Source organism: Cibotium barometz, chromosome 3 (genome assembly GCF_041138505.1).
Source record: "Cibotium barometz isolate CiBa-2024 chromosome 3, ASM4113850v1, whole genome shotgun sequence".
Classification (NCBI taxonomy): domain Eukaryota; kingdom Viridiplantae; phylum Streptophyta; class Polypodiopsida; order Cyatheales; family Cibotiaceae; genus Cibotium; species Cibotium barometz.
In genome coordinates this window covers 35,200,067-35,344,245 of record NC_141048.1, presented here as the reverse complement: position 1 = coordinate 35,344,245, position 144,179 = coordinate 35,200,067, and the positions used below count along the sequence as shown (strand labels likewise).

Below are 144,179 nucleotides of genomic sequence, written 5' to 3'. Positions count from 1 at the left end.
GATGAGCACAAAGAATTTGAAGACCTATATGTCCAAGTCACTTGTAAAATCTTCCACACATTGGCTACATGCCTCAAAAGATTTAACGAAGTGGAGCTCTCTCAAGGGTGGCACATTTATCATGAAATTGAAGTGCAAAAATTAGCCTTCTTCGATTTTGCCATTAGCCGGACTTTCCAAAGCTACCTTCTCCGCTACTGCTGTCCGGTGAAGCCATCACCGAACAATGGATACTTGAGGTGTTGAGCATGTTTATAGATGAGCAAAAAGAATCTTAAGACCTATATGTCCAAGTCACTTGTAAAATCTTCCATACGTTGGCTACATGCCTCAAAAGATTTAATGAAGTGGAGCTCTCTCGAGGGTGGCACATTTATCATGAAACTGAAGTGCAAAATTTAGCCTTCTTCAATTTTACCATTAGCCCGGCTTTGAGGCAAATGCATAGCTACTACGAGTGAGTTTGATACCTCCCATCCCATCATCAAAGGATGTTTATGACAAAAAATTTCCAGTGCAGCATGTCAAAGATTTTTCAACCTTTTTCTATCAATCCTGTGAGCTCAATCTTGGGAGCTTCTTCCTTCTTTCTTCTCTTGTTCTCTTCTTAATTCATGCATGCTTCTATGTTTATAATTGTCTTTGGCTATGGAATCTTGTTGAGTTACTTGCTTGCATGTGTGAGTGCTTGAGTGTCTGTGCGCTTGAGGTAAGCTTGCTTGATTCTTGCTTAAGACTAGCTATATGTGGAGTGAGAGTGACAGATTGGGGAGAGAGAGATGGAGTGACGAGGAGAGAGGAATCTTGCTAGCTTCTCCCTCATGTGATTAGATTACAGAGGTCTAAGCATTGGATAGATAAAGCTTGAGGATCCCAAAACCCTCATTGTCCGCACAAACTCGAAAGCCAAAAAGATCTAGGTGATGGGCTCAATACCTAGTACCACCCCAAAAATCGATGTCTCATTGGATCTCCCGACCAAAATACTAAAAGCACCAGGGTTCTACAAAGGAAACACCACATTTGGGTGCCGAGATTAAAGAAACTTTGTGCCCTGGACCCCCGTAAACACACCCTCATGTGGGTGTGGAGACCGAGAGCCATGCGACTCATGTGTGCCGACACCATCTTCAGAAAAGTTAAAAAGTCTAAAAGAGCTATTGGACTTCGAGCAGCAAAAGGCAGCACCTTGTTCCCATATCGTGGGATCTCCTACATGTAGAGAGAGAGAATCGCCTGTCTGGAGAGAGAGAGAGAGAGGAACCTGGCCCTGTTTCTATACGCCTCGCAGCCCTCGCTTGCGTCTCCTATGTCTCCCCCTCACAATAGCACTACCCTCCCTGTTAGATTCATCCACGCCAACATGGCCAAGAATAAGCTGCGGCCCTATGTTATGAGTAGGAACTACGAGTCTTGGGGAACAGAGCATGCCATCTCTCAAATCCCTTGCGTTCTGAGGCAAAACTCACCGTGCAGGACAGGGAGCTTTCGGCAACATGTGCTATGGTAGACGCATGTTTGCCCCGACCAAGATCTGGCGTCAATGGCATCACAAGATCAACATCAAAACCAGAAGAGGTATGCTGTAGTCTCTGCCATGGCTGCCGCTGCCATCCCGTCCCTTGTCGCCCCCACGGCCACTATTAAGAAGGTCCCCGAGGTGCCCCTAGTGTGCATTTCAAAAGCTTGATCACATCTTCCCCACCCTCTCATGGCTAATTTTGACCTATCTAGAATCATCAACTCTAATGAGATTCAGTTTGTCGTACAACCTACAAAGAAAGATGTGAGGAGACAAAAGAATGCAGTGAAGAACCTGGGCTCTCTTGTCAAGCTGAACCCATATGCAAAGACTGCCAGGGGGATGCAGCGGCTTGCCAAGTCAGGGATGCACAAAAGGCTTCAAGGGAGATGATGTTGTCAATTACTGCATTCTAGCTGATGAGCAAAAGGTGGGGCTTAACTATTTCAAAGGACTGCGTTCTAGCTGATGAGCAAGAGGTGGGGCTTATCTATTTCAATGGACTCTTCCATCGACGCATTTGAATGCTATAGATGCATGATGGATGGTGGGTGCATGGCACGACATGATCGTGATTTGCACTAGAAAGTATGCACTAGAAAGTATGGGCCACTAGCTCCATTGCTAAAAGATTTCTTAGATGCAGGAGCAAAGGTAGTGATTGCATCCTCACTAGAGCTCCATGTATCATTGGGCTTGAAGATGCCGTGTACAACACAAATTTTTGGGCCAGCTATATGGTTTTCATAACTCTATTCATGATTGTGATAATCCTGATGCTTATGCCACCATAAACAATCTGTTTATGAAGGTGATAAACTCCAACTTGATGTTGGGGCATGGACATCTTTGTAATGCTTCCATTCTTTCTGTCGACATCACCATGCTAGCAAGAAGATTGAATAGCCACCAACACCTCAAAACGAGCTCTGATCTATTTGGCCATGTCCGCTTATCAATGTTCTAGCCCACTTGGGTGTCTTAAAATTCTTCCATTCTTATGGAGAATCCAATCTCAGTCACACTCGCCTTATCGGATAGTCTTGTTACACATCAACTACCGATTTCCTATCTTAAACCATGTGTTAGAGTCGAACAAAGCATAATGAAAATTGTCGAAGAAAGCAGCATGTTGGGGTTTTCATCAAAAGAAGCTTTTACACAGGTCCACCTTTTGCCCAATGCCCAATGCCCATGCGCACCACCTATAATATATCCATGGGCTCTCTGCATGTAATAGACACATAGGCACTGTTCTTTCATGGACCTACATTGTTCCTCATCATCGACAACCCTCCAGGTACATTTTTGGATTGGGGGACCGTGGTGGGTGCAAGCCTGGCCCATGGTATGATGACCCATTGCCTGGACCTTCCTACAATTAGCAAAGACCTTCCATTTCTCGTCTTTGACTATCCCACCCATTTAATCCATCCTATCTCTAGTCCCAGCACACTCGACAACACCAAGTCCATCGAGCCACAAGAGACTGCCTAGCTCCATTGCAAGTGTGGGCATGTTCATGCGCAAATCCACTGCCATACCTCTAACAAGCTATTGATCTTAACTGCCTAATAAAATAAATTTCAAGTAAATATCAAAGAAAGAAGCAAAGAGAGTCAAAGAAAGCAATTGTGTCGGAGAAGATTTTGTTTGAAGAAATGCACCCACACAGGCATACTGTTTGTTGCCCATGCATGTCACCTACATATTTCATAACAAGCATCACAATTTTCTTTCACTTCTCGCATCTCGCACAGCACACACAAACACATGCACCTGTAATTAACCTCGTCAACACCAATCCTCCAGAGTCCAGGTACATCTTTGGATGGGGAGAACCATGGTGGTGGATGCAAGCCTGGCCCATGGTACGACCCATCGCTTGGAGAATCCTTGACCTTGTAGGTACCTCCAACGGGATTCCCTGCCTATATCCTCAACTCCAATTTAACATCAACAACACCTCGCTCTGGTCAATGTATTCGCCCCACAAAGAAGCTCAATGTCTAAGCATCACACTATGAGATCTGAGCATACTACCTTGTCACACCAAGTTGCCCTAGACCTCCATCTACCCATGTTCATCATTCCACGGGGTCCTACCTCTCCTTCTATCACTCACAAGGTGCGGATCACTTCTCCCCGTTACCTCATCTTGAAGGGTCCACACCACTCCCTAACCAACGGAGGCCCGCCGACATGAAGAGCCTCTACGTTTTCTATCACTTTCCATGCCGCCTCGTCACGCTGCCTACCATCAGGGTTGCGGAAAGCTTCACATCACCTTGTCCTATTATATTGCTACGGATCGATCTTGAACTAACCACTTAACCTCGTTCGTTAACAACTCCATGGTGTATCCTAGACCATCCACACCGTCCACTTCTCAACAATAGACCACTTCATCGCCGACGACTTGGGTGACAGGAGGATGCATCACCATTAGGAAGGGGGATATGTTACTCACTCCATTGGTTACTTGCCCAACCTATTGTACAACGCTTTAACATGGTTTTACCTGGCCAACCTACTGTATGGCGCTTTGTCATCATATCCATACGAACGGGCACTTATCTTTTACCTAGTTAATCACTCCATTGGTTAACATGGTTTTACCTATCCAACTTACCGTAAGGCGCTTTGTAAGACGGTGCTGGAATATATAAAGCAGTCTTACCATGAGTTTAATGTCAAATAGGAAAAGTCTACGGACTTATTGTACATAGTTGCTAGTAATAGAGGTCGAACCATTTTTAAGTTTGGTCGGCCTAGAGTGAAATCTAGTCACTTGTATAAAAAGTGCTTTGCTTCGATATGAACACAGGTCGAGAAGAGTAAGTGATTTAATATTATTCTCATCGTCTTCGATGCTTACCCGGATACATGCACATCACTTTCAAAGACATGATTGATACCTCTTTCTGTGGACGCCCCATCCGTATTTCAGACACTTTACGTAAGCTTCAGTATGAAGAAATCATTAGAGATTTAAGCTTGTCGACATGGCTTTCAAGCCTTAAGAAATGTTACGAGGACGGAACATCCAACAGGTAAGGGGGGATGTTAACCCCATTTTGAGCTTAACCAAGGCACTCCCTATTACAACTGGGAGTTGTATAATAAGTGTTACGTAACAACACTATAAAGCATTGTATATATTATGAGAAAAGACGACAAATGACCAAGCTTAGTAGATTGGAGTTAAGTCTAGACACCCAAGTGTGAATAACGGCCAGTTGTATATAAGTGAATTTCTCATAATGCAAAAGGACAATCCCCCTTTGTGCCAATTCAGTCTTGCCTATCTACTTACTCTTTGTGCTCGTCTTGTGTGTGTGTGTGTGTGTGAGAGAGAGAGAGAGAGAGAGAGAGAGAGTTGAGAGTAGTGATGCATGTCTCTCTTGTTTATTGTGAGAGAGTGAGCAAGAGTGAGAGAAGTGAGTCCTTACAAGTTGGTTGGAGGTGAATAAGGAGGAGATTCAAGAGATTAGAGCCAGCAAGCATTGGTGGTGCTTAGAGATCAAGGAGATCCTAATCTGTAAATAAGGTAAGAATCGTATGACAACTGCAGCCTATGTCATTGTTTGCCAGAATGGGTGAGCTTTATAGAGAGTAGAAATAGTCCATAACATGCGTGCACTTTCTACAAACCCTTTTACAATATTCGCTACCTAGGAAGAACCTAAATACTATGATACCAATGTAACATCTTAACTCCTATAAAACGCTAAGCTATAGAGACTAACGTTAATCACATGGGTAAAGATGGCAGTAAAGAGAAGTAAAAGGAGAGAATCTTTACCTATCCTACTCCTACCATATATTACCAAAACAGGATGTATATACAATGATTGTTCATATCTAGTCTAATCTAATTACTTGAATGATATGCATTAACTTCTATGCATGTTAACGAATACACTAGTTGCTCCATATGTTGCAAATTGTTGTCCCAAGATTACCTTTTAATGATCTAAAACTAAGAACTATTGTCTATTTGTTGAGACTGCTGAATTATGACTCTTGACCTCCCTTTATATAGAAATTTGATAGTAGATTGTATGTTGGTCGACCAACCCTTTTCAGGTAACAATATATTTTTAAAAATGTAATTAAATATGTTTATATTATGCTCAACTACATGTCCCAACCATTGGTGCATGTCCTTGGCACTCCTTGGTGCCCATTGGGCTACCAAAACTAAATATGCTCAACTACATGTCCCAACCATTGGTGCATGTCCTTGGCACTCCTTGGGGCCCATTGTGCTACCATAATTGCTCCAATTTGCCTATGATCTTCCTCTATTAACTTTGCCTTTAAAGCAATTGTAGGGAATAATCATGTCTATGTGGCACCCAATTACGGTGATTACATGCTTTGATACAAATGTAACATGACTACGGAAGCTACTTAGATTAACACTAGTTAATACTAATTTAGAAACACCAATCATAAGCAGATAGGCACGACTAGATGCTTTCTAACATGACTATGGAAGCTACTAAGATTAACACTAGTTAATACTGATTAAGAAACACTAATCATAGGCATAACAAACTGCAAGTACACAACATAGAAGACTAGATAGACCTAATCTATAGTGTGTAAAATGCCAAAATATGAATATATACACTGATCATAAACAGAGATTTATCTATGGAAGGCTAAGTAAATTCCACATGAGATGCCTTTGTTCCCTATGTGAAACTCTGGCTCTGCAAACCATGTCTCCCATATTGCGAGTGACCCTTGACCTCTCCTTTATAAGCATTCAACCTGGCTGAGAGCTGCTAGATGGACATCTCCACAGCTCCTTTGGTGTTGTTTCCCGCACACTATCCTGCCCATGTCAAGTCAAGAGCTAACTCTTAAGCAATCCTGAGAGTTACAAAATTAAGCATTTCCGAGTTGCTTTATATATAATCTAGTACTAAGCACCCAAGCTACCTAGTGCTTGTGAACTATGGCCAAACCATCTTACCCAAGTGGGTACGAATTAGGAAGCTGTAGCAATTACTAGTACATCTTTATGGGCCAAGTCTACACCACCGACAAGACAATTGCACCTTAATTCATGCCAATTAAGTGTATTCAAGCCAACTTAAGAAGGCAATTCGGATTTAAGATAAAGTAAGAATGGCTCTAATTCCAATTTTAAAAGACGAGATGAGAAAGACATAGCCAAGAGTTGTATGAGTGAAAGATGTAACAACGTTTGTGAGAGGCCAAAATGGCCTTTGAGACCAAGATGCATAAAGAATCCCTAGAACAAAGAAATAAAAGAAGAACTAGGCAGGTTTAACAAAGCATATCCCTGGATTTCAGAGAGATGCCCTCGTGTTGCATCTGTTCAAGATAGTTTGTTGCTTCCTAACCACACCCATGTTCTCACTATATCCTGCAATTAGTGCAGACCATCAGACAGTCTCCAACTGGAAGCTTGCCAAACAGCTCCTGGGCATGACACATATAACGCTACATGATGCTGCCAGCAAAATGTTGCCTTTCCAAGCTCATCATATGTGTCTTATTGACCATGGTACTGCCCACAAGGTGGTCTCTTTCCAACCCTTGTCTGGCACCTCAGCATGTATTTCTTGGCCCTTGTGTGCCGCACGCTTGCAAGTTTGCAAACAAAAACAACAGCATTTGGAGAGAGGTCAAATTGCAGCTTTTCAAACAGCTGAGTGCTTCCTCATCCCTCATTAAGCCTGCATACCACGAGACAAAAAATTCAAGCTAGAAGCATGCCACACTCCTTGTGTTTTTGTAAGCAAGCCACATTTGGCATGCATATCAGCCAAGGTGCTGCCAACAAAAAGGTTTCTTTCCAGCAATTCCTTTTTAGCAATCTAGCATGTATACTGCCACCTCTTTCTAGATCTTTCAGCTTAGCACAAGCCTTCAGTATAGTGTGCCCGCTAGTGTGAACAGGCATATCGATACCTCTGCGTTTTTTGGACCATAGCGTGAGACCCCACATTTGATATAGCATGAAATGAGACAGTTCTAGGAGGACTTGTTCATCAGAGACCTTCTCAGCATCATGGATGCTTCCAACATCCACCAACATCGAGACGAGGTCGTTCCCAAGCCAGGAATGATGTCCCAGCCCACTCTTGCACATGTAAGCACAGGGCATCTGCATAGTTTCTCTTGTTTCTGCACTTGTGCAAGATGCCTGCAAAGTTCTCAATTGAAGGCTACCCTTTCCGATGAAGCTAGTGTGTCCTCTATGCTAATCATTTCTCAACCACTACTGCTGCTGTTCTTACTCACTTGTTATAGTGCTTTTCAAGTTCCCTCAATCACACAGGCTTTTATATTCACCGTCTTTATCCCAGCTGGCATTGTGCCAGCCATAGCAACTACTTCGTAAGGAGGTATTTAAAACCAGGCCCCTTCGGTATCTATGAAGACTTATTTAACTGAGCCAGAGTGGGGGCAGAGCAGCTTGCTTTTTATGTTTGCATCTCATATGCAGAAATGAAATGTAATATTTTCTTAATTTGCTCTTCATTTGCTCCTCCATTGTAAGGAGCCGCTGAAAAATTCCTTCCATAGGTGCTCAGTATGTGCTGGTGAGAACCCTGCGGAGGGGCACAAGACCATGTCTGCCATCTAAGGATAGAGGACTGCAAAGGATCTTTGAATTGCCATAGCTGAGCCTCGTCTATACCAAGAGTTTCTTAAAATTGGAAAAATTAAGTTATTTGTAAAGATTTCAGAAAAGGTATACCTTGCCATACACACCTACAATCCCCACACAAAAAAGCAAAGCCATCCAAGCATACTTCCCCTAAAGCATAGCTTTGATAACGCACACAAAATAGCCAACACTAATCAATACCATGACATGAAACAACTTATATGCCACAAATGGCAGGCCTGTGGTGGTCCCTACACTAGTTCCCCAAATGCTCCGTTTCACTCGCCACATGTGGACTATAGTGCATTTACACAATTTCAACATCTGGCCAATTACATGCCTTTCAATGGATGGCTTGAGCACGTATACCTTCTTGTTTCCCATGTTTGTACATTCAAAGCATCAGAATTACTGTATACACACACTTAGTGAAGTTTTTGAACAATTGCATATGAACTGAGCAACAATACATAAAAGTAAGACAATATCACTGCAGCAAGTAAAGAACAAGAGCAACAAGCAGCACAAGAAGACCTCTTGCAATGCCACAGGCGTTTGGACTCTTTGATACACAACAATATTTCATACCCTTTACCACATATGTACCTACATTTGTAAATAAACTCCCTCCTCTACAGCCCATGGTAAATGCCATTCATCTGTGCTTAGACTCTATACATTCCCATACACAAGTAAATCGAGAGAGAGAGAGAGAGAGAGAGAGAGAGAGCATATAAGATCAATCATTCACAAATGTTGTAGCAATAGAGGCAGGCAAAGCCATAGGAGAGGATGCCATCGGAGGAGGAGCAAGCGCCTTTCCATGCGATTCATAAGATCCCGGCAGGAGGCAGGAGACAGTCTTAATGTGCGAGCGAAGCACGTGCAGCTGGTGGAGAGGAATCCGGGCAAGGCAATCAAGCTGTTCCAGGCGGCCATTGATGCCGGTGACTATGTGGAGGCCACTCACACCATCTCTTCCTTCCACTCCTGCTGCTTCGACACCCTCGACAACGTCCTCCTCAACCTCTACAAGACCTGTGGTCGCTTGGACGACCAAATAGCCCTGCTCATCCAGAAGCTCAAGCCCTTCCACAACGGCAGAGAGAGAGAGAGAGAGAGAGAGAGAGAGAGAGAGAGATTTTTCAGTTTTTCTACATGTAATTTTGTTTTCACTTGGGAGGCCAACATCCCCCTTTCAGGAGGAGGATTTGACAGTCATACAGTAGAGGTGGGATCCTCTACTGTATGAGGTGCCAGATCCTTTTGCTGAGGGGGGTTATGCTGGCCTCCTAAGTTAACACAAATGGGAAACGAACCAAGACCACCTGCTCTTAAGGCAAAAACTTCCAAGTCTCTGTAGACCAAGAAGCTGCGAGGCTTCTTGGTGAACTTACCATAAATTTCAACTGTTTCCACCAAAAAGAAGAAGAAGAAGAAGAGAGAGAGCATATAATGTGCAAACACGACAAAGTTTAATTCGAGTGCAATTTTTCTGCATGCCAGTAAAATACATGTTTAGGCAGACTGAAAAGTGATGATAAAAAAAACCAAGCCACCCTTTCTCACAAACATAAAACACACAAGAAATTCCGTCGGAGCTCCCAGCAAAATATGGCCAAAAGGCTCACAACAGTTCAGGCTTCCAAGTCAATGAAAGGGAGCACACGACCAAGAATAGCAAGCAACAGACATCTTGGTTTTATTCCAGTTGCATCCATTCATAGAGGAGTTCAGCTAAGTCTCTCTGCCATGGTGAATGTGCATTTGCTTATAGATTTTCTTTGATCGAGTCTTCCTTTTGACTGTTAGGCACAAAACTACTTGCCTTACCAACACCTTTGACTATTAGGAAAACTCTGATGATGCACACAAAAGTTTGCTCCACACCATCTGAGCAAATTCTGCAAGCTTGACAGAATGCCCATGCAAAAGGAGCTGCACAATTCTCTCATTTCCTTGAGCTGACAATGGTGATCTGTTTCGACAAACTTCAGAGGTTGTCCCTCAACCATCATGCACCTAGCAGTTGCAATGGAGAAGCAGTGGGCTCTTTCCATATCGTGCAACCTGATCGCTCAGGTGGCCAGTATCTATACACAGATCGTCCTAATATGTTCTTCACTGGCAATGGTCCCCTATCACCAAAGCAAAGCAACAAACAAAACATGAGACTCAACAAGAATTTGAAAAGACATACTCAAGGCACACTCTATTCTGGAGACTTGATGAAAGAGGAACGATGCTTACCATTCATGAGAGTCATTGCTGTGATTGCGGTTGTCGCCCATAACAAAGACACAACCTTTTGGAACATACTGCCGTTAATGAACACATTCATACAACACATTGTCATGATGGATCAGAAGATAACAGTTCGTCAAGACAAAATGAGACACTTGGAAAAAAAAATCTAAAAACTAACCATTGAACTCATCTCATATGCAAGGGGCTCTGCAATGAAATCTTCAACACGAGCAATCCCATTCACAACAAGTTCACCATTTCGCACCTGGAAGAATGGAACAGTAAGGTACATATTTAGCCTAAATACCTTTATCTGCCCAACTCTCCCTTTCTTAGCCATGCATGCTATGTTCAAGCTGCCTGTACAGCCTGCAGGAATCTACCACAAACATGCCCTTAAGCTGGTCCCAACAAGACACATAGGGTGGATTCACAAACTACCACCGCATCTGGACCCACCTAGATATTGGGTAGCTCTTGGACGCTGCCCTCTTTTTGAGTGGGTCTTGACGCAGTTGCTGCCCTACAACTTAGCCCCTTCTCTTGGTAAAAAAGTGGGCGGGTGGCCTTTGTAAAATGGCCCTTTTCTTCTTTTGTCATCAGCCTTAACCCCAAGCTGGTACACTCTGCCCCCATCAAGTGCATCCTCAAAGTAATATAGAAGAAGAAGACTTCACAACAAAGAAGTGACTTAGAAAGGCATACATACCTCAACTGAGTCCCCTGCCTTTGCTACTACTCTTTTGATGAAGACGGCACCTGCATTGTAGCCTTGCTCCTGTACATAAGACGAGGTACATCATCCCCACAGTATGCAACTTGGGACTTTCTAAAAGCGAAGAATATGGGAACAAAACACACCTGCAGGGCTGGAGGAACCTTGAAAAGAACAATATCATTGATTTCTGGCTCCCTTAAATAATAGGACACCTGAAAACCACCATGTAGCCCCATAAGTTGCAATTAAAATAAGTCATTTGACGATAACCAAACTCAAAGAGATGTACCATATGGCATAAACATGCCATGTCCAACACTAATCATGTGTATCACTGATTGAATGTATAAAAATCACAAATATTATCTGCATGGACCCAGTCGCATGCTCTTGTAACATGCCTGTATCTGTTAGTTTAGCTAATTTTTGCAGTAACATGCGCACATGAGAAGCTCACCTTTTCTGCAATAATCCGATCACCAACTTCTAAGGTGGGGAACATGGACTTAGAAGGGATAAATCTGAGTTCTGCTATGAACCATCTAAACATGGTTGTCAGCATGTATGTCGGCATTATAACTTTACTTCCACTGGCAGGCAAACTGATCTGGGTTCGCAATTTAAGGTTTTCCCAGCGAGACGGGAAAGAATTCACTGCTGCCTGGGCAGTGTCTCCTTGGGATTCTTTAGCCACAGAGGGGGAGGTAACATCGGCATCTTTGGTGCTCACAGATGTTGCAAAGCTCACAGATGGTGGTATGCAAGGGCCTGCAGACGTTGTAAAGCTCTTCCAATCGCCTCTGGATGAGAAAACCCTGAAATACTCATGACAAGGTAGCCATTTGAAGGCTTGGAAGGGGGGCAACCGAGAGCAGTTCGGCATCACAGAGAAACCTAACTTGGGGGAGCTCGCCTGGACAAACGTACCAAGATAATGCGAAAGAGAAGAAGAAGAAGAAGAAGCAGATATCTTCTGCAGAGTTTTTCCAACGCTGGAACCCTCAGGGATGCAAGAGTACGACCTGTGCTGCTGTACAACCAGCGATCCCAACTCTTTGTTGGGAGAAGCTAGCGTTCGGGCATCAGGGTCAGCAAAACGTAGGGTTTTGCTTGCTTGCGAGTTTGCAAAACCTAGGGTTTTTCTGGCCTGTGGGTCTGCGAACCCTAGATCGTGAAAAGCCCTGATGAAGTCTTTTTTACATCGATCAGCAGCAGCAGCAGAAGAAGAAGGTGCCGATGATGAGAAGGCCTCCCCCTTTGCTGACGATGATGATAGAGCTTCGTAGGGTTTCCTGATGCCGATTTCGACCTGCGAAGAGGTGCAGATACGCAGCACAGAGGCGACGAGAAGAGAGGGCCGTAAGGCCACGGCAGCTACCTGGGTTGCCATAAAGCAGAATTTTCGAAGAGGACCGAAGAAGTGACGATGCAGAGTGGTGAACGGGGATCCCTGCTGGCGATCAGAGCTCAATGCTTCTGTGGGCGAGACATGGCGGGTAGATTCAAGGTGGGGCGGAGGAGGCCTGAGAGGAATCGGAGAAGACGAGGAAGCGCAGCGGTGATCGCAGGAGCAGCAGAGACGATGAAAGAAAAGAGAGAACTGAGAAAAAATCAATGTTTTAATACATCATTGACTTTTATTATTATGTTATTAGTATTATCTGAATTTTGACTTTTCAAATAGCACATGCCTTCTTACGCTCTCCCCTAGGGGGTTGTTCCCACGGGCTGAGAGTGCTCCTAGAATCTATTCATGCTTGGAGTCTTACACATGGGAGCGTCCAAGCCCCAACGTGGGCTCCCAGAATCTATTCATGCTTAGAGTCTTAGACATGGGAGCGTTAATGAAAGTGTGGCCAAGTTTTGCAAAGGAAATGTAATTGTGCCCTAGTACCTACATTTCGAATGGCCAAGTTGCATCTAAAGCTCCCATGGCCAAGTTTACGTGGCCATGGAGAAAAGGCCTTTACCATTCTTGACTCAACTCCTATGCAACAATCCTGAACACCTAGTGGTGGTGGGTGCTTCTAATGATTAAGTTCATGCACATGGTGTTTTTTTAATTGATAATACCCAATTATTTTGGCAGGTCTTCCCTTGAAGGTTAAAATGGCTTTGAAGGCCTCTAAAGCCTTCAGATTTCAGCACTACCCTCTTTCTAATGTAGGGTGACTTTGCCACTTTCCTCCTTCGTCTCGTGCTTCTATGCACGAGCCCTCTATGTTGAGCTCCATCTTCAATTCCCTTTCCTCTCCTTCTTGCCTACAACATGGAAGGGGATTCACCATTTTACATGGAGAACGATTCAACCTTCTCTCGAGGAAAAGAAGGGGGAAAGGAGCGAGGGCGGTTTAGTCTCCATAGAGTTGCAAAAGGTTTTTAATACATCAAGAGAAAAAGGAGAGCAAGGCCTTGTAGTAGTGGTCATTTTTGTAGGGAGGTTCTTTCATCAAAAAGCATTTTTTGCTAACCTTTTGCTAACCTTTCATTGGCCATGGCATGCTAAATAGCAAATATCTACCTCACTTTAGCGCCTAATTCTATATTCTTGGTGGATGAAGATGGTATCTTCTACATAGTTGTGGAGAAGCTTATGGGAAAGACTTGTAGCCATTAAAAGCTCTTACTTCATAATAGATCTTAAGTTATGGCATGATTATTATGAGCCTTAATTGAATAATTTAGGAATCAATTGGATTAGAGTTGAAAATGCTATTTTTGCATGATGATCATTTAATAAAAGGTTAAAATAGCTTTAAATGTTCTGCTAATTAGAGTCCTTTAGGCTTGGCATTAAGTGTTCTCCCTTTCCTTTCATGTTGTCATTGATCCCTTACTAAGATTCCACTTTGGTTAATCCACTCTATAGTCTCCATTGATACTCATATGTACACATGTGGATGTTACATTCCCGTAACGCCGCTACGGGCGTTACCACAAGAGGGGACGGCCTCTGGCTCACCACCCAGCCATAGAGGAATAATGAGGATTGCCCCTCATCCCCTAGGCTATATAGTGTGTGGCCTGCCGTCCACACTAGCCTGGCCGTCCATGACTCCGCATGGGCGTCCACTGAACCCCGGACATGGCCATCCGGTCTGCCGTCGGTCACAGGCATTACAGCCTACGTGACATTACCCCCCCCTTAAGAAGAGTTTTCGTCCTCGAAAACAAACTGGGGAAACCTTTTGGAAATTGCACTACGGCGTTCCCAGGTAGCTACCTCCTCATCCCTATCTGTCCATTTAACAAGTACCTCCTGGTACACTTTATGTCGGGTTTGTCTGTCATGATATTATAGAATCTTTTCAGATTCATGTGGTATCTTTGGTGGCTCTATCAAGTCCACCAAAATCTCTGGAGAAACTGCGTTCTCTAACCCGTGAACTGATTTCTTCAGTTTACTGACATGGAAGACAGGATGAACTTGAGAACTCTCCGGTAACTCAAGTTTGTAGGCTACGTCCCCAATCTTCTTAAGGACCTTGAAAGGACCGCAATATCTAGGAGAAAGTTTATCACACTTTCCCGTTTTCATGGTTGCTGACTGCGCAGGAACCTTTAAAAATACAGTCACCTTCTGCAAAGGTCACCTTTCTTCGTCCTTTATCCGCATAAGTTTTAGCGCGATCTTGAGCGCTACGAATGCTCTCTCGTGCGGCTCTGAGCATATCATTCATATCTTCAAGGAAATTCTTGACAGATTGAATCTTCTCCTTTTCTAGGCCTACAGCCATCGGAGATCTCGGCTGAAAACCATACATCAACATGAATGGTGTAAATCCAGTCTCGCTGAGTGTTTGGAGCTGTTATAGGCAAACTCCAATAAGGGCAAGTACTCTTCCCAATTAGATTGCTTCTTACTATCATAAGAACGCAACATATCCTCTAGAATTTGGTCAACTCTTTCAGTTTGACCATCAGACTCCGGATGATCTGCCGTACTCATACTCAGAGTAGTATCCAACTTTTTGAAGACTTCCCTCCAAAAATGACTGTTGAACTTTCTATCTCTATCCGACACTATATCTGCGGGCAGGTCATATAGCTTGTAGAGATGTTCAATAAAGAGTTTTGCCAACTCTGGCGTTTTTACAGTTTTCTTCGTGGCAATAAACTTTGCCATTTTAGTTAACCTGTCCACTACCACCCACACCGAGTCATTCCTTCGACTCGTCTTGGGTAAACCGGTAATGAAATCCATAGAAATGTTTCCCATTTCCCTTGAGGAATCTCCACCAGTGGACGGAGTAGTCCTCCAACCTTAAGACGTTCATGTTTATTGACCTGGCACTTACTGCATTTCAGCACATAAGTTTGGACGTTCGTAAACAAACTAGGCCAATAAAGCTATCTTTTTACTAGTGCATAGGTCTTCTGAATCCCAGGATGACCCGCACTTCGACTATCAAAACTATACCCCGAAGGCTCGGCTAGCCTCTCCGGACTATCTCTTGCCTCGCTACCCGCCGTACCTACGGCCAGTTTTTCCGGACTAGCATTACGTGCCGGCGAGGAAGGTGGGCGCGGCTGTGACAAAGTGCGTGCACGTACAGCACGCCAGACCTTTGTAAAGACAGGATCATGCTCACACAAGTCTTGATTTGGTATTTCAACCAAAACCTTAAGGCAAATTTCATGCCTTGATTTTGCATCATGTCATTAGCACAGAAGCTAATGTACTGGAGAGCACTCTAGTAGCGCAAGCTCTTAGACTATGCTACTAGATATTTGTAGACTACGCTACCATGTTGCATTACCAACTTGTTAAAACTTCTCCTTGGAAAGCTCTACGGCCATAGGAGAAATAAACTAGAGCCAATCTAATCATGCATCACAAGGATTAGTTCCAAAGTTGAGAGATACTTTCTCTCTTAGAGTAACATCTTTGCACAAGCATATGCTCTAGAATCTTGTTGAGTTTCTAACTACCATCAATCTACGGATGGTTAAACTCCACTCTAACTCAGAGTAAATGTAACTTTGTGCTTCATTGTTGCATATTATTACCCTTCATAAGTGGTTACACACTTATGAATTATTTGGGTGGGTTGTACCATTTATCAAGAAAATTCCAAACTACTAATAACCACATTATCAATCCACAGATAATGACTGAGCTTGCTGCGAAGCCATAGGTTGCTAGATAATTGATGGTAATTACACAAGCCCAATGTCTCATTACATCGTACATTCAATATAAATGCAAACATCACAGTACTTCGTGATGATGAACTCAGGAATTTCATCCTATCCCTGTTTGGTGTTGGTATGAAGTATAACTATGAGAACATTATTTGCTGCCTCCTCATTATAGCGGCAAAGCTACCAACCCATCACAGGTGGCAATCTCTACCAAGCTATAACCAATGACAAGCAAATAAACGAGTACTCTTGTAAGAACTTCATAACCATATCTCACACCAGACTCATAATCACTACGGATTAAATGCCAGGGCTTGCAAAATTGAATGTTATCTGATAGGTAGAGGGGATCATCAAACTACGGATGACCTCGACAACTCACTATAGGACTAGTGATGTGTAACTTTTAAGTTACTCCACTCTCCTTGCTTATTCCATACCATCGAACAAATCGGTCCCTTGATTTGAGCAACGTCAACATATTTATGAGTACCTCGATACTCATGGATTGTGGTTCGGTAATTTAAAATGTTGATCTAGAGTATCTTTCACTCGAGGATCTTAATTTTATTAGCAGCTATGTATTAGTAGTGAGTAACTACGTACCCACTATCATCACACTAGTAGCTCCATAATACTAGTCTGTGAGTAACTCCATACCCAATGGCGTACCTCCCCCGAGTGGGAGTACCATATACAACCATCTATAACAAGATGCTTAAGTCACTTGTGCTAAGAAGTGACTACACAAATTGACCCCTCCATTGCACATTGCAGTACAATTTCTGGTATTACAACACGAATTTTTGGACGTCCTTATCATAGAGGTCAACTTAAAAACTAGTGCATAGGTCTTGTGGAGTCTCGGCTGACCTAACCACACCACTGGTGACTTCCTACAAAAAATGTGGCGCCGAAGTCACCACCTATGTACTTTAACTCCATAAAGTACATGGTCTTCATCTATCATCTATGGAAAGTTGTAAAACATTCCTGCGAGATGGATTTTTATCACCCTAAAATTATTGTGCACTATTTTAGTGTGAAGAGCTTTTTTCCTGGGTACCATGGTTCACCCCAAGCTCATCTGTTGCTAAATTCTCCGATTTAACAAAAGATATGTTTGCCTCCGAACATTCCAGTTCAGCCCCAGACTTTGAGTTTACTTCTTAACGCTCCGGTTAAGTCAAAACTCACCAGATACAGTAGGATTTATTACTAAGCTCTCCGGCTTAGCCTTCTATCCTAACTCAGCCCGAGTTTATGTACACTCCATATGTCAGATCCGATACTAACAACAACCAGGCTCATCTGGAGTGAGATACTACTCACTATTGCCATGTAAAACCTTATTAAATCCTAGAAATGCTCCACTCATTTCCCAGGGGTCATACGACTTATAGGGTTTACACGCACATGAACTTTGTAAGCAAAATAGCCTGTCATGCAATATTACAATTGCTTATGTAGGAAGTAATATATTTCCCAAAATCATATGGTAGCAACTAAAATGTGCTCACAATCGCACACTTATGTTGAACATAGGCAAGGACATAGGCAAGACTACGCTTGCAAAATGCTATAGGGCGTCCCCCATGCATGAAATTGTCCAACCAAACTAGTCTTACTGCTAACCTCTAGATTTAGATCACTCCGGAACTAAATCACTCTGTTAGCACTAGCACACCATCATGGTCTTGCTACCTAGAGCTTCTCCGAACTCTGTAACTAGGTTTTATCCCAACTTATGGCTATATTTTGTAATTTTTAAAGTTCAAATTTTATCTTGCACACTTTATCACTACGGACAAGTGTACATACAGTCCTGCCAAAGAGTCAAGTTACATGCACAAGCCTTGGCGTCCCATTCCACCAAGACTACAATCGATTCCGTGAGAATTTGATGTCCCATACCATCAAATTACCACCAAACCAATTGATGTGACATATAAAAAGGCTCTTTCCCCCCTCGAAAGATCACCACAAACTCTCGAGCAGTGGGATGTCGACGCATGGCAATAAAAAGAAGAGAAAACCATGCTAGTGAGTTTAAGAATAGTTCTCTTCGATAAAATTTTATAAGGGCATTGAGCATTACATCTCAAGACTATACCCCTTCAGATTTACCTTTGATTTTTACAAATCAATCCTAAATCTGCTATTATATCTAGACGTATGCTAATCCCTCAGATTAGTACTCCTAGATAAACCATTCAATTGAGTACTGCTAGCCCCTTTATCCCAAGTAATACACACCTTAGGGATTACTTTGACAAGGCAATCTACGTGACTAAATCAAACTAGTCACCACTTTCCAGGCCCAAGTAGTGACACTATTTTGTTACTTTTAACAAGGGCCAGCTTGCCTCTACGGACCAAAGCCTTTTGTTGCTACAAACAGTAAGCAACTTGTTTGGACACAAGTCATAACCACATCAAGACTACGCTTGTACATGGTTCTCATTTGCCAAAGATTATCACAATCTTCTAGCATCTGTTAAAAGATTGTGAAGGGTTATGAGCACTACGGCTCAATTAGGCTTACCTTGATTTCTCATGATAAGCACTCCGTCTAAATTGGGCACAACTGACGCCATTGCCGGTCTTCTTAGCCCAAGTAAACACACCGCGGTTTCACATTTACACTATAGCCAAACTACGTGACTTTTATGGTCAATACTAAGTGTATGCTCAGCTTAAATTTAGTCTCTCCGAACCAAATGTGTGATCACCACATGTGTTATTCTCGCGGCGCTACGGCCATAGACGTGTTCACTAGGTACAACGGCCATAGAACGGCTCTCTTTCGAAGGATTCGGCACTACGTTCGTGGGATTTGTCTCTCTCTCTTAGCACGCGGCGCTACGGCCGTGTGCGGTGGGTCTCTTTCGTGGAAAACGGGCACTACGGCCACACGACGCGACGGCCGTGTTGGGTTTGGTTCGTGGGGTGTACCGTTGTTTTGTGTGTTTTGTTTTGTTTTTAAAAAAATAAAATAAAAATAAAACAATAACGGGCCGGGCCGACCCTCGCCGCTTCGGGCATGGCCGCCCGCCGGTGGGGAGTGTCCTTAGGGCCGAGTCTGGCCGCCCGTTTTGCCAGCTGTGCGCTGGGCATGCCCATATGTGGTATCAAGGGCTGGCCGCCCGTTATTTTCCTTATTCATAAAAATGAATGATGAAAATATATTAAAAAAATAAATGGTGTTTTTTTTTCAGCGTTTGTTGGGCTGGTGGCTGGCCGTTGTTTCGCTGGCTGGCCGGCGCCGCCGCTTGGCTGGCTGGCTGCCGCCGCGCCTGGGCTGGCCGCCGCCTAGGCTGGTTGGCCTGGTTGGTCTATCGAGGAGCAGCAGCATTGAGCATTGCATTCACCTCACACACCCGCCATCGTCGCCTGGCCTTGCTGGTCGCGGAGGTCATCAGTCAAGTCTTCGCTCCCCCAGGCTAGTGGGGCTAGTGTTCGCTGGGGCTGCTCTTCACCCCTCCCACATTAAACGTGGTCTTCGCCCCCCTCCAGGCTCTACACACAGTCTACGGGTGTCTAGCCACACCATACGTGGTCTTCGCCTCTCAACGCATGCGGTCGCCTAAGGTTGGCCACGCAGCCATCGCATTCAACAGCTTCATCTTCAAAGCGTGGCTGCTCTTCGCCCCCACGCACAGTAGTGGGCTCTCGCCCCCCCCACTCCCACACACAGCATACAGATAGGCGATTCTCTCCTACGAAACGAATTACAATTTCAACGCAGAGAGACAAAACAAAACGAATTTCGCTTACCTCCATTACTTGCTGTGTGTGACGGGGGGAGAGAGAGAGAGAGCGTGTGAATTCTTCCCTTCCATTCTTCCATGGCCGCCTCCCTCCACACCCTCCATTCGAGATAAGGATAAGGAGATGAATGGTCGAAAACCATCGAGTGGGCTCCGGTCCCCCGGTCACGCGTGGGCTCTGACAATCCCATCGACAAGTGTTACATTCCCGTAACGCCGCTACGGGCATTACCACAAGAGGGGACGGCCTCTGGCTCACCACCCAGCCATAGAGGAAGAATGAGGATTGCCCCTCATCCCCCAGGCTATATAGTGTGTGGCCTGCCGTCCACACTAGCCTGGCCGCCCATGACTCCGCATGGGCGTCCTCTCCCACTGAACCTCGGACATGGCCATCCGGTCTGCCGTCGGTCTCACAGGCATTACAGCCTACGTGACACTGGATTTGTTAATAGAATAATATTTTGAGCTAATTTGGACACAAATTTTACCATGCAAAAGAAATTAGAACTACTAGAAAGCTAATAAGAATGCCTAGACTTGTTTTTTCATGGCTTTAGGTTGAGCCATTGATTATTAACAAAATTGGCTTCCATGCTTCAAATGAAGTGAAAGAATAAGGAAATAAAAGATGTGACTATTGGGCATTCTAGTGGGGTTTGGCATCACCATGAAGTGTTGTTGGTGATGGATTCAAGGGCAAGTTCAATCATTGGTGGGGAATGCAAATCTCATAAGCCAATAAAAAAAGGTCCCATCCACATTCTTTTTTCCTATGCTTTATACTTTATGGCTTGTTGGAGACCATTACAACAATGTTTAAAGAAACTAATTCACCTCTCTAGATAATTTTGTGGAGTCAAATAAAATTACACAAGTAAGGTGGGAAACCTATACAATGGCTAGAGCTCAAGGAGATCTCAAGGTGGCAAACTCTATCTGGGTAGCCAACATATTGGCTACAAAGCACACCATCAATGCTTGGTTAAACCCATAGAAGGATTGGAAAAGACATTTGCTAAACTTGGATGTTTCCCTTCTTCAGATGAAGAGCTAACGGGGTAGTCCAAGTTCAATTTTACCCTTGTATGGGTGAGTTGGTGCGGATGACATCACTTAGTGTGCCCCTACCTTTAAATTTAGGACCCTTAGAATGAGATCAGACTCATATCAGTATTAGGATCTATTAGGATTATTCTAGTCATCAACTAGTCTTGGAGTCAATGCACCTTCAACTAAATCTAATTTTATTAACAAGACTAGGCTCTATTAGGATTATTCTAGTCATCAATTAGTCAAGTAGTCTTGGAGTCAATGCACCTTCAACTAAATCTAATTTTATTAACAAGACTAGGCTCTATTAGGATTATTCTAGTCATCAATTAGTCAATTAGTCTTGGAGTTAATGCACCTTCAACTAAATCTACTTTACTTAACAAGACTAGAGTCAATGCACCTTCAACTAAACCTACTTTATTCTAGTCACAAGATTAGAGTCAATGCACCTTCAACTAAACCTTCTTTATTCTAGTCACAAGATTAGAGTCAATGCACCTTCAACTAAGCCTACTTTACTTAACAAGACTAGAGTCAATGCACCTTCAACTAAGCCTACTTTACTTAACAAGACTAGAGTCAATGCACCTTCAATTGACACTTTACTTAATAAGACTCTTGGTTCAAACATTTATAAGCATGCATAATAGGTAAGGACACACATAGCAAACCATTGATGATATTGAAGTAATGGTACAAGGGATGCATCATATTATCAAGTCAACAAGTTGAGTGATATAAATCTTACTACATAGAGTGTATGGTAAAGAGTTAAATGAATGACTAACAACAATGGTGATGGATGGTAACAAATTAGTTTCCATGATAACCATAATAACAAGCTAAAATTAATAATAAAAAGAGTAGTGTCCTAATGACCAATAACAACTTACTCACTGGGTTCTCTCACTTTACAAGTGCGGCAAGGCAACTCGTCCTCCTTATGCGGGCCTTAGATTGATAGAGGACATGTCTATACCCATTGGGTGAATTCACTATACCCATTGCTTCACTTTACAAGTGAGACAACCTTGTCCTCCTTATGAGAGCTCTTAGATTGATAGAGTATATATCTATACTCATTGGAATAAGGATGATGCTGCCTAGGTGGGGGTAAAACAATTAGAAGTAGGTGGATAATGCATTTTATTACATTGGGTTCTTCTAACTCTATCAAATGTAGCATTTCCACATGGAATTGCTATGCATGTCCTAGCAAGACTCCTCCTCCCACCTAAAGGCGCATTCATCACATGACTTGTGCTCACCAATTTGATATCTATAGCTGATTCCCTTAGCTAGCCTCTTGATTTGATGGGTCCTATTAGATAACTTGGTTATCCATAGTTTATCCTTTCAACCCATTCTCATATTTCTCCTCCTCTATTTTTAACTTTCTTTTCTCCTCTCTTTGGTATTTTGGGTTGGGAGGAAACATTTTGCTTTGGAAAGGCTACCTAGACATGCTTGTCTCATGCTTCCCTTCCTCATCTATCCACAATCCTTGTTGTCTAGGAGGGTAGACTCTTGGTTTCGAGGTTCTTGGCTTAGCTTCCTCCATTCTTCTTGTCCTTCTCCCTCCCTCAAATACGTGCTTCCTCCTCTATCCACCATCCCTATTGTCTAGGAGGGTAGACTCTTGGTTCTACTTTTTCTCCCTCCCTCAAATACGTGCTTCCTCTCTCCAAGTATAATGTTGCCATGAGGGATTTTTGTAATTGAGGTTCCTAGCTCCATGTTTTAATTTAAGTGCCCATCATTTTGGCATTTGGGTAGGCTTACATACAGTTGCATCCATATTATAGCCAACTAGTTAGGCAAATTTTCATGCTACATCCATTCTTGTACATCATCATGTCTCTTTTTGAGGATGCTCTCCTTGATTTTCACTTCATCATCATGTAGCCCTTGACTAGACGGTGCATTATTTTAGTCTTTTCATACACTATTGTTCTTGGCCTATGGTAGTTTGGAGGTGTTTGGATTCTAGCCTAACACCCTCAATGTGTTGCTAGCTCTCTATGGCAATGCTGCCTTATGCCATTGCTAGTGCTCCCAACCACATGAGTTGTTTAGTCTACTTTTAATTGCGCAATGCCTAGAAGTTTTTCTTTATGTTGCTTTAGTCCTTGCATTATATTCAATTGGTCAAATACACTATTGTGCTAGATGGGTGGTAAGCCATTAATATGTAAAATTAAATTGACAATCCTCTCTACTAACCCTCCAGTAGTTGGTGGATTAGGATCCTTGATTCATATGCTTGAGACTTTTCTTTTATATTTACTCTAGCTTGGTCTTGGTTGCTCTTTTTGCCATTTTTTGGGCACTTTCTTTTATATTCATATGCTTTTATTGGAACATCTATGTGTTTCTTTAGGTTTTGTAGACCTTTTGGGAACATTTGATTACATAGTCATTCTCTTTTAGCAATTAAAAAGGTAACTCTTCTATAGTGGAAAAGTTTGGGAGTATTAAGGAAAATTTGGACTCAAATTGGGCCCTTTAAGGATTTGTACACATTATCTCTCTACAAAAATAGGCTCATGGTAAAATTTTTGCAAATCAACTCAGAAGTAAGCGGAGTTTAGACATTTGGAATCTACTCTTTGAGAGCTTTCCAATGATATATAGCATGATGGGCATCACCAAATTTGGGGACTTCTTGAATATGCAAAATTGCTCATCATGCTATATATCATTGGGAAGCTATCGAAGAGTAGATTCCAAACGTCTAAACTCCGCTTACTTCTAAGTTGATTTGCAAAAATTTCACTATGAGCCCATTTTTGTAGAGAGAGAATGTTAAATCCTTAAAGAGCCCAATTTGAGTCTAAATTTTTCCTAATGCTCCCATTGTAATTCATGAGTATAAGCTAGCTTTGATGTTCTTTAGTTGTAAAGCTAGCTGCTTTAATGTAATTCATGACTACTATAAGCTAGCTTTGATGTTGTTTAGTTGTAAAGCTAGCTGCCTTAATGTATAATTCTTTCGTTGTTTTCTCCAAAAGGTCATGGACTAGCATGCTAGTTGGTGAAAAAGTATTTAATACAATGCTCCTCATCAACATGTGGGCAACATTCACACAAAGTTTGGTTGATTGATTCCACGTGGATCTACAATAATGGATAAACTACTCAAACTTTTAGGAAGTTGTAAACTGCACGACTACTAGCTGCATCCTAAATATTAGCTTGTTGTGGAAAATTAGTGAGAAATGAGAAGGCAATCACCATGGTGTGCAAATCAATATCCACTCCCTCATCCCTTAAGGGAACCTATTTCCTAGAAATCTTGAAGCTAGTCTGGCACCTCAATTATTCTACATATCCATCTATGGGAGGCAAGAAAGTTCATATAGCCCTACACATTGTAGCCCCATTGATGAGCGAAAGGTATCCCCAACAAAGAACTAAAAGCTAGCATATGATAAACTCAAGGTGTTCAAAAGAAAAATAGAGCACAAAAAGGCACAAACACTATGCAAAACATATAATATAAAAAACTACAAAGGATAGAAGTCGTGTATGCAAGGATTAGCGAAATCACAATGGTAATTCCCCATCAACCCTTGATGATGGCTAAAAACAAAAAATTGTCACATCCATCCCAAAAAATCATCACACATTGAATACACAGATATGTGATCTATATGCATAGTAAGGGGTAATCTATATCGGGCCATGAAGTGCCCTCAACTAAGGTTGCAGTGGAAGTCATTAAAGCACTCAAGGCACGACATAAATGCCAAGGAGCTAGGCTAATCTCTTGGCTAGATCCGGTGGCACAATCATTTCCTAAGGTTTTTGGTGGAGGTGGCACATGGTGTATCTCCTCATAAAGCAGGAAGTCATGTATCACTAGTTTAAGAACTACGCAATATCCTCATCTCATGTTGGCCCTGTCTCGCTAATCCTCCAACATTGGAAGTGTGTTAATGTAAGAATCTAAAAATGGATGGTTCCAACTAACAAGCAAGATGCTATCAAGTGTGGAGAGTAATTATTCCACCATGGAGCGTGAGGCTCTGGGCATGATCTATTCACATAGTAAACAAGTTTTGGCATTATCTCTTAGGAAATCAATTTTTGTTTCATGTTGATCATCAAGCATTATTGTTCTTGGTTAATAAACCAAATTTGGTTAGCCCAGTGGGGATGCTGCTATTGTAGGGATTTTATTTCCAAATCATGTTTATACTGGGCAATTATAGCATGTAGTTACAAGTTTTTTTTTGTCCTTGTAAACCACCAAATGGGGTGCCATATCAACTTTTGGATGTTGGATTTGTTTCCTCCGTTGGTAGGAATAAATGGTAATGTTTCTCACAAGAAGGAAGTTTTCTGATTAATGGTAATCAATATGGAGAAATGGTGATGTTTCTCACAAAAGGGAGTTTTTTGAAAACCACGAGCCAAGGCCATCAAAGGGGTGTGTTTGGATGGTGGATGTGTGGGGTAATTGGTCGTGGTCACACCCACCCAGATAGGGTCTATCTCCAGAAGAGCTCTTTTGCCATCTCCGCAGGAAGCACCTCTGTGGGCGCTGTCTCGTCACACCGCGTCCGTCTCCTTGGCTGCCTCCTCAGTCTCGTCCTCCACGGCCGCCCCCTCCCTCTCTATCGTCCTCCGTCTCCTCCTCCTCTCTCTCATCCTCGCCATCTGCTTGGCCGTCTCCGTCTCCACCTAAACGTAGATACACCTGCGCAGACGTCTGTTGCAAGGGCCAGAAATCGGAGGACGTAACCTCCATGCTGGCCCAACCCCTCCGTCTTGTCCTCCTTGTCCTCGCCATTTGCTTCACGACCCCTCGCTCCGTGTGCTCCTCTCTATCGTCCTCGCCATCCTCCGTCTCCTCCTCCTCTTCCTCCTCGTTAACAGTTGCTTTATGGCTGTGTAGTGCAGGTTTTATTCGTCGAGTGTCGATTTTATTTGGTTGAGGAGACGTCCAGAAGCATGCTGAAAGAAAGTAGGATCTAGATTAACTTGGATTTTGCCTAATTAGCCTTAGATTAACCTAAATTAAGATGATTAGTTTAGGTTTGGAGAGGAGAGACTAAGAGACTTGTGTATTAATGATTATCAAAAGGTACAATACTCTTAAAGCACATGCCTTTTATAGTCCAAGGCCCATGAGCCTTAATCACCCTAAGCCCATATGTCTAGGCCCATCCCATATGCATGTGCATCTTAAGAACACTTTGTTACAAACCATCCCCTCCTAACATGATTTCGTTCTCGAAAAATCAAAGGGTGGTTGTGCCCAAAGAAAATACATATACAAGTGGCTATGTGTACAAAAGCAAAAAATCACAACCATGGCGGAATGTCGATGTAGCGGAAGACCCATACATGAATCATAAGAACCATCGACGATGAGGCTAGCTATGCAACCGCCTGGATTGAAAGGAAATCCGAGACATGCAAAATCCAAGGCAATGGTCCCACGATAATCTGGTGCAAGTGGAAAGGATAAGGAACCATTGTCAATGAAGCTAGTCGAGTATCCTCTAGGATCAAATGCAAAATACACTAGTGTCCCCGAACATGCGGTAATCCACACGTGTGACCACATAGATGGAATGTAAATCCAAACCATATAGGCTTCAAAGCAATGGCTCGAATCGCCTAGATCGAATGGAAAATGTTGAGAGCCAATGTCAGTGTCGTAGCCGGTCAATCCTCCTGGACCGAATGGATAGACACCCATGTCGATGACGTAAGATGAAGGTATAACTTCACCTAGGTCAAATGGATAGCCAAAGTGTAGATCATCTAACCATGGAACAAATGTGTGACCACATGGATCAAGAAGGAAGTATCCAAGATCCTCGTTCAAAGTGAAATAACAACCAAAAATATCATCTAATCCATCGTCCAAATAACTACTCAGGTGAGAATCTGGATGTGATGCATGTAAATCCATATAATGCACCATATAATCAGATACCATGCATCCCAAATGACATATACTACATCCAAAAGTAAATGCCCTGGCTCCAAAGAAAACATGATCGTGTCGACATCCGTAGAAACCAAAAGAATACATCTCAAGGTCGGCATCATGTGAGGATAAGAGTGAACTAATGTTGTCATCCCATGTAGTATCACTCAAAATGTCAAAAACATGATCCACTACATCAATAGGTATATGTACATGAGTCAAACCATGCATGTGCAAAATCCTCTATGTGTGTACGATGATCTAAGATATTAATATACTCATCAGCATCATAATCATCATTGAAAAATGAAGAGGTATTTGGACATGAAAGATAAATGGTATCATCCTCTAAATCATCATCTACGACATCTCCAAGGCCTCCAAGGTCATCCTTATAAACATGGTCTATCTCCATCAATGATTCCCCTATGTGACCTATATCCCATGATAAATCTATCTACAACAATATAGGATCTAAGGAGATGTCTAGATCAAATGCAAAGCTCTCTAGGTCCATATGCATAATCCTCTCACTCCTATGAAGCTTCATCTTAACAAAATCATCACTATGCTCATGTGCAATGCCTGATTGCCCAAGTATATACACTAAATCCAAGTAAATGCTGCCAGGTATGCTATGAGAGCTAGGAGTAGAGATAGAATCATAGATATCTCCATGAATGGAGGATCTAAAAGAGTAACCTAACTCATCTAGTACTAGAAACTGAGGTCTATGCTCCTCATGCACTATCATATGCTCATCAACATGTGAAGTATCATCATCCCGAATCTCACACACTGCAATGGATGCATCACTTGATCTGCTAAAAGGTAGGTAGACATAGGTGTATCATCAATCATAATGCTTGGAATGCTCGCCGCTATCCCTCCCATCTCATGATCATGCCCACGTGATTTAACTCACACACATCACTCTCACTATCACTATCACTATCACATACATCATCATCATGTGCATATGTGTTTGTGCATATGTATCACTATCATCATGTGTATGTGTGTGTAATACATCAATATCATCATGTGTATGTGTGCACGATACATCATCATAGGTATGTGGGTGTGATACATTATCATCATCATCATCTATGCCGATGTCGATACAGTATACATGCTTAGAAACATAATCATGGCTACTCAAGAATGTAGGACACTTGAATAAGTGACCATAGGAGTCATCCCAACTGAGAAAAACTGATCCATTTGCCTCTAAGAATATCTTAATGACCAACAATCAAAGGATTCACTGAATGTGCCAATCTCTCTCATCCCATAGATGACGAACATGTATAGACAATAAACTCCACAACTCCATTCTCCATTTATGGCCTGAATGAACTATCTCCTCATCACGTGAAATAGATGATGAAGGATCTAAGGGTCAAAGTCTGGATGTCCCAAATGTATACACAAAGTCAGCAAAATTGATATATAATTTGGTCATGTCAGGTAACTCATGATGGTACTGTGTACGAAGAATCCCAACTAAGAATCTAGCATCACACATGCTAGATTTTCCAATCATCAAGAGTCACAAGATGATGTCTCTGAAGAAAACAAGGACCATGATGAGTAGCAGAAGGGTAATGGTAATAAACCATGGATATGTGTGAACACTACCCAATGCTCAAAGCATGTGAACAAGGACTACAATGCACAATGAACTGAACCGTGTGTGAATGAGCCCAAACTAAGCACCAATGTGTGTGAAAAGAACACTATGCACCCAAACGTGCAAATAAAACCCACAATGTGCTAATGTGCATGAACACACCCCATAAAAGCCCTAAGCATGTGAACACCTTATACAAATGTGCTCGTGTGTGAACAAGACTCTCAATGCATAAAAGCATGTGAACAAGGCTAAAAATCCAAAAATCTACCCATTGCATATGAGAACACCACAAATACTCTACATGCCCAAGCCACCTGCTATGTGTATGCATGTATACACCCCACGTCACCAAGGTCTGAAGAAAGAAAGAATGGAATTTGGGTGAGGCCTAAAGAATAGAAAATAAGGCCCAAAATGTGGAGAAATTACAATGGGTAATATGTATGGGCTATGGGCAATGGAGAGAATGGAAATGACTTATTAATTGGAAAGTGTGGGGGTCACACTATGAAAAGGGTTCCAAACCCTAAGTTGGAAACTAAAAGGGAAGAAAGAAACAAAGCATGTCCCTCCCTTCTCTCTCCAAAAAAATCACTTCTTCTCCTCCTTCGCTGGTGGCCATAGCCAGTGCAGTGCCCTCCCTCTAGCAATTTTTTTTGCCTGCTGTCCATGGTGCTTGCACTGTTAAGAGCTCATTACTTGATGAGTAGGACTTGAGCACCATGGCTACTACACTTTTCTTTGCTTGTTTTTTTAATATATAAAATTTCTCTACTGCACTTCCTCTCTCTCTCTCTCTCTCTCTCTCTCTCTCTCTCTCTCTCTCTCTCTCTCTCTCTCTCTCTCTCTCTCTCTACTGCTCTCTCTGCAAAATGCCAAAGCTAACCAAAATGCCAGAGTTGCGTTTGATTTGCGCAGAGCTTCAAAGAGGTGATGAAGCCATCAAGCGAGAAGTTGCGTTGCAATGACTGTGTTGTGCCCACTGCTATGCTACTCTGGTTGTGTTGCACATTCATGGTGTGTGCGTTGTAGAGAACAAAACAGTGTGTGCGCTATAGAGAACGAAATGGAGTGTGCCCTGTAGAGAACGAGACGACCACAGTAAATGCTGCTACCTGTAATGATGATTCTATAATAAGCATTGAGCAAGAAACGAAGTTCAAAATGGCGTTTCGGGCGCGTTACGACCTCCGTTTTTCGAAAAGCATGCGATTTCGAGCACTGCGGGTAAGTCATCGATTCTTTGTAGAACTCTCTTTTAAGAATTGCAGGAAGACAGATTTGTTGTGTAGACATTGTGTGTGCTACAAGGAGGTCAACAATTGCCATTGGGTGTATGTATGCACATTGAGGTCACTGGTTGTGACATTTGAGTGTAGTACAGTACCGCTGCAAAAAATACAGTAGTTTGTGCAGGACAAACCAAAGTGCTGTTTTTGGCAAATTTGTGTGTCTAGCAAGATGTCAAATGATGGCATAAACAAGATTGTTGCTGAGAAGCTTGATAAGAACAACTTCCATGCTTGGAGGTTCAGGTTGATGGGAAAGGGTTACTGGGACTACATAGAAGGTGAGCATGAAGAGGCACCGACGACGGAGATACCGGAGATCAATCCGACTGCTGTAGATGTGAAAGAGTTCAAGGATTGGAACCAAGGAGCCAGAAAAGTTATGTATTGGCTCTCTATCAGTATACAGGACATCATGATTGGGCACATACAGGATGCCAAGTCTCCCAAGGAGGCGTGGGACACCTTGGTAAAACTCTATGAAACGAATACCAAGGCACGAAAGATACAGTTGAAGAATGAACTTCATACTGTGGAGAAAAAGAGTATATCTATGAATGACTATGCATTGAAGATCAAGGGTATTGTGGAATCCCTTGCATCTATTGGCGTTTTAGTAGATGATGATGATAAGGTGGAAGTCTGTCTACGTGGTCTCGGGCCACAATACAAGGCGTTCAAGACTCTATTCAGACTCGGAGGAAAACATTCCCAATTTCACAGATTTGGTGTCTATGTTGATTATAGAAGAGAAGAGCTTGGGTGAAGACCAATAGTCTTCACAAAACAAAAACAGTTCAGAGCAACAAGCCTTCTACACAAGTTCAGTAAGAGGACGAGGTAGAGGAGGCCGTGGACGTGGCCAAGGAGGTGGCCGAACAGGTAATCAAAATTATGGCCAGCAGCAGCAACAACAACAGTCCCAGAATTCACAACAACAACAACACGCAGGTGGAAGAGGCCAATTCAGAGGCAGGGGGAGTCAAAGAGGTCGTGAAAATTGGCAAAGGCAGTATAATGATACACGTGGATGCTTTTATTGTGGTAAGCCTGGACATGTGCAGGTAGATTGTTAAGAAGTAGGCTGACATGCAAAATGGAAAATTGCAGCAAAACGACTATGCATCCTCGAGCAAAAACAATGAGGATAATGAAAGGTTGTTTGTTATGCAGCATGTTCTTAATGCCATGTCTGAAAATGTTGAAGCAGCACATAAAGATGATGTATGGTACGTTGATTTAGGTGCTTCGGAACCACATGACAAGTCATGGGGAGTGGTTCAAAGAGATGAAAAACCTTGAAAGACCAGGTTTTGTAGAAACAGGGGATGACACTGTTCATCCAATTGCCCATGTTGGAGATGTGTCATTGTCTATGCAAGATGGCAAGTACCTTGCACATGTACTTCATATTCCGAACATAACAAAGAATCTGATTTCAGTTGGCCAGATGATTGAGCAGGGTTTGCAGGTTTGGTTTAACCCTGATGGTTGTTATGTTGAAGACTTTAAAGACAATGCAAGTTGCTTGCAAAAGGCAACAGAGTGGGCAGAATGTTTACATTGAATGTAAACATGCCTAAAGTGAGTGCTGCAATGTTTGCAAATGGTTCAAGAATTGTTGCAGACACAGACATTTGGCATAAAAGAATTAGACATGTGAATGTGCAGAGAATGAAGTGTATGCAGACTAAAGGAATTGTGACAGGGCTGCCAAAGTTTAAAGTTGAAGGTATGCAGAAAATATGTGAAGCATGCCAATTTGGAAAGCAAACAAAGCATATATTTCCATGTGACAGAAATGTGAGTAGAAATGCACTAGATGTTGTGCATTCATATATATGGGGTCCTACGAAGACCATGTCTATGGGAGGCTGCAGGTATTATGTGACATTTATTGATGAACCACACAAGGAAAGTGAGGGTATACTTCATGAAGGAGAAGGGTGAGGTGTTTACTCATTTTTAGAATTTCATAGTTATGGTTGAAAAGCAAACAGGAAAATATGTAAAGTGCCTAAGGTCAGATGGAGGGGGAGAGTACTTCTCCAATGAGTTCTTTGAATTTTTGAAGAAGAATGGTATTCGGAGACAGTTTACATGTAGATACACTGCGCAGCAAAATGGAGTTGTTGAGCGAAAAAATAGGCACATTGTTGAGATTGCGCGAGCATTGATGGGAGAAAAGAATATGCTGCATAGTTATTGGGATGAGGTTGTTTCTATAGCAGTTTACAACAGCAGCCATACATGATGTAACTCCAGAGGAGAGGTTTACTAGCAGTATACAGTTGGCCAGGACCATTTTGTCAGAGAGAAGGTTTTGGTTGGTTGAGTACCTTTTCATAGTGTGTACTCTTATCTTTGTATATGGTGTGTTGAGTGTTGTGTGAAGAAGACGAAGATTTTCACCCTCTCACCTTGTGTGTGCTCTTTTAGGGTTTTGTGAGTGTGTGTGTACTTGCAAGAGCTCAAGCTCTCTTCTCCCCTGCATCTTTTCATGAACTTGTTTTTCTGTTGTTAAGAGCTACTTGGTTATTTGCAAACTTGTTGATGTTGTAAAGAGATTCTTGGTTATTTGTGATGATGCTAGGCTTTGCCTACTGTTGTCAAGACCCTTTGATGCTCCCTTGGCCAGCTACGTTAAAAGGCCCTTATACTGCCTAGCTTGCTATAAATTATTGAAGGCTGCCAACCAATCAATGGTTGGTAGTATCTTCCAACAGCTAACACAACTGAAGCCTTATGGTGTACAGATCATATTGGCTAGTGCTAATGGTCTGGGTTCGACTCCCAATGAGGATTTCTTGATTAACACAACAAATAGCTACAGCAAGCATCCACCTCATAGGGTATGCATTCATCAATCTTTGTTATAAGAGTGTATTTAGAATTAATCTTTGAAAGATTAACACTAATCTATGATAAGACCTTGCTATTATACAAATTTAAAAATATTTAACAGCTTCTGCACACTTTCTTGCTCAAGAACTGCATCATTGCATTGCTCTTCTGTAATTCATTGCTCTTGAAGCTTTCACATTTTTTTTGTAATTGTCATGCAATCTTCATCCAAGTTGTCAAGATTCACTTTAATATTTCACCAAACTTTGAAATCTTGCACAAGTTTTCAAGAAATTTCACTTTAGAACAAGATTAGAGTTTAGGAAAACTCACTTTAGAACAAGATTAGAGTTTAGGACTCACTTCACCATTCTTGCTCCATATTTTGAAGGAAATTAAGTTTCTACACTTCTTCTTGAAAATCTGCATAAATCTAGGAGATTTGTTCAAAACTGCAATGAATGTGCACTCAGCACAACACTCTGCAACATAATTTGAGAACTCTACACAACAATTTGAATACTCTCCACAACAATCTGAATATTATGTGTACAGTAATCTATATTCTTCACATCAATCTGAAAACTCTGCACAGCAACCTTGATTTTATGCACCACAATCTTCTTCTTATAATCTTTCTCCAAGAACTCAAAGACTTGGCAATCTAGGGTTTGATCTTGAAGAAATAAGGGCTTTATGGATTGATATTTGAAAATGTAGGCTCTCTAATTAGAATAATGCAAGAAAATCATTCAAAATTGGTTGCTAAAATCTCTGCAAACCCTAATTTCAAAAATCAAGAAAAATTTAAGAAAAATCAAGATCAAGAAGATCAAGAACTTCAAGAAATCAAACACTAAAGTGGATTAGGATTCTGAAAATAGTGATTAATACAGTTTCGAACATGATTAACACAAAACAAGAAATAAGCAAGTCTGGAAAACTGTGTAAAAATTAATTTTGAAAATGATTAACACTAATCTTGATTAAAAAATACATTTCAAAAAACTGAGTTAATAGTAATTCGAAAATGTTTAATCTCCTAATTAAAGCATTAAGATCTAAGCCTAGAGCTCTGATACCAATGAAAGAAAGTAGCATCTAGGTTAACCTAGATTTAGTCTAATTAGCCTTAGATTAGCCTAGATTAAGATGATTAGCTAGGTTTAGAGAGAGAAGAGAGAGTAAGAGACTTGTGTATTCATGATTATTAAAAGGTACAATACTCCTAGAGCACATGGCTTTTATAGTCCCAAGGCCCATGTGCCCTAATCCCACATGTAAATGACCCTAAGCCCATATGCCTAGGCCCATCCCATGTGCATGTGCCCTAATCTCACATGTAAATGACCCTAAGCCCATGTGCCTAGGCCTATCCCATGTGCATGTGCATCCTAAGAACACTTTGTTACACATGCAGAGGAGGCGACAGAGATGAACACGTGTCCATAGCAAAGGTTGCTAAATTGAAACCTTTATTTAAGGGGTTGATAATTTGATGCTGAAGTTGTAGAGGTTCTTCGTAGATTAATTAATAGGAAAAAATGTTTTGGTGCCTTATTCAACACAATTGTATATGTGACTATTAACTAATAATTTTTTTCTTTTTTTACTCACTTTAGGCCCCTACTCAACACAATTATATAATTTGCAACTATGGGGACAAAAGTGTAGAATGTAACCTTACAATGGTTTCCATGGGGTGAATACACACGTGAGCATGGATCATTTGCGCTTGGTTATTTAAGGTAGAGTCTGAGGACAATATTGGCTTATTCCTATGTGTGCACTGTTTTCCCTGGATTAAATTAATTATGCTTGCATTCTTTTGGTCATGCTTTCCATAGTTCCTTGAACTCAACAGCATCTAAAAAAGAGTGAGCTTTATTTTTCATTCCATAATTTCTACACTTGAAATCCTTTGGAATGTACTATCATATTTGGGCTATGGCGATAATAATTAATTAGCGCCCTTAACGGGCACCCCTTTCGTGTGATAATCAATGTTTTTTATAAAGCTAGCTAGCCCTTCTCCTTGCACAAATCTTCAATAGGGGCCTACAATGAGTGAAAAATTAAATTCATTGATTAGGTCATGGCTTTTTTTTAAAGAACCTTTGATATTAAGGTTTTAGTTAATCATCGAAAATTTAATTCTCTTTTGAAACATCATAACCTTGGCAGTTTTTTTTTAAAAGATGGCTCGCTCTCTCCCCCATGCGCCAACGCGCTTCTCTTCTCTCTCTTGCCCTGGCATAGCTTGGGCGTGGTGGACGAGAACTGTATGCCTTCCCGAGACATGGTATCCACCTTCATAAAGGAATGTGTTGAGCCAATGGAGACGAGAGACGGATGCAAGGACGTCGTTGAGTAGGCCGTGGAAATCGAAGCCCGGGTCTACGATTGTGAATCCGACTCTAGCAAGCTTGTTGCCTCACGATACCTTCTAGAGCAGCACCAGCAGGGAAGGTCAAAGAGGAATGGCAGAGTTGACAAAAGCATGCAAGAGTTTGCGGAGGCGAGCGAGAGGAACATGATGGTGACAAAGCCGGATACAGCTTTATATGAAGGGAATGGCATGCAAGATTTGAAGGACGTGAGGGACCTGATAGGCTGCACACACCAGGGGGTACTGCTGCACGGGGAGTTTTGGTGCATAGAAAGCACGGTTTATTCTGTGTGCTTACTGTGGGCGGTGAGACCGGCCAAAATTTGCATGCTGCCAACAGCCAAGTTGCAACCCCTCTTGATGGAGGCGATGGTTGCAAATCTTGTTGAGGTGCGGGAGGCCATAAGGGAGGATTCACGAAGGACGATGCATTTTTTCTTCCATAGGAATTTTTAAAACGGTTTTAAAAAAATAATTATGGAGCTGGAGTTTCCATTGATGCATTCGATTGTGAGCTATGATTTTCAGAGGCGAGTAGAGGTATTAGGTATGCTGAAAACTAACAATAGGGCTTTGTGTGAAGATTTACCTCCCACTTGGATAACAAACACCATTGTAGAGATCCTCAAGTCAAAACGTCCACACCATCATGATTGGCCATACCATGGCCAAGATGTATGGATAAATACTAGACCCCATCTTCACTCTCGAGAAGCCATTATTGAGGAGGCGAGGGCGCACAAATAAGAGGTCTATTACTCTGCTATGTGGACTTCCGAAAGGCCTTCGAATCAGTCCCCAATTCAGTCCCAAGATCACGACTCTTGGACCGCTTGCAAGAACTTCATTCTCAAGTACAGATGATGTGGTGTTATGGCATTATATTGGTCGTGTCTGGCACCAGGATGCGTTTGAGGAGGTGAGATCAATAGCACCATCACGGTCAAGCAAGGCTGCCAATTTCTCCAACACTATTTGGGTTGTACGTTGATGATGAGTTCCCAAATCTTATCAATTGATTCAGAGGCATAGGCATTGGCACAAACAATGGTACCTGTACTCTTATATATGTTGAGGACATAGTCCTCACAAAAGTGTAGCGACTTTCCATGCCTTTTGTGATGAAAGGGACATAGTATCTTGGTAAAATCAAGATCATGACCTTTAATACATACTATCAAGTCCCAACCACATAATCTTTCACATTGAAATGGGATGAGGTTGAGCTTGTCAGATTGTAAATTTCTGGATGGCCCCATTATCACCATGCATCCAACCACCAAGGCTCACCGCGCCTAGTGAAAGGATATGTAGCCATAGCCTTCTTGGAGACACATTGCTTTTAGGCTCACTTCCAGGAGCCTAGTGCCAAATGTTGGCTCGTCGACACTTCGATATAACCTGCTATGATGTATAGTGCTCCATTTTGGGGGTTGGATTTTGGGGTAGAGAATTGGAGGATGACTTAGAGAGTATGGCTCATGATGCTCTCATGCAAGAGTGAGCCTTCAGTGCCAGATAGTACCCTTAGTCTTGGATGCCGCCATGTTTCAAGCTATCACGTACATATATCGGGTCTTTAACTTTTACTACAGAGATTGGAACGTGACTCCTCCAAATAGCTTCCTCGTGAGGCGTACATTTGATTCATTGGGTTTCAAATAGACCCTCTCCCCCCCTTTAAATACAACTAGGATGCCCCTCTGTTTGGATCTCTCACATCAAGAAAGCAACCACATCATCTCTCTAGATTTGACCTGATTTCACATAGATCGAGCATGGTTGTCCCGGAAGTGCTCTTTGCATAACTCCAAATCTATAGAGAGAGCATTCTTGTGAGCTACTAAGGATGGGTCCATCAAGAGTGTACTAGTTACCTGCACTGGCGCACATTTCATGGCATTAGGATTGCCATTGGCCAGTTGAAACTATTCTCCCATGTACTTGGGATCGAGACAAGGAGAGAGGCATACCATGGGAGGAGCGCAAATGTAAATCATGCACTACATGTTCAATGCCCATCATATTGTGAGATACAAGCTAGATTACACTACCTCTACAGAGAGGGTTTTGTGTACATGGGTATTTTCTTGCTACAGATGTGCCATCATCAAGAAACTTGGATGAAGCTACATCCCAAGACAACCACTACATGCCACCACCCGACCACCAACATTGATCACTTTGGTCTTGTGACAACTAGCATTTGGGGGGGAAAACCAGCTCTTGGGAGCCCCCACCAACTACAGCATGGGAGCCAACCTATCTACCCGTACACATGGTGTGGTTAAAGAGAGCACAAATTCTGCAAAGAGCTAGAGGTCCCTGAGGCTCCAAATTTGAACCCTTGTCCAACCAACTCTAGAATAGAGACATACTCCAATTCCATAGAGTGACATTGCCCCATGTGGTGGACATTGCCTCAATATAGTAGAGAAGGATGACATGAACTTCACTAGACTCACTATCCACTATAGAGCCTCCTATCTACATCAACTTCACTAGCCTCCCTATCGACTGAACATGTAGAGTCTAGACAATGGGTGTGTAACCTGGTGGTGAGGTTTGTAAATGGGACAGGAGGCGTGTGGGTGGAGCCGGGGGCAAGGGTTTTCCCCATAGTTGAAAGACTCGAGCTCATGACCTACAACCCTCTGGTCAATCCCCAACACCTTTTGTCCCTCTTGAAGATCTACCTCGAGCAGGTCATGATACACCCTGCTCCACTCCAACTCGTGTCCATCCCTTCTCAAGATTTAGCCCAAACCCCTACTCCACCAAGCTCAACCAACATCGACCAAGTGGTTTGTTTCACACAATGTTCACCTGCAACCCCACCATGGGAATCTATACAACTCAAGTAGCACACACATCTTTTAAGGTGTTGACCCCCATAAGAGATTCCAAGGAAAAAAAAAAAAAGAGGACTATCCCAATCCAGGAGTTTGAAGATCACCCTGCCACCTTGGACAGCCTGACACCCCAACATACGAAGTCATCGCCAAGGCAAAGAAAAGGTCAAGGAAAGATAAAAGAATAGCTTGTAAGAGACTCGTGGGAGCGATGGTTGCAACCAAAATCAAGGAAAACAAGCAAAGGGAGCCATCGGCCCTGAAATTCAGAGTAAAGAGGGTTAAATGAAAAGCGTCGATAACTAAAAAGTTCATAGAGTAATTGGCAATCACCAACAAGGTGGTCACTTATGATATCCAACAAAGTTCATAGAGTAATTGGCAATCACCAACAAGGTGGTCACTTATGATATCCAAAGCCAAGAAGGTGGTGACCCGCAATCGTGGAAACTAAAGGGTTACCAAGATGTGGATCACAAACAAGCTCACCATGGCACAACGAAAGCGAAAGTGTTCTAAACTCACAAACGTTCAAGCAGCACACAGAAGCAAACAAATAGCTTATTTCGAATGTTCTCTCCTAGTGGCTTAGTCAACGAACAACATAATTTTTTTGCTTTTTTAGTTTGGTTTGATGTTCCTTTCATACTCGGCATAAAACCTTCACTTTAACTTCCATTCTTTCTTTCTTTTCTACTATTGTAATCTTATGATTTACACATATACAACACATAAATAAAAATTTTACTATATATACACACACACACACACACACACACACACACACAAAGATACAATATACATATACAGTAAAATAATAAAAACTGTATTCCTTCAGCACTTCTAGCAAATTCCATCACACCTTTCTTACTGCTTCACAGCCATACCTACTTAATTTATATGTTATCCAGAAGGTTGTTTGATAAAGTAAATTTCACAGCATAACGTTTATGAGGACCCCTTTCTAGACAAGAGTAAGCTTTCTAAAGGGCAGTTCAACAAGATCTTATCATTGCAATGTCAATAAGAATTTTCTCCCAACTTTTGAAGGGTGCCTCACATAGCAGGAAAGTAGTCGAGCTATCTGTTTTTTAGCTAGCCTTTTGGATGTCCTTTAAGAGGCCTACATGCTTTGTTTATGAAAGAAATCGATGGATCAGCTCACTGTATGCACCTCTGTAGAGCCAGGATTGGTGTTAATGAGATCAACACTTCGTACATGACAACAGTATAATCAAGTTACATGCATTGACTCATTTGTGGCATTCATCTTTTCATGGAGCACTCCTGGATGCCAGTTAACACATCAGAAACGTGACTAAAGGCCCCACAAGGGAAGGTGGATCACTGGAGCATTCCTCAATTTTCTTTGATCTCCCATGCCCTACCATCAACAGCTTTCCAATAAGCCAACCTGCATTCCTTGCAAAGCATCTCAATTTTACAGCAAAACATTCTCCCTTCCAAGGTCCTTCAAAACCCTCATTTATGCAGAACATTTTTCCTTGAAGTTTTGGGGCGCTTATTGCTCTGTAGCACACAATCAAGTCCAAGTCAAAATGTGTAGAACACAGCATTACATAAGACTCTACATGTCATTAAAAATAAAGAGAACGCAGTCCATAGCATATGGCCCTCAAAATCAGCATTGACCTTCTGTTTTCCTAGTGCCTCCATGTCTGTCCGTTCCTTCCATGTGCTTTTGCGAAGCTTAATGGGCCTGTTTCCTACATATTTACCTGTGACATGATAAACAAATGAGAGCTGGCAAAAGCACATTGCACTAAGCAACACCAGCTACATCCATCTTAAAAAATAGTTCTAAAGACACACAGGTACTGAACTCATTGCAAAAACAAGCAAATAGACCATCATAGTTGGGGCCGGCAAGTTTAATACAAAACCATAGCTCTCTCCATAGCACCCCAAGCCTAAAGGCTGGACCAACACCAGGCCATTCTGTTTGCCCAAACCCTGGTCTGGATCCAAGTATGCGGTTACACACACATGTACACACAAGTACATGTAAAGATGTACAGATGTACTCACATGCATACTGTATACATATGTACTGTTGTCTTGACATCCAGTTTACTCATAGATCATATGTACCATATCTTTGGTCTCATAAGACCCTGCGAATCTGCGCCAGCCCCCTCTGCGCCCCCTCCTGCCAGCCCTCCTTCCCGCCCTCTCTCTGGCGCCAGCACCCCCCCCTCTGCGCCAGCCCCCTCTGCGTAAGCCCCCCCCCCCTCCCCCCCCCCCCCCCCCCCCCCCCCGGCGGCCCCGCGCACCAGCCCCTCGCCCCCCTCTGCGCCCCCTCCCGCCAGCAACCCCCTCTGCGCCAGCCCTCCCTCCCACGAGCCCCCCCTGCCCTCTCTCTCTTTCTCTCTCTCTGCACCCCCCCCTCCTGCCCGCCAGCCCCTCGCTCTCTCTGCTGTGCATACCCCTCTGTCCGCTACCCCGCCCCCCTCTTTGCTGCGCCTCCTGCCCTCTCTGCCCGCCAGCCCCTGCACCCCCCTCCTGCCCGCCAGCCCCTCGCCTCCTCTCCTCTCTCTCTCCCGCCTGTCTTCTCAGCCCCGCCTCCCCCCCTCTTCTCTACCTGCCGCCTGTCCTGTGAGCCCCCCCCTCCCCCCTCTGCTCGCTACCCCTCTGCCTGTTTTACCCCCCCCCCCCTTCCTTTTTTGTTGCACCTCCTGCCCCCACCTGCACACCTGACAACACCTGTCCATTCTCCTGCCCCCGCCATTGCCCTACTGCTGAATCTTTTGTCTACATGGCTTGACCCCCCTCCGCTGCTGTTTCGCGCTGCGCGCAGGTGTCATGGATTTAATTCCAGTCCATTGGCTGGGGGAAGTACTGCAAAAGTCATGGCCAAGACCAGAGTCAAAGAGGAGCTCGTGAAGGTGGAGGACAAGCTCAGCACAATTATCAAAGAAAACAAGACGATGGTCGACTCTTCCGTTACCGCAATCATAAACCGCCTCTCCAAACTCGAGAAGGGATTTGACAAAATCCAGCTCGAAGAGAGAACATCCAGGCAAGAGGTTGGATTTCAGCCCTAAAGGAGGAACTAGTGGAGGCCAAATTGCATGCTAAAAGTCAATTGGCTGAAATCTCAGCCCTCAAAAAGGAGTTGGAAGCCACTTCACAAGGCAAGCTTGAGGATGGAAAATTTCAGCTCTCCTTGATTGAAGAGCTGAATACCATCAAGGAACAAATGAGGATCATTCGAGAGGAGGAGCAACATAAAGAGAAGACATCTTCATGGGTGGAGGTGATCACAGAGACACAAAAGAAGATGGACGAGGGAGAAATGGATCGAGGTCGCCAAGAAAGGGAAAGGTAAAGAATCGCCACCCATCCCCACTCCCACCATCATCAACATGACCCTTGAAGAGGAGCAAAGGAGGAAGACCCGGGCCTTACATGTACGAGTGTCCAGTCTAAAAGACCGTGATGATGCGGAAGGGGAAACCAAGGAGCTCTTCTCTATGGTGGGCATTGAAGCCACGCACACAAAGGCATGGAGAGTGGGAAAGAAGAGAGAAGGTAGTGGCGAATCTTCTAAGGAGAGAACACTTATCATTCGTTTCCCCTCCATGGAAGCGAAGGACTTCTTGAAGAGACGTCCTACACTCAAGAAGACGGGAATATTTCTTGGAGATGACCTCACACTCTCGCAGCTTGCCCACATGAAAGAAGTTATGCCCGAGATAAGGGCAGCCCGAGAGAAAGGGAAAGTGGCCTTCTATAGAGATGGTAGAGTGGTGATTATGGAGAGGCGCTCTTCATGACGGCTACACTCAAAGTTGCTACTTGGAATTGTGATGGATCTCTACGCCTTGATGTAGGAGCTTTTGAGGATAGTTTCACTGGGAGGGACATCATCTTCTACTCTGAGACGCATCAGGCTCCTGGACAGTCCATGCCACATGTTAGTGGATACCAATGGGAGACAGCTTGTAGACAAGAGACTCGTTCAAAGCATAGAGGACGGAGCTTAGGAGGAGTGGCAGTATTGTTTAGAGAGGAGCTACAGCCACCGATACATATAGTCCGCAAAGATGAGCACGCTAGGTACATGTGGGTTAGACTGAGGGCAGAGAGATGGGAAGATATCTCTACATTGCTATATGCTATTTTTCTCCTAGTACATCAGTGTTTGCATCACCTAGCAGGCAGTCTCCCTTTTCTATTTTGGATGATGACATTTGGGAGTTCTCCAGCAATGGTGACATCATTCTCCTGGGGAACTTCAATGCCAGGACCGCCCATAACCAGACAGTATTTTTTGATACCTCAGAGGAGATGTTGAGGGAGCTTGATGTTAGGGATATGGGCCTATCTAGACTCTCACAGGATGAGGAACACACTAAGTATGGGCAGTATTTGATAGACATGGGGACTGCACATGGATTGGCCATCCTGAATGGCCTACAGAGATTCCCGGCAGTGGGCAGTTTCACTTGCTTTCCACATCGGCATGGTGCTAGTACAAATGGACTATGTTATGACTCAGCCCAGTCTCATTCTCTCTTTTTAAGATTTTATGGTAGGCACTAGGCCGGTTGGAGTAGCAGTGGATCATGCACTCTCACATTTCAGTTCAGCACAACTCCATTGGGACAGGTCTCCACACACACTCGTTATACCTTTACGAGGGAGACTGACACCGTGTATACGGATGAGATATATAGACGCTTATGTGCCGAGGAGTCGGGACGGCCATTAGATGAGCTCACTCAGATATTGATAGAGACGCTTCATGCTGCAGCATCAAAGGCATATCCCCATAGTCAGCCTACACGGAGACGATCTGGGAACATGCCCCAGAACAGCTGGTATGATGAGGAGTGCAGAGAGATGAGGATCAGACTACAGAGAGAGGTGCTCATGGGTGTTACACTCATCGACAGTCACGGATTACCTTCCGGCGCCTAGTGCGACGGAAGAAGAGGGCTTATCTTGCTCAGTTAGAGAGGGATTTGTATCAGTTATTTATGAGTCAGGACTCAAGCGAGGCATGGAGACTATTCCATGAGCATTCACCATCACCAGCCATTACCTCCACAGAGATTTGGGGTGAGTATGCAGCATCCCTGTACACACCACGAGGACAGCCACCCCTGCCAGATCCATCGGAGCCATGCCCAGAGACATGTGCTTTCTTTACTGCTAAGATGGTAAGGAAAGCTATTGACAGGATGAGGATTGGGAGAGCATATAATCATGATGGTTTGGTAGCAGAGCACTTTTTCATGCCAGAGATATGCTTGCATAGCTTATTGCTATGATGTTTAACCGACCATGTGTGAGGGTTTTCCTGAGACTTGGAATATGTCCACGATTGTGCCTATCTTCAAGTCAGGGGATCCCTTGCTTCCTGGGAATTATCGTACCATCATGATTGGTCACACATTGGCTAGATTATATGCATCTATTCTTGAGCAAGAGTTGAGTAGATGGGCAGAGAGAGAGGGCATACGTGCATCAGGGCAGGCAAGGTTCAGGAGTGGTTTCTCCACTCTTGACCATATCTTGACACTCAGAGCTATTATTGAGGGCAAATCATATGGCAGGAGGATTTATTGTTGCTTTGTGGATTTCCGCAAAGCTTTTGACACAGTACCGAGAGCCAGACTGATGCGCAGACTACAGGAGATGGGAGTGCCCACAGAGCTGATTTGGGGAATCATGGCTTTATACAGGACAATTGTGGGGCAAGTGCGTACTACTCACGGTATATCTAAGATGGTTCACTCCACTATTGGGGTGAAACAGGGCCACCCCCTTTCTCCCACCTTATTTGGGATATATGTGGCTGAGGTTTCGGACTATGTAGAGAGGGAGGGTGATAGAGGAGCACAGCTAGCAGGGACATGGATTCCGTTGTTATTGTATGCTGATGATATTGTGTTGATCTCAAATTCTCCAGAGGGGAATCGGGGATGCAGCATCGTTTGGATGCATTACACACGTTTGCCCAAGACAGTGGATTGTCTGTTAACCTTGCTAAAACCAAGGTGATGGTGTTTAACACCACAGCACAGTGGATTAGGAGGTCAGCACCCACCTTTACATATGGTCAGGAGACAATGGAGTATACAGCTGCATATACTTACCCTGGTGTGGTTTTTAATGGCCCACTATTTTCCTTGAGGAGAGTAACGGAGGACCAGAGCTTATGCAGCATTGGGGAGACTAGAGAGGATGTGTTCGCAGGTTCAGTTTTCAGGAACCTCGAACAAAGCTCTGGCTCTTTGACACTTTGGTCACTTCAGCCATGTTGTATGGAGTGGAGATATGGGGACCCTCAGTGGATCACCACAACCAAGCTGGTAGCACTTATGGATGGAGATGTATGGAGAGGCCCTTGGTTTCTATGATTTCCCGGATGATTAGGGCCAAGGCCTCCGTACCACATGATATTATCCGCGTAGAGATGGCTGCCCCCCCATTGGTAGTAGAGGCACTCACTCGATCACTCTCCTTTATACATAGCACTTGGGCTCTCCCTGGAGACAGATATGCTCGCTTAGCCCTGGAGTCTTCACAACAGTTGGGATCACAGGGAGACGGATCATGTTGGTATGCATAGATGACAACTTGGTTCCAGCTGCATGGCTTTAGTATGGACAGGCTACCTCCATTTCAGTACTCCCTGGATGCACCCTCCCTCTCTCTCACACAGACAGAGATTACCATACTTATCACGTAGGACTTGACTCAGTTGGACACTAGGAGGACATGTGTCATGGATACAGCCGACACACGAGCTTGGTACGAAGATGGCTTTCTATAGAAATCATCTTCTCCAGCTCACGGAGGATTTGTGATTAGACCCAGCTACATGGATACTCATCTTTCTCATGGGATACGGTGTGCTATTGATCAGATGCGCACATCCTCACACCAGCTAGAGATTGAGACTGGCAGATTCAAAGGAGTACCAGCTGAGGCCAGGATTTGTCAGTTGTGCCAGATCAGGCTTAGTTAGTACGAAAGGTACGGTACAGTACGGTACGATAAAATACGGTACTAATTAGTACCTTAGAATTTTTTGAGGTACGGTACGATATTAGTACGTTTTAAAAAAAATACTTCCTAAACTTAAAAATTGTAGACAAGAAGTTACAAATAGTAGAACCATGAACATAATGTCATCGTGCCATTAGAGTACAAAATTGCTACAAAAGGATAGGCCAAAAACTCATGGCATGGGCGACCGCCAACATGCGTACATACATGATACTACATACTACAATACATCATCAATGGACTAGAAGGAGATAGATGCCCAATGCCTAGAGAGCTATAACATATCAAAAGTCTACATCATCACCAACATCTGCATGATCATCAACATGATCACTACTAGAGTGTCCATCAAGAGAGTTCTCTGAAGAGGACTCTTCGAAGGTGGACGAGACACTCTGGGGATCATTCTCGCTAAGTAGGTTGCCGTCATCATCAAACAAGGGCTCTCTAGGCAGTGGGGTATCATCATGAGGGGACAATGGAATATCATCATGAAGGCGGGGATTGGAGCTTGAGGATCCCCGCCACATATGTGTGAAGGCCACCCTCTGCCCATGCCGAAGGCGGAGGCCTATGAACTCCAACTGCTCGGTCCCATCCATGCTGACTCCTGGTGCTGCGAGTATCTGTTGCCACAAGCTCACTATAGAGCTCCATGAAGATTGCCTCCTCCTCCTCATCAGGTTGTTGATTGACACTTGCAAAGTTTTCACTCATCAATGTGAAAGTGTCAACATTGACCTACACATTAAGGCACAAAAGTCTGTACAGTGTACACAAAACTTAAAAGTTATGAGTCATGACAAGTTAGAGTCTAGACTTGTCACTTACCTGCTTGGGACTACCCATACTAAGACTGCCCTGCATCATGCGCAAGTTAGTGCGGCAGTAGACCAACCGCTCCAATTGTCGTGTGCTCAGTCGATTGCGTATCCTCTTGTATGAGAGAATAGGAACTCCAGTTCCTCTCACATGCACCCGTAGAACAATCCTGGGCTAGGACCCTTAAGTTGGAGATGCTCTAGTCCATACCCAAAATTGTCCCACCAAAAAAGGGGCTTCACAAGTGACTCCCTCCTCCAGCAAGTGGGAGACGAAAAGGAGGTTTGACCTCTCTGATCAACATAGCAGCCCAACTCCTCTAGAAAGGCATTGTGCTCATCAACTGGCACAGCTCGAAGCATATATGCATCCCGATCTTGTCGAAGCTCCCTATTGGTGCAAACTACTGGAGACTTGTAGGCTGGATGTGCCAATGCTGCAAACCCGTGGATTGGTTTGTGCATCCACCTCCATCTCTTCTGTGCAATCTCCATATCTCTTCTGTGCAATCTCCATGATTTGTGCTCGCTCGTCAAATGTAATGTCTGTGCAAGCCTCCAACTCCACAAGGGCAGCTCTAAAGAAGTGGACAAGAAGGCCCATGGTGGACCCCTCGCAATCTGTCATCCGCAAGAGCCTATAGAATGGAGTCATAGCAATGACAATTGCTCCGACTCTAGTCCAAAATCACTCCTCTAGGCAAAAGCGTTGCATGGCTTTGGCCTCTTCAGCGACGTGCTCATCCCATCCGTTCCACATGGTGGAAACAACTGTGTGGCGAAGGGCGGGCCTCACATCATATAGACGCTCCAAAACCAGCCACATGTAGGCAAAGCGGGTGGCCGATGGCTTCTTCAAGTCAAGCCTGCTATCCTCACGAAACATAGCAAGCACCTTCACCTTTAGCATGAAGAAGTTGACAATAGATGTAGCTTGTTGCACAATCCTCTTCACCCACCCGAGCTTCGCCACATCCTCCATGAGTCAGTCAATGCAATGACTCGCACATGGAGTCCACACAATGGTGGGTAATTCCGCCTCAAGCAAGCGGCCCATGCGTCGACAATTTGATGCATTGTCGGTGATGACTTGCACCACGTTTTGAGCCCCAACCTACATGATAGATAAATCATATGAGTTGAGGGCTTTGCACAAATGACAAAATCAACCACACTTAAGTAAAATAATGCTTACCTCTATGATCGCTTGCCTAATATGGCGGTAGATGAAACTCCCAGTAGTCTTTCTCCCCCTTCTCCCGGTGTCAACCGCACGCAAGAAGTATGTGCCAAGCGGGCAAGACACAAGGATGTTGATAATGCCATGCTTCCTTTGATCACTCCATCCATCTGTGAGAATAGAACATCCATACTTCGTCCATGCAGCTCGAATCGGGTCAAGGGCTTCATCAATTCTCTCCTTCTCTTCATCAATCTTCCTCATGCGCATAGCCGTGTAAGAGACCCCCGTCCACCCCTCACATGGGCCCACATTCGCAATCGCCGTCACCATCTTGCTCCTTTTGGAGTACACTGAAGGCAAGATTGCTTTCAATAATGGTGCGAGCAATCTCTATCTCCGCAAGGCCTTGCCGCTCCTTAAGGAATGCAACCGAACCTCTCACACTACCCATGACTTGGTGTAGAGAGGGTTGCATCCCTTCACGCTCCACCACCCTTTGCCTTTTGCCCGGTGCGGAGGCGGACCGTGAATCCGTGGAAGTGGCAGTGGAGGATACACCAATGAAAGAGTTGGTGGCTGCTTCATCATGTGCCGATGGTGGTGCTAGTGGTGGTGTCGGTGCGTGTGTTGATGATGCTCCTCTACTTGAATTTGAGCCGCCGCTCATCTTCCACGAAATGTCATCAGCAATGCTTTGCAGAATCTCCTTGCACGGGGCACCTTGTCCCCCAATCTTTGAAAGGTGCTGGAGAAGCCTTGTTGCACCACTGGTGTATGACTTGCCGCAATATCGGCATGTCCAATGATGGGAGTTGGACTTCTTGGTGTCCTTCACCACATTGAGGCAATGCAAATCAAAAGCCTCATGCTTCTCCCCAGGCATGATGGAGAAGAGAAGGGCTAAAGCGTGGAGTAGAGGAGAGCGTAGAGAAGATGAACTATGGGAAGAGCTTGGAGGAAGAGAACTTTGAGTAGAGGCTCAAGTGGGATGGAAGGAGCTTGGAGGAGGGTGCAGGAGGGTGGAGGAGAGGCTTGGGAGGAGGGTGGAGGAGAGGCTTGGAGTAGAGGCTTGGTCCTTGAGGATTGGAGTAGATGGAGGGTGGTGGAGGAGAGGCTTGGAGCAGATGGAGGAGAGGCTTGGTCCTTGAGGCTTTTATAGGACTCAGGAGAGATGAAAGGAAAACAACCAAAAAACGGGCAAAAAAACGGCTATTTTCAACGGGCAGAAACAGGGCAAAATCGTACCTGATCGTACGGATACGTACGGTACGAATCATACGTACGATCTGATCCGTACAACGTACGAAACTAAGCCTGTGCCAGATGGAGCCAGAGACAGAGTTATATTACATATGTCACTGTGCAGTATATTATGAGATACGAGGCCGTTTTCGCTACCAGAGAGGGTTTCGGACCACTTTCCAGAGTCATGAGATACCAGGATCAGAGATGCCTCGGATTATACTTGCTGGAGCTGCGTAGACATAGAGAGGGTCTCTTGAGAGGGAGGGGATCAGAGAGGGAGAGACACCTACAAAGGCAGATTACAGACTTCTTTCGACCAAAGATTGAGTAGTCAGGCCAGCAGGCATTGCAGCTAGCCCCAGAGTATAGCCGCACCAGAGGTACACTGATTGATCGGGCTATAGAGCTGGGGCAGTCCAGGCACCCCAAGATGAGAGGCCCATCTCGACACTGGCGGAGACTACAACAGTGGATCAGGACCATACTAGCACGGCATGGGAGACGTCTAGTCAGAGTTGGAGGACATTGAGGATATCCACCATCGACCAATGAGAGACATCTTTGGATAGTGATGTATATGATGCTTACCTTTGTTGCTGGAGTTTTCCTTTCCAGATGTTATCCATTAGGAGCTCCTAGTACCTTACTTTTCCCCATAGTTGTTGTTTCTCTTTCAGTTAGTTGTTTAGTTGTTTTAGCTTTTCTTACACAGACATTGTATCAGATCCACCAATTGTTGTAACCTTTTTGGTCTCATAGGTCATTTTGGCCTTTTGAAGACGTTAATATATCATTAGACATAGATCTGCATAGCATGCTTGTACTACACCTTCAGCATATAGAGATGCATCTTGCCTTAGCACTCCATCCACATCCCCACCCCCCTTATATTGTTTGTATATGGGCTCCACCGATCCATGATGATTCACAGTTGTATCCAGACACATGCACACTTTTTCTTTTGTTTCTTTTCTTCCGATGACCGGAAGACCACAGTTGTATTATTTTTTTGTCTCATAGGCCGACTTTGGCCTCTCGTAGACGTTAATATATCTTTCTTTCTCTCTCTCTCCCCCTCTCTCTCTCTCTCTCATGCACCATGCACTGAGGTGCAATGTGACACAGGCTCATCAACAATGCTATACTTATACGGAAAGTAATACCATTTTTTGGAATAATTGTCGAAAGTCGTGACCCCATTGTGAACCCCAGTCCGGGACATGTCACACACGAGCTACATAGGTCAGTCTCCCAGCCTTAGGTGTCAAGGTAAGTCTCTTAACCCACTTGGAGAACAAGCATTTAGGTCATCTGAGGTTAGGGCATGTAAAGTTAGTCCTCTAGGTGCATACATAAAGCAGACAATAGCATGTAAAAGCTTAGGTACATGGGCCAGTCCATTGGCCACTATGGCTTGGGGCCCATGCACGGATAATGACCCAAAAGCTGATGTAGAAGTTGATGAAGAGTAAGTCGTGGGAGCCCATGATGAAACATATGTCAATGAAGTTAGTGGGGCCCAAGATACAAGGGGCCCATGTGAAGAAGCAGCATATAAATGAGCCCTTATCTTTCCAAGGTTTAAAGCCTTTAGGGCTTTTCCCTAAACTAACAAAAACCTTATCTTTTTGTGGCGGCTATGTTGGAGAGATGACGGCTACAAAAGGGACGGAGACGAGGGTGTTGTGTAGGCGATGAAGATGCGGTAGCTGGTGCAAAGCATCGGCGTGAGGCAGTCAGCAACGGCGCCTCTGGACTGGCAGGACCCGTCTGAGAAGCAGCGGCTCAAGCAGACAGTGGCCAGCCAGAGCATGTGCATGGAAGCAAACAGGTAGAAGAGGATCTCCTGACAGGTAACCAAGAACCGGACGGCTGGTGGAGCACGCCAGGGTGGAGAGGAGCTGCTGGAGGTAGCGGCCAACAATGATCAGAAGGAAGGCTAAGCAGGCCAAGTGGAGTGGGCTGAACAGCCGGCGGTAGCGGAACGCTCGGCACTAGTGCCACCAGGAAAACAGCAGTAATGGTGCGCCCAGCACTAGTGCCGCCCGCTTTTGGCGGCGAAAATACTGTAGCGCAACGGACCTCAGCCGGCAAGTGGCTCTAGGGTGGTGGCGCTCAGTCGGCAAGCTGGATCTAATACCAATTGTGGCTTAGGGTTAGCAAATCAGCAGCTATGGAGGCTCAAACTGATATATGATGATTTGTGCAGTAAAGAGAGAAGGGTAGAGAGAGATAAAAGAGCAAAGCTCAAGAGACTGTATTTGCACGTGCAATGTAATGCTTGTATTGATTGATGTGAAGTCAACAAGGTGCAATGCTTTTATAAGCAGAATGCCTTAACTTTCTCAACACTCTACTCATTGGGGCAATGACACTTGGCTATACCATTGACATCACTGCTTACACACACAAACACTTAAGTGGCTATAAGAGGTGGTTCATATGTACTCACTCACTTACTCATATAAGTGAGTGTTCACACACAGACACAAGCGGGTAAACAAACACGGGTACGGGTACACACATAGAGTCTCCGAAATACCCAGCACTGAAATCGTATTGCCATGACAAGTAGTCAATGTGGGAACATTATATTCCTTTGGTACAAGCAATCCTTAGCCACACTTATTCATCTAGTATTGGTGAGACTCCATATGAGGCAGCATTTGGTCGCTGTTTCTCCTCTCTTCTTACGAGCATGGTATTGCCATCATTGGAGGCCAACAAGACCACAGAGACATTCTTAATCGCCGGAACTAGCCTCGTTGATACCGGCCAAATCTAGAAACATGAAGCTGAACGGATTAACCGATACCTTACTCAACGCAAAAAACAAGCACATTGTTGTAAACAACATGAGGACTTATACCAACTCTTCTTGAGTGGGAATTCTGACGAGGCTTGGCGTAGGATCCCAAAACGGCGCTTATCCACCCCAATCACAAACCCACACATCTGACACTCATATGCACACGCATTATACCAAATACCCCACCAAAGCCCCTCCCCACATCCACCTCAAGCACGTCCCACCACATCCACCTTCTTCACGGGAGAGCTGTACGCAAGCTTTAGAACATCCGATCACAAGATCACAAGGGGCCACCTCTCTTATGCAAGCAACACCTTGGCACCCCTCCTAGCCTATATGTTTAATAGGGCCCTCTCAGAGGGATTCCCCCCCACCTCGTCATCAAATACTATTGCGCTATCCGTAAGGCGGGAGACCCCATGGATCCTAATAACTACAAAACAATCATGATCGGCCATATCTCCGCAAAGCTCTATGGATTTATACTTGAGACTGAGTGGGGGAGAGAGGGATACGGGGCACCAAGCTAGGCAGGATTCAAGAGGACCTTAGATCACGTATACACGCTTCAAGCTATTATCGAGCAAGCTAAGGCAGATGGCTGCCAACTAAACTATTTCTTTTTGGACTTCCGCAAAGCTTTTGATACAATGCCTCAGGCCCGTCTCCTACAGCGCTTACAGCATCTTGAGGTCCCGTCTGACATGATCTGGGCTATCATTGCCTTATATGAGTCAGTTATTGGCAGGGTGAGATGCCCGAGAGGCCTATCTAAGGAGGTCTCTAGCACCCATCAAAGTGAAACAAGTACGTCCACTATCTCCGACCCTTTTTGGACTTCACATAGATGAGATCTCACACTTCATCAACAGAACCGGAGGCCGAGGAGCTTTTCTAGGAGGTATTCTTGTTTCCATCCTTTTATATGTTGATGATATTGTACTCATTGCAGATTCCAAGGAGGGGCTACAGAAGCATATGGATACTTTACAGGATTTTTGCAGGCTCTAAGTCAACCTTGGGAAAACCATGGTTCTGGTATTCCACACCTCCTACCCAGTTGCAAGCCGTACAAAGATGGGTAGCAGAGTTGAGGTGGTGCACTCAAGTCTCATATGTCTATCTCGGAGCTACCTTCACTAGTCCACACTTCTATATGAGACAAGTAACAGTGGATAGACTCACTAGAGGATATGCAGCTCTGGCCTTATTTGAGAGGCAATGTTTCCAAGCGCATTTTCACAAGTCGAGGGCAAAGGGTGTGGACTGTTCCAACTGGAGGTCAACCACACAGAGAGTCACTACCCAGAGATCCTCGCCCCCAACAGCCCTCCTCTCACCTTACCATCACCAGTTTTTTCTAGCCTAGAGGGGTGGATAGAGAGGCACCACAACCCATCACAGTGGATACAGGAGCCTATACCATAGTGCCGCCAATAACCCTCCTCTCAGCTTACCATCCCCAGTTTTTTCTAGCCTAGAGGGGTGGATAGGGAGGCACCACAACCCATCACAGTGGATATAGGAGCCTATACCACAGTGACCCCTCGTAGTAGGCCCATGGAAGTCACATGAGATCCGCGACGCACACTGTAGAGATCTAGACGTCCTCGTCCCATTGGACCCCGACCACCCCCAGCTCACGGATTTAGGAGATCCTGGCCCGCCATCAAGCAACCTCATCCTCATAGCAGACTTTCTTGTATCACCCATGATGGACATCTTGGATGGGCCCTTGCCTGGCATATAGGGTTGATTGACTATTTTTATTCAGCTCTCCCATATCCCATCACTAGTTGTACCCTATTATTGTACTCGGCATAGTAGGATCTAGATTTTTCATCTTGTATAATCTCCCAGTCTTGAGATCTTAGCTTTTAATATTCAGTTTTAGTTTATTGTTGCTTTTCTTATTTCATCCATGAAAAGATTTCATGGACACTATATACACATCATTTTGGTCTCATAGATCCTTTGGGCCTTTTGCATAAGTTAATATAACTCTCTCCATACATACACACACACACATATATATATGTGTGTATGTATGGAGAGAGAGAGAGAGAGAGAGAGATTTCAAGACCTCAAAAGTTTTTTTTTGCAAGGGTTGGAACATACATCCTGCTATGGGAAACCTAATTATGAGCCAATAACTCACTTATATAGCAATGAATTATTATAAAATATATTTAAAAATTTATCCTTCACACTAATCCCTACTATCCTTCCATACCTAATCCTAGAAGGTACAACTTGAAGGCTTCCCATGTCTCAACTCTCATAAATCAGCTTCCCCCTTCCTATTTTTACTCTCTACAACAATAATCACAAAATAAAGTTGGGGTACTTAGCTTTGGATATACAGCTAAGAAAGATTTGAATGACATCAATGGGGATAATCAGTTTCTGTACATGTGGACCCCACCATCACTCTTGCAAGTGTGTACATATGGACCCCACCATTATTCTTGCAAAGTTTGGTCACCACCCGTGCTCATTTGGTTACAATGTGTGTGTCTAAGGCTAGCTTTTGGAAATTCCAACACATCATCAGGGGATACCTTATATACAGCTTTGGAAACATTATATACAACTAAGAAAGATTTGAATGACATCAACGGGGAAAGTCAGCTTTTAAAAGTTCCAACACATCATCAGGGAAAGGCTACATGCTCTTTGGGCCAAGCGTGAAAATGGTGGGAAACTTGATCACAATTCAGGCATGCAGTTTGGACATCTTTGCACAAGCCATATCACAGCTATCTAACCTCCGACTTCATCTTTCCCAGTCGCAAATGCTGCCATCAGTTGGCATTGTTCACTAAAGTACTTTCCAGCCAAGCCAGCTAGAGACCAGTTAGGTTCCTACACACAACTCTAACTTACCACCACCTAGCCAGTGCGTACCTGTGCCCTTTTAGTCAATTCCAACATGCTAACCACCAGCCCATGCCTAATGCAAGCCCTGGAGGCCCAGCTAGGTATTGCCTTATTTTTCAGGCACAGGTGATAAACAAACAGTACATGACATAAACCAACCACAAATCAATTAAGAAAATAACCAGGAAATCATGATTAGGTTTTAAATTCCACATACCATTCATTTCCTTCAAGGCTAGTGCCAGATCTGATGGGGTTGAAAAGCTTACAAAACCATACCCCTTGGTCTTTCCAGTGCGCTTGTCTCGAACCACCTACATTTGTGGTTAATACCAAAAGAAATAAGAGACTTTGTAAGCAAACAGATGATTCATGAAGCTCTGATCCTTGACAACCACAAGAAGGAAAGACAGAAAACAATGCAATCAATTTGTATAGTCCAAGGTAAGACATTTGATGCTTTCTAAAGCCAGTAGTCAGAAACATTGTCTAAATCGTTACCTGGTCATCGTAGCAAATACAGGCAGTCAAGCACTTTCCTTTAGAGAAAATCCCAAAAAAAATGAGAGAGATCTCCATAAATGGGTTGGGCACCCATAAGCCTTTTGCACTAGCCTAAAACTTATTTAACCCGTTCATGCTCTAGGAAACAAAACCGAATCTGCAAGTTCATGTATGTAAGACAATTTGTGTCTGGGACTTTGGGCACTCCGTAAATTTTTCACCTTCGTGATGCAAAACTATGGTGCCCCACATAAAAAGAAGCTTAAACACAAGTGTTTGCTTTCGTCTTCAATGCAGTTGGCGTTATGTGCTAAGGGCTGCAGAAAGTCGAAATGCAATGCATGGTACAAAAGGGGCTACATGCCTTGGTAACATAAAGAACAAGTTAACTCCACTAGAATCCCTACCCCCAGCCTAATATAATGAAAGCACTTTCAGTCTCAGCATACCCAGGATTTCTTAGCATGTAAGGAAAGAGTACAAAGAGGGTTTCTTGATGTACTAAGGGTGCAATGCTAGAGACACAATGGAGCCAGGAAGAGAAGGATAGATGCCACAAACCTACCTGGGAAAACAATAGCCAAGCACAATCTGCTCAATAATAAACTGTAGAAGAAGAGCAGTGATATCCTGAGTTCAGCCCTACAGGTTTAATGATAAAGAAGACTTATCAAAGCACGAAGACTTCATATCTCCATCAAAGGCTCAAACACAAACTTTCTCATTACTTCATGAGTGCGATCAACAAAGAAAGGGGGACAAAGAGTTGAGCTTACCCTAGCCATATTGAAATTGGTATATCTTGAGAATGCCTTGGTCAACACTTCATCATTTACTTCATTTCCTAGATCCCCACAGAATAAGCGGTAATCATCTGAAAAATTGAAAGAAACCCATTACCATATGAACCACCACCCAGTGCCATGCATACCAACGATTAGAAACTTAGACGACCCTAAGCCAATGTACTCAATAACAATACTGGTTGATTATGACAAAAGTTTACAGCTGCATATAAAAACATGGTTTTGTCCATCACATTCTCAAGCAAAGCCTCATCAGTAGAGCTATATTCTCAAGGGACTGTGAAGCATTTTATTTAGCCTCTACTTCAAGTTGAGAACAAAATTCTGGTGGATTAAACAAAAGGAAGGGGTTTTCCTTGGTGAAATGTCAAGATGCTAGTTAAATAATAGGACAAGTGCAATAGGCTAGAAGCCTGGGATGGCACAAGGGTGTCCAGAAAAAGCACCTATGGTAATATTATTTAGTGTTAGTTGATAGAAGATTGATAGATTTTAGAGAAAACTAAGGTTTGAGCGGCCTAAGAGCTAAAGATTATATGTGAAATGTCTATAAAATATCCATGTTGTATATAAGTCAATGTCATTGCTTGTTAATGTGAAATGCCTATAAATTATCCATGTTGTATATAAGTCAATGTCACTGTTTTTTAATGGGCATCATATGATTTTGCACCCTACATTATAGAGTGTTCAAGTCAAGAGCTTACCTTAGCCTTGCTGAAGCATGTGTCGTTGGGCCTTGCCTTAGAGCCGTAATTGCAACTTCCTAATGTGGGTGCGCTAGCTTGTCCGTCACGTCCTCACTATGTTGTCACACTAGAATGCTTCTTTGCCAATGGGGTGAAGGAAGAGCTTTTCTCACCTAGACGGAGGTAAACCGAGATTCGTCTTCGTGGTGGTTCTCTCTCACAAAAGGTGGGGAAAGAAGAAGCTAATGGAAGAAGGAAACCTACAAGCAAGCATCCATCTAGCATGCATGAATCTAGAGAGATAAAGTTACACTTTGAAAATTTGTTTGAATGCAACAGTTTCTTTTGATCCCACAACCCGTGCCAACAGACAGAACTTGAATCACATGTCACACGAGTGAGACTTTAAAGATATCGTCACATGACAAAAGTTGTAGAGTCAATCTAAGGGTAAATTTTCTCAGAGATGTAGTGGTCTGCTCAAACCTAATATTCCTCACATGCTCTTAATGAGCACAACCACTTTGTCTTTGTCCTCAAGTTCACACTAACTCGTAGGTACTTGCAGATATAGTATGTTGGCTCTCAAGAAGATAATGTTAGGGTTTATAGGGGCAAAGAAATCTCATACACACATAGAGGAAGCAAAAACGAGCTAGAGAGTGAGTGGGCGAAGAACTTGCACGTACATTCACATTTGAAGGCATACGCATGTGAACAGGAGCTAACTCCAGGTGCAATTTTATGCCACCGGGTTTTTCCCCTTGGACACCTAGTGTGAAAGGACACTTAAACTACAGCTTTTGTTATAACTTGTACTGTGTACTTCATATCATAAGTGTGAACATACGTGCAAGTTCTTCTCCCACTCACTCTCCAACTCGTGTTTGCTTCCACTGTGAGTGTGTGTATGAGCTTTCATTGCCCTGCAAACCCGAACATTAGCTTATGAGAGCCAATATTCGATATCAGAGCCCTTGGTTTCTACCATTTTAGGATTTTTACAGATTTTAGGTTTTCAGTCTCTTTTAGGGTTTTTGCTCTAAATCTGCCCGAACCCTTCATACAAGGGACACTACAGGACATCCCAAAACTGCCAATCTGGTCAAAATATGAAAACCTTGATTTCAGGTGTGTACGACTAGTTCGTACAACTGTACAACCAACCCTAATTAGGGTTTCGCCTACAAATCTGTGTTCGTCCAACCCTGGACAGCTGTCCCAGACCCTGTTGTACAACTTTTGCTTCTGTCCATACAGTCTTACAACAGATTGGGTGTACTTGCAACTTGCTGACATAGCTTTCCCTGCAATAGTGCAGTGTTGAATACTCATTTGTATCTGTACAAGCTCTTGTACAAGCGGTACTATGGTTATAGATTGATACATGTAATTTTCATACTTAACAGTTTGAAAATTTTGGGCTTTTTTGTTTGGGAGCCACATTAGGCTCCATTGCAAGCATTTAATAGAGGGTTGTAAGCTTGGTGTCATTTGAGCACAAAATCAGCACATTGGAAGGAGGTTACAGCCTATACTTGTATTTTTGCAGGCAAATCTTTACGCAAGAACTTCCAAGTTGCCTAGCATAGCATAGCAATGCTTTTGTTTTTTGCCTACATGTATTTGTCGTCTACTTGCAGCTTGTGCATACAGTCATTATGGCACAGAATGCAACAGATGTATTTGGTGTACTCTCACAGGAGGATAAGTTGGATGGCACCAACTACTCCTTGTGGAGTTTATGGTCAAGAACTTGTTGGTGGGCAAAAGCCTTGGGGGGTTTGTCAATGGTGACGAGCCTAGACCTGCACACATTGCACCTACAACTCCTTGCAGGAATGCTCAGCAGGCATCAACACCTGCAGTTGCCATGTAGGAACAGCACAGATGGGATGCACGTGATACTAAGGCTATGGCCTTGATCTCTTTGACAGTAAAGAGATCCATTATTCCTCACATCCGTTCACGTAAAACCTCACAGCGGGCATGGGATGTATTGGAGACTATGTACCAAGCCAAAAAAATGAGGCCAGAGAGTTACCTATTTGAAGAAAGAGATTGAAAACTTGCAAATGAACGAAGGGGATAGCATGGGTGATCATCTTACGAAGATCCAAGATCTTCAGGAGCAACTAGTTGCTTAACATTGATGAAGTCATTGGCTGACAGCAGGGAGTTAGTCTCCAGGACACTACACTCACTTCCAGAATCCTACCTAAACTTCCACACTTCTCTTTATCCATGAGGAGTATCCCTCAACCCCTTGTGTTTGAGGAATTGGTTGGTTTACTTTTACAAGAGTAACAAACACAAAAGAACAAGTCTTCCATGATACGTGGCAGTGATCAAGTTTTTGTTGCCAATGATAAGGGCAAAGGGTGGCTATTATTAGTCTAAGACTGATTCTGGACCGCCATCAAACAAAGGAAAGAGTGATGCAAATCAGCCCAAAAAGAAGGGCAAGTGTCGTTATTGCAAAAAGCCAAGGGCACTAAATTAGTGAGTGCAAGAAGAGACAAGCCAAGGAGAAAGCTTTTTTGGTTTGCAGTTATGATGCATCACAAGAGCATGTATCTCTCAATGTGAATGAGAAACAGGTCATATGGTATTTTGATAGTGGTGCCTCAAGACACATTACCTCTATGAGGAATTTGTTCATGTCTTTGAGGGCTGCCCCAAAAGGAAAGAAGGTCACATGTACTAACAATTCTTCTTATCCCGCCAAAGGGATTGGTGAGATCATTCTTACAACCGTAGATGGATCTGATATATGCATTACAGATGTACTTTATGTACCCGACATTAAGAAGAATTTGCTATCAGTTTCCTCTTTTGCTAAAAGAGGTTATGTGGTCAATTTTGAGGATGACACATGCACAGTAAGGGATAGAGAGGACTATGTGATAAGTCACTTTTGGCACTTTGTATTAGGGCTTGTATCATCTGGATTCATTTGAAAAGAGAGCACAAGACGCATGTTTGGTCACTTCAACTTCTGCCATGCAAGAGGCAGAGTTATGGCATGCCAGGTTTGGGCATGTGAATTATGGCAATTTGATGTTGCAACAAAGACATCAAATGGTGCAGGATTTGCCACGTGGAGCTGACACCCAGACATGTATGTGAGAGGTGCATTTTAGGCAAAATGCATAGGAATGCTTTTCCAAAAGATGGTTCGCTGAGGGCTGTCCAAAAATTACAGCTCATACACAATGATGTGTGTGGTCCCATGAGGACACCATCACTTGGAAAGCATCTTTACTTTGTGACATTCATTGACGACTACTCCAGGTTTGCTTGGGTGTACCCTCTTAAAGTAAAATCCGAGGTGTTTAGGTGTTTTCAGCACTATGTTGCAAGGGCTCAAAAAGAGACACGTTGCAAAGAGCAGACCCTCCATGCAGATCGCGGGGGGGGGGGGGGGGGGGGGGGGGGATATACATGTCTGATGCTTTTAAAGCATACTTGCAAAAGACATTAAGCATCACTATACCATGCCATACACACCACAACAAAATAGTGTTGCGGAAACAAAGAACACCTCTTTTATGGAAATGGCTAGATGTATGGTCAAAGGCAAAGGGTCTGCCTCATAAGTTTTGGATGGAGGCAATCATGTGTGCCGCATATGTTTTGAACTGATGCCCTACAAAAGCCTTGAAAACCATTACCCCGTTTGAGGCTTGGTATGAACGAAAGCCTAAGGTTGATTACCTCGGGACATTTGGATGCCTTGCATATGTTCATGTGCATCCACAAATTAGAGGCAAATTGGATGACAAGGCAATCAAATGCATATTTGTGGGCTACAACAATGGTAGCAAGGGATAGTGTCTCTACAATCCATGCAGTCAAAGGATTTTTGAAAGTAGAGATGTTGTATTTGCTGAAAATTCAGCTCAACCACTTGCAAAGTTTAGTGGGTCTTTTCAGAATGGCCCACAAAATATGTTTGAGGGACTACTACCATTGGGCATAGAAAGAAGAGCAGACCAACCACATGAAATGCCTAATGGACAGCATATGGATGCTAAGATTCAGCCCCACAATCACCCCATTGGAAACAATGATATTCAGGCGGAAGTGGAAGAAGAGCGGACAGCATTGGAGCATGCTAGAACAATGCCTTGTTGGCTGGTCCATACCTTACAAGAGAGTAAGCTCTCCGCTCCTTTGCATAGCAGGACACGGGTTGGTTCTAGAAATGCAAGAGAAAATGCAGATGTGACTTGCATGAGTAGTCTATGTGACACAAATGAGCCAGGTTCATTTGAGGAAGCCAAAGAAGATGAACAATGGCAAGAAGCCATGCAACAAGAGATTGATGCAATCCAAAAAAATGGCACATGGGATCTTGTGGACTTGCCACCAGGCAAGAAGCCAATTGGTACAAAGTGGTTGTACAAGGTCAAGAGAAAGTCTGATGCTACCATTGACAGGTACAAAGCAAGACTAGTTGCCAAAGGCTATGTCCAACAGAAAGGCATAGATTATGATGAGACATTTGCACTGACTTCAAGGTTGTCCACTATTAGATGTGTTGTTGCAATGGCTGCCCATCATGGATGGAAAGTGCATCAGTTGGACATCAAGACAACTTTTCTCAATGGGGACTTGCACGAAGACGTGTATGCGAGTCAACCCATTGGTTTTGTGATGCCTGGCTACGAGGCTAAAGTGTGTAAGCTCAGGAAAGCACTTTATGGTCTCAAACAAGCTCCCAAGACGGAGTGCGCATCGGGCCCCACAAATGTGCATGAACCAACTCTAGAGGTACCGTAGCTCAGCGCGCATCCTTCTTTGGAAGGGCCTTTCTGATGTTGTTTCCCTTCGGAGCAAGAGTGACAAGGGCCCTCACGTGTGCCAACATCTGGCAATCCATCTACCAACTGCTTCCGAACAAGGCCTCCAAATGAAGATGTCCAAATCTAGCATGCCAAAGATCGCCTATGCGGGTACCTGCATGAGAGTAAAGAGCCGTAAGTTTGTAGAGGCCATGGTCCTCGAATCTCGATGCCTTGCCAAAGGATCTTGTCAGTGAGAGCGTACCGAATGATCACTAAGTCCTCCATATATTCCACCTTAAAGCCCAATTTGTAAATCTCGTGTACAGAAAGGAGATGAAGTCCTAAATCTGGCACATCTAGCACTCTCGAGGTGTACTTCCCTCCATTGCCATCTGGAATGAGGGGCATTGTTCCTTCGCCAAGAATGGGGACAGTAGAGTTATCTCCAGTGGCAACTCTGCCGCGGCGTTGCTCCAGTTCATCAAGCCAATCCTTGCAATAAGTCATGTGTTGTGTGGCACCGTTGTCCAAAATCCACTGAGGAGGGTGGGAACAAGAAGGAAAAGCTTGCTTAACCACTGGAGGAAGAGTCTCAGACTTGAGATAAATCAAGGTGACGAAAGTTGACTCCTCCACAACTTTGGCGACTAAGCTTGCCCCTTTGTCCTTTGATTTCCCTTCCAGATCCCGCATGCGACTCTGGCATTGTCGCCACAAGTGCCCATGTTTGGAGCAATAATCACAAACCTTCTGGTTGCCAGAAGAGTTAGAAGTTGAAGCTTTGCATCCTTGGAATCCTTAGAAGAAGGTGCCCCACCTTTGCCTTCGTTAGGCTGCCCCCCTCTCTGTCCAATCAAAGCCTAGTTACCTTTCTTTGAAGGAATCTGCTCTCCTGATCAAGGACCATAGGCACCACCTCATCCGAGGTAATGGTTTCCATCTATTCTGAGGTAGTGAAGAATAGAAACTCTCATATTTCGGGGGCAACTGAGCAAGTAGCCGGATAGCCATATCCTCAATGGAAATCTCCTTCCCACACCTAGAAATCTCAGATCGCAACAATGACTCCAGTTTGTTGATGTGATCCCGCATAGAAGTAGAATCAGTGGAAGCTTCAACAATTGAAGCTCCATAGAAACTCTCTTCACGGGTGTCTTCCAGTCGTAGATGTTGGAGAGTCTCTTCCAAGCAACATGTGCATGGGTATCCCATTTGATGTGAGAGATGAATGAGGATTGAGAGTTCAGAAGAATGAATGATCGAGCATGGGCATTAAGCCAATCCCATAGAGCAGCTTCGTGCGTAAGGGCATCCCTCATATCCTCATCCTCTGCGGTGTCCGGGTTGGGCCGGAGGACTGATCCAGTGATGGACTTCAGAAGATCATAAGTCTTCAAGACTACTTCCAGCATGACTTTCCAGATGTCATAGTTTGTGCCATCCAACTTGGCATCTAAAGGAAAAGCATCCAACCGCCCGAGGTTGGATGAGTTGCCATGATGTACCTCCTCTGAAAAACGCAGCCACCAAAACAGCCCAAGAGCTGCTCTCTGCACTTGTAGGGAGGGTGAGCGGGAAACAAAGAGAGTGGAGAGGAGAAAAAAACACAGAAAACACAGATATGCTCCTCCGGAGAAGAAAATGCAGGTTTGAATCACTGCAGACAGCCACCAAGTTTGCGTGAAAATGCAGAAAATCAGCACCAATCAACCTCCAATCAGTGATTGGTCTAGACATCTCTGGGCTCTGATACCATGTCAGAGAGCAGCGGAAAGACTAAGACAAATGACAAAAATGCTGAAGCTCCAAGAGAGAGATGAGAGAAAACAGTAAAATGCTGATGCACTAATCCTTAAGAAAAGAGTGGATACAACCAGCCCGTAGGCGAGGAGTGGACTCCGTAGGCAGAGGGCTGAAGGTGCTCATTAAAGTGATCAAGAATGATCAAGGAATGATGGAAAGTGAGGAAGAGGACAGCAAATATATATACTCCTATATGAGCTGGCTGACTGCCTCCTAGTCTCCTACACGACCTGAAAATAGGTAAAAGCTCCATAAAAGACTAACCCACAATTTATATGTACTCTTTTCATATTATTAATATAAATACATCTTCACAAAAAAAAAGGGTGGGCAACCCACATCAAAGGACCATAAAATAGGGGAAAATATGGGGAATGCTAGAGCATAGAAATGCCCCCCGTAGACATCAGAAAAGCCAACAACGAGAGATGACATATGCTAACAGACTCATCCCTAAAAACATGTGTTGTCGAGACTTCTGCTCTGCTCCCCAGCCTTGCACACAGCCTTGCTCGTTGCCTTGTGCATCAACACATGCTGCCGCCTGTTGGGTTGTGCGGCTTTTAATGCGCTGTAGCATAGCTGCCCGGCTTATGCATGGCCTGAATGCCCTTCCTGGCTGCGCACCATGACAGGCTGCCCCTGGCTGGGCCTAGCTGCCTTGCATAGGCAGCTGGGGCTGGTCCTTGTGGGCTGGCCATGAGCAAAAGCAACTGACACACCCACATGCCTTGGCCGCCCTCTGCAACATATGCGCAGACCAGTCCACGTCTCACTGCCTTGACCGCCCCCTGCACCCAAACCAATCCACGCCCGACTGCCTTGGCCGCCCTCTGCAAGCTATGCGCAAACCAGTCCACGCCTGACTGCCTTGGCTGCCCTCTACAAACTTTGCACAAACCAATCCACGTACGCCCAGCAATGTTGCTTTTCCTGTCTACCATCACAAGCAAAATCAGGCTACGCAAAGAGATGCTTTAGGCCGTCAAGGCTTCCCCGCACGAAGGGTGTCTTTAGCCAGCACACCAAGGGTGCTTTTTTTATTCCTCTCTCAGATCCTTGCACATCCGTGCAAGGGATTTCTCCCTTTCTTGCTTTCCTGCACATCCATGCAAAGAAACCATGGCTTTCTTGCCAAAACAGCCCACATGAGGGTACTATCTTGTACATCCTCCATGCCTCAGATTCTAGCACTTGTCAAATCCAAGCTCTAATACCAATGTAAGGTCAACACAAGACCATGCCCAAGGATTATTTGACCTAGAACCTAAACCCTAACGAGGTTTCATAGACCCGACAACGTCGTACGCATCGCATGACCGCGATGGATTGTGGCTAGTGACTCACCACCCAACCATAGGTTCAGTACCTCGAACCACCCCCGAGCCTAAGGTCTAATTACCACAAGGCTGCTTGGTTCCGAATCCCGATGGCCCCAACCTAGTGTCCCATACCACTAGGCCGAAGGACCCACCTTGGAGCTCTATGGCACAACGAGATCCTACAAGCTTCCTACCTTTCACGGACCTGCTTAGGGGTAGATAACGTAAGTCCAATAGCTCGATCTCCTAGAACAAGAAGTTTGAGGAGGCTTTTTGAGTTCTCAAGTTTAAGGGGTAGGAAGCACCTATATTGGCCTTGCCAGATCATAGTAGACCATTTGTGGTCGAGACAGATGCTAGTTATTTTGCAAGATGGCCAACCCGTGGCATTTGAAAGCAAGAAGCTTGACAATGCCGAGGTCAGATGGCACACTCAACAAAAAGAGCTGAATTTGGTTGGTTATACATGCTCTGAAAACTTGGCGACATTATCTTTATGGAACCAAGTTTGTTGTGTTGACCGACCATGAGTCGATTAAGTACATATGTGATAGACCTGAGTAGAGGGTGAGGAAGGCACGGTGGACTGAGTTGATGCAAGATTTTGATACGGAAATAAAGTATTGAAAGGAAGGGTAGCTTGAATAAGGGATGCCTTGAGAAGAATTGGGGAGGTGAACTTTTTGAGCTTCACGGATTAGGGCTGACCTTTATGACTCTCTGAGAGGGCTATGTGAGACTGATAGTCATTTTGGTCGGTATTGGTAGTAGGTCGAGGCAAGGAGCTCCATGGACTTAGATTGAGACTCAGGAGTCATGCCACCCATGAGTGTGGTAGGTGGTTAGTTCCATATTTGGAATGCATTGCTGTTTCGGAATGAGAAGGTTTGTGTATCGGATAACTTTGAGAAGTTAGGAAGAGGATCCTATATGAATGTCATGACGCTCCTACATTGGGTCATCAAGGGGTATGACGAACCTAACTAAAGCTAGTACTTAAGCAAGTGATCGAGTGCGAACCACTGACCATTGGCAATTGCTAGATGTAGTGAAGGAGGACTCACTGGGGGGTGAAAGCTAGACTTCCATGGGTCATCATAGTCACCACAATATTTTCTCCAATGTGATAGGCGACAATGACTTCATTTCCACCCCATCAGGGGCACCGCCTCTTAGGGAAGGATGAGTGCACATCCCCTACACATTGGCAGGTCCAAGCCCACCTATCGTGTGAGTACGAGCCAGTGAGCGGCGAGCGCGAATATTTTTGGAGTAGACCTCGCCTGCCCCATATGCCATTGCCTCTGAGACAAATTTGTATATGGGGATGTAGAGCTGCTTAAAGAATTTGGGGTTTTATAGCTCAGCTTATGTGCAGATTAAGGAGAGACCATTTATGTTACTTGGGACATTATTACTTGACTCACTCAGTGTGGTGCACAAATAATTTTTAAGGACAGGGATTTGGACACCGCTATAATCATATTCAAAGGTGTGGCCCAAGGCTGCATGCTACATGATATTCCTCATACCGAGTATAGACCACCTTTGTAGAGGATTGATACTACTTGGGAGCTCATTGCCAGTATCACAGCTTGGCAGATTTGGAGGGCCAGATGCACAAAGGCTATTGAGGGCACTCAGATATACAACACTCAGTGCATTTCTACTATACAAGGCTTATAAACCCTATTAGAAGACTTAAACAAGCCTTAATCAACGGGCAGCAGAGATGCTTAGGCATAAAGCCTTATCTTTTGACCATAAATACAACTACACATACATGGACACACAAACAAGGGTATACACACATACAGTGGACGCACACATGAAGCTCCGACTTCCCAACACGTGTGCTAACCCAATATCAGGATTAAGAGCTTAGTTGGGGCATGGGGTCCTGGAGGGTTCACATGTGGGCTAAGGGCGCTAGCAAGATGAGGTCTAGATTGGCAAAGAGCTTATAAATAATAACATAGGGCTAATAAAGGGCCAATATAAAGCCGGCTAGTGATTTACCGTATTTCTTAAGAAGTCGGTGGGGGTTATTCACAGTTAATCATTGGTAGCCCCATGCCACCGCATGCCAAAAACGCTTGAAGTTGCCCCAACTATCCTCCTCGGCTATCCATATCTAGTGATAACCAATACGAAGGTCAATCTTCGAAAAATAAAAAACCCCTCCAACCTATCAATCAAATCATCTGCTTTTGGGAAGGGGATATCTATTCTTGATCGTAACTTTATTCAACTTTTTATAAGTTGACACACATTCTCCAACTTTCGTCCTTCTTGTGCTTCAAAAGTGCCGGTGCCCTTCTTTTTATAGTCAACCTTTTATAGTTGACACATTTTCCAACTTCCGTCCTTCTTGTGCTTCAGAAGTACCGGGCTCCCCAAAAAGATTTACTCTTACGAATCTGTCCTATCTTGAGATATTCTAATAACTATCGGGAAATCTCATCCTCTTCCACCTATCATCCTGTAAGGCGCAATGCTCACAGGCTGAGAACCTCGAATTAAATCAATCTTATGATCAACCAACTGACTGGGCAGAAGACTAGGTAACTTAGCTGGAAAAACATCGACAAACTCTAAAGCTTGTGTCTCCCATACATCAAGACTAACTTAATGAAACTCACAACTAGCATCAGATGACATGGTATCTAGAGCACATTGGAACACTTCATAATTAGAATCCTTTACTATATTATGAAGCTCAACTGAGTTTACAAGTGTAGAGGATGGGACATGAAAATCACCCTGTAGACAAAACTGGACACCATGGATATGAAACCACTCTTTACCTATAATAACATTTACTCTATCCATATTCATAATCATGAAAACTAGAGGCTTGTATCGTTATAGGCAACTGAGGCACCCGTCGATCCCAAAACTGTGTGTCCGGCATGTCGTCACGATACTAGTGATCACTTGGTTGCATCTCCCAACTTCCATGAAATTGTGAGTACTCTCAAGGTCAATAAGAATGTATACAGTTTTCTCCACAACTCACCCATATATCCATATTAAGTCCATAGGACTGAAAACTTTCATATTAAAGTTACAACCCTTGCAAGAACTCTGATATGAAACAATAGTATGTAAGAAAGTAATCTTACCTTTGGTCTCGATCGCATGGGCTCCCTTTGACTTTGACTTGCCCTTCGCCTGTGAGCAGTTCGTCCTCATGTGCCCTTGCTGACCACAAGTGAAGCACCGAACCTCCTTAATGAACTGAAGAGCCTGCTCCACTTTCTTTGATTTCTTCGAACTGGGATCACCTGTAGTCTGTGACTAACTCTAGGTCTCTACAGGAATCTGTGAAGTCTTCCCATGCTTAAACTTTCGTTTACACTGGGATCCTGCCAGGTCTGTTAATGAGGGCTGTTGAAGTTTCTTCGACTATTTCTTCGCCACAGTCTCATAAAAAATCATTACATATCGAATAGCATCATCCAATGTTTTACTGCAATAATTATTTTTTATCTAGAGTTGATATCCATCAAGCAATCCATCCACCAAAAATCCCAAAATAGTGATAGGATCCATGTGAGTTGCCCGAGCATGCAACTCCCTAAACTTTTGCAAATATGTGTCAAAAGGCATATTCTTCATTTCCATGTTTTTAAACTTAGAGACAATCTTGTACTCATCCTCAGCCTGTAGAAACTCTTCCCGGAAAACCTGCTCAAGATCTATATGGTTTAAAACAAACCCCTAAGGCTTGGTACCAAAAGATTCATGCCTATTTGACTAGATAAGTATTTCAAAATAGTCCTACAGAAATCACTTTATATGTCAAAAAGGATAAGCTAGATTCGCTTGTTGTCATCCTCTATGGGAATGACATGCTATTGACAGAAAACTAATGAGGATTTAATTACAGCTTTCAAGGCTGACCTTACCTCAACTTTTGAGATGTCATATCTTAGTCTTTTGCACTACTACTTAGATAGGTAGTTTATACAACAAGATGATGGTATAGTCATTAAGCAATCCAAGCACATCAAGGCACTGCTCAAAAGGTTCAATATGGAAAGTTGTAAACCAATCTCTACACCAATGGAGACTGGTGTAAAGCTCAATCTGTAAGATCTTGGAGAACCATTCGACATAACCAAACGTCGTGGGCTCTACGCGTATCTCTTTCCACCAAGTAAGGGCTTTTCTTGTCAAGGATTATCCTCTGGAAAAGGATGGAACTCAAAGTGTGTAGCCCATCTGTGAAGCAAGGTTGCGTAAGTACGATGTACCTTATTATAAGGTACGTTTTAGTGTACAATACGATATTGTACCGTACTCTATGGATCTATACATGGCAAGTCCCTCGCCTCCCCTCCCAACTGACCTTTGGCCCAAGATCCTCCCGTAGTTATCGATTTTTCATTGCCCATAGGCGCTCGCCTATAGCCGCTTATTTATCCACCTATAGGCGATGCCACTGGCCACCACTGATGAAGCACCAAGGGGGGTTTTGAACCCAAGACCTCTTGGTCCTAGGCAAACACCTTCACCCCTTGAGCTATCACCTCATTGGCAAGTACGTCGCAATTTTTAAAAACATTCTCGGCCAAAAAAAACCCTAGGCCGGCCACCGTCGCCGATTTTAGCTGACTTATGCAAAGTGCAAACATAGCCATTCCTCTCCTTGATACGGACATTGCAACAAGAGATGATGATGATGTGGTGCCAACCGCTATGGTCACCGACATTGCAGAGCCAGAGCTGAGAGTATGATAGCAAAGGAAACATGTTGACAAATGGAGCTCTCATTTGGGTAATTGTGTTGTTGTTGAATGTTCAGAAATGAAATGTTTTTTCTTTCATTTTTATGTATATATATGTACACTATATAGTATATTTTTTATGTTTTTACCGACCTTACGTATTTAACGTACCTCAAAATCTTAACCCATACCTGAATGCATACCTTATCATACCATACCTTTCCACCTTGCTGTGAAGCCAAGAGTCAACTACCTCTTGAGTCTTCTTGTTTCCGCTCCCCGTATGGGGCTCTAGAGTAAAAGAGAGTGCAACTGAAGCTGTCCCAGCCCCCCATATTGTCACCAGACCTGCCAAAGTTGCTTGCATAACAACCATGGTGTTAGTCAGGTTCGGAATCTCCTCCTCTCGCAAGGTCATCCTTACCTCAAAGTCAACCTTAGTGACTAGATCATTGACCGTCACATCATCATCCTGATGGTCGTCATCACATTGAACATTCTCGTCCATCCCACAATCATTGTGTACTTCATCAGCCATGACAAACCCAAGACAATTTGTTGCTGCTCAAGGAAAACTCGCATGTCGAGATAAACAATCGCTAAATCCCACTCGTCACGTCACAAGTACAAATCTCGCTCTTGGAAGCTGGCCATGTACTTTCAGCCCTCTTAACCAAGGAGTTTGTGCTTTGAATGTGGAGAACTCCTAAGCAAAGCCCTCCTTTTATACTAAAAAGTGAAGAGGTTAACTTGCTTTTGAGTTTTTTTCCCAAAAAACTCACATGTCCTTTATTGACTTAAGCTTTCCCCCTTTTAGCAAAAAGCCACTTATTAAAAAAACGTCTTGCTTTTTCCAAAAAACAATGCTGCTTTTTTTTTTAATGCTGGCCTCCTATTTTTTTTCCATGTGCGACCTCTTCATCCATGCGTTAGGGTTGCTTTGATACCCATTATAACATCCTTCCCTTAATCTCCCTAAACACAGCCGAAAACCAAGGCTAGTCCTTAACCGAATCATGAGGTAACAAGCTAGCTCACCTCCCAACAGCGACTGGCATCCACCCATCTACCTCAAGCCAAAACTAGGGCTTCCTGCACGATCCCATAGGCCCATGTCTAACTCCGGCGTCCCATACCACCCATAGGCATTCAACACGCCAACATACATAATCACCTGCTCTCCTAGTTCAAGCCAAACTGCTAGTGGTGCATCCGCACAGCTATCTCATAATAACCCAAGCTCTCACTTATATAGTGATAACTACGCCATAAATAGCTAACTCGTTATAAAAAGCCATTAAGCTTGTTTTATCAATCCCTAATCTCGGGGCCCCTAACCCTATTGGATTAGTTTCATAATCCGTAGATTAGTGTCCAAGTACATAACAACATAATTTTGAATATCATTTTGTACTTATGGAACATTCGGTTGTAACCTTTTCTTGTAAATAAATATACATTAGATTTAGGTCTACTTGTGTCCCACAGAATGTTCAAATTTCTCAGCAGAAAAGTGACTTGTATTATATATGATCAAGACCAAGAAGCATATCGGTGTACACACACACTCGCAAGGTGTGAGGGAACAACATGGGCTTACAATAGATCGTCACAGGTTTGGTCAAAATGTCCAGGGTAAGAGGAAACTTCACACTTGATGATTTATCTCAACGCTCTAGAGTCAGGTCAAAGATTTACCCTGAATAAAGGCAGTGAATGCATCTACTGCATGCTTCATCAGCAACCTTTCCTCCTAGTGATTCGCCCAAGGCTGATTGAAGAATCTCACAAGACCACCAAGCCTGGTGTTTGTAAGATAGATGGGACTCTTGGCAAGCATCAACCCAAAGACTTGTCCACAAGTGTAAACTATTGATGCCTCTCTGGCATAATTTTCCTGGGAGATGATAATGATAATGTCCTGGGATAATAGTGCACGAATCCTTAATCAAACATCTCAAATCTTCCTTTAACAGTTACCGAGTCAATATCCTTGTGATCACATGCAATGATAAGGTCAAAGAACCATTTGGCTTTCCCCTTTGCTGAATAAGGGGGACTGCAAGAAAAACATATCCTCAAAAATATCTATCAATCTACGTGTACCACAGCCTGCACACCTCGCTGTTTGAGCCAAGTACTGTGAAACCACATTTGCGCTTGGCGCAGTTTTTTTGGCAATAAGGACTAGAATTACAATTGAAGGAAACAGTCAATCAAATTCGGATTAGCATGCTTTCTAAACACCTGAAACCTCTTTAGCTCTTTTTGGCATTCTATGATCTTAAACAAAAATAACACATTAGAGAAAGAAAGTACATACTTTCAGGCCAATCAGACAGTGTGGGGTCTTCCCAAGCCTGCCCAGCTGCTTTGCGTGGAATGGCCTTTTTCTTGGCCTCTGCTTTGTGTTCGTTATCTCCACTTGCAAGAGCTGCTTTCACACTTTCAAGAGCTTCAGGTGTAATTGTCTGTGCATCCCTTTGGAAAAGTTGCTGAGCCTGGTCCCTCAAACAAAAAGGAAGACAACAACACATGAAAATTCAAAGACAACTGAGATAAAATCAGCCAAATGCCCATTTTGTATCATTCCATACCACTCCTCATCAATCACAACAAGAAATATTATTTGCATAAATATATATATATATTTCAGACTCAAAGACCATTTATGAACTCACACACTCAAAGAACTTATATGAACACACACACACACATATTTTGACACACCTACGAGTATACAGGGCACAGCCGGACATTAGATAGAAGCCGACAGGCAAAGCCAGGAACAAATCTTGCTTGGCTATGTGCATCCTCTGAGCCCAATCCCGTTCTCTTGGATGCATCACCTATCCTCGCTAGCATCAACCTCGCAACCCTATATACCCAACTTCTGTTTTTTCCATTCGTGTAGGGTAGCTTTGATTTCTGCAAGCACCAACTAGCAAGGACCAATGCCTTCTCACTTCAAACCTAAGAAATGGGCCTTAACACGGGCTATGCTACCACCTGAACAAACCCCGCAAAAATTACATTTCAACTTTGAAGTGCCAAAACCACCGTATTTTGCCATCAAGTGCCATGGTTCCACATAGCATCCTTGGTGCAAGACATTGTGACAAACACACGGCAAGATTGACACCCTCGCAAGAAAAATCCCCAATTTCACAATCTGGTTTTTTGGGAAAAATCAAACAAAATCAGTCAAAATCGAGTAAACCAACTTGAGAGATGGTAGGCATGTGAGCCGAGAAGAGCAGGAGGGGCTGAGTTGGCCACAATTTGTGGGCATGCAGGTTGCTAGTGCTGAGAATCCCAGGCGCAAGAGGACGTTTTTTCGAAAAATGTGGAGTCTCTGGTCAATTTGTTAAAACGCCCTTTTTCAACTGGATAAGGCTTGGCCAGGTACGTATGAAACGTTTCATAAGTTTCATATGGTATGAAACGCATTTCGTAACTACTATGACTACCATGCATAAAAGAATCCCAACATGTCTTTCTTAGTGATTTAATATTCTACTATATAGATTTTTCTTGAATGTGCACTTTTAACCCCATTTTTTATATGACATTGAAGCTCAATACAAAAATATTGGCATTTTAAAAACGTTTTTGTCTTGTGTATAGGACAAAAAAATGCAAAATTTAATCCTATCAAACCCAAAATACTTTACAAACCTCTATTTGGGATAGTCTCACCATCATGTATGTGTCAAAGGGCAGCGGAAAGATGTAGACAAATGACAAAAACGTTGAAGCTCCAAGAGAGATAAGAGAAAACAACAAAACGTTGATGCCCTAACTCAAGAAAAGAGTGGATACAACCAACCCGTAGGCAAGGAGTGGACTCCGTATGCCAAGGGCTGAAGGTGCTCACCAGAGTGATCAACAAGAATGATCAAGGAATGAATGATAAATGAGGAAGAGGGCAGCCCATATATATACTCCAATATGAGCTGGCACACTACCTCCTAGTGTCCTACACGACCTAAAAATAGGTTAAAAAAACTCCATAAAATGGGTGGGCAACCCACATCAAAGGCCCATAAAATAAGGGGAAGTTATGATATATGCTAACACCCCTCTCAGGTCTTGGGGGTGGCCCAAGACCCAAGGAGCTACCATGAATGTCCATAGTTGACTGAGATAATCCTTTGGTGAAGAAGTCTGCAGCGTTGTCCTAGGTAGGATAATGTCTCCCTCCAAGATCGGATGCCGCACAAAGTAGTACTGGATCTCTATATGCTTGGTCCGTGCATGAAATACCGGATTCTTAGTAATAGCCAAGCAACTCTGGTTGTCGCATGAGATACTGATAGTAGATCGGTTTCCAACAGCAGCAGCCTACCCTTATCTCATGCGACAACCAAAGTTGCTTGGCTATTGCTAAGAATCCCGTATTTCATGCACGGACCAAGCATATAGAGATCCAGTACCAATTTGTGTGGGAGAAAATCTTGGAGGGAGACATTATCCTTGAATATTGTCCTACCTACAACAACGCTGCAGACTTATTCATCAAAGGATTATCTCAATCAGCTATCGGCGTTCATGGCAGCTCCTTGGGTCTTGGGCCACCCCCAGGACCTGAGAGAACCGCTGTTCCACCCCTTTGCTTAGCAACTCCCTTGGCTTGTCTAGCCCTTGATTTGCTTGAGCTCTTGGTGAATAATGAGATGAATGAATGGGAACATGGGCTAGGCTATTTATACTACTCAATATGAGCAGTCGGCCAGTATACATCCAGGCGGCCAGCCTAAAAGTCCCACGACTTGTGAAAATCCAGCAATAAATGCTGAATTAAATCCCAAAAAATGCTGCGTTTTTTCCTACAGGCTAAGAAGGTGATGCGCCTGAATTCCAATGGCTGGGCAAGGCCTTTGCACACATCCCAAGGACTGGGCAACCTGTATGGGCTGCCCCATACTTGTCCTACAGCCATGTAAAGGCTGTAAACTCCTGGAATTTGCCTTATTCTTGCCCTAGGGCTGTCCTACAGCCCCTCCATGGCTGGTGGGTTCAACCTGGGCCTTCTTGGCCCTCATGGGGGTGGTTCCACACCATTCCCATGCCCACACTAAGATCCGGGGTAGCCCTATGGGCTGGCCCCTTGTCCTAACCACTAACTACTCAGTGATCTGGCATCCGGTACCATACTAGATACACAGAATCACTGACATCATTCTAGAGGAAGACACACAGCGCGGACTGGCACTGTTTCATGTGCAGGACAGTGCACACCTGACCTTGGACTCTTGTGCAGGACAATGCACACCGGACCTCGGGCGTCTGAGATGGATCCCTGGCTGACTCGTCCCCGACTAGGCTCACATGGGACCAGTTCACCATCCCAAGTCCTGCAAATGGCGACACGCTGGGCGGATGAAGCCAGATTGCAACAATTCTTGGAGGTGGCGGTCCAACTCCGATTCCATTGCCTTAGAAAGGCGATACGGAAACTTGCTCACGGGTTTCAAGCCTGGGAGGAGGTCAATCTTGTGGTCCTCCAGTCTAGATGGGAGGAGCTGGGGAGGGAGACTGTCCCGAAGAAAAATCTTCTGGAACTTTTCATGGAGAACCGAGTACTTCTCGGAAGCACTGGCCACCGTCTGGGCTGTCTGGATGTAAATCATCGGACACTGTGCGCCTTTCCGGACTGCTCGCTTAGCCTGCAAGTGGCTTATGATCAGCGGAAAGTTCGGAATTCCTGGCTCACACTTAATGATTATCGAGGCATTTGACACATTCCGATTGATCTGGAACGTGTGCTTGTCCCACTTGACATCAGGAAGAAACTTGTGAAACCACTCAATACCCAAAATTATGTCTGCTCCTACAAGAGGGGCAACCATAAAGTCACGCACAAACTCTATGCCCTGAATCACTAACTTAGCACCTAGAGCTTCATACTTGACGCTTGTTGTCATGCCTGTGCTAAAACCCTCAACCTGTTTGTCCACCGAAGTCAGCTCGAAACGGGCACGCCTAGCGGCATGTTCCATGACCACATCCTCCGTGCTGCCGCTGTCAAACAAGACAACGACTCTCTGGCCACCTATGTAGCCAAAGGACTTGAGCAATTCGCTACGCTCATACTCCTGGTCATGGGCGCCCTTCTGCTTATCTTCGAGCTCCTAGCTAATAATTGCTCCAACTAAACCGCTGCTTAAGGTCGCGGACAAACTCGTCCCACACATAAGCTGCCATACTTGCTCTGGTGTGGGCATGAGTCCACTGAGTCCACCAAGGAATGGCCTCACCTTCCAAGTACCAACTGGCTAAGATCACTCTGTCAGTATCCGTTTTTCTAACTGCGACAAAGTAAGCTTCAAATTGATGTAACCATGAATAGAGAGTTGTGGGATCGAGTTTACCATTATACTTACTAAAGTTCATTTTCTCGGGAAAATGATTCGAGGGCACCGTCGGTGTCAATTTGGCGTCCAATGCTTTGAGGTAACGCTCGTGTTCCACGCGTCGCATGGCTTCGTCTTCTCGTTGTCGGATCTCCAATGCACGCATCTGCAACTCAAGCAAAGAGCTTGGCTGCAGCTGTGACCCCGCGAGAGGGTCCCTGTGTTAAGGATCTAGTATCTGGGATACGGAAGGAGAGGGAGGAGGAGATGGAAAACGCGACGCTGGAGAGCGGGTACGCTCCTCCAAAGCCAAGATCTACGCCTTCTGCTCATCCAACTTGGCTGTCTGTTCTGCGATTGCTCGCATCATCTACTGAAACATGTCTGTGACACTCAAGCCTGGTGCCCTAGCTAGGCTGCCTGGTGCACTCTAGTCCCATGGTTCTTGGTCTCTCTCATCGTCGAAGCTCGCCATAGCAGGAAAATGCACTTCCTTTCCGGAACGCAATCTGACCATCCACTATCTGTGTGGGAGACGTCCGGAGGCTTCCGGAGGCTGAAAACCAACCGTCCTTCGAGGGACAGGAGTCACTCCGAAAGAGGTAGTCCACCAACGTCTAAAAACCAAGAGAAAAACATAACTGGCAGAACCAAGAGACAGAGTGCACATCGGGCCACACAAATCCGCATGAACCAACTCCAAAGGTGCCATAGCTTGCTGTGTAGCCTTCTTTGGAAAGGCCTCCCGAAGTTCTTTCCCTTTGAGACAAGAGTGACAAGGGCCCTCACGTGCGCCAACATCCAGTAATCCATCCACCAACTGCTCCCGAAAAACCTTCCGCAAGGCCTCCAGATGAAGATGTCCAAATCTAGCATGCCAAAGATCGCCTCTGCGGATACCTGTGTGAGAATAAAGAGCCGAAAGTTTGTAGAGACCATGGTCCTTGCTGCCTTGCCAAAGGATCTTGTCAGTGATGAGAGGATCCTGAATGATCATTGAGTCCTCCATAAATTCCAACTTAGTGCCCAATTTGCAAATCTCATGCACAGAAAGGAGATGAAATCCTAAATCGAGCACATATAGCACTCTCGAGGTGTACTTCCTTCCATTGCCTATCCGGAATGAGGGGCATTGTCCCTTCACCATGAATGGGGATAGTAGAGTTATCTCTAATGGCAACTCTCTCGCAGCGTTGTTGCAGTTCATCAAGCCAATCCTTGGAATAAGTCATGTGTTGTGTGGCATTGCTATCCAAAATCCACTAAGGAGAGTGGAAACAAGAAGGAAGAGCTTGCTCAACCACTGGAGAGGGAGTCTCGGACTTGAGAACAATCAAAGTGAAGAAAGCTGACTCCTCCACAACTTTGGCGACAAAGCTTGCCCCTTGTCCTTTTACTTCCCTTCCAAATGTCGCATGTAATTCCGGCATTGTCACCATAAGTGGCCCTATTTGGAGCAATAATCACAAACCTTCTAGTTGCCAGAAGAATTAGAAGTTGAAGACCCCTTCGGCTTTGCATCCTTGGAGTCCTTGGAGTCCTTAGAAGGAGGTGCCCCACCTTTACCTTTGTTCTCTCTATCCAATAAAAGCCTCTGTACCTTTCTTTGAAGAAGAATCCCTGAATCCAAGGTTGCATAAATACAACGTACCTTATTATAAGGTACGTTTTAGTGTACAGTACGATACTGTACCGTATGGATCTATACGTGACAAGTTTCCCCCTCCCCCAACTGACCTTTGGCCCAAGATCCACTCGTAGTTATCGATGTTTCACCGCCCATAGTTGAATGTTCAGAAATGAATTGTTTTTTCATTCATTTTTCTGTATATATATGTAAACTATATAGTATATTTTTTATGTTTTTACGGACCTTACGTATTTAACGTACCTCAAAATCTCAACCCGTACTTGAATGCGTACCTTACCGTATCATACCTTACCGTACTTTTCCACCTTGCCTGTATCTGCTATCTTGATCAAGGACCATAGGCACCACCTCATCCCAGGTAATGGTTTCTGTCCGTCTTGAGGTAAGAAGTGAAGAATAGAAACTCTCATATTTCAGGGGCAACTTAGCAAGTAGCCGGATGGCCATATCCTTAGTGGAAATCTCCTTCCCGCACCCAAAAATCTCAGATCGCAATGACTCCATTTTGTTGATGTGATCCCGCATGGAAGTAGAATCAGTGGGTGAAAGCTTCAACATTTGAACCTCTAGAGAAACTCTCTTCATGGGTGTCTTCCAGTCGTAAATACCGGAGTCTCTTCCAAGTAACATGCATGGGTATCCCGTTTAACGTGAGCGATGACTGAAGGAGGGTGGGCGGGAAACAAAGAGAGTGCAGAGGAGAAAAAAACACAGAAAACGCAGATCTGCCCCTCCGGAGAAGAAAACGCGGGTTTGAAACACTGCGGACAGCCAACAAGTTTGTGTGAAAACGCAGAAAATCAGCAATCAGCACCAATCAACGTCCAATCAGTGATTCCAGGTCTAGACGTCTTTGGGCTCTGATATCGTGTCAGAGGACAACGGAAAGATATAGACAAATGAACGGATACAACCAGCCGGTAGGCGAAGAGTGGACTCCGTAGGCGGAGGTTTGAAGGTGCTCACCAAGGTGATCAACAAGAATGATCAAGGAATGAATGATAAATGAGGAAGAGGGCAGCCCATATATATACTCCAATGCTGGCTGACTGCCTCCTAGTGTCCCACACGACCTGAAAATAGGTGAAAAACTCCATAAAATGGGTGGGCAACCCACATCGAAAGCCCATAAAATAGGGGGAAAATATGGGAAAAATGGGGAGAAACATGGGGAATGCCTGAGCATAGAAATGGCCCCCCTAAACACCAAAAAAGCCACCAACATGTAACATGTTGCGGAAGTATTCGTAATTTGAGGATCCTGTCACACAAATACTCACACCGTCTTCTGTATCCTGAGTTTCGCAAGTTTAGCAATCCACTTTACGACTTCAAACTTTAAGAGATTTGAGAGAGAGAGAGAGAGAGATAGAAACTGTACACCGTATGGGGTCCCAAATTACCCACTGAAGGGCCCCCTATCCCATTACCGGAATAGTATTTGCTTTATTTCTTTGAAGAGACTGATTGTGGACTAACGATAAGCCAAACACAAGATCTCAGAGGACCAACACTCAAGCTAAACTGTACACAGCTGTATAAGCACCAATGATGACCAATCTCGAGCCTATGCACTCTTCCCAATGGATGTAGGAAGGCTGCAAATCTGAGGCTGAGAGAAGGGGCTGATTGGGACTGTTCTAGGCTATGTATGAATGCTGAGTTTTACCTTCACCAAGTGGCTGTAGCAAAACGATGCAAACAAGGATGCTGAATGTTGGGTTTTATGCTGTGTATGCACCCAGAGGAGTGCTAGTGATCATCAGTAGGTTACTGGGGCACTTTTTACTTCAGTTAGTGGAGGTTTTTTCCCCCAGTTTAGTCATTTTCACTTATATGCAGTTTATAAGTGTTTTGGTCCACCCGGCACATTTATGGCCGGTCATGTGAACACTTATCCTTTAGTAGTCACTATCATGTGGCTTGTACTTCACTTTTCTATCATTGAGAAATCTACAGCAGTCGTGTTCACTCTCCACATTGGTTTCCACGCCTGTTTTCTTTCTGTAAACCCTAACCCTAACCCTGTTAAGTCTTCAATTGGTATCAGAGCCATTAAAGCTGCTCTGCATTGCCTGTACACTGCCAAGCTCTTGTTGCTTCTGCCCGTACATTATTCGTACACCTCTGCGCCGTACTGTACTGTTGCTACCCGTACATCAGTGCACCGTACAGCAGCTTCAGTACTTGCTGCCCGTACATCTGAGCGCCGTACAGCTGTGCGCCTGCTGCCCGTACACCCATAGTGCGCCGCCTTCAGCTTCAGCTGTGCGCCTACTGCCCGTACATCCAGACTGCACGTCGCCTACAACTACAGTACTCCGCCGCCTTCAGACTGTACAGTCAAGCGCAGCCACCATCACTTGCTGCCCGTACACTTGCATCCGTACCAGGCGACTGTACCTGGCGACTGTACACACGTGGCGACGACTGCACCTGGCGACTGTACCTGACGTGTCTTCAGTGAACCTGCTCGCCCGACTGTACCTGACGTGTCTTCAGTGAAACTGCCTAACACAATACAGTACCTGCCCGTACATACCAGCTGAATACAGCGCCGCCTTCGACTAGCTCCTAGGACTGGTTTCGTAAAGTACCTGCAGAGTACAACAATCAATTCATATCTCAGCTGGTAAGCATTACAGGTTTTGAGTTTTGGGCATTCTTATTTTCCTTTGTGAAAAATATACAGGCACAACAGGCAGATTTTCTAGCAAGAAAATATACAGATTTTTGCGAAGTTTGGGTGCAGCAAATTTGGGCATTTTTGGGGCATTTTGGCATTGTGTACGCCATTTGCTGCTCTACTCAGTCATTGGTGCATTAAGCTGCACATTCAGAGGATTGAGAGTGCAGGCAGATTTGGGTGAACTGTATTCAGTGGAGTACAGTTGTTATCAGGGTTTTTGCTTTTGGGTTTTTTGGTAAACAGGTACAACATTGTGCGTAAAGCATAATGGCAAATCAACAGCAAAGTGATGTATTCACATATTTGTCTAAGGAAGACAAATTGGATGGCACGAACTACTCCTTGTGGAGTTTTATGCTGAAAAATGTGCTTGTGGCAAAAGGTCTTTGGGATTTTGTTAGTGGTGATGAACCACGTCCAGGTCCATTGGCTCCAGAGACTCCTCCTCAAGGGGGTGCTCGTGGACGAGGACAACAGGTACAAGCTCCAGGACAGCCATTGCCTGTTCAGAGAACAAATGCTCAAAAGACATGGGATGCCAGGGATGCACAAGCTTTGTCACTCATTGCATTGTCAGTTCAGAGGTCTATTATACCTCATATTCGTTCAGCTGGCACTTCACAGAATGCATGGGTGACTTTGGAGCAAATGTATGCTGCTCGTAATGAGGCTAGGATCTCATTTTTGAAAAGAGAGCTGGAAAATCAGAAAATGAATGAAGGAGATGATATGTCTAGCCACTTGAACAAGCTGCAGGATTTGAGAGAGCAACTCATCAATGTGGATGAGATTATTCCTGAGACACAGCTTGTGTCCACCATCTTGCACTCTTTGCCAAGATCTTACTTGGCTTTCCATACCTCTTTGAACCTCAGCATGAGGAATGCTGTTGAACCCCTCAAGTATCAGGAACTTGTTGCTCTCTTACTACAAGAGGAGCAAATGAGGAAGAATATGAATATGAACACAAATGCTGAACAAGCATTTACTACAGGTCAAAAGGGGAAAGGGAAATCTCAGCCAAAGAGTGCAAATCAAAATTCACGTGATGGTGGTTCTTCACAGGATACCAAGAAAAGTGATGGACAGCCCAAGAAGAAGGGCAAATGTCATTACTGTAAGAAGCCAGGTCACTACATCACGGAATGTAGGAAGAGGATTGCCAAAGAGAAGGCAAAGGAAGCTGGGATGTCTGTAAATGATGCTCCTAAAGCTCCTCCAGAGACTGCTTCTTTTGTTGAGGACAGGGATTACTGTTTCTATACATGCAGCTATGATGCCTCTTGGTCTTCACAGGCACTCAGTATGACAGAGCATGCATGTACTTGGTATTTTGATAGTGGTGCCTCAAAGCATATCACATCTCGCAGGGATTTGTTTAGTCATGTTGGCCCTGCCCCTGTTGGCAAAACTGTTCAGTGTGCCAACAATGCTTCATATCCAGTGTGTGGCATTGGGGAGATTCAGCTTACAGCCATTGATGGCTCCATTCTCCGCCTTACAGATGCCTTATATGTACCAGGGATAAAGAAGAATTTGTTGTCCATTTCTTCTTTAGCACATTGTGGAATGCAAGTCCACTTTGATGATGATAAATGCATGGTCAGAGACAAAGCAAATGCCTTGACCTTGATGCTTACTGGTACATTATGTTATGGACTTTATGAGTTGGATGCATTTCAGCCAGTGGATCAGTCTGCTTATCATGCATTCACTCTTACTCCAACTATGGTTGATGCGGAGTTATGGCATGCTCGCATGGGGCATGTAAATTTTGGTAGTCTTATGCTTATGCAGCGACATAATATGTTTACAGATCTACCTCTCATGGAGAAGCCTCCAGATCACATTTGTGAAGGATGTATTTTGGGAAAAATGCACAGGTTTTCCTTCCCACGTGATCAGGCTCTAAGAGCAACTGCAAAGTTGCAACTTATACACAGTGATCTTTGTGGTCCCATGCAGACAAAGTCATTAGGTGGTTGCTTTTATTTTGCAACATTTATTGATGACTTCTCTCGTATATGCTGGGTCTATCCTTTGACACAGAAATCACAGGTATATGATGCATTTTTGGCCTTTGTAGCACTTGCTGAGACAGAGTCAGGATGCAAAGTAAAGACTCTCCGTTCTGACCGAGGGGGGGAATATATGTCACATGTGCTGAATTCCTTTCTTGGGAGTAGAGGTATAAAACATCAGTATACTACTCCTTACACTCCACAGCAGAATGGGGTTGCAGAAAGGAAAAATCGGTCACTCATGGAGATGGCCAGATGTATGCTAAAGGCAAAAAGACTACCACATATCTTTTGGGTGGAAGCAGTAATGTGTGCTTGTCATATTTTGAATCGATGTCCCACAAAGGCATTGGTTTCTATTACTCCTTTTGAGGCTTGGCATGGCCGCAAGCCTTCTGTATCACATTTTCGTATCTTTGGGTGTCTCGCATATGCACACATACCCAAAGAGTTGAGGAGGAAGCTTGATGATAAAGCCACAAAATGCATTTTTGTTGGGTATAGCCGTGAGAGCAAGGGCTACAGGTTATATGACCCACTATCCAGGAAGATATTCATCAGTCGGGATGTGATTTTTTATGAAAAATCAGAATTATCCATGGCTGGTTATGAGGCAAATCAGGCTGAAAATGATGTGTTTGAAGGTCTACTACCCATGGAGTTTCATTCCACAGTTGGAGATCCAACTCATGAGGGTACTGGACAGCCAGCAAATGATGTAGGTGGTGCAGAAATTCAGCAGCCAAATCAGCCAGAAGCTGAACCAAATATGGGACAGCAGGCACCACAGGTTAGACATATACCTAGATGGTATTTGAGGACATTACAGGACAGCCATTTAGAAGGTCCTCTTGCTGGTCGTACTCGTAGGGAGACAAGGACCAATGAGCATGCACACATCATGGATTTGAATCTGGTTATGGCAGCCAGTTTACAAGATGATGATGAGCCTGATTCATTCGTGGATGCACGAGATAATGTGCATTGGAACAAAGCCATGCAGGATGAGATTGATTCTATTAAAAAGAATCAAACATGGGATTTGGTTGATCTCCCCAAAGGCAAGAAAGCCATTGGTACTAAATGGGTCTACAAGTTGAAAAGACATGCAGATGGATCCATTGACAGGTACAAAGCCCGTCTAGTTGCAAAGGGCTATGCACAGAAGAAGGGCATTGATTATGAGGAGACATTTGCTCCTACATCCCGTATGTCGACACTTAGGTGTGTCATTACATTGGCTGCACATCGTGGTTGGGTTGTTCATCAGTTGGACATAAAGACTGCATTCCTACATGGGGACCTCGAGGAGGAAGTTTATGTATTTCAGCCCATGGGATTTGCAGAACATGGTCATGAAGGGAAAGTATGCAGGCTGAAAAAGGCCTTGTATGGTTTGAAACAAGCTCCACGAGCTTGGTATGCAAAAATAGATGCTTTTCTACTCACTCAGGGATTTGTGAACAGTCCATCAGAGACCACTTTGTATGTGAAGAAAGAAGAGACAGATCTGCTGGTCATCAGTCTTTATGTGGATGATCTCTTGCTCATGGGATCAAATGATGACAAAATTGCAGCATTTAAAGAGATACTACAACAGACATTTGACATGTCTGACTTGGGCCTTGTACATTACTATTTGGGCATACAGTTTGTGCAGGATAACAGAGGCATTGGGTTGTTGCAATCACGTTATGTTGCTAAACTTCTGGAGAAGTTTAAATTTCAGGATTGCAAGCCTATTAGTACTCCTATGGAGCCTGGGATGAAACTGTCACTACAAGATGACAGTGTTTCCTTTGATGCCACTACATATGCTCAGGCTGTTGGGTGCCTCATATACTTGTGTAATACAAGGCCAGATATTCAGTATGCAGTCTCTCAGTTGAGCAGATTCATGCACAGCCCACGGTTGTCACATTGGCAAGCTGTGAAGCGTGTATTCCGTTATTTGCAGGGTACCTTGTCTCTTGGGTTGCTTTATCCTGAGGGGGGTGACATGCAGTTACATGCTTACAGTGATTCAGATTGGGCTGGTGATTTTGATACCAGACATTCCACTAGTGGGAATTGTTTCTTCCTTGGCGCTTCATGCATTTCTTGGCTACGCAAGAAACAGACCACAGTGGCCACTTCATCTTGTGAGGCAGAGTACAGAGCAGCCTACACTACTACTGTTGAGTGTGTTTGGCTGCGTCGTCTTATGACTGATATGGATATTTCAGTGGAGGAGCCTACACCTATCTATACTGATAGTCAGAGTGCCATTGCTGTGGCCAGGAATCCTGTGTTTCATGCTCGCACGAAACACATTGAGATTCACTATCATTTTGTTCGGGAGAGACTCCAGGCAGGAGATATCAGTCTGATCTACTGTCCTACAGATCAGAATGTGGCAGACATCTTCACCAAGGCATTACCACGTCCGAAATTTGAAGCATTCCGCAATGCTTTGAATTTGTTTCCTTTTGGTGGATGATGTACAGTGATCACATATCACTCCAGGGGGGTTTGTTGGGTTTTATGCTGTGTATGCACCCAGAGGAGTGCTAGTGATCATCAGTAGGTTACTGGGGCACTTTTTACTTCAGTTAGTGGAGGTTTTTTCCCCCAGTTTAGTTCATTTTCACTTATATGCAGTTTATAAGTGTTTTGGTCCACCCGGCACATTTATGGCCGGTCATGTGAACACTTATCCTTTAGGGGTCACTATCATGTGGCTTGTACTTCACTTTTCTATCATTGAGAAATCTACAGCAGTCGTGTTCACTCTCCACATTGGTTTCCACGCCTGTTTTCTTTCTGTAAACCCTAACCCTAACCCTGTTAAGTCTTCACTGAAAACGGAAGAGGATCTGTAGGCTGAATGCTGTAGATGCTGCGTTTTACTGAATGAAGGCTGAATTGCTCAAGCGTTGATGCTCCTATATGCTGATAGATGAAACGCTGATGGATGATGTGCTGAATTCTCCAATCGCTTATGCTCCTTGGGCTGAAGGCTCCAAGCGTCGAGGTCTTCAAAGCTGAATGAGATATGAATGAATGAATGAATGATATGCTCAGCTATTTATATGGACAATTGATGCTAGTCGGTTGGCTACAGAGCTGGTTGACTGCATCTGTCCTGGATAAATGGATAAATGATGTAAAAAGACCCAATAAATGCTATAAATTATAGGAATAATACTTGATAAATTCTAATGAATGCTAGATGTTATCTGAAGGCTTTTGTAATAGTCTAAATGCAGATGATGAATGCTATGCATTATGCAGAGTGCTTTCTAATGCAAACCCTAAGGCTTCTACTGACTCTACATGCATGAATGCATCTCTTCAAGTGGGTTAAGGGATTTGGACTGACTAACTGACTGTCTAAGGCTGAGAATGACCTACGTAGCTGGTGCCTAACTTATCCTGGACTGAGGATTACAATGGGGTCACGAGTACAACAAATATCATCCTAAAGGGTACTAATGATGTACAATGTTGTACTAATGATGATGAGCCATCTTGTCACCATGCACTATAGTGCAGAGTGCATGTGACATTCCCTCCTGCTTAGCTTGGCGGCAGGTTCATGGCTTCCAAGTAGTCCGCTAGCAGCTAGGAGTACTCTTGAAAGAACTCCTCATCTAGCCAAACGGCTTCATGGATACCTCGATCTCGGAACTTCGTATAGAACTGACGTATGCGTCGACCAGAACCATGCTTCCAACGATGAAGAAAGATCTGCTCAAGCTCGATGACTTTTACTTCGTCCACCACATCTGGCTGCTGTTCATCTGAAACATCAAAAACTTATGGTCCAACATATGGTTTTAGCCAAGAAACATGGAAAACATCAACTGGATGAATGAGTATCGTTCACGATGGCTTAGACCAATGGAAGATAATGTTCCCATTTGGACTACTGGTCATGACAATATGACTTGAGAACATCAAAGACCAACTGGTTATAGATTTCTATCTGGCCATCTGTCTGTGGATGGAATGCACTAGACAACTATAACTTAGTTCCAAAGTTTTCGAATAATGCACTCCAGAAATGGGAGGTAAACTTGGAATCTCTGTCTGAGGTGATGGTGCTAGGCAAATGTCCTCAGCTATGGCCATATGCTTGCATGGAATGAGCATGCAAAACTTACTGAAGCGATCTACAATGGTGAAACACTGAGTGTTGCGAGATCCAGTGGATGCTAGTAGAGACCCTACAAAGTCCATAGATATGTCAATGAAAGGTCCGTCGGGGATAGGCAAAGATTGAAGTAACCCAACTTCTTTGTATATGGAACCTTAACTTTTTGACAAATCTTATAGGCTTGTACATGTGAATATACATCATGCCTCATTTTTGGCCAATAAAAGGACCATTCTAATTTCTCAAGGATACTGTTGATACCTCTATGTCCTCCAACTAAGGAGTCATGGGCATCATGAAGAAGAGTTGATCACTTTTTCCGAAAGACAGAGAGACGATTCTTGAAGAACAACCAATCGTTCTGCACTGAATAACGGCCAGGCTCAAAAGTGAGGGCCAAATTGTACTGAGTACCAAACTCAGGGGAGTCAACATACTAGTCTTTCATGCTATCTAAGTCCTTCCCCGTGATTTTGAGAATGGCAGACTCCTGCACTACCTGGTTGCTGGCCTTTCGACTAAGAGCATCTGCAACTCGGTTATGCTTACCAAGAATGTACTCGATCATTCCTCAAAATCGTTGGAAGAGTTTATTCCACCTGGCTTGCCGATCACTCCACTCGGCACTTGGCATGGTTTGAAGCCACTTAAGTGCTTGGTGGTCTGTTTTTCCTATGAAGACCTGTCCATAAAGAAAAGGCTTCCAATGTTTGAGCATTGTGATCACACCCAAAAGCTCTTTGCCATAAACGGAATAATTCTTTTCAGCGACATCCAACTTTCGACTGTAGTAGGCCACGGTTCTATTGTCCTGCTACAAAACTGCACCTATGGCTACATTGCTGGCATCAGTAAAATGACCTCAAAAGGTTCATCCCAAGATGCTAACTTCAAAACAGGCGCTTCTGAGGCAGCTTTCTGGAGTGCACGGAATGCATTGAGCGCCTTGCCTGTGATTGAGACTTTTTGTTTACGAGTCTTCACCCCCTTGGTCAGTGAGAGGTGCTGCTAGGTTGCAAAACTGGTCAAAGACCTACGAAAGAACGGATCTCTTGGGCAGTCTGAGGGATGTCCCAATCTAAGATCTCTTGAACCTTTGGGGGGTCCAATCGAATCCCATCAGAACCGATGATATAGCCCAAGTATTGAACCTCTTTAACGCCGAAGATAGACTTTTTGGCGTTTATGTAGAGCCCATTATCTTGCAAAAGTTGCAAGACTTTCTCCACATCTTTCTCATGCTGCTCCGCAGTGGCTAAGAATACAAGTATGTCATCAAGAAAAATGAAGACACACTTACCAATGAGGACTGCGAAAATCCTGGACATCATTTTATTGAAGGTTGCAGGTGCATTGGTAAGCCCAAAAGGCATGACTACGAACTCGTAGTGACCACACTCTGTCCGGAAAGCTGTTTTTGGAATGTCAGCCTTCGCAAATGCGGATCTGATGGTAAACACTCTTAAGGTCGATCTTAGTGAAAAATTTTGCACCGTCTAAACGCTCCAAAATATACTCAATCCTTGGCATAGGAAACTTATTCTTAATGGTGAGTTTATTCAATGCCCTGTAGTCTACACAAGGGCATGCAGACTTGTCCTTCTTTTAGACAAATAGGATGGGTGCAGCAAATGGGGAGGAAGAAGGCCGAACGAATCCGGCTCGGAGGAGCTCAGATAATTGTCTTTCTAGCTCGCACTCTAAAGTCTTGGAAAGACGATAGGGGAACCTGCTAGGAGGTTCTGATCCAGGGACCAAATCGATATGATGGTCCTCAGGACGTGATGGAGGGAGACTGGGCGGAAGATCGTCCCTAAGCATAATGTCCTGATGTCTAGACAGGAGGTCTGCTAACTGTGGGACTGAAGATGAGATAGGTGCTACCGATGAGGCAGAGGCTGTCTGAGCACAGAACATAAAGTAGTGCCCCGCAGATAGCTCGTCAGGCCTAGAGGTGCTAAACAATGGGATGCCAAGAATGCTTCTATTCCCACGAATCATGACGGGCTCAGGAAAACCTTTACAAATAGTAAAAGTGTCCTGTCCCCAATCGGGAATAGCCTCATACTGACGAAACCACTGGATTCCTAAGATCATGTCACACCCCAAAAGAGGCGAGGCAATGAAATCTCGTTGGAATGAGGCCTTCTGAACTTCAAAGGCAAACTATTGTGCCTTCTAAGATATGTGGGTGTGGAAACCAGGTGTGAACCCGTCCACATCCAAATGATATGGTACTAATGTGCAGCTCATCTTGTTAGCCAACTGGGGAGGAAAGATGGCGTCCTCAGACTACCCATGTCAAACAGGACTACAAACTGCCAGCCCTTGGCAAAGCCATAAGCTCGGATGAGGCTTTTCTTTGCAACATCGCTCTTACCCTCCTGCTTAGCATCAAATACCATGGATGGCATAGAATGCATAGAAGGTAAAAGCTGAACTGCATTTATGGTAGTAGGCGGGGCTGGAGGAGCTAGAGATGTTGTGGCAACTGTGGCAAAAGGAGCTTTGGAGGCTTGCTCTGCTTGCCATTTGTGGCAATCCTTCTTACCATGCCCTATGCTATGACAGAAAAAGCATCGGTTTTCTAACTGGTATTTCCTTTGCTCCTCTGGAGGAAGATCACCTCCAGTGATGCCTACTTAGCCTTTTCCTCAAGGGTTTTCTTAGGCTTGGATTCTTTATCCTTCTTACCCCTTGAACTAGAGCTATTACTACCGTCCTTTTGTAACTTGCGGATGCCCGAGAGACTAGGGCCTTTGCCACACTTGTTGATACCATCAATGCATATTAAAACATTTAAACATGGCCACAACCTTAACACATATCCATCATCACTTTGCATAAAACATAAAAGCTAGACAAAACATCTGATAATGGAGCTTGCACATGTGACACCGCATAGAGGCCGGAATGGGCCAAACCCCCCCCACCCCCCCACCCCCTCTTGGAGTATTTTATTACCCAAGGCAAATAATATCATGTACAAGCTTTGAGGGCCTTACTCTCCCCAGAGGAGATGCCGGATTATCCATACACAAATGCCATAACACAACCCAACACGAGGCTACCAAGCCGGAACACAGGCTGTAGAAATGCCGAGTCAACAATATAATCCATATAGCTCCGTGTGGGTACTCATTCTTCCCCAAAAAGCACGGGTCTTCATGCAATAGAGCTGGTACAACAAGTACAACTCTCCATTCAGCCGGTACAATAAGTACAATGGTTGTTACAACAGGTACAATGGTTGGGACAGTAAGTACAAGGGCTAGTATAGCTGGTATAGTGTCTAGTACAACAAGTACAATGGCAGGTACAGTAAGTATAAATGTTGGTACACTCAATACAGTGGCGAGTACAACAAGTACAAGGATAAGTACAACAAGTATAGTGGCTAAAAATCATAATAAAATGATTAAATACCCTTGCCTTCAGTATTTCTTCGCGATGGAAGCCTCCAAAACAGTCCCCAACAGCCGGTATTCTTCATGGGCAACCTTCAAGAGAGAGAAAGAGAGTAGCCATCATTAGGGCAGCTTGTAACGATGGTAGAGGCTAGTGTGCAGCAAGAGAGCCTCCATTAATGAAGAGAGAGTGCTCCAATTTATAGATTTGGCGCTCCCATTAGTGAAAATGGAAAGAGAAGGCTATGATGACAATTGGAGAGCCACACAAAAGCTGAAGTGACAAGTGTGAGGCCTCTTGTCTCACTTTGATCCACTTTCTAACAAGTGTCAGGCCACTTGTCTCACTTTGGTCCACTTTCTTGCCACATGTCCCAATCTAAGAGATGGGTCCTTCTATAAACTCTCTCTCTAAAAATATCCCAACTGGCAGACATTTTGTCATAGGCACTTTGCCAACTCTTGGTATCTGCTCAATTCGAGATGTAACGACGTGAACAGAATTTCCATCGGAGTCGGGCCAAAAATAGCAATTCTCCTAAATTTTAGGAGTGTGGTTCTTTGTATTCCAGGATAATCCCCCATTCCCAAAGTTTGTACTTTCCAAATATTTAGACGTCTTTTGAGTCCACCAGACCTCTTTCACACCTAGAAATGTCCAGGCTGGTGACACCTTAGCATCTTTAGAAGATGCATTACCTTTCCCTGGCTGCGCAGCAGATTGCTGCTACTAGGGTTTGGTATTGGACGGTGACGACTGCTTGGGCTTGCCTCCGTTCATCTTCATTTTGAGCAAGAGTCAAAGCCCGGTCATATGTACTAGGTTCAAAGTTGCGAACTGTGAACCGGATGTTGGGATCTAATCCACGAGTGAGTTGATCCATCTTGGCCTGCTCAAATAACCCTAACTGTTGTGCTAAAGTGATAACGTTTCTGGAAAACTGAAGCACTGGAGACCCATTCTGTTTGAGTTCATAAAACTCATCTGCCAGGCCAGTCATATACTGGGGTTGGAGGAATCTGGTCTTAAGGTCATGAACAAATGTATCCCAAGCTAAAAGTTGTGACTCCTGTGGTCTGGTTTGTATGAAGACTAGACCAATGCTGCCACCAAGTGACTGCCTCACCCGTAAGGTGGGGAGCCGCTACGTGGACTCTGTCCTGAGGATTTGTAATCCTAGCTAATGGAAAATGAGCAGTAAATTGATAAATAAACTGATTAACTGCTAAATGATCACACTTACCATCATGCTTACTAAAATTCGATTGACTTCGAATGTCAGTAGTCGATGTCACGGGCTGCTGGCTCGTGGCACCTGAGGCTAGGGAAACTGAAGAGAGTTGCTGGTATCTAAGATGCATGGCCTCCTTTTCCCTTTGGTGCTCAAGTAACATACATTCTCGATCGAGCTCTCGTTGGTGCTCCCAAGCGGCGAGTTCAGCCTGACGCCAGTCTTCTTCGATCCTGCGTTCGGCTTCCTCATAGTCCCGTCTATTTGCTTTTTGTTGCTGCTTTCTTGCTTCAACTTCTACTTTTTCTTCTCTCCATCTAGCCTCGTCTTCTCTTCTTTGTTGTTCCATCTCAAAGAAGAGGGAGATGTAGTCGGGGGTTGCTGGAGGCGGAGGAGGACGTGCTGTTGTTGCCTCCAAGAGTTGGAGACGCTCCATGAGAAGCTGGTTCTAAGCTCTGAGTAGAGCTATGGTGTCTGCTGTAGTCGAAAAAGTCCTTCGGGGGAGACTTCTTCCGGCTGATGAGTACTCTCCTCTGTAGACATGATGCTCAAGTCGGTGGTTGTGCCGGAACGCAATCTGACCATCCAAGGATGCCCTTACGCTAGGATATAGTGTGTGTGGACAAGCTAAATCTGATACCAATGTAACATGCAGCGGAAGTATTCATAATTTGAGGATCCAGTCACACAAATGCTCACACCATCTTCTGTATCCTGAGTTTGGTGAGTTTAGCAATCCACCTTATGACTTCAAACTTTAAGAGATTTGAGAGAGAGAGAGAGAGAGAGAGAGAGAGAAAGAAAGAAAGATATATTAACGTCTACGAGAGGCCAAAGTCGGCCTATGAGACAAAAAATAATACAACTGTGTTCTTCCGGTCATCGGAAAAAAAGAGAGAAAAGAAAAAGTATGCATGTGTCTGGATACAACTGTGAATCATCATGGATCGGTGGAGCCCATATACAAACAATATAAGGGGGGTGGGGATGTGGATGGAGTGCTAAGGCAAGATGCATCTCTATATGCTGAAGGGGTAGTACAAGCATGCTATGCAGATCTATGTCTAACTCCATCCAGTGCCATAAGAGGGATATAAGATATCATACATCGCCGATGCTGAGGCTGTGAATGACATGAACATGTACCCTGAGTCTGAATGAAAGCGAGCTAGCCTCTCCTATGTCTCCATCTGGTGTCTCATTCGGATAGCTACTATCTCTCGGTGACGGAGTCGGGGTGCTCTATGTCCAGTCTGTCTAGGTCTCCTCTTGGCTCTCAATTCCTCTGCTCTCTGTGCGGTCACCCCACGTGGTACATCAGCTGGCACTGGCATAGCTCTCTGGAAGAAATCTGTGAGCTGGGACTGTCTCCCACCCCTAGTGGGAGCGGGTATCTGGAGGAGTCTCTCTCGAGAACTATGAAGCTCTAGTAGTAGTCTGCCAAGCTGTCGCTGGTCCGAGGCCTCCACCAACTGATGTAATGAAGAGTGCTCCTCAAACAATCCTGCATATCTATCTCTGACCCCCTGGTGGGCTCTACATCTACATACAAAGTGATCCTCAGTCTCCACCTCCTCGCGGCACAATCTACATATCTGCTCAGCTCTAGGAATCCGTGCCGCTCTCCCAGCCTCTATCTCTAGCTGATGTGATGAGACTCGTAGCTGTCCAATAGCAACGCGAGAGCTGTGTGGCATGTATACATCCATGTACCGCGGTCGATGTATAAACCCATCCCCTGAGATGCTCATAAAGTGGTCTCTGTAGTACAGCATCTTCGGTGGTAGTGGGCTCTCTGGTGCTGTCCATGTCTCCTGTATGTAGTGCTGCCATATGTCCTGTCTCATCACTCTGTTCCTCTCATTGAGAGAGAGGTAACCCCGTGGAGCAGACTGATCATACTGAAAAGGTGGCAACCGCTCAATGTCTATACCATGATGTGAGAACCACTGTAGCATCTGTGCATACCAAGATCCAGTGTGTCCAGCCTCGGCCAGCTGTCTGGATGCCTCAAAAGCTCGGCGGGATAATCTCTCCATGGGCATCTCCCTCATCCTGTATATAAAGGAGATCGTCTGGAACAATGCCGCCACTGCCATAGGTGGTGCAGCAAACTCAGCTCGAACAATGTCGTGCGGGACGGATGGTTTGCTGTGTATCATCCTCGAGAGCATCAAGAACTGTGGTCTCTCGAGCTGTACCCATGTGGAGGCTGCAAGCCCTGGTGCCCAAACCGCTGCTGCATACATCAAGGCTGGTGTCACTAATGTATCAAAGAGCCACCCCTTCGTGCGGGGTTCCTGAAAATGTGCCTGATGACACTGACGCTCAAGGCCAGCAAGAGCTGCATACCCCCGGGTCACTCTGTCTCGGACTGCCTGAGCCATGGAGAAGCGTCCAGCTGAGCTAGTAAATGTGATGCCAAGGTAAACATAAGAGCTCACCACCTCGACCCGCCCTCCTGCTAATGTGAGAGTAGTGTGGCTCCTGACTGCGGGTGAAGTGTGGAAGATCATAACCTTGGTTTTCCCAAGGTTCACTGTGAGCCCCTGCTGTGCGCAGAAGTCATCAAGAGCCACAAGGTGTCTTTGAAGCCCAACCTGCGTGTCGGATACCAAGACGATGTCATCAGCATAAAGCATAACATGGACAGTAATACCTGATAGCTCAACCCCAGAGCCTCCTCCCTGTGTGATGTAATCGACCACCTCATCAATATAGAGCCCAAAGAGCGTGGGGGAGAGCGGGCACCCCTGCTTCACACCAATGGTGCTAGCAACTGTGTCGGACAAGCCTCCTGGGCATCGGACTCTCCCAAAGACCTGCTCATATAGCCTGTATATGCCCCACATCATGTCTGAAGGTATGCCTAGTGTCTGTAGTCGCCGAAAGAGGCGCTCTCTGGGCACAGTATCATATGCCTTGCGGAAATCCACAAAGCAACAATAGAGCCGCTGCCTTCGTGCCTTGGCCTAATCAATCAGGCACCTCAATGTAAAAATGTGGTCGATGGTCAAGAAGGCTCGACGGAAATGTTATTTTAACGTCTTCAAAAGGCCATAATGACCTATAAGACCAAAAAGTTACATCATGGTGGATCTGATACAATGTCCGGATAAAAAACCAAAAAATGAAAAATAAAGATGATACTACTGGCACCTAGAAGGTAAACAGAAACCCTTATAGGGTGTGAATATAGTGAGGGGGGGGGGGGGGGGGGGTACGCTATGAAGGTGAGTGGAGTACAGTGAGGGGATACAATATCATATGGGACGGGGGGGTACACTATGGAGGTGCCTCCATCTCATAATATGTGCCACATCAGACGCTGGCGGATCTCCTCAATATCCTCTGTGGTCAGCACCCTGACTGGGTGTCCTCTGTGGTCAGCACCCTGACTGGGTGTCCCGCATGTCTCGCAAGAATAATCCGAATCCGTCGCTGCAACCTCCGTCTATGCTGGGATGCCCTCCTCCGTAGTCCTGGGCGTATGGACCACCCAAGATCAATCGCACGATCAATCAGTGTACCGCTGGTGTGGGCGGTATCCATGTCCTGTTGCTGCTGTGGTCCATCTGGCACAGTGATGGTTGGACTAAAGAAATCTGTAATGTGTCTCTGAGTCTGGCTCTCTGTGTGCCTAAGCAGGCTATCTCTATATCTCCGCAGCTCAAGCAAGAACAATCCCAAACACCTCTGGTCCTGGTACCCCATGACTCTGGAAAGTGGTCCAAAACCCTCTCTGAATAAACAGTGGAAACGACCATGTATCTCATAGTATGCAATACAATGGCATATATAATGCAGCTCTGTCTCTGGCTCCCCATGGCATACTCGGCATATCCTGGCCTCAGCTGGTTTACCTCTATATCGGCCAATCTCAATCTCAAGTTGGTGTGAGGATGTGCGAATCTGACCAATAGCACATCGTACTGCATGAGACAAGTGTACATCCATGTAACTGGGCCTGATCACAAAACCATCTGCTGTGAGCTGAAGAAAATGCTCTCTGTAGAAAGCCATCTTCGTGCCCAGCTCCTCAATCGGCTGTATCCATGTCCTCCTAATGTCCAGCTGAACTAAATCCTGACAGATGAGTCTAGTAATCTCTGTCCGTGTGAGAGGGTGAGAGGGTGCATCCAGAGAATACTGGAAGGGAGGCAATCTGTCCATGCTAAAACCATGTGCCTGGAACCAAGATGTCATCTGTCCATACCAACAAGCCGTGTCTCCCTGTAAAGCTAACCGTCGAGAGGACTCAAGAACGAGGCGTGCATATCTGTCTCGGGGGAGAGAGAGATAGAAACTGTACACCGTATGGGGTCCCAAATTACCCACTCAAGGGTCCCCTATCCCGTTATCGGAATAGTATTTGCTTTATTTCTTTGAAGAGACTGACTGTGGACTGACGATAAGCCAAACGCAAGATCTCGGAGGACCAAGAGTCGGGCTGAACTATACACAGTTGTAGAAGCACCAATGATGACCAATCTCGAGCCTATGCACTCTTCCCATTGGATGTAGGAAGGCTGCAAATCTAAGGCCTAGAGAAGGGGCTGATTGGGACTGTTCTAGGCTATGTATGAATGCTGAACATGTTGAGTTTTACCTTCACCAAGTGGCTGTAGCAAAACGATGCAAACAAGGATGCTGAAAACGCAAGAGGATCTGTAGGCTGAATGTTGTAGATGCTATGTTTTATTGAATGAAGGCTGAATTGCTCAAGCATTGATGCTCCTATATGCTGATGGATGATGTGCTGAATTCTCCAATCGTTTATGCTCCTTGTGCTGAAGGCTCCAAGCGTTGAGGTCTTCAAGGCTGAATGAGATATGAATGAATGAATGAATGATATGCTCGGCTATTTATATGGACAATTGATGCTAGTCGGCAGGCTACAAAGCTGGCCGACTGCATCTGTCTTGAATAAATGGATAAATGATGTAAAAATGCCCAATAAATGCTATAAATTATAGGAATAATACTGGATAAATTCTAATGAATGCTAGATGTTATCTGAAGGCTTTTGTAATGGTCTAAATGCAGTGGATGAATGCTATGCATTATGCAGAGTGCTTTCTAATGCAAACCCTAAGGCTTCTACTGACTCTACATGCATAAATGCATCTCTTCAAGTGGGTTAAGGGACTTGGACTTACTCACTACCTATCTAAGTCTGAGAATGACCTGCGTAGCTCGTGCCTGACTTATCCTGGACTGAGGATTACAATGGGGTCTTGACGTACGACAAATATCATCCTAAAGGGTACTAATAATGTACAATGTTGCAGTGATGATAATGAGCCATCTTGTCACCATGCACTAGAGTGCAGAGTGCATGTGACACAACAGGAGATGATTTATGCTAACAGTATGTTGGTATTTTATTAATTTTACATTTTCCCCATGTTATCATGGTCATGTAATATGTTCTAGAACAGGAATTTATGAGTACACTTCTTTAAGAGAGAATTTTTTTATGAAGCCTATGAAAGGATACTTTTATGTCATGTTGTGCTACCAAACTAGTGTTAACCTCACGAGGGTGATACTACTCGAGCATGTTACAAAAACCCATGAGGAGCAAAGTAAACCGTTATCAACCCTCTCTGGAGCTCAAAAACATAGTAAACTTGGAGCAACTCATCATGGGTAGGAGCACAGTGGATATTAAAGTGCAGACCTTTGTCACATTTATCATTGTAATCACCGCAATTAAAATCCCACCACTGTAGCCAAAACTCTGCATGCAAATCCTAGCAGAACTCTGCACTGTAACTCAAAATTAAAGAAAAACCCTAGCAAAAAAACAACTAGCCATAATATGAAGGGTACTGAACCAAACCCTTTGAAACTCAAAATGCGCTCAAAAACAAGCACCTTACAAATGGAAAAAGCACACCAACTTCCCTGCTATGGCAACGTGGATCCTCGAACTCAAAAAAAGACGCCAACACAGCCATGACTTGGAAAAAGCTTTGGAATTAGGGTGCTCTTATTGCCCTTGGGGTTTTTGCCATTCAATACAGACCCTAAAGCCTCGTGATAGAGGTCCTTCTATTTTTCCCCTGTGAGTCTCTCCAGGTGGGCTACGACTGCATATCCTCTTGTGTAAGCTGCATGGAGGACTCAAGGGTCAAGCGCGAGAGGCGATCTACATCCATCAAGTGTGTACAAATAGTGTATGTAAGTGATAGTCTTAAAAAGTGCATCAATGACTAAGAGGGGTGCTCCAAACATAGCCAAGATATTATTCTAATGAGGCAATGATGGTTTATTCCTGATTCTGCGGAAGAGTATCATGACTTCCAATCACCCTATCCTCCTGCAATCATTCTCTGTCCCAAAATGAGGCCTTGTACATAGCTACGGACGCACCAGAGTGTTAAAAAGCCGACATTTGGTGCAGAGTTCTTGGAAGTGGACCTAGAAACACTCTCTGTCCATGTGGGCTAAGGAAGTTATACCCTCTCTTCACGCCGGCTTGTGTGGCTCGTCTCATATACAAGATAGGTCCTATGAAAGCCAGCCCAAGGTAAACATATAAACGAAGCCATGATGCAATGGATGAGGTGCTAAGGAGACGGCCATTAGCTGCACGACGAGGTGCGAGGAAAGGGATGCCTCTGTCAAAATGCACAGCGGAGATGATGACCAAATCTGGGAACACGAGAGCAAACACAATGCAGAAAAAAATAGCACAAGAGAGGGAGAGAGATAGAGGCGTGTAACTCTGCTCTATATACACAAAGAAGATCCCGAATACGATACACAGTGGCAAGGGGCTGTGGGGTCATTTTATATGGCCCCCAAACAGCAGTCGGCCTGCTCTATAGGGCAGCCGACAGGGCCTGAACCTCCACGACCAGCCATGATCACCAGTCGGCCAGCAGCCCGCTGTCGGCCAGTACAGATCTGAGGTCGTAGACCTGAAGGTACAATCGGCCAGCTCATAGGCCCTCCTGCCAACACAAAACTACCACCCAAGCCACAGTAAAAATAGGAAAAATATGGGAAAAAATATGGGGAGTGAGGAAAAATGAGAACAACATCCACAAGGGCGGGCACACCCACAACAAATGCCCTAATGTCTACAGAATGACAAGAGATGACTTCTAACAGCCTCCTCCGCCCTTGTGTGGGTGTCTCCCTTTCCCGGTGGGGCCGCTTGATAACACCCCCCCCTCCATGTTGTGTGGGTGTCCCCCTTCCCCCGGGGAGGGGGGGGGGGAGGGGGGGGAACATGGCAGAGAGGTCCCCATGTGAGGCAATAGAAACTACAGCCACATGTGGTCTCCTAGACAATGCATCTACCACAACATTCTTCTTTCCTAGAGTGTGCGCACAATCTGAAAATGAAACATAGAGAGTAAGTTTGCAATCCTCATATGTTTCTCAAGGAATTTGTCTTGCATGAGAAAGTATCTTAGGCTTTGGTGATTTGTCTTCACCATAAAATCTGCCCCAAGAAGATAATGTTTCCAAATGGTTAAGGCATGAATTACGACCAATAATCTGCCACGTGTTTCCTTCGTGATAAGGTTTTAAAACCTTAATGATCTCGGTGTAAAGTGGTCCATATAAGAGACTAAGGCCACTTGCTTGCAAAAATGTCACGTGCACGCCTAATCCTCTGCATGAACATCATTAATCCATGATCAATTAAGTCAACATTTAGGACAACAGTAGCATAAGTATCATCATCCTCATCAGCAGCCACATCATCAGCAGCAGCAGCAGCAGCAACAGCACATAGGCATCATAAGCATCATAAGCATCATAAAGGAGGCCATGGGCCTTGTCGGCAGCCATTAAAGGCTGTATAACAGCCTTCAAGTGTGTCCAGGCAACAGGCAGGACAGCATCAGGCAATGGTCAGCAAGTGTGGGCAAGCACAGAAAGAAGCGCATCATTTTTTAGGAATTTTATTCATGAGCTTTTGTCCAGAGCACGCCGACTACAGCAGATGCTGGCTGGCTAGCACCTCAAGCATCATATATAAGAAGAAGGCATAAATCAGCACAATGATCAAGTCATTTTCTAAGTTATTCATCATTAGTCATCAATAGAAGATATGTGCCAAGGTCACCCCTATGGGGCTGACCAACGCCTAAACGATGTACAAGCATTTATGCAACCTTTCTGTACCATATAATACAAAGAAAACCCTTACACCAATCTCCCTCTTCTTCTCTCCTTTGTCTTAATCATGTTTATTTTAGCATCTTGTTCTTACTCAGTGAGGGCTATGGATCGGTACAGCAAGGCTACCGCACATGCAACATTGGTATCAGAGCATTCAAGCTCGGCCACTAAGCATAGTCCCAAGGAAGGTGCAGAATTCCAACACAAAGGATGCAACAGGGTAGCAGATGGAGTGATCTACAACAGGTGAAGCCAGAGGAATCATTAAGCTCTCATATTAGTTCCAAAGGCCTAGCAATAGGCATAATCAGTTCCAGGAGGTGACCCACCGCTATGTTAAGGGTAAGGGAAAGTAGGCATGGGGACCGCAGTGGAACAGATTCTCACTTCTTCAGCAAGGCTTGAAAGTGGAGATCACAAGTAAAGGTGTTAAGACAAAAATATTAGACAAAGTCGAAGTTAATTAAAGTAGCAGTTAAGAGTCAGTAGCAATCCAAGGAGGAAGTATCACAGAGTGTCCACCCCGTCATCAAGTTAGCAGAAGGGAATGTCACGTGCACACCCATGCCATGGCTAATCCTCTACATGGACATCATTGATCCCTGATCAGTTAAGTCAGCATTTAGGACAGCAGTCGCATAAGTATCATCATCCTCATCATCAACAACCACATCATCATCATCATCATCACATAAGCATCATAAGCATCATAAAGGAGGGCATGGGCCCTATCGGCAGCCATTAAAGGCTGTATTACAGCAGTCGTCAACCTTCAAGTGGGTCTAAGCAGCAGGCGGGAAAGCATCAGGCAATGACCAGCAAGTGTGGGCAGGCATAGAAAGAAGCGCATCATTATTTAGGCATTTTATTCATGAGCTTTTGTCCAGCGCAAGCCAACTGCAGCATATGCTGTCCGACCAGCACCTCAAGCATCATATATAAGAAGAAGGTATAAATCAGCATAATGATCAAGTCATTTCCTATGTCATTCATCATTAGTCAAGTAGAAGATATGTAGAGGGGCCAGGGTCACCCCTATGGGGCTGACCAAGGCCTAAAGCATGTACAAGCATTTATGCAACCTTTTTGTACCATATAATACAAAGAAAACCCTGACACCAATCTCTCTCTTCTTCTCTCTCCTCTGTCTTAATCATGTTTATTTCAGCATCTTGTTCTTACTCAGGCTCCACGACCCAAATAATCATGGAAAAAGCATAAATATCCAATAAATGGGCACACCCCCAATACACTGAGATGCACAATAAATGGGCACACCCCCAATACACTGAGATGCACAATATTCAAACACCCCCTCTGCAGCTCATAGTGTGCAAGAGTTTCAAGAAGATAAGCTGATGAAGATGTAACCATGGACCCTCCAGTATTGTAGATACTGGAATCACCTCGGAAAGAGCACCGGCCAACCTATTTCCTCAAAACACAAAGCCACCACGATCAACAAAGCAATCTCCTTGGCTCCAAATTCCCACACCAGGGTGGAGTGAACTCCAAGAATAGAATGATGAGCTACAAGACACATCGTGCCCATTATCTATATATATACCTAGATGAATCCAGGAACATGCCCAAATTCACCTTTTACAAACGTGCATGTTATATACTCATGGTAGTTAACCCACAAGACTATATATATATCTACATGAATCCAAGAACATGTCCAAATTCACCTTTTAGGAACGTGTTGTATACTAGAGAAGAACACCATCTTGGTCCTCCCGAGCCAGAAGCGCCCTGGGAGCCCTAGATGAGCCACTAGAAGTATCAGTATCACTGTCTTGTGTTGTGTCTTTGCCCTTCTTCTGAGATGAAGACTTGCTCTTGGTCTTGTCCTTCTTCTTGGATAAGCAATCCTTAGACAAATGTCCTCTCTTTCCACACAAGAAGCACCAACTCTGACCTTTCTTCTATACTGAAGCAAGTGCCTAATCTGAACTATTAAGAGACGCCTTGATCTTACCCTGAGAAACGAGAACGGAGTCTTCTTCCAAGAGAAGGGAGTTGAGATCATCAAAATTGAGTAGAGTGGTTGTGACCTAGCACCTCAAAGCCCGAGAAACCACATCATACTCCGGGGAAGCTTAGTGAGGATAAGTGCAGCCAACTAAGCAGAGGACAAGGCAGCACCCATTGCCAGTAATTGGTCATGGATAACCTTGGCCTTCATAAGGAACGAAGGCATAGAACTACCGGTAGGAAATAACAAACCATAGAGTTGCCCTTGCAAAGTAACTGCCTGCATCAATGAATCTCAAGCAAAGAGATGCTCCAATTTGGAACATCCTTCATGTGCACTGGTAAGAATTTGCATGGCCAGTGAGACCTCCTTCGTAAAGGTCCACACAAGCACGGAGTGCACCTTCGAATCACGATCCTCCCATTCTTGTGATTCCGTAAGGAATTCATCGTCCTCAACCTAAGCCCAACGCCTCGAGTTCTAAGGACGCTCGTGCTTCTTCTCACTGCCCTATACAATCTCCCACAAACCCTTATGGATGAACCAGATCTGCATATTCAACTTCCAATGAGCATAGTTGGTTCCGTCCTACTTGTCCTCGTTGTTCATAGGGGGGGAGCCATATCCACAGCAATAGCAAACCTCTGCAAGCAAGGCACCAATCTCCAAAAACTTCTCCAACAAACTCCAACACCACAGAAGGAAAGGATTGATTAGCCCCCTCTGAGAACTGCAGTAGAGTGGGACCGGACTGTAGCAAACAAGCCCACAAATCTTGCCGAAAAGCACTCACAGAGTAGGTAGAACCACCAAAGAAGAGGCAGGCTGTAAATGCCACTAGTCGGGGGTGCTCCACACTCGAAGAAGACCACCAACTGCTGACCAGGGCTGAAAACACAGCCCACACACCACCACCAACAGAAAACGCTGATGAAGAAGATGGCAGAAGGAGAGAACACAGCCACAATGCTACAGACGCAGACCCCAGGGTGAAAACGCAGCCACAAATTGGAAAACACAGCGCAGACACCATTAGATGAAGAAAACACACCCACCTGTGAGATGAAGCAAAAACACACCCTCTTGCTGTTGTAGACACAAGAAAACACCGGCCTCCTCTTCCAGCAAAAATGCCAACTTTAGCAGCACCGAAGTGACTGATACCATGATAAAGTTGCACAAAGCGGAAGCAAAACAAAGGAGAGAGTGGGAGCAAAGGAGACAAAGCATTTGTTGTTGACAAGATCACCTTTATTATAACATGAGGCTTTTACAATGGCAATAGCTTGTAGAGAGTGTTACAATGTGCTATGATTGGATGAAACAAGTGAATATGACGAGGCCCATTATTTAGGGAAGCAAGGAGGTGGCTGACTGCTCCACGACCCAAATAATCAAGGGAAAAGCATAAATACCCAATAAATGGGCACACCCCCAATACACTAAGATGCACAATATTCTAGCACAAAGGCCTAGCAATAGGCATGATCAGTTCCAACTTACGGCAAGTGACCCACCACTCTGTTAAGGGAAAGCAGGCATGGGGACAGCAGTGGAACAGATGCTCGGTTCTTTAGCAAGACTTGGAAGTGGAGATCAGGAGTGAAGGTGTTCAGACAAAAATATTAGACAAAGTCAAAGTAGCAATTCAGAGAATGTCCTCAACGGAAGCTGCAGTCGGCGTGCTCGAGACAAAAGCTCATGAATAAAATTCCTAAAAAATGATGCGCTTCTTTCTATGCCTGCCCACACTTGTTGGCCATTGCCTGATGCTGTCCCGCCTGCTGCCTGGACCCACTTGAAGGCTGCCGACTGCTGTAATACAGTCTTTAATAGCTGCCGATAGGGCCCATGCCCTCCTTTATGATGCTTATGATGCTTATGTGTTCCTGATGCTGTTGATGATGAGGATGATGCTGTAGATGATGATACTTATGCTACTACTGTCCTAAATGCTGACTTAACTGATCAGGGATTAATGATGTTCATAGTGCCTTTTGTTGGGGTTGTCTTTGGAAGAAATATTCCCTCATGTTTGGCCTCTTTCAAGACCCATATAGGTCGCTCTACACCCATCCTTATTGGATTGCTTGATATTTTGTTCTAGTTGCTCGGTGGCAAGAGCAAAGGCTATGAGCTGTTGCAAAGTTTGATTTGGATATAGTTCCAACCCCGATTGATGGACAGGCTAGAAGCCGGACTCCAACTTTCTTTTCTTCTCTTGATCACTAATATGCATAAAAGGTGATACCTTCAAGAGGATCTTCCAAAACTTTCACACATATGCTTGTACCGATTCATGCTCCTTTCACAATTAGCTCTCACCATGTGTGAAAGCCATGCACTTATATGGTTACTAATAATGGTCATTTTAGGGGCTATGGCTGTCGATGGCCCATGGGCACCCTTTAGGGTGGACCAAAGTGGGAGAGTGTACCAGAAAAGGAGGGGCTAAGAAGGGCGCCTATCTACAGTGACTCAAGGGCACACCTTTCGAGGCAACCTGTGCGAACCCTAGCACTTTGGATGCTTTGGATGCCTATATATAGGGCTGACTTGAGGCCTAACAGATCAATCTTGATAGCCATCACCTTATATGCTTTAATCCCAGTCAAAGAAGCATGTGGAGTTGTACTCTCAGCATCAAGGGCAAGCAAGGCAGGTAAACGCACCATGGTAAGAAGGCGACCATGTCAAGCTTGTGCAGAAGGGGCTCTAGCCCATTAACACACATCATAAGCTCATCATCATCAAAATGCAGCCCATTCAGGTGCTGCAATTCACCACACAGTAGACAGCCAGGACAACAGCATAACGCATCAAGGGAGCACCCTTTAGGGCGTTTAGGCCAGCCAGCAGGTGCACAACAAGGAGGCTACAAAACAGCCAAACGCACAGCAGTAGGGCACCCAAATCAGCCTCAATTCAGGTCCCAAGAAGTCCCAAGAAGGTCCAGGTCTAGTGCAGTCCAGTGGACAGCACATTCAGACATTGTATTTCTTCATTCTCTTGCAATGAATCAAGTAAATACACCGGCCAGCGGTGGGGGCCCTTGAGAGGGTAGTTGCGACTGTCCTTGTGTATCTTCTAAACCCTAATCTCTGTGCATATTCAGTTTTCAGCAAGTGTGATTGCATCAATAATCTTATCTCAGAAATGCTTCCACATAGGTGCATGTTCCAAATCCGGACCTTCCACCAGTCAGTTGCACATCCGGGACATGCTCTAGAAACACGGACCACAAGAGGTGGACTTCATTGCAACATTGCGCTCTGTCATGGAGGAGGATGGTACTATTATTGGATGAGGATTTCGCATGGCTCATTTGTTGATCACATTGTACATGCAGGAGGACTCACGTAGTACGTGGGTCCTGTTCTTTGAGGTAGCTAGTTTTTTCTCCTTTCATGTTTTGTTGGCATAAGATTACCCACAAATCACATGAATTACTGAGACCCTCTTTGTCCTGGTGGCAGCACAAGTGAACCACCAGGAGGAGGTGATTCAGATGTTGAAAAAGACCCAGATGCAACAACAGGAAATGCCAGAGGCTGCTCCAGTAATAGGGGAGCTCCGGGCAGAAATGGAAGCCCTAAATGCTACGGTCTAGGACTATACAGTGGAGGAAGGGGAACTGGATATTCAGGAGGGTCTAACGACGGACTTGCAGCAGTTGAAAGCTGCGAGTGATAAGCTGCGGGAAGAACTGCAGACCACTAAGAAAGATTGGGTGGAGGTGGTGAAGAAGCACAAGCCCCCACAAAGCATCATACATGAGACTCTCGAAGAGGAGAAACGCAGGAAGGATAGGGCCCTCCATGTGCGAGTGCGGGGCTACACGCGGGGGCTTCCCCCAAGGAGGATGCCATGATGCTTTGCCAAATGCTAGGAGTGGACGGAATCCCCCCCCCCCTCTTTTGCAGATACATAGAGGGCAGGCAAGGATATGACATGAAAGCGGCCCCTCATCATTAGATTCACTGATGCCACCAGCAGCTAGGCCTTCTTAGACAGGCGGGCTGCCCTCAAGGGCACATGGAAGATGATCTCACCCCAAGCACAGGTGGCAAACCAGCGTGAGGCGATGGTGACAGTTCATGAGGCCCGTAGAGCAGGCAAGTGGGCTATCTACAGAGATGGTAGTCTCATATTTGTTAGCATTCATCTCCTGTCTGTATATTTACACCAGGGCCTCTATTGTGGGTGTGCCCGCCCGATTTAGGTGTTTTCTCATTTTTCCCCACTCTCCATATTTTTTCCCTTGGTGTGGAGGGTTGTATCACTGCTCTGCTGCCCCCCGGCTCTCCCCTGTATGCTGGTCGACAGGTCTACTGCTGGCCGACTGGTGGGAGCAAGTCGTGGGCATGCTATGAGGGCTGTCGGCTGCTTTTCAGCAGGCCGACTGGCTGCCTGGAGCCATATAAAATGGCCCCTTGCCCCCCACACTCCATATCTTGTATTCCGGGATTTCTCTTGTGTATATAGCAGAGTTATACGCTTCTCTCTCTCTCTCTCTCTCTCTCTCTCTCTCTCTCTCTCTCTCATTTCTGCGTTTTTCTGCTGTACACTTGCTCTAGGTGTTTTCAGATCTTGTCTTCATCTCCGCTGCATATTCTGACAATATTATCACTGAGCACTGTACCAAAAAGGGACGCGGGGTCTACGAGACCAAACACTTGAGGTTAGCAGTATGGAACTGCAATGGCATGCTCTGGTCGATCCAAGAGGTTTGAGCAAGATTCTCAAAGGTAGGGATGTCATTTTCTATACAGAACTTATCAGAGCCCTAAGAGGGGCTTACCATACATAGCAGGGTATGAGTGGGAGTCAGCTTTCCGAGGCGAGACCTGCACATCACGAGGATGCACAGTATCTTTGGGTGCGGCTACAACTTTGCAGTGACATAGTCATCATCCACATTGTTGTGTGTTATTTTGCACCATGCCACTCCCCTTACGCCCCATCACTGTACTTACCATTATATGGGGATATTATGGAGTTCTCACAGCTGGGGGAAGTCTTGCTCGAGGACTTCAATGCTACGACGAGAAGTCAACAAGTCCCACTACTCGACCTAGACGACCATATCAGACTACAAACTACAAAAGCTGGACATCACTGACACAGGGCTACAGAGATCATCACGAGACCGTGAGGAGGTCACGGTGTATGGGAGATATTTCTTAGAGCTAGGAGCTGCACATGGTCTCATTATCTATAACGGGATGTCCCGATGGCCCTCCTTCGACGCCCTCACCTCCTTCCCTCACTCAAGAGGTACTAGCACCGTGGACTACCTTGCGGGATCTCCGGCTTTGGCACACCTCCCCGACTTCTCCATCCCGCCACCCCCCTTTGAAGCCTACCTCTCTTTCACTCTTACCTGCAACACCACCCGTCCCTCCACCACCCCCCCCCCAATCTCACATTACACCCAGGTCCTTTTTGATCCCGAGCTTGACCTTGTTTATTGCAACCACATCAACCGCCAACTCCAAGATGTGGAACCTACTATCCCCCTATCCACCCTCAAATCACAGCTCACCACCATACTCCACACATCCGCCACCACTTCTTTCATCTGCACACGGTGGTCTACCACCAAGCCACCTTGCGGTTCCATGCCCCAGAACTAGTATGATGACGAATGACGGATTCCGCAAATCACGATTCTAATAAATCCCCTTTTTAGGGCTGGACAAAATGCCATTTTCAGACACCCCCTCTCAAGCCAAAAAGGGGACCATGAGAGGAGACGAAGGATGCCAAGGTCCCACACTGACACACTGGCAGAAGGAATGTATCCCCCTCTAGAAGCAAAGTCTGATAAAGTCAAAGAGGGCGATCGTGAAGGCAAAGGTGGTGAAGGTGAGTTGATGTAGATGAGTTGATCGTCTCCCAAAGTAAGATCTTGAACGGGGCTCTCCTCTAAGTAAGAAGTCCCATTCCCTGTGTGGTCCAGATCAAAGTTTGGAGAATCAACTTTTGGTGAGAAAAATTGGTCCTCCAGGAGTGCGGGTAGACGATCTTGTTAGAAGTCATCTCCTGTCTAGTTTTATACACCACGGCCTTTGTTGTGGGTGTGCCGCCCTTATGAGGTGTTTTCCCATTTTTCCCCACTCTCCGCATTTTTCCCCTATTTTTTTCCATTTTTCTGAGGCTTGGGAGGGCTGCCAGAGGGTGCCAAGAGCAGTACAGTGCTGGCCGACTAGGTGTTTATCAGTTTTGGGCACTCTTGCTGCTGGCCGACTGGTTTTCATCAGTCGTGGGCACCAGGTTGCTGGCCGACTGCATTTATGCAGTTGTGGGACCTCTTTCTTCAGTCGTGGTCACTTTAGTGCTGGCCGACTGCCCTCCAGGGAGGTATATATAGGCCCCCAGCCCCCATACCTCATTTGTATCATATTCGGGATCTTCTTGTGTATATAGAGCAGAGTTACACGCCTACATCTCTCTCTCTCTTGTGCTGTTTTTCTGCCTGCGTTTTTGCTCGTGTTCCCAGATTTGGTCATCATCTCCGCTGCGTATTCTAACATGGTATCAGAGCCCTAGGCTCTAGATAGGTCTTGGGATTTGTGTGAGCAAGAGGGGGACTGTTTTGTGGCTGATTGGTGGACTGTTTTGGACTGTTCGGGAAGAGGAGAAGCAAGAGGAAGGCGGGCTGATTTGCTGGACAGCCACTTGCAAGTTTTAGTTCTTTGTTCCCACCAACCCACCCTTTTCAGAGTACATCCCCGCTATGGCAGATCTGTGCGAGATGGCCGAGAGACATGTGAAGATCCCGACACTCCCCACGTTCTCGGTGGACCGTCAGTTGGACGGGAGCAACTACGGCATATGGAAGGTGATGATGGAATCTGTTCTGGAGTCGTACGACCTCGCCGATTTCGTTGTTGTTGGTGTTCCACGGCCGAAAGTAGAGGAAGGGGAGTTACCGTCAACCCGAAAGGACCGGGAGGCCCAGACGCAGATGTGGGATCGCGTCAACGCCAGGTTCCGTTCGTTTATTTTCCTCAACTGCACACCACAGGTAATCAATCATGTAAAGCACATGACGCTGGCCAAAGGTATATGGCAGCATTTGGCCTCACTTTACAACAGGGTATCGCCCATGAAGAGGATTTCCTTGGAAGTACAGATGCGGGTTATGAGCCCTGCAGCATATTAACAAGCTGCAGGCTCTTCAGCAGGAGGTTCTTCAGGCTGGGAAGGAGATATCGTCAGAGGACATGGCCATAACGTTGCTGTCACATTTGCCCTCTTCGTACTCAGCATTTTACTCCTCTTTGATTACCAGTGGTAGGCTCAGCACCATCACGTGGGAGGAGCTTGTGCCCATGGTCTTGGACCAGGAGGAACGATTCACGAACCCTCCTCAGGGTGGAGGTTCGGAGGCCTTAACTGGCCAACGGTCGAAAGGCCGTAACTCGGGCAAAGGGAAGGCTTCGTCGGAGAAGTCTTCTGAGAAGAAGTCCGACGCTGACCGCGAGAAACTGAAGGCAGAGAGGACCTGTAATGATTGTGGCGAGAAAGGCCACTACTGGAGGCAGGACAAAGCAACAGGCCAAGTGGTTTGGGAAGGTGGAGTGGAGAATGGAGTTTACAGGCTTTCAGCACTCTCTCTCCCAGGTCCTCAGGATTGTGATGAGTGGCAGTCTGGTAATGGCTACTCAAGTGTGGATACGCTGCAGGTGCGGGCTTTCCGAGACCAGGTGGTGGATAGCTTGCCAGTAGATGGCAACAGTTGGCATGAACTTTCCAGTACTGATGTTGGTAGTTCTTGTGTTCGTGAGTCAGAGGAAGCTGAACATGTCACTTATGCTCTGATGTCTCGTCGTGTTCGGGACATAGAACTTCCAGTAGTTGAGGATGTTCTTTCCACGGGGACCTTTCGGAAAGCCAGGAAGGTGACAGGTGCTTACTTGCAGAAGGAGGTGGTTTCTCCAAGCTTTGTGGTTCTGGATTCAGAGGGGGTGGTTGACAGGTTTCATCAGGGTTCCAGGACTTGTTTGTGCACCATAACAGGTGTTGATCCTTGTGAGCAGTGTGATGTCTCTATGACTCAGAAGCTGTATGGTTCATTGATCTGGTTGATGGACACCAGATTGGACGGTAGCTTCCTGATGAGGCGGTTGAGCTCTTGGTTGCAGATGTCTCTTTGGGAGGCAGGATTGTGTTTCCTGTGGTTTCTGCGGCATGCGAAGGATCATGGACTCTTGTACACAGGAGGGGGATTGTTGGATGGAGTCCGACTCCGCGGTTGGAGTGACTCGGTTTGGGGAGGAGATCCGGACACGAGGAGATCTACTTATGGCTCAGGAGCAGTTTTACGGAGCAGGAGGAGGTTACATTGCAGGTTTGGGCTTCCACTGGAGGAACCCATAGTCATCCAGAGGCACTTTGTTCATGAATAGATCGTTGCTGATGACATCTTGCTGGAGTTCTGTTCGACGGAGGACAGTACGGTGGACCTCTTCACGAAGTCGCTCTCTCAAGACTTGTTCAGGCGGCATCCCAGCTCCCAGTGGTTGGTTACACAGCCAGGAGCTGAGAGGGGGTGTTAGAAGTCATCTCCTGTCTAGTTTTATACACCAGGGCCTTTGTTGTGGGTGTGCCCGCCCTTATGAGGTGTTTTCCATTTTTCCCCACTCTCCGCATTTTTCCTCTATTTTTTCCCATTTTTTTGAGGCTTGGGAGGGCTGCCAAAGGGTGCCAAGAGCAGTACAGTGCTGGCCGACTGGGTGTTTATCAGTTTTGGACACTCTTGCTGCTGGCCGACTGGTTTTCATCGGTCATGGGCACCAAGTTGCTGGCCGACTGCATTTATGCAGTTGTGGGACCTCTTTCTTCAGTCGTGGTCACTTTAGTGCTGGCCGACTGCCCTCCAGGGAGCTATATATAGGTCCCCAGCCCCCATTCCTAATTTGTATCATATTCGGGATCTTCTTGTGTATATAGAGCAGAGTTACACGCCTACATCTCTCTCTCTTGTGCTGTTTTTCTGCCTGCGTTTTTGCTCTTGTGTTCCCAGATTTGGTCATCATCTCCGCTGCGTATTCTGACAGATCCATGATGTGTGCTCTTGAGATCTTCAATCCCTTTGCTCACGATAGCTTTGATACCATGTGAGGGCAAAAGGACAAAAGGACCAGATGTACAAGAGATTAGAGCAAAACAACACAGCATGAAATAGGTGAGTGAGTCTGTATATAATGGTGAGTGAACATATGTACAAGAGCCCTCTGATGCGAAGTGACTCTGAGTAGTGGACCAATGCAGAAGCAAAGAGAATGTCGGAGCTGAAGCACGGTCGGTGATGAAGGCTCGTGTCAATGTGAGGCAAAGGCACTCCGTGGAGGTGGTCGATGTCAAAGGCTCGCGTCGATGGATGCAAAGGTACTCCGAGGTGGTAGTGGGTAGCAGAAGTTGAAGTTGAAGTTATGATGATGTCAATGATGATGCAGACTCTGGTGACAAGGGTGCTACGATGCATGAATGGTGATGACGAGCAGAGAGGGTTGCCGTCTCGAGTGATGGAAGTGGTGCAAGCTCTGGTGACAAGGGTGCTGCAATACCTGAGGGATGGAGGAGTAGAGAGGGCTGCCATCCCAAGTGGTAAACTGTAGAAGAAAAACGATGATAAACTGTAGTAGAGAGTGGGCTGTTGTACCAAGTGGGTATGCTGCTGAAGGAAAACGCTACAGATATGCTGTCAATGAAGAAGATGAGCTAATGTAAGGCAGGCGCCGGTAGCAACGGCAGCAGATAGATGATGTGGTACCAGATATGTCTATGAAGTGGTACTGAAGATTGAATGAAGAGGCAATGCTATATATAATCAAAGGGGCTGCTGGTCGGCTAGTGAAAGGGTAGTCGGCCAGCAGCAAGACACAAAAAAGATGGATAAAATCTAATAAATCCACAATAATCCAGATAAATCTCCTTTCTAGGGCTGGACAAAATGCCATTTTCAGACAAAGGGTTGACTTTTTGACACCCTCGTCACTCCAGCCTTGATGTATGGAGCAGCCTTCTGGGGGCTAGATTTATCCGATGAGGATTGGCAGCGAGTTGAGAGGCCCCAGGTCATGATGTTCTCTCGTATGATCCATAGCAAACCATCAATCCCACACCAGCTTATCCAGGTAAAGCTTGCTACAGCCCCGATGGTAGTGGATGCACTCTTCCAGATAGCCACATACCTCCATCGCATCAGTCACATGGATCCCCACAGGTACCTAAGGCTTGCCCTGGAATCCTCAAGACAACTAGCACTTGAGGGCCCCTCTAGAGTATGCATTTAGTTTCCACTTGGTTCTCAGTATATGGGCTCCGCATGGACCACCTACCACCCCTTCAGTACACTTTGGACTCCCCTTTTCTTCGGCTCTCTCATGAGGATACCAACCAAGTTATCCAATTAGATCTTCTCAACCTCTACACCCATTGCACATGGATCACACCTCCGGAGCTCCCAACGAAGATGCACTTCTACAGAGATCACTTCCTCACGCTCACTGAGGATGGATTCATCCAAAGCAAACACGCTACCTGAATGTTCACATGTCCCATGCCATGCGGATTGCAATTGGCCAGACACGGGTTTTATCCCACCGCCTTTGAGTGGAGACAAGGAGCTGAGCACATCTTCAAAGCCGGGAAGCTCATACAGAGACCTAGAGAGGAGAGGATCTGGTGATTATGCCACACAGAGGTTGAGACGGAGGAGCATTACATATGTCGTTGCCCAGTCTACTAAGAGATCCATGGGAGGTTTCACTGTCTGTTTCGTGAGGGATTTGATCCACTCTCCAGAATCAATGACTTCTCGGACCAGCGTTGCCTAGGCCTCTTCCACCTTGAGCTCCACAGACACAGGGACACTTTCTTGAGAGAGCTTCGGGCCTCGGCCCCAGCCACCCCGCCTGCTTCCTCACCAATCAACCATCACTAGTTTCTTCCGGACCCAAGAGGTGGAGGACACCGATACAGTGGATCTTGTGGACCCACCTCGAGCTGCTCCGGACCTACCTAGCCCAAGAGGAGTTACCTCAGACCGGACCTCCACACTCCAACGTGCCCGGTGCCCCCCCGGCCGTCGGCCACAATCCCCTCATCAGCTCCAGATCCATGACATGCTCCACCACCATCGAGCTACCTTTCCACGTGACATAGCTAAGGGATACCTCTCGGCCATACTCAGTGGTCTACCATCTATTGGGAGCTAACGCTGATCTCATGTTTCTATGTTCCTAGTACTCCATGATGAGGTTCCATGGACAGTTTTGTATCACCCCAGTGAGATAGCTATGTTTATATTTTGTTTCTATTTTATTTTCCATTCCATGATGAGATATACCATGGACATTATTGTATCACTTTGGTCTCATGGGCCCATTGGGTCTTTAGTAGACACTTAATATATCTTTCTTTTTTTCTCTCCAGCTTCAAATCCGAGAGATCCGAGAGATCAAAGACATAGGAGTGCCCTCCCACAGGTAGTGGACGTGGAGAGCCTCTATCCAGTCACATCGATGTCCCACTTTGATCCCCTCACATTGTATCATTGTACCACTTGCACTTAAATGGCTGTTTTTTCTTTCAGCTCTAGTTGCATTTTTGTATGTTTTTTCAATGATTCAGTCACTTCACAGACACATTGTAACACTCTTGATCTCATAGACCCTTTGGTCTTTTGTAGATGTTAATAGAACTTTGTAGGTTGAGAGTGAGGAACATTATGTATGCAGATGCAGAGCATATAGTGTCATTAGAGAGAGATACACCACCATCTTCAGTGGACATCCCTCACTCCGCCGGATCATGGAGTCCGCAGACCACCGCAGATTTGGCCACTTCTTGCTGGACACTGCTATGGACTCATACCACGGGGAGAGGTGGGTGACAGCTCCAGCTCACTTATTTCTTCCAGAGATCTATCCCAGTGCCTACCCTGACACAGGAGGGGGTTACACTTCAGCGCACTGCGGACCTCTGAGCCAGACGGAGACCGAGAGCACCAAGCTACCAGACTCCCAGACTACATCACAGGGAGATCACAGAGATACGGGCTCAACATCAGCACCATATCCAGGAGCAGCTAGCTCACTTACACTCACACCCGGAGATCATGCTCCGAGGTATTTTTGCCTCGCCATCGCCTATGTATCACATATTACACCCCCATTATGGTACTGGTTGGAGCTAGACAGATCTGCATTGCATTCTTGTATACCCTATGCATATAGGTTGCATACTGAGCCTCTAGCAGTAGTGCTCCATCCATCACACCCCCCCACTGGCTCAATACTTTCATAGTTTATTTCATGTTCATTTTGTCCTTTTTTTTTCTAGACATCCAGAAGACATTGAAAGTTGCACATTGATTTGTCTCATAGGTCGAGTTCGGCCTCTAGTAGACGTTAATACAGCTTTCTTTCGTTCTTTCTTTTTCTCTCTCAAGAGTAATAGAGGATGAGGTCCATTATATGTTCAGTTGCCCGGCTTACTATGAGATACGGGGGAGATTCCACTGCCTCTTCCGAGAGGGATTCGGACCACTCACACGGGTGATACAATTTGAGGATCAAAGGTGCTTGGGCATGTACTTGATGTGGAGCTCATATGACACAGGGATGTAGTGTTGAGGCAACATGCTGAGAGACTGCCCCGACTGCAAGACAGGACATCTCACAGAGAGCCATCACAGATTTCTTTGTGGTACACACACCCACATCGGAATCCATTGCCCACAACAATTCCTCTACTACGACATCAAAGCCCACCACCCGTTCCCACGCTCCAGCTCCACACCCCAGAGGAGTTCTTAGCGAGAGAGCTCGATCCATTCTGTGAGCCAGACGTCCCCGACCCAGAGCATCAGGACCCTCCACCACACACAGAGAAATTCGTGAGGTTCTCCACCGATATGGCACGCTCCCATCACAGAGGCCTGACATTCACTCCACCATCAAATCGGTTCTCGCCGAGGCAAGTATCATCATTAGCTGATCACAAAATCTCTCTCTGCTCAGGATCATCTATTGATCACATGTTCTGTCAGATGTTTTCATTTTAATTTTTCTTTCAGTTTTCCATGCCTCAGTATATCCATGGTACCATTGTATTACTTTTGGTCTCATAGGCCCTTGGGGTCTTCCGTAGACATTAATATAACTCTCTCTCTCTCTCGGTTGGGCTTCGCTTCTATCATTCTCACTCTCAGCTGGTCACATCCCCTCCGCCCAAGTTGAGGGTTAGGGTTTCAGCCTAAGGGAGCTGCCATAGCATCTACGCCTCTACCAAACAGAGCCCGAACTGCCCAAAAATAATTCCAACTTCCATGCCCTCCATCAGCCAACTACCCAAAGTTCCCCGATAAAGTAATCAAGCAGTAAGCACTTATCGTATCAAACTCAAACAGTCAAAACAAACCTTAAGGCACACAAATACCCAATGCAGCTCCAATAGAAGAATGCACAATTAGCCAAAGCTACAGCAGCTTGGAAGCAAGGCAAGTGGGCAGTCTATCATGAGGGAGAGCTCTCATTGAGGACTTTCATAAGTCCAAACCAACACCAAAATCAAAACAAAAATCAAATTGAGATGATTTTTAGTAAATGTGATTGTACTTAATGCTTGGCATTGCAGATCTACTAAATATTTAGTGAGATGTTCTCTTGAATATTTTCTTTTGCTTGATCACAGATTTAGCTCAAGGCCGGCATGGTCTTTATGTTATGTACGTGGTCTCATAGTCTTTTTGACCCTTTTGGAAACGTTAATCTCTCTCTCTCTCTCTCTCTCTCTCTCTCTCTCTCTCTCATATATATTACCACTTGAAAACAATTCACCACAAAATCATGGAAACAGACCCACCTGCTGTTGTTGAGGTAGGGAAAAGATGTCCGCAGTTGCAATGGGCGCCTGATATACAGCTTGATAAGTGTATTGTGGGGCCTTCACAACAGTTGGCTGCTGTACTTGTGATTGATATTGCATATATTGTTGATGCTGATATTGAGAATTCTGCTGCTGCAGATGAATAGGGACTGGGAAGTAGGAAGCTGGTGCCGTTGATGTTGAAGCAGGATTTGAGGGTGCCGCTGGCGGGAAGGGCAAACCACTTGTTGAATATGTGAATTGAGATGAGGTAGAAGCATTGGTTGTTGCACTCACTCCCCCAGGATTCAATAGCCATGGGGTTGCCGTGGAGATGGGAGGGGTAGGTACGGGTGTAATTGAAGGTGGCCTTGGAGGTGGGGGTCTCAGAGATGTCTGCAAAATAAATTAAGGAGTGCCATGAGCATTTGTATGTAGGTATGTATGTACGGACGTACGTATGTAAGTATAAACCTTGAAAACAAAAGAGAGGCACTCACCTGAGGTATGAATGGTACCGAGGATGAGGAATGAGGCTGAGCTGAAGTAGAGGCAACTGGAGGCGATGATATGACGCTTGGGACGGAAGGGCGAGACGGCGGGGGTAGGGGGATGGACAGGCCCATGCCTCCTCCTGTAACAGGGGAGATGTCCGAGCCAAGCTCTTTCATCTCCTGCTCGAACCTCTCAAGTTCGCTCAAGAGCTTCGCCATCTCAAGTCAGTAGGTGCTGTATGCACAAATGAGATTTAACCCCTAATTGATTTTTTTCCGCAGAAACATTGTGGTTTTGTTAGAATAAACAAGGAATTGCTCCCTTGATTTTTCGAAATTACGTTTACAGAATGTGTGTGTGTGTGTGTGAGAGAGAGTGAGAGAGAGAGAGAGAGAGTGTGAGAGAGAAAGAGAGAGAGCACCTTTGATCAAGATAGAAACTCGATAGCTGAGAACAGAGCCCTTGCGCGAGAAAAGAAAATAACAATAAATAAAAATATTAAATAGGGTATCTTGGAGCAACGAGAAAATAATACAGCAGTCCCGAATAATAAAAAGGGGGTTAACGTGTTTCCTTTCGAAAATTTCGAGACAAAATATTTCAAAAACCTATATACAGTGTAAGAGTCCAAAATCTTGTTGCGCTAGAGGGAGGGCTTGAACCTCCGACCTTGTGGTTAACAGCCACACGCTCTAACCAACTGAGCTACTCCAGCTACATGCGACAACGCCATCGAAACCTTTAATTTTATAAAATTTACATATCACCACTTAAATTTGGATTAGGCACGATTCACACAAACCGGGAGCCTCAAACATGGCAAATGACCATTCTTGCAAGAATATTGTCCTTTTTTCATTAAATTCACACGTTCCACAGCCATTCGCCCATCAAGCCCGCCATTGAAAGGCATCTTTCCTCTTATGTCTAAACAATGAATCTCTATCTCTCCTATGATAGCCTTAGAGAAAGGCATCTTCATCTTTCTTCCTATATCTAAGCCATATAAATCTCTGTCTCTCCTATGATTTCTTAATCGCACCTCTACCACTTAACCTCTTAGCCTTAGAGAAAGGCATCTTCATCTTTCTTCCTATATCTAAGCCATATAAATCTCTATCTCTCCTATGATTTCTTAATCACACCCCTACCACTTAACCTCTAAGCCTAGAGAAAGGCATCTTCATCTTTCTTCCTATATCTAAGCCATATAAATCTCTGTCTCTCCTATGATTTCTTAATCGCACCTCTACCACTTAACCTCTAAGCCTTAGAGAAAGACACCTTCATCTTTCTTCCTATATCTACCTATGATTCTTAATCACACCTCTACCAGTTAACCTCTAAGGTCTTACACATCTTTTCTACCTTTGAACCATCACCTGATGTTCCAGTTACATCAGCTCTAAATTACACAAATGTAAAATCACATATTTTAATACACATTTCCAAATCAAGGACTATGCTCCCCCTCAAGGCCTCCTCATCATGGATAACAAGACACCCTTACACCCACGGTGATAGAAAATTACACACAAAGGGTAGAGTGTCGCCCTCTTGCTAATAGTGAGCACAGGAGTACACACTTCCTAAAATGAGCCAATCAAAATAACAAGCAGCCATGAACCGAGGAAGAACCAAGATGGAGCAATGAAAGCTAGAATTCTTATTCAAAAAGACATAATATTGATACACTCATTCAACTCATGTCATTGCTTCCCCACTGAATACATCCTTTCATGTTGATACAAGGATTAAATATTTATAGCCTTAGAGAAAGGCATCTTTCCTCTTATATATAACATTCACTTGCTCATAGTGAGCATAGGAGTACACACTTCCTACTCACACATAAAATGAGCCAATCGAAACAACAAGTAGCCCATGAACAACGAAAGCTAGAATTCTTATTCAAACGACATAAGATTGATACACTCGTTCAACTCGTGTCATTGCTTCCCCACCACCAAACACGTCCTTTGATGTTGATTACGTTATGTTCATTAGTTATCATTATTGACACATTTATTTTAAATGCAACAATTTAGCATACAAGCTTCTTTATACATCTGTCATGTTATAGAATATAGAAGCTAAAATTTTTTTCATCTCCAAATTCTAAAAGCACCATAATGTTTAGAGGATCCCATCACATCTTTTTGGCCACCAATGATGCTTTCAGCTAGATAAAATAAAATAAAGCCAACTATTTTTCATTATCGTAGAAATAGGGAAGTCACCAACTTCATGTACACTTGCTTAAGACTATAACTAGTTGCCCGTGATCTCTTCATATTTGGCACTAGAAGCTTACATCTATAGCCTCTAGTTGTACATTGTAGACTTTTTGTTGGCAAATATGATAAAGAGGAGTGCCAAGGTGTTAAGGGTAGTTAGTCATTATAAAGTATATTTCAAGCTGAGGATTTTTATTTGTATAAATATACATTGTAAACAACCACTAGTAGTGGCCTTCTTGTAGATGATGAGTGTTAAGAGGATCAAATTTTTACATCATGGATTCTATTTTTTTACTCATGAGAATTAAGTTTTTGGACTTGTATTGTATTGTTAAACAAGGTTTGAGAATGTTATTATATACTCTCCACACCTTGTGGGACTCTTCTTCATGAATTTTAATTCAATTTAGGCTTTCATGCTTTATGAAAAGTAACATTTGTGTGGTTGGCATTCTAATTAAAAGTAATTCCATGTATTTGTTTTCATTTAGTATGTTCATGCTCAAAGACACAAGTGTTGTTGAAAACGTCAAGATATGAATATCTAAATGTTGTGGTGCTATTTGCCATGAAATTTGTATTCAATTAGAGCTTTGTTACTGTTAATATGGTAATCAATGCTTTGACCAAGTCCATGAGAGTCAAAAGGTCAACAAGGGAAGTGAATGCCAATGACACCATGGATGCAAGTACTAGCTAGAAGATTGATTTGTGCAAAAGGAAGAGCTTTGGCAAAAGGATTGACCAATCAATAGACATGCTCTCGAGATGGTAACACACAATAAAAAGGACACCAATATAACAAGGTCAAATATGGTGATTCAAAGGTGGATTACACACATTGACTAAAAATGTGTTCTCAATGCCTAACGAACCAAAATTTAATAGCATGACAAAATGTTGTTTTTAGCTTAGAGCTTCAATTGTAATGCTAGGCACCTATGGTGGCATGCACTAGGGTATTTCCCAATGATGTGCCTAGGCCATATTTACATGCTAGGAGATTAAGGAGTTAGAGACCAGACAATGTAATAAGTGAGTTTTCACTAGCAAACAAGTGTGAATGGCCATAACTCAAGATGTATGTAAGTCAAAGTCTCTACACTCAACTATACACTTTTTACATGCCATTTTTAGCTTTGAGAGCTCTCTTTCCCTCACGTGTGCTTCTCTCTATTCTCCTTGTGGTAATTCTCTCTTGGTATTTCTTGTTCCATGGTACTTTACTGTACTCAGCACTTATATAATCTCTTGGCATGTTGGATTTTGCATAAATTTATGGGTTTCCTTAAGACACATTAAGCTCATGATAAGCACGCTTTATAAAGTCCAGTGTCGTCCTATATTTTGTTACCCTATAAAGATTCTTAGAAGGGAACTCTATCGTTCCCAAATGGGACATTCACAGGTGTATATTTCAGAGAGGAGCTCAAATTAGCTTTAAAAATAGGCTATAAGGTCCAACTTCAACATGGGTATCTATTTGAGAAGAAGGAAAACCCATTCTTTGAATTCGTGAGATAGCAAAGCGCTTTACGATAGGTTAAGTAGGTGAAACCTTAACCTGCAAAATGGTTAACAAATGCCTTCCTAATGGTGATCACAACCTCGTGTCACCAAGCTTGTGTGGTGAAGATGTTGTCGATTCCGAAGAGGTGTGGATGATTAAAGATGTAGAGTCCATGTTCTTCGGGGTCTATTGGAGATACAATAGTTGGCCCTTGAGTTAGAAAGCATGTGCGAGGCTGTATGTGGTGTAATGTGAGCAAAAAAGTGCTTGATGTGAGGCCTCATCTCTGCATTTGTGAGTTGTTTAAGCCCGTATAAAGAAAGAGAGTCTATGGCTTTGCTTTGCAAATTCATGAGCCAAGACCATCTTTATTTGATTAGCAATGATCAATGACGGTCCAAAATTTGTGATGGTAAGGTATGATTACCAAATCTAAAGAGATTAGGCTCTTTACTTGTTGCATCTTTGGTTATGATGGTGAATATAGTCAAAGAATAGGTAAATATGGCCAATGAAGATTGCAACAAGTTGTTATCTTTGAAGATTGGAGCTCCCTGTGCATAATCAAAGAGGATCCACACGAAGGGTCATACCTACAGACCAAGATTTCGTCCACCATGGCTCCCCCATCTAGAGATGTGCCTAGATGGTTGTTAAAGATGAGGTCTTGCAAGTGCTACCTATTGTGAGTACCTATGTATGCAAGACGTGCTTGTAAAGTGTGAAGCCCTCTTTGAGTAAAGCATGGTAAGTGCTACCTAGTGAGTGCCTATGTATGCAAGATGTTCTTGTCAAGTGCAAAGCCCTTGTGAGTAAAGCATGGGCTATGAGGGATGAAGGTATACTAAACTTGTTTGCTCTCCTCCATTTGTAAACTCTAACTCAATGCCTTCTTTGACTCTTTCATGTGTGCAAAGCCCTTGTGAGTAAGCATGGGCTGTGAAGGTTGAAGGTGTCCTACTTCCGTGTGTTCTCCTCTGTGTGAAATCTCCTACTTTCTACTTTCTTTGACTCTTTTATGCTTTTCTCAATATTTTTTCACTTTGGTTGGGAAAAGGTTGAGGGGTGTTTATGGGAAGAGGTTCTTGTTGAAGGGGTTGGTTTTATCAACGAGGTTGGGTGGTTGGGTGGTTGTCATGTAGCCTCTGTAATGGCACGTGAGAGCTTAACTGGATGCGGAGCCCGAATATCAGAGGGCGGACGATGAGTTCATTTGGGGTTCAGGGGTGAGTATACCTTGGTTGGAGCACTGGCTAGTCGTAAAACTAGGCAACCGAATGACCAGACGGTCGGATGGCCAGGCTAATGTAGATGGCAGGACACATATTAGTGGGAGGTGTGTGTAACCACACCAATCTTATCCTCTAGTCATAAAGCTAGGCAACCGGGTGCCGGACAGTCGGATGGCCAAGCTAATGTGGATGGAAGGACACATATTAGTGGGAGGTGTGTGTAACCACACCAATCTTATCCTCTATGGATGGGTGGTGAATATGAGCTCACTACCTGGTCTCTTCCTTGCATAGCTATGGTGGTGGAGCTCCCTAACATTGGTATCAGAGCACCCAAATTTCCTCTTCCCATAGGCATCCAAGGCTAAGAGATACTCTACTTCCTCGTACTAATTGCCATGGTTGCTTTGTAAGTTGTGGAATGAAGAGGCTTGTTGCAAAGCTTGGGCACTACGGTGGCCATGGATAGAAAGTGGTTGATCCTGTGGTAGCGAGCTCTCTCTTGAAGAGGCTATCACAGAGCTCGTGGTTGGCCATTGACAGGAAGTGGCTGATCCTGCTAATAGCAAGATCTCTCTTCTCACATAGCTATTCCTGCTGGTGGTCAGTGTCACAGTGAGCTCCTCTCCCTTCGACTCTCTTATTCCTTTCCTAGGGCCTGATCTACGTTCAATTTGTTCGTGGAGTCAATGCTTCCGTCCTCTATCCTTGCGCCGCCCAGGATGGCGTGTGTGTGGTGTCCGGATCCAACGGCGATGGGCCCCACATCTATAGGTCTGTGCAACCAGTATGTGATGCACCTGATCGTAAGGCCTCCGCATGCTCGCCTACCATGTCAAGCTTGACCCACCCACTTTGATACCGACAACGTTCATGTCACCTTTGTTTTCTTGGTATTTTTTGGTTGCCGCCTCTCTTGTGTGTGCTTTGGGGGTGTGTGCAACCATACTACAAAGAGGAGATTGGACAGTCCAGTCCGGATCTTGCTCATAGAGGTTATACAATGAGCTATCTACTGACACAGAAGGAAGATGTGGACAAGGCGATATGTGACAAAGTTCTTGTGTTGCACTTTGGAAGGGCGTCTGATGCTATGTGCATGATGCAGATGGATGACATTGTAACATGGATACATGGGTGGAGTAGCGCAATGTAGAGTTATTGTGGCTCAACAATGGGCAAATATACTCCGAAAGCGAACCAGGAGCTACTAGGTTGGGTTATTCCTTGTTTTTGCAGGTTTTTATCTCTCTTTTTTTTGTTGGAGATGTAGTACTCCAAGAGTGGGTAAAATCTCCTTGCTTGCGCACACAATGGTTCCGTGAGAGTGGATTGGTCATGTATGTAGTACTCCAAGAGTGGGTAAAATCTCCTTGCTTGCGCACACAATGGTTCCGTGAGAGTGGATTGGTCATGTATGACTCATAGTGCATAGGTCTCTAATTCTTGTTTTTTGAATTTTAAAATTTTACATTCTTTTTTAAGTTTTCCATTGGAAGTGCCTATTTGGTTGGGTTGTGGTGACTTAGTTAAGGCCACCAATGAGAGGGGTTCTCTCAGCAAGTACTTTGAACTAGCCCAATTTGCATGGGATTGTGAGTGTTTATCTGATAAGAATATAGAGACCTACTGTATCAAAATTAAAGATTGTGATTGACCAACACATAGTGTTGTTTAATTGAGTGGGGTTAGTCTTGTTCGTGCAACAAGATGTATTAGTCCGATTTTGTTTCATTGGACGACTCTAGGTTTTACAAGAGAGAAAAGTAATTAGTTTCATTTCTTGAAAATCCTCTTTCATGTTCTGTCTAAGGTTTGGATAATCTTAGAATAAGGTCTGTAGGGATCAATTGATTCTAAGATTCGTAGTAATCTTATAGTGAGGTCCATAGTGATCTCTGAGTTTAGAATTTACCGAACATAGAGGAACCTAGGTGTTGATGATGTTATGTTCAACGTGACTTCTTATAAAGATAGAGTACGGTGCTACTCTACCTACCTTTGGAGTATGTCATTGCTCCTTTTGTCCGATGGAAGTGCCTTGGAGAGTTCTTGTTCTGAAGCCACCTTGTGTGGCTAGTCGTTTTAAGATCTTCATAGATTGGCTTGATTACCAGTTTATGTAGTGGGCCATTGAGACCTTATCGGATTGTTCTCCTAAATACTCTAGATTGAATATTTGATGTTGTGGAGCTTGATCTAGTTCTTAAAATTATAGCCATGTTAAACTTGGGAACAAATTGTGCATCATATGCAATGTTACATAGTTTGTCTAGTTGAAAACACCCATAGACTTGGGTGCATAGTCTCAATCTCACAGACCAAACCTCCTACTAAGCTAAAATTCAATTCCTCCAAAGTTTTAATATAAACATAAGTGCTCACTGGTGAACTTTGGTTAGATCTCAACCTCTTCTGACTACACTACAAGCATCTTCTACCCGATCTGCAAGAATGAAGGACATGTGAAATGCAAGATGTAGCCGACCTGTGCCATCTGCCAAACATTCACACACCTGATATTCAATTACCGACACAATGTCAGAAATAGGGCGGGCGCAGCTGTCAATGTAGTCACAATAGCAGTGCCCATAGAGTTATTGCACCAGCACCTTATAGACCTTACTATAGCTAAGGGCAAGGCAAAGGTAGAGGTGGCACTAGGCGGTCAGATGGGTTCCAATATTATTACTATTAGAAGCTTGGCCACCATCGGTGAAAGATTGCCATTTGCACCAACAAGAGCTCTAGGAAAAGGTAGGAGAGGCGAATGCACCACCAACGTCCATAAATGTCATTGAAATCAAAGAGCTGGAAGGCGTACATCCCGTTGTGGCCATCATCGCTAGATCCCAAAAGGGAAAAGAGAAGCTGGTTGTGTCAGCTAAACCAGCCAGTCACAGAAGAAAACCAATATGGAATGGAAAAAACAAAAACAAGTCTGAGACTCTATGAAAAAAGAGTTGCAAGAAGCACAGAAAAGAAATTGGAAGAAAACCCTTTAGATCGGATAGGATCCAAGGGGAACAAAGGGAAGCCTGGAGGAGGCAAAAGAATAAAAGTTGTGAGAATATAAGCCTTGCAAGGAAGCAAACAAACAACTATGGTGGGAGGATAATCCCTGCATAATGGCCATGATAGCAGAACAAGGGAAGCTACAAGAAGGTAAGCCTCACAAGGTACAAGAATCAGCTGACAAACCAAAGGAAGAAGACAAGCCCAGGAAGCCATAGTCAGTAGAAAACAGTGCGCTCAAGAAGCAGGTACAGCCTGCCCAAAAGCAACAAAATGGAGTATGGATGGAAAAGTCCACAAAAAGAGCTCAATCAGCAACAGTGAGGTAGAATCCTCAGGCACTGCGAAAAGGAGACAATAGGAAAGGAGCAGGCCATAGGAAAAGGTAGGACAGTATGGCATATGGGAGGATATGAAAAGTTTAAAGCTAGACATATCCCTTGATCAATTTATATCCTTAGTGCCCAACTAACATGAGAAAATTTTTGAGCAATCTGCTAGGTCCCAAGGAAGAGCATAGCAGCTTATTATATTCCTCCAACAAAAATGAGTCAGAAGCCGACTGCAAGAAGTTAGTCGAAACAACAAAAATCATAGTAAACGAACAATGATGTACCCTAGATAATAGTAATGTTAAAAGGGAAGCAGATCCAAGGAGCAATAATGGATGGAGGCTTAGGAGTAAACATAGTATCAAAATCCATATCAAAAGAACTCGGCCTCACAAAATATGACCATACGTCCTTTGTTGTGAAGATGGCAGATTAACATAGAGTCCAACCCCTAATATTAGTCCAAGGGGAGCACATTTAGATCATGGGATCTGAATTCCCAATCATATTTCTTGTTCTCATAATGGAAAATGAGGGATCATACCTAATGCTACTAGGAAGACTGTGACTCCAGCAAGGCAAGGTCAAACATAATTGGCACAGGGAGCAAATCACAATAAAAAAAGGAAAAAAGAAGGTAAAAATCTCCAGAAACCCCAAGAGAGAAGTCAATCCCTTTGTTATGCCATTGTATGCAAAAGGACTGAATATGCTATAAGGAATTGAAGAGGATGAGGAGGAAAGAATTTTTAGAAAAAACCCACATCTCATATCCTTATTCTAGTTGGACATAGAAAAGATTGTGTCCAAGTACTCAGTAGAAGTACTAAACGTCCAACTAGCAGAAGAAACTGCAACTAACACAAAAGCATTATCATAGGAGTAGATAAGAGAACCTGAATCTTCAAGAAAAGATTTTGCAACTGACACGAAAGCAATGGTAGAGGAGCAGACAACATAAGTTGAAGCCTCAGGGAATGTAGAAAAAAACCTAGCAGCCCCAAGGGTCTAAAAGAATAGATGGAGACAATGCACTACAAAGACAGGGAGCAGCAACAATCCATCCGAGTACAAGAAGAGGAGCTCATGGATGTCAGCCTGGGGATAGAGGAGCACCCGTAAAAACTGGAGTTTGTTCTTGCAGAACAAACTCCAAGAACTGTTGATGCAGTATAAAGATATCTTTACTACACAGATATGCTCGGCATTGACCCAAGCTTCTACTAACACAAAAAGGAAGATGCAATTTTGATTAGGCAACAAAGGTACATGATGAATCCCCATTATGCTAAACAAGTCAAGGAGGAAATTGACAAACTATTGGCAGTAGGATTCATCCAACCAATAGAAAAAGCAACTTGGTTGAGTCCCATTATGATCATGCCCAAAAAGAATGGCAAGCTCAGAGTCTATGTGAATTATAAAAAGGAAGCTGAATGCAGCTACCATACTGGACCCATTTCCATAGACTCAATGCTAGGATGCTATAGAGCAGGCCATGAAATGTATTTTCCTTGGATGGATTTAGTGGATACAACCAGGTCAGAATGGCACGTGAAGACATGGAAAAGACTGCATTCATCCACGGAGTGGGGAGCATTCGCAGCAAATGTCATGACCTTTAGACTTCAGAATGCATCCACAACATTCCAATGCATGGTACAAGAATTTTTCTATGATTATTTAACTGAATTCATGCGTGTTTGTAGATGACTTGAGTGTCTTCAAGAGGTGTGTGGAGCACCTCTACCACCTATGCCTATGCTTGAAAAGATGCAGGCAAATGAAGCTGAAGCTAAATCCAATGAAGTGCACGTTTGCTCTGTGAGGGGTGGAACACTCCTTGGACACATAGTGTCCAAAGATGGGATTGATGTCAATCCAACCAAGATCAAGATGATAAGTAAGCTAAATCTACTACAAAACCTGAAGGAGATCAACAGATTCCTGGACCAAATCAAATGGCACAACCGATTCCTCAAGTACCTTACTGATATGGCACAGTCACTATACAGCCTCACAAAGAAGGGGGTAGAATTCCTTTGGTTAGAATAGTCCAAGGAAGCCTTCCAAAACCTGAAAAAGAATGTTTGCTAGTGTACCAATAATCCAGCCACCAAAATGGGACAAGAGATTCCATGAATTCGTTGATGCATCGGATATAACAATTGTTGGAAATGTGCTGATGGTTGGCAGGCAGACAGAATAAGGGTGGTACATACCCATTTATTATGCCAATTGCATGCCATCAAAATGCAGAGAAAAAATTCATCACCACTGAAAGGGAAGCCCTAGGATTGATTCATCACCACTGAAAGGGAAGCCCTAGGATTGATTTACTTAGTCAATAAAACCTATCATTATCTGGGAAATCACTTTGTGTTCCATGTAGATCATCAAGCCCTACTGTATATCTGGTGAATAAGCCAGATCTGATTGAGAAGTTAGCAAGGTGAATGCTTCTATTGTAAGAATTTCAGTTTAGCATTGTGTACACTCCTGGAAATCAAAATGTAGTAGAAGACTTCCTCAATAAAATAGGCACAGAAGGGTAGCTAGAGGTGGCTGATCAGTTTCTAGATGTAAACTTGTTTGCTAGTTCAGTTTGTATCCATGCAAAGAAATTTTACTTAACATGTGGTGGTTTATCACAGAAGGGACATTGCTCGTTGACATGAGTAGAGATGAGCGAAAGAAACTGGCTCTCCAAAGTAGGAGGTTTGTATAAAAAAGGCATTGACCAAGTTGTCCGCAGATGTGTACCAAACCATGAACAAACAACTGTGCTGACAGAAGCACATCAAGGAGTGTGAGGGGAGCACTACTTTGGAGAAACAACGGGTAGAAAAGCCTTGCAAGCAGGCGTATGGTGGCCCACGGTACTTAAAGATGCATGGGATCATGGCAAGCAATGTGATGTGTGTTAATGGATCAGATAGCCCCATCAGCTACTACTGCTATGATTGGATGCCTCATCAGTGAGTCCTACCACTTGAATCCTTTCAAAAGTGGGGAATGGACTTTGTTGGACCATTCAAACCTCTAGCAAGAAGGACTAGTAACAAATACATTCTCGTAGGCAACAACTGACTACTGCACTACATGGGTGGAGGGAAAAGCCCTCAAGGATAATTTAGTTGTAGTAGTAGCCAAGATCTTGTATGAGAATATCATGATGAGATTTGGATGTCCAGTGGAGCTGGTAAGTGATCAAGGAGGACACTTCATCAATGAAGTGATTCAGAAACTAACTTGGTAGCACATGATCATGTCCAAAAATCTAACTATTTACTATTTGTAGGCAAATGGTCAAGTAGAATCTACAAATCAAGTGCTGAAGTGAATCCTCATAACGACAATCAATCAAAATAGAACAGACTGGGATGAAAAGTTGCACTCTATACTATGGGAGTTCTGCACAGCACACAAGGTAAGCACTGGGTTCATCCCATTCTCTTTGGTCTATAGCTTAGAGGTAGTAGTTCCAATGAACTATGTTGTCTCCCAAGTCTTAGAATAGCCCTAACCGAAAGGCCCAGTAGAGAGGAATCAATCAACTAGCGGATGCAGCACCTCATGCAGCTGGAGGAAAGTAGGCTACAGAGTACATGGGTACCAGATATCACTTAGAAAAGAAGAAAGAAATGGGTGGATAGGAACAACAAGCAGCACAAGGTCTTTCAGGACGATGATAAGGTACTAATGTTCAATTCAAAGCTCGAACCACACCCAGTTAAGCTCAAAATACACTGGATGGGTCCCTATTATGTAGCAAAACAATTACGACCACACCTAGTTAAGCTCAAAATACACTGGATGGGTCGTTAAGATGGAAGGGCGCAAGGTAGTGCCTGGTCATGCCAGAAAACATAGCCAAAGCGTTCCATCTTCCTGCTGAAGACATCACCAACGTCGACTCCTATGATATGGACATCGAGGAGGAGCCCTCCAAAGTGTTTGTCGCCACATGCTCTGATCTAGATAGGTAGAAGAAATTTATATTTTACCTAGATATGATCTATTTTATATTTTACCTAGATATGATCTGTTTGCTACCAAGAACACGAACATAAGCAAAACCAACTACAAGCTATTGGCATCAATAGAACATGGATAGAAGGTGAATTGGGTAGCGGTGGTGACCAAAAACATGCAGTAACAAGCTCAAAAAGCTCGGCTATCAGGAGGTCACAAAAAGATGGCACAACTCGGTGAGTTAGAGAAGGACAACTCAAGTGCAAACCAGGAGAGCGTTAAGAAGGAGAAGGAAGAAGAAGCGGCTAGGAAGAGACAAGAGGAGTCATCTTAGAGGTACTGATTGGAAGAAGAAGCAGATAGGAAGAGACAAGAAAAACAGTCTCAGAGGCAAAAGCTAGAAGAAGAAGCAGCTAGGAAGAGAAAAGTGGAGGAATCCAAAAGGCAAAAGCTGGTCGCGCCGCAGAGGCAGAACAAAAATGCCTTGCAACCAAATTTATAAACAAGAACAAAGCAGACACAGCCTCAAAAAAAGCTAAAAATAAAACTCAAGAAGAGACTTCCAAAATAGAATCTCACAAAAGGACATTTGAGTGGTCTCAACACATCACCACTCTCAAGCCAAATAAGCAAAAGGAGGCCCAAGCAACCAAGGAGCAGTAGAAGCAACAACTGGTGAAAAGTGGATTGTCCCTGAGTAGAAAACAAATAGTAGACAAAACAACATAGGGGGGGAATCTAAAAAGCACCATCCACATTAGGTGAGGCTGACCGGGATGATGTAGGCAACTGACCCAAACACTTAGAACATTCTCACATCACTAGAAAATATAGCAAATTGTGTCATGGACAATCTAGAGAATGAAGAAAGACTCATCGGGATACAAGTGGAAGCGTAAGTGCAGCAGGCTATCCACTCAAGTCCAGTAACATAACCAACAAAGCACTGCTCATAACTTGCTTTGGTAATAGCAGCAACAATACACCATTGCAAGATTAGAGGAGGAAGCATCAACATTGCAGTGGAGAGGATATGAGTTAGAAATGGTGGTCTTTGAGCTCTGAACAACAAACTATGAGACCCAAAGCAAGTTGGCGGATCAGGTAACTTAGTCGGCAAGCGGAAAAAGTAGCCCACATTGTGGACCATGCCACTGAGATGATCTGCAATGTGGAGCTATCCACATTGTGGACCATGCCACTGAGATGATCTGCAATGTGGAGCTATCCACTGAGATGATCTGCAATGTGGAGCTATCCATGGGAAAAGATCGCAAGGAGTTACTCCTTGTGAAAGAGAAGTTGTAGATACAGGAGGCCATGAAGGTTGAAGAAGAACTCCCCATAATGCCTATGGAACTGATGGAGCAATGGGAAGAGGAATTGACAGCATCTCAAAAAGCATGTTGGGAGGACAACTTGTAGCTACTAAAAGAATACATGATATTACCAACTACTACCAACTTCAACTCAAGACAAAGACGAAGCTGGAGGCAATACTGGAGAGTCCACTTCTGCACAGCCCCATGAGGAAACTCAGCTTGTAGCAACCACCACCACCTCCAAAGTCACTATCTCTGGAGGAAATACACAGTCAGATCAATGGGTGGTGAAGGATCTCTAGAGCAAACTACACAAGCTAACAAAGCATCTGGAGGGGAAAAAAGAACTAGTTGGAGTTGCTCCATAAACAAATGTAAGCCAAAAGAGCCATAGGAGAAGGCTCCATGGATCAGCAAACTATTGTTGGACGAACAGAAGTAGATCGAAACACTCAAAAGGCATCTAGAAAATGAACAACATAAAACAAAGCTGGCGCTGGTTAAGGGAAAAGAACCAATACAGCAGCTGGGGCCCATAAAGAAAATAACCATTTAGAAGTGCACATGCCATCTCAATCAGATGACATCAGCTCAATAAAAGAACAAATCATCGTCTTAGAGAAACATATGTGTGTGTAACAAGATGAAAACACAGCCAAACAGACTAGATAGACTATCCTGCTCGAGCTAGAAGAAAAGTTCAAGAAAATAGACAAGGCAAACCTCATTCAGCTGGAAGAGTAGGCCGTTGAGAAGAAAACCTCCCTTAAAACAAGGTCCCAAGGCGAAGACTGACATAGCAACAGACAACAGGAAAGCATCACAGCCAAAAAGTTACATAGCTGCATAGTTTGAAACAAGAAAACTCTAAGATAACCTCCCAGGTAGCTACTACAAAAGACTAAACAAGAGCTGAAAGCCATCAAGGAAGAAGCCAATAAGTAACACCAAAAAACTAGAGCAGATGACAGAGACAGTAAAGAAAAAACTGATAGATTTGCACAAAGAAATCCAGATAAGGGACAAAAGGTTGGCCAAAGCAAACCAAGTGGATCAGGAGTTGCAAACGGGTCCAAACGCAACTCATGCAGGAGAAAAGCAAATAAAGAAAGCTGCACAAAGATCTGTTGATAGTTAAGTAGCAGTTGATAGTCAAGTAGCAGTTGGAGATCATTAACTCTGCCAAACTGCCATAAACAATCAAGTGAACATTCTTCATCACTGCATAGCTAGTAAATCTTCAGGACGTATAGAAAATAGAACAACTAAAGGCTAGAGCACAGAATCTAGAATATGCTTCCTACTCGCTCACCAAATTTAAACAATAGTATGAAGAAGAAGAATGGGATCTCCCTATAAACCCATACAAGCTTGATGAATTCCTCCGCAATAAATACAAACCAAAGCACATGTCCACATACTTCATCAGTAGATCCCAAATGATGGTGCGAAGCTGCTACAGGGTAAGATGAAGAAGAAACAAATATCTGTGATGATGAAGATAGAGAGGCCCTGTAGCCAGCTAGACTCCAACCCACACATATAAGTATTTGCTAAATTATTCTTTCATTCTTTGAACTATCAAGCAATGCATGGTGATCAGACATATTTTTTGATATAATTCAACCCCAAGATAAGAGGGGAGATTTAGGATGTGATCCACCACGAAGTAGACATGTACTGGTGTCAAAATAAAGGGTCATCCTAGTCAAACTAGTGTCAACCACCCCCACCCATCCACCAAACCTTCTGATAAATCTTTAAGATAGCTGCTGGCGCAGAGCCACTGGGCATGCCAAGTGTTGAGTGTCCGCTAACAGGAGTTGACTAGTGGGACCTGAGGAACTGGCTGGAGAACACAAGCCAACATTAAAAAGCTAGTACACTGACAATCGTACGCATAGATGACAATGCACATGCATGCCTACTGTATATGTACTTTATTGTAACAGTTTGATAAGAGAATGATTCTTGTAATAATAAGAGCAATAGCTGGATTGGACAATCGTACGCATAGATGACAATGCACATGCATGCCTACTGTATATGTACTTTATTGTAACAGTTTGATAAGAGAATGATTCTTGTAATAATAAGGGCAATAGCTGGATGGGACAAGAAGAAGGTCCATCCAAGATAGCAAAGAAGGAAGCAGTTAATGGTTAGGAGATAGATATATAGAGGAATAGAGAGAATAGTAAAGATAAAAATAGTATGAAGTAGAATAGCATTGTACAAGCGTAACAGTAATATAGAGTGCTTGAGATTTATTTGTTATGTATTGTCTGAGAGAGTGAGCTTCTGTGGTTCTGTGTGCATTCTCTAGTTAGGTTGACGGCTTGTGAGTTCTGAACCCATTGGGCTTAGGCATTGACAAATTTGCTTCTAACCAGTAGTAACTGTCTTGCCTGTCGGATTGACCACCGAGATATGAGTACGGCCAACCATCCGTAGCTTAATGGTTAGGCATAGAGAGTCAACCAAGTGCTAGAGAATATGTTAGCAAATAGGCAACCCAATTGGAGGTAGTTCTTGCCATATTTGGATTTTGCTTAGAGTAATTTGAAACATTCACTCAGTGTGATTGGATTTACTCCATTTATTTTATATATGGATTCCATTCTAGGTCTCTTCTTATAGATGTAGAGCTATGAATGGTAGCATAGCCTACAAAGTAGAGCTACCGCTAGTGCATTGAGTTTTTCATGACAATGTGAAAAACAATGGTCCTTTAGGACAACGTAGCTCATCCTAAGTTTTGGTTGAGTTCTTGGAGCCACAATCACTTCCACATGAACTAGAGATGATTCTTGGGTTTAGAGATCGGAACACGAGGGATATTGTGTATTGATAGGCACTTGCTAAGTGGAAGGATAGGTTAGAGGAAGCCTCAACATGGAACCAACTAAGAATGTTTACCAAATCTTTTCCCGGTTTGTTTTCGTAGACAAAAACTATTCTTAAGGGGAGATAATGTCACATGGCTTGTAATGGCACATGAGAGCTCGACCAAATGCGGAATTTGAATGTTGGAGGGTGGACGACAAGTTCATCCAGGGTTCATGGGTGAGGATACCTTGGTCGGAGCGCTAGCTAGCCTTAGAGCTAGGCGGCCGGGTGATTGGCCAATCGAATGGCTGGGCTAATGTGGATGGTAGGCCACATATTAGTGGGAGGTGTGTGTAACCACACCAATCTTATCCTCTATGGATGGGTGGTGAACATGAGTTGACTACCTCCTCTCTCCCTTGCACAGCTATGGCAGTGGAGCTCCCTAACAGTTATTAAATACAATGGGAATGTTATTCGTTGAGGACAACCACTTGTGTGTGCACCTCTCATTGGGTCATACAATGGACCATGCTTTCACCCACCACAGTCCCCTATCCATAAATGTACCTGGCTGTATGTCAATGATGAGGGTATGGTGCATGAACAGTTTTTACTACGTTGGCTTTGAATAAGGTACCCCATTCTTTTGGGTGATCTCATGGTTTTGACTATTTGATTAAGGAGAACTGTGAGCTTTTGTATTGAAGTGTGTTTGGCTAAGAAGCTTCTAGATTGTTGGTGTTCCTACATTCCTTGTGCATGAGGGTTATGTCCTTAGGATTAGGGAAGTGCTCATATCCCTTATGTGAAGTGCTCAGAGGGACACTATGTAGAAAAATGTGTAAAATTGGAAACCTAAGGGGTGCTAGTGAGTAAAAGAAAAAATCTTGAGTTTGGTTAATTAGTGTAAGCATGGCACCATTCATCAAAATAAAGGTATAAAAACTCAGAGTGATTCTTCGAGGAGGATTAGTATGAAGAATATATGTTCCAACCCCTTAGTCATTTAGGGTTCACTTGGTCGGGTTCTTTGGTTGCTGTTGATATTTGAGTGATAGGACACCTTCAATTTGATGTCCTTTGGAAGCTTCTGCTTACCTAAATTTGTCCTTGGTTGTTGACATCAATTTTGAGCCAATTTTTTCTTATATCAAGCTATAATTTATGACAACATCAACTTTGGCAAAGTGTTACCTCATATTTGTAAGTATAGATTTAAATGTAGGGTTTCCACATTTTTCCCGCCCTTTTTGGTTGATTTAGGTGGCTTACCATGACCACGTGCAGTTGGGGGGTTGAGTTTTTATATTTGATGTTGTATTTCATGTAAAATGAGGTATTCCATAGCCTTTGGTGTTGACCCAAGTTCTTGCTCATGATTAGAAAGAGAGACTTACTCATGATCCAAAAGAGATTAAGTTAAGAGATGTAGAGCTTACATGTTAGTTGCCTATCCAAAAGAGATTAAGTTAAGAGATGTAGAGCTTACATGTTAGTAGGCCCACCAAAATCACATGCAACATGGTTGGATTGGTTGGATTGCACATTTTAAGCCCGTGAATCTTGTCATGGTAAGACTTGAGGTTCCCCTTAAAATTTGCAAGCACACTTCCAAAGGTGCTCATTGAAAAACAATATTATGCCACTCATCTTTGTGAGCTTCTATCTTACTTAACTTCTTTGGGAACTACTCTCTTGCCCATTGCATATTAAAAATCATAGCTACCAGTACTTTCACCATGTCTCATGATTGGACCTCAAGAAACCTAGCAGCTCTTAACAAACCCATGCATAGCAGCTCTTGACAAACCCATGCATAGCAGCTCTTGACAAACCCATGCATAGCAATCAAGGTAGAAAATGGTGACAAAATTGCTTGGGAGAAATTGATGAAGCAAAGTTATGTGCAGATAGCAATGCAACAAGGATGGTCTTGAATAATAGATTGATAGCCCTAATCTCGGACATTGATATTTTTGGGTTCTTCAATTTTTAAAATTATTTGGTTGTAGCCCTTAGATCAATTTCTAATTAAGGGTTGAGATTACATGGAGTTTTTGAAGTTGAATTACAAGGGTTTTCCCTAATTTCACCATATCCACACTTTTTGCTTTCCAAAGCTATCTTAAGAAGTGATTGAATTTCTTGATAAATTATCAATATTTAACTTGATTTACATGTCTTTAATTGACCCAAGAAAGATTGTAGCCCTTAGATCAATTTCTAATCAAGGGCTGAGATTATTTGGAGTTTTTGAAGTTGAATTACAAGGTTTTCCCCTCATTTCATTGTATCCATGCTTTTTGATTTCCAAAGATATCTCAAGAAGTGATTAAATTTCTTGATAAATTATCAATATTTAATGGATTCACATGTCTTTAATTGATGCAAGAAAAATTCCTAAGTGGTTCTTCATTGCAATATAGTAACAAAAGTATCTTATGTCTCAGTTACAATGTATACTGATGAGATAATATGATAATGAGAATGCCCAAATCAAATGAAAATAATGTGTTTATGCAAGGGTGTATTTTTTTGGTGAGCATTATAATGAGAATGCCCAAATCAAATGAAAATAATGTGTATATGCAAGGGTGTATTTTTTTGGTGTGAGCATTTTTGGCAAGCGCTTTTTGGCAAGTGCTTTTTGGTTTTAAGGCAAGCAGTTTCTCTCTCTACTCTTTCGCTCTCTCTCTTCCTCTCTTCTCTCAATGTACTTCGATTTTATAGCATGTATTAAAAAAAATAGTGTACAAAGATGAAACTTCCAATATATTCCAATGTATTCCAAGACTTCTACATATTATAACCATCATCTACGAGATGTTGAGCACACCATGGATTACTATATTCCAAATCAAAATTACAAGACTATAGCATATTATGTGACAAACACCTACGGAAGAAGCTAAACACAGGCAACAATACATGAAAGCATGTGTGTACATAATCTTGTTTACTTCCATGAGCTACTGTCATTGTTTGCTACTTTTTTACAAAGACACCATAGAGAGATGAAACTTCCATTATATTCAAGAGTAAAATTACAAGACTACAACATATTATGACAAACACCTACGAGATGTTGAACACAAGCAACAATACATGAAAGCATTTGGGACCTCAACTATCATCTTGGACTTCTTTGATGAGAGTACCCTAAATTTACAATGGTGGCAACTTCTCCTCGAAGAGGAGCATCTTTTACGTCTTCAATGATGCCAAAGGCTCTCCACATCCTAATGGTTGTTGCCGCTTTCACCTCTAATATGTTTTTGTCTACAAGGTCTACCACCTTTTCCATTGTGAGCTTCTTGTAGAGCTCCTTCACTTAAGACAACATTGTCCATGCCTCCAAAAGGGTATTTGATCTTGGTTCTTTTTCTTTGAGGTGTATGAAAGATGCAAAGAGCTTTAAATGCTTGCAAACATTGTATTATTAGAGGGATTGGTGGATGAACCCATGATAATAGAGATGAAGAGATTGAGGGGGTGAGAGAGAGATGAAGAGATTGAGGGGGTGAGAGAGAGAGAGAGAGAGAGAGAGAGAGAGAGAGAGAGAGAGAGAGAGAGAGAGTGGAAAGAGTTTGAGGGAGAGAGGGTGGGGATTATGTTTGAGAGGGAAGAGGAGGGTTTGAGGGGGTGAGAGAGGTGCGAGAGGGTGAGAGGGGAGAGGAGGGTTTGAGATGGTGAGAGAGGGGAATAGCCTTTGAGAGGGTGAGAAGGGAGAGGTGGGTTTGCTAGGGGGTTGTTTGTTAAGGGGGGCATTTGAGGGAGAGAGCATGGGGGAAAGAGTGAGCAAGCGTTTAAATGGCACCTGCCCCATGGTGGCAAGTATCACGTGTATTTCCTGAATGTGACAAATACACATGGCACGCCACGTGTATTACCCGAACTTGGGCAATACATATGGCATAGACGTGGCACTGACATGTGTATTGCTTGTATGCAGACAATACATGTGGCATGCCATGTGTGTTTTCATGCATGTGTTGTGGCACCTACCACCATGGTAGGCACTATTTAAACGCTTGCTCACTCTCTCCCCCACACTCTCTCTCCATCAAACGTCCCCCACAAACATGTACTGCTTGTATTCTAGGTCAAAAAAATGTAACCTCAGTGGAAGCAACCTCATTGTGCGTTCACCCCGGAGGACAAGAAAAGCCCATGGAAGTCATCTCTCTCTCTCTCTCTCTCTCTCTCTCTCTCTCTCTCCCCCTCTGTCTCGCACCCTCTTCCTCCCTCCCTCTCTTGATGGGGAGGGAGAGAATCTTTTCGGAATATGCTTGCCCAATTCTAAAAAAGTGCTCACTAGAAAACGCTCACAAAAAAATCTCCCTATATGCAACCAACTAAGATATGATGGATCTCCTCCATGGACCCCTCCCCTCCATAGATTTGGATTATGATCATTCTTGTATACTTTATAGCATGCTCACTCATTTGTTCTATGACATGTTGAAGGTATGCAAGAACAAGAAGCCATGCATCTAAATGGTGCAGATTCTATTGATTGTGGTGGTGGGTAATGGCTTGAAATGGATAAACTAGTGGTGATGCAAAAGAGAGCTAGGCTACCCAAATGCATTCTAAAGAAGCATTGTTATGTACTTGGAGCTAATCCTTGGATTAGAAAGCCTAATCCAATAGGGTTAAGGGACCCAAGAATTAGGAGATAGTAGGCTGATATTGAGAGGGCTAAGGTTATGAATTAATAAAACTAGGCTATTGGTGGTGACCTGGAGGCTAGCTACTTATAGTGGTAGTTATCACTATATGAGTGCTGCAAAAGATGCACTTTTGATGGGCCTATGCTTGGACCAGAGTTTCTAGTCCTATCATGGGCATTACAGATTTCAGACAGTCTCGTCGTTGAGGGCCCGGGCCCCTGTGGTGGGCATGCACTAGTGGTATGGGACGCTAGTCTAATTGGCATGTATTGATGGAGTGGAACCTTAGCCCTTGGCTTAGGGGTGGATCAAAGTACTGATCCTATGGTTGGGTGGTAAGCTTGCTCGCACCCCTTTTTTTGGTTTCTCTAATCTTGTGTTGCAGTGTGTTTAGAAGATCTTGGTTAGATAGGCCTAGGAGGCCTCTTACACTTGGTATCAAAGTGACCTAAACATGGAGTCTATAAAGGTTTGCATGCCTTTCATGGTTTATTTTGCGTGAGAATTCCCAAGTATTTCTCTTAGCACCCATGATTTGTTTTTATCTTGTACTAGTTGGGAACCCATGCTTTGCACGTCTTTTGAGGCTTCCAAAATCAAATTCTACCCAAACCTCCTCCTCCCTTTCTCGAACCTCCAAATTCTTATCACGGTAGCTTTGTGAAATTCTTCCTTAAGATAATATAGAGAATAGGTATGCTTTCTAGGGTTACTACTACTAGGTTGTATGTAGATTCTGAGAAAAGGGGGAACAAGGAGACTCATGCGTATAGGGATGTGCAGAAGAAACCCTTATTTTCTCTATAGTTTAACTTTATAAAGGGCTATGGTTTAATACATATGATACCCTTGACATGTTCGGAGAGCATGTGGACAAGGGCTTGAATTGCAGAGCCTTGAATTTACAGTAAAAGACTAGTTGTTGCCCATGCGCAAAGCTTCATGTGGGAAACAAATGGGTTATAATGGGCAAAAAACATGAGGCAACTCACTTATAGAACAATAGTTGTTGTTTGGCGCAGTAGAGAAGGGAGAGAGGGAACAAGGTAGGAGCCAGTAGAGAAAAGGTCAGAGCTTACATGCAGGCACAGATAAGAGCTTACATGCAGGCACAGATAAGAGCTTACATGCAGACACAGATAAATGCTGCAGGAGGAGGAGAAAAGGTCAGAGCTTACATGCAGGCACAGATAAGTGCTACAGGAGGAGGAGAAAAGGTCAGAGCTTACATGAGATAAGTGCTGCAGGAGGAGGAGAAAAGGTCAGAGCTTACATGCAGGCACATATAAGTGCTGCAGGAGGAGGAGAAAGCGATATTTTTAGAGGAGAAAAGGTCAGAGCTTACATGCAGGCACAGATAAGTGCTGCAAGAGGAGGAGAAAAGGTGAGAGCTTACATGCAGGCACAGATAAGTGCTGCAAGAGGAGGAGAAAAGGTCAGAGCTTACATGCAAGCACATATAAGTGCTGCAGGAGGAGGAGAAAAGATTAGAGCTTACATGCAGGCACAGATAAGTGCTGCAGGAGGAGGAGAAAGCGACATTTGTTATTTTTAGAGCTTTTCTCCCTTAAAGTGCTGCACAGATACATGCAGGCACAGATAAGTGCTGAAGGAGGATGAGAAAGCGACATTTGTTATTTTTAGAGGTTTTCTCCCTTAAAAAAATCACAAAGCATGCAAGGTGTTTTTTTTAAAGCAACCTTTTAATAAGCCAACTTGGCCACTTATAGAGTTTAGAAGGGAAAGTAGTAAGCATTTTAAAAAAATGAAAGCTAGGGGTAGGCTATATAATAGAGCACATCTTACCTATTAAACTATCAAACAGAGATTCTTCCTTAGGTTCCTCATGGGACAAAACAAGGAGCAAAGTTTACACTGCTCTTTTGTACATGGAGCTTAGGAAGGCTTGAGTAAGTGGTTTTATCTGGCGATCTCAAATTTTATCTATAGCTCTTGTAGTTTTTACCTTGTTTTTTTTTTGAAATTTAGAATTGGCACGTACGAACTTTACTTTCTTTTTATAGTAACAGAGATACACCCTTGTTTTTTTTCTCTCTCTTCCATCTCTCATATCCATAGTGACAACCCAACCCCTCTTCTTTGCCAATGATTTATTGGATCATAAAGGAATGATATATGGGAAAATGCTGGGGAACCTAGCCATGATATTAAGCTTGGCCACCATACCATAGCGGTGGAAGAGGAGGAGATAGTTGTTGGTGAAGAAGGTTTACTTCAACAGAGCGAGTCCAAGCAGTAGAGATCTTATTGGAAGAGAGGGAGAGACAGAGAAAGAGTGGAGCAGAACACTGAGCCTACAGACTCACCTTCATCTATTCATTACTTTCACACTCACACACATAAAAGAGACCTACACTTCTAATATCTAGTTGCTGCTGTGACCGGCTTATTAACTACGGCAAACATGTCCAACTGTATCTAGCTATAGCTGGTGTCGGTCATGATCACACAACATAAAGACGACACGCGGGGTGGAGCTGGAGCTTGACTTCCAACACTCCCCCTCAAGCTCAAACCATCTGCAACACTCCAAGTAGCTGTCGAAAATAGATGAACTTATCTTTACCAAGTGATTTGGTAAAGATGTCTGCTACCTGGTCTTTAGTCTTCACATGCAGCAAGTCAATCTGCTCTGCAAGTACCATTTCTCTGATGAAATGGTAATGAACCTCAATGTGTTTCGAGTGCGCATGATAGACAGGATTGCTCGCGAGCATAACATTGCTCAGATTGTCACAATACAGCTTCACTTTGCTATCCAAGTAAATCCCAAAATCATTCAGCAGCTTTTGTAACCAAACAGCTTCACATGTTGCTAAAGCAGCACCACGATACTCTGCTTCTGTACTAGACAATGCAACTGTAGGCTGTTTCTTACTCTGCCAACAACAACTGATCATGTTGCTGCCCAATCCAAATGCATAGCCATTGGTTGACCTTTTGTAATAGACACAACCAGCCCATGTTGGAATTAGGGTTGCAGGAATGCACACACAACTTCAAGAAGATGAGGAAGCTTGAGCACAACACAGTAGTGTATTATGAGTGCCAAAAATGAAAGATAACAAGCCCTAGAAGATAATGAGCGTATATACAATGCACGGGGGAAAAAACCTCCTAGTGAGGGAAAAAGTGCCCCGGCGGTCCTAAGTGTGTTCACACACATCACTACTATAATATGGTAACAAATCCCCCCTGGAGTGATGCGGTGAACAAGAGCTAGCACTCATGTATAGGGAAGTGTCTAGCTATGTGGACGAATCCACAAAAGGGAGTAAGCCCAAAGCTTTGCGAAAAGCTTCGAACTTCTCACGAGGCAGAGCCTTTGTGAAAAGGTCTGCAAGGTTATCCTGTGTTGGCACATAAGCCAAACTGATCTCTCCTGCAGAGAGTCTCTCCCTGACATAATGGTAGTGCACCTCAATGTGCTTCGTACGAGCATGGAACACTGGGTTCCGCGCAACTGCCAATGCGCTCTGACTGTCAGTGAAGATGGTGGTGGCAGATGGCTGCCCAACACCCAAATCAGCCATAAGGCGTCTGAGCCACACACACTCAACCGTAGCTGTGAAAGCTGCCCTGTACTCAGCTTCACAACTAGAAGTGGCCACAGTAGGCTGCTTCTTGCTCAACCATGATATGCATGAGCTTCCAAGCATGAAGCAAAAACCACTCGTGGACACGCGTGTGTCATAACAACCAGCCCAGTCAGAATCTGAAAAAGCATGTAAATCTGGCGGCAATGATCCCCCCTTGGGATAAAACAACCCAAGATGCCGAGTACCACTCAAATAGCGAAAGATACGCTTCACTGCCTGCCAATGCTTAATGCCTGGGCTATGCATAAATCTGCTCACCTGTGAGACTGCAAACTGAATGTCTGGCCTCGTAATGCATACATAAATGAGGCAACCAACAGCTGTCTGATAGAGTGTGACATCAAAGTGATCTCCAGCATCATGAAGACTCAACTTCAAACCTGTCTCCATTGGAGTAGCAATAGGCTTGCAGTCTTCAAGGCCAAATCTCCGTAACAATGTTTCAATATACTTTGTCTGACACAAAGCAATACCTCCATCACACTGCTTAAATTGTATCCCCAAATAATGATGCAAATGCCCCAAATCTGACATCTCAAAAGAGGCATTCAAATCAGCCTTAAAATCAGCAATATGACTCTCATTTGGTCCTGTGAGCAGCATGTCATCGACATAGAGAGCAATGATTAGATGTACACCATCCACACGTTTAGCATACAAAGTGCTTTCTGTTGGACTATTCTGAAACCCATGTGCAGTCAAATATGCATGTATTTTTTCATACCAAGCTCGTGGAGCTTGCTTTAAACCATATAAAGCCTTTTTTAACCTGCACACTTTGTTTTCCTGCCCTCTTTGAACAAAACCACGAGGCTGCGATACATACACCTCCTCATGCAAATCTCCATTTAAGAACGCAGTCTTTATGTCCAGCTGATGTACATTCCAACCATTATGAGCTGCTAATGCACAGATGCTACGAACAGTGGTCATACGACATGTGGGAGCAAAAGTCTCATCAAAATCAATGCCCTTCTCTTGAGCATAACCTTTTGCAACAAGCCTAGCCTTATGGCGATCCACTGTGCCATCAGGCTTACGCTTCAATTTGTATACCCACTTAGTGCCAATGGCCTTCTTGCCAGGGGGCAAGTCACATAAAGACCATGTACCATTCTTCATAATAGCATCGTATTCTGCTTGCATAGCAGCCATCCAATTTTCTGAACTTTGTGCCTCATCAAATGAAACAGGCTCACTTTCATCGCACATACTAGAAACAGCCAATGCATAACAATCTGACGCATAAGAGGCACCATGAGAGCCAGAACGAGTGCGACTAGACAAAGGGGCATCCAACTTGCTGTCACGCAAAGTCTGCACCAGCCATCTAGGCATATTCCTAGAGCCCTCAATCTCTTGTCTCTCATCCTCAAGTGCATCATGCACATCTGCATCAGATATAGGCTGATCTGTGCCATCATTTAAAACCTGCATAGGCTGAAAAACTGCCTCATGAGATATTGCACTTGACTGTGCACCACTGAAAAGAGGCAACAATGTATCATAGACATCACGTGAGCTGATATCTGTCTCCTTAGTACATGAAACCAAGGGCTGAACTGCATCTTCCACAAATACAACATCACGGCTAACCAAAATGCGCTTTGTCTGTGGATGATACAAACGATAGCCTTTGCTCTCAGCACTATATCCAACAAAAATACATTTGACAGCTTTGTCATCCAATTTTCTGCGATGTTGCACAGGCACTAATGCATATGCCAGGCAACCAAAAACACGTAAATGGCCAACAGATGGCTTGCGGCCATGCCAAGCCTCATATGGAGTGACAACCTGTAATGCTTTGGTGGGACACCTGTTTAGTACATAAGTGGCACACATGACAGCCTCAAGCCAAAAACCATGTGGTAGACTTTGACTCTTAACCATACATCTTGCCATTTCCATGAGAGACCTGTTTTTTCTCTCAGCCACACCATTTTGCTGTGGTGTATACGGCACTGTACATTGGTGTTTTATCCCACGTTCAGCCAGAAATGCATTAAATTCTGAAGACATATATTCCCCCCCTCGATCTGAACGGAGGGTGCCCATCTTACTTTCTGACACATTTTCAGCCATAACCAAAAACTGTTTGAAGCACAAAAACACTTCGGACTTTGCCTTCAAAGGATATACCCATGCATGCCTGGTAAAATCATCAATGAAAGTCACGAAGTAAAGGTAGTTTCCAAATGATGGAGTTTGCATGGGACCACAAACATCACTGTGAACAAGCTGCAATCTGCGTTCAGCTCTCACTGATCCATCTTTGGGAAAGGAAGCACGCTGCATTTTACCCAATATGCAGCCCTCACAAACATGCTTGACAGGTGCCTCAAGCTTAGGCAAAGAAGACACCATTTCAGATTTCTGCAGGCGCAGCAAACTTGCAAAATTCAGATGACCAAAACGTGCATGCCACAGTTTTGCATTTGAAATAGCCTGCGTATCCATAATAGCACATGCTGAATCCTCTACACATTTGCCATCCATATTGAGCTTATACAGCCCTCGACATAGTGAACCAGATGCTACAATGATGTCACCACAAGAGAGATCATGAACAGTACATCTGTCATCCACAAATTTTACAACCAAACCTGTTTTGGCAAATGCGGAGACTGACAGCAGATTCTTTTTGATCCCTGGCACATACAATGCATCAAAAAGTGTAAAGGTGTTGCCATTTGCAACATTCAGCACAATCTGTCCAACTCCTTTAACGGGATAAGAGGAGTTATTGGCACAAGTGACAGTATTCCCTGTGGGAGCAGACTCAAGGAAAGTGAATAAACTGCGCTGCGAGGTGATATGCTTAGTGGCACCACTGTCAAAGTACCATACATCTGAATCTACTGCAGACATACATGTGTCATGCAAAGATGGGTCATAACTGCACTGCGCATTGAATGCCCATTCTGTATCTAGCACAACATTAGCAGATTCATTGTTAGAAGGAGAGGCATCTGCAACAGCCATACCAGCCTCTTTCTTCTTAGCCTCTTTCGCAGCCAGCTTAGGACACGCTTTGATGACATGATCATTTCCCTTACAGTACTTGCAAAATGTCTTCTGTTTGTCACCCTTCTTCTCATCTTTGTCTTCCTTCTTTGGTTGCGCAGCATTTGCAGATTTCTGCTTACTAGAAGAAAAGCCAGCTTTACCTTTCCCGCTTCTCTGATTAGCAACGAAAGCTTGATCTGCGACACGCATAATATTCCTGTTTTGCCTTGACTGGTCTTCTTGCAGCAAAACAGAAACTAACTCCTCAAATGATAAGGCATTGGGATTGCCTTTCATCATCAAGCGAAGAGTGGAAGCAAAACCCTGATAAGAATCTGGTAGACCATTCAAAACAGTCTGCACAAGTGAACTGTCTGACAGGATTTCATCTGCAGAAATGAGCTGCTCTTTGAAATCCTTGATCTTTGTCAAAAAGCTATCCATAGAATCACCTTCGTTCATATGCTCACTCTCCAACTGTTTTCGGAGATAAGCAACACGAGCCTCATTTCTTGCCTGATACAATGTGGCAAGTACATCCCAAGCATCCTTAGAAGTCCTGCAGGAGCGAATATGTGGGATAATGGTACGTTTGACAGACAGCGCAATCAAGGCATGAGCCTGCGCATCTCTACCATCCCAACGAATCTGCTCTGCTGAAAGTGGTGGTTCTCGAACAGCTGCTACAGCACTTGTGCCTGCACCATCATCAACAGTACCTGTTTCTGATGTGTTTGCAGCATTCCCAGCCACAATAGGACGTGCATCAATACCCTGCACAATGTTCCATAACCCCTTTGCTACCAATACATGTTGCATCATATATGCCCACAATGGATAGTTGGTGCCATCCAACTTATCCTCAGCAGCCAACATGCGGAATACATCATTGTTGTCAGCCATGGCCAATGACTGTACTACTAGATGTAAATGCTGTCTGTAAGAGGTAAACCTGTATAAAATCGACCTGTGCTATGCAGCACAGCCCAAAACAGACGAATGGGCACCTGTCCTGCAGATTTTAATCTTGACAGAAAATCTGCACAGTAGGACGATTTTGCCTGCGCAGTACTTGGAATGCAAAAACGGAGGGCGAAATGACCTCAGATCAAAATTCTGAAATGACCAAGCCCTACGGGCTCTCCCACGGCATATACTAACCTGCAGACGCTCGTGAAACCTCGTTGCAATCGGAGGAGATGAAGCGGCAGGTGCCGGTGATGCTGCCCGGGAGGAGGAAGCCTGCTCTGATACCAATTGTTGGAATTAGGGTTGCAGGAATGCACACACAACTTCAAGAAGATGAGGAAGCTTGAGCACAACACAGTAGTGTATTATGAGTGCCAAAAATGAAAGATAACAAGCCCTAGAAGATAATGAGCGTATATACAATGCACGGGGGAAAAAACCTCCTAGTGAGGGAAAAAGTGCCCCGGCGGTCCTAAGTGTGTTCACACACATCACTACTATAATATGGTAACAGCCCAGTCATTGTCAGTATACCTTGTCAAGTCAAGGGGTTTCCCATATGCATAAAACAGCCCATAATCTGTCGTAGCCTTTACATATCTCATGATTCTCCTGACAGCATCCAAATGCGGCTTGCGAGGCTTTTGCATGAATTGACTAATCAGCCCCACAGCATAACTCAAGTTAGGACATGTAATAGTAAGGTAAATCAAGCTGCCCACCATCTGACGATACATGGTTACATTCTCTATTTCAGCCCC

General features: G+C 44.1%; 2 protein-coding genes and 1 non-coding gene across 3 annotated transcripts; all 3 read right to left on the bottom strand.

Moving 5' to 3' along the window:
• Positions 1 to 9,648: 9,648 nt before the first annotated feature.
• Positions 9,649 to 12,752, bottom strand: LOC147640000 (putative thylakoidal processing peptidase 2, chloroplastic). Its single transcript, XM_086776148.1, has 6 exons — positions 11,600 to 12,752; positions 11,286 to 11,354; positions 11,134 to 11,202; positions 10,603 to 10,689; positions 10,428 to 10,495; positions 9,649 to 10,315 (listed from the first exon to the last, which is right to left on the bottom strand). The coding sequence occupies exons 1-6, from the start codon at positions 12,530 to 12,532 to the stop codon at positions 10,192 to 10,194; spliced, it is 1,350 nt and encodes a 449-aa protein (XP_086632274.1). The 5' UTR covers positions 12,533 to 12,752; the 3' UTR covers positions 9,649 to 10,191.
• A 26,290-nt stretch (positions 12,753 to 39,042) lies between these two features.
• LOC147639999 (RNA-binding (RRM/RBD/RNP motifs) family protein) lies at positions 39,043 to 115,257 on the bottom strand. Its single transcript, XM_086776136.1, has 8 exons — positions 115,111 to 115,257; positions 114,695 to 114,923; positions 114,192 to 114,590; positions 71,020 to 71,197; positions 55,330 to 55,427; positions 54,267 to 54,363; positions 39,721 to 39,806; positions 39,043 to 39,597 (listed from the first exon to the last, which is right to left on the bottom strand). The coding sequence occupies exons 2-8, from the start codon at positions 114,905 to 114,907 to the stop codon at positions 39,550 to 39,552; spliced, it is 1,119 nt and encodes a 372-aa protein (XP_086632262.1). The 5' UTR covers positions 114,908 to 114,923; positions 115,111 to 115,257; the 3' UTR covers positions 39,043 to 39,549.
• Positions 115,258 to 115,330: 73 nt separating this feature from the next.
• Positions 115,331 to 115,404, bottom strand: TRNAN-GUU (transfer RNA asparagine (anticodon GUU)). The gene has a single exon. It is a non-coding gene; the product is annotated as a tRNA-Asn (tRNA).
• Positions 115,405 to 144,179: the final 28,775 nt, after the last annotated feature.

What these genes read in the sequence shown, in the direction of transcription:
- LOC147640000 (XM_086776148.1), bottom strand. Translation starts at nt 12,532, where the DNA reads ATGGCAACCCAGGTAGCTGCCGTGGCCTTACGGCCCTCTCTTCTCGTC. An exon ending in AGGCAGGGGACTCAGTTGAG is followed by an intron (nt 10,690 to 11,133) that starts GTATGTATGCCT and finishes CCATTCTTCCAG; the next exon opens with GTGCGAAATGGTGAACTTGT. An exon ending in AGCAATGACTCTCATGAATG is followed by an intron (nt 10,316 to 10,427) that starts GTAAGCATCGTT and finishes CTTTGGTGATAG; the next exon opens with GGGACCATTGCCAGTGAAGA.
- LOC147639999 (XM_086776136.1), bottom strand. Translation starts at nt 114,907, where the DNA reads ATGGCGAAGCTCTTGAGCGAACTTGAGAGGTTCGAGCAGGAGATGAAA. An exon ending in CCCTACCTCAACAACAGCAG is followed by an intron (nt 71,198 to 114,191) that starts GTGGGTCTGTTT and finishes TTGAGGGACCAG; the next exon opens with GCTCAGCAACTTTTCCAAAG. An exon ending in CCAATTTCAATATGGCTAGG is followed by an intron (nt 54,364 to 55,329) that starts GTAAGCTCAACT and finishes CCACAAATGTAG; the next exon opens with GTGGTTCGAGACAAGCGCAC.